At 46.3% G+C, this 144179-nt stretch overlaps 1 protein-coding gene across 1 annotated transcript; it reads left to right on the plus strand.

Annotated features, from left to right (window-relative positions):
- Positions 1 to 2383: 2383 nt before the first annotated feature.
- On the plus strand, positions 2384 to 118289 carry LOC132829169 (tyrosine-protein kinase JAK2-like). Its single transcript, XM_060846514.1, has 24 exons — positions 2384 to 2486; positions 41912 to 42129; positions 46755 to 46878; positions 54067 to 54184; positions 59951 to 60096; positions 61398 to 61695; positions 63406 to 63525; positions 68894 to 69051; positions 71391 to 71502; positions 75052 to 75232; positions 78335 to 78459; positions 83901 to 84032; positions 85280 to 85367; positions 87165 to 87298; positions 89752 to 89890; positions 90800 to 90951; positions 95886 to 96036; positions 98544 to 98683; positions 102458 to 102647; positions 104190 to 104314; positions 108495 to 108667; positions 110351 to 110468; positions 114557 to 114664; positions 117673 to 118289. The coding sequence occupies exons 2-24, from the start codon at positions 41937 to 41939 to the stop codon at positions 117775 to 117777; spliced, it is 3330 nt and encodes a 1109-aa protein (XP_060702497.1). The 5' UTR covers positions 2384 to 2486; positions 41912 to 41936; the 3' UTR covers positions 117778 to 118289.
- Positions 118290 to 144179: the final 25890 nt, after the last annotated feature.

Consider the following 144179-nt stretch of genomic DNA (forward strand, 5'->3'; position numbering starts at 1 on the left):
GTAGCCTGGCTTGCTGTGTTCTTCCAGCCTCCTGCCTGTCTCCCTTGGATTCCAGCATCTGAAGTTTTTTTCTCTGTGGATATAACAGGCAAGGACAGCTTTTGCTGTCCATCCCTAATTGCCCTTGAACTGAACAGCTTGCCAGGACATTTCATAGTATCATTAAGCTCACTATCTGAAGTTGCTTGTCGACCTGACTCCGTAAGGTCAGCAGATTTCCTTCGTCAAGGGACATTGGTGAACCAGGTGGGCTTTAATGGCAATACTTTCCTGTTATTTAGATGAACTGTTGATTGAGTTTAAATTCCACCAGCAGCCATGATCAATTTGGAACAGCGGTCCCCCAGAGCATTAAGAGTTAGGAAGACAAATGCAATGTTAGCATTCATTTCGAGAGGGCTCGAATACAAAGGCAGAGACGTATTGCGGAGGCTGTATGAAGTTCTGCTCAGACCACATCTGAAATATTGTGAGAGGTTTTGGATCTTGTATCTAATGAAAGATATGGTGGTGTCGGGGGGGGGGGTCCATAGGGGGTTCACACGAATGATCCAGGGGATGAACGGTTTGTCATCTGAGGAGTAGTTGAGGATTCTGGGTCTGCACTCAATGGAGTTTAGAAGGATGAGGCGAAAGCTCATGGAAACCTCCAGATTACTGAGAGACCTGGATAGAGTGGATGCAGTGACTATGGTTCCACTCGTGGGAGAGACTAGGTCCAAAGGGCACAGTCTCAGAGTGAAGGGGCAACCTTATAGAACTGAGATAAGGAGGAATTTTGCAGCCAGTGGGGGTGAGTCTGTGGAACTCATTGTCATAGGGGGCTTTGGAAGCCAAATCATTGAGTGTATTTAAGACAGAGACAGGTTTTTGATTAGTAAGGGGATCAAGGGTTACAGAGAGAAGTCAGGAGAATGGGATTGAGAAACATATCAGCTTTGATTGAATGGTGGAGCAGACTCAATGAACCGAATTCTACTTCTATATCATGGCCTTAATCTGAGACACTAATCTAGGCACACTGCCATTGCACCACGGTCTCCCCCATAACCCAGGAGAAACCAAAGGGAAACAATTCAAATGATCAAAATCTCAAAGGAGGAGCTGCATAGGCAGACCTAACACTGAGATATCAACCTAATGGATGTCCAACACAGGACTACGTGTGAGACCGGGTCACTAGAAAGGAAAGGCAGCACACAATAGACAGAGCTAAGTGATTCCACAACCAACAGATCAGATCTGCAGCCCTGCCACATCCAGCCATGAATGGTGGTGGACAATTAACCGATTCACTGGAGGAGGAGGCTCCACATATATCCTCATTCTCAGTGATGGGAGAGCCCAACACACCAGTGCAGAGCTTTGGATCTGTCCTCAGCCAGAAGTGCAGAGTTGATGATCCACTTATACCTCCCACTGAGGCATCCACTATCACAGAGACCAACCTTCAACCAATTCGGTTCAGTCCATATGATGTCAAGAAGTGACTGAACACACCAAATATTGCAAGGGCTTTGGGCTCTGCAAACGTCCTGGCTTAGTGCTCCATGGCCAGTCCCTGGCCAAGCTGTTCCAGCTTAATTACAGCAACGGTCTCCACCCAGCAATGGAGGAAATCGCCCAGCTCTGAGCGGTTCATAAAAGGCAGGACATTCTAGACCCTGCTCCATCCATCTACCCTCAATTCTCACCATGGTGCTGGGAGGGAGAGTTGATAGCACTAACAGGTGGCATTTGCTCAGCAACAATCTGCTCAGTTTGGCTTCCAATTAAACCTGTTGGACTATAACCTGGTGTGTTGTAATCTTTAACTTTGTCCACTCCAGTCCAACACTGACATCTCCAAATCATTTCTTCTTTTTGATCTCATTATAACTTTGGTCCAAACGTGAACTCCAGAGGTGAGGTGAGAATGACTACCCTTGACATCAAGACAACAGGAGTCCTGACAAGGTGTCCTGACTGAAACGTCGACTCTCCCACTCCTCTGATGCTGCTTGACCGAGTAAGTTTTCCAGCTCCACATTTTGTCGACTCCATCAAGACAACATTTGACCAAGTGTGGCCTCAAGGAACCTGAACAAAACTAAAGTCAATGGAAATCAAAAGGAACTATCCAATGAACAAGAAACAAAGAACTGTGGATCATGAAAATCTCAAACAAAATCAGAAATTACTGAACTCGTTTACTCATAGCAGGACACTTCACAGTGTGAATGACCTCTGGAGTGCATAGCTATCATTATGTAGACTTGCACTGTTATGTAGGTTAAGGAGGGGAAGTTTAAGCCTGGTTAGAAGCAGGAAGCTGCTCAGCAATTGATGTCTCATTCATCCTGAACAGGAAGTCTAAGGCACATACAGTAATTGCGGCTGCTAAGTGCAGAACAGTCAGATACGGCATGGAGAGACTTCTATCCACTAGTTACTCTCGTCCTGAAATGTGGAAACCTCGCACAGTGTAGGAGACGGAACGTTTCAGGGTAAAGAAACTTTATTGCTGGCTTTACAATATTAAAATTGTAATATGTGTGTTTTGTAGATTGATGTAGAGTTTGCTCGCATATTTATTTATCAGACCGGCCTACGGACACTCATATACATACAAATAGACTTTAGTGCACAATCATTAGTGCATATGCTCACATATATGCTTTGACACAAACAAGTACACACACACACACACACACACACTCAACTCAGACACAAACACTCACACATGCACTCAAACATACACACACACAACACCAAACACATATACCACAAAATCAAATACATACACACACAGTGAAATGCTCACAGGCACTCAGATACAAAACTCACACAAAGCTACATTAAAACACACACGCGCGCACACACACATTCACACTCATTCGCACATATACTTTCCAATATGGATTCGTTGAACCAGAACAGGTAAACTTCGTTGTCTGTATTCCAGGATAATTTGACCTGATGTAGATGTTTCCTGACACAAACTGCAGCCAATAATGTGTTTTGAAGTGCAGTTACTGTTGTAGAGTGGAAATCATAATGGCGAACTGTTATCCATTCAGTTCCCACAACCAGCAATGTGAGCGCGAGCAGATAAGCAGCTTCTATTGATGTTAAGTGAGGAATTAATTATGACCGGGACATTAGGGAGAATGCTGTTTTATTTTCCCCCAGTTGTGATGTAGGATTGTTTACATCTAGCTGAATGGACAGGCAGGGCCTCAGCCTAATGTCCCTTCCAGATGGTGGTGCCTCTGACAGTGTGGCACTGCAGTAAGCGTGTGAGCCCCGATTCTGTGTTCGTGTCTCTAGAATGAGGGTGAACCTTGACCTTCTGACCCAGATTTGGCAATGAGTCGTAGCTGACATTTTTCAGCCTGACCTTCCACGTGACTGTTGTGCTCTTATAGGTAGCACTGGAGACTAGAGCAGGCAGGAACCCCCATTCAGACAGTGATCTGGGTGTAACTGGGCAGGCTGGATCAGATGCCCCTGTGAGATCTGCCTGCTTCACATACCCCTGAAAGCAGCAGATTAAAGATCAGGTGGGTTCTGAAAGGGAGAAGTGATGGACTTGCTCCTTTAGATCACCAACCAACCAATCAGTGAAGCTGGAAGTCTAACCACCCTTCCCTTCCATTTCCCCATTGTTTTGTTCAATCACTCAGTTGCAGCTTGAGTCTCAATGGACAGCACAGTTTACCCAGTCATTCTCACATTGCCTTTCCTTCTGCAGCTTGCTGTGTACTAATTGACTGCGGTCTTCTCCATATTAGACCATCCTATGAAAGTAGCTCAATAGCTAGAAAGCACTTTCGGACATCCTTTGGTCATGAAAGATGATCTACAAATTCAAGTCCCCCCTGTCAACTTCCCTGTTAATCCATGTTGTAAATGACTGGGCTTGAATTCAGATCAAGAATTTGTGTTAATTAACCATCCAATCCAAAAGTAACCTGGAAAGCTGATCGAAGGTTATGGTCTGCACCTACACATACACAAAATGGGTGAAGGAAAAAGAAAGAAAAACAGAGAAAAATGTATAGAAGGTTATGGTTTATTGTGAGGGGATTGAATACAGAGTATGGAGGTTATATTTCAGATGTATAGCTTATTGGAGAGATTGCATCTGGAGTCCTGTGTCATTTACTTATGGGAGGATGTTAATATATTGGAAGCAGTTCAAAGAGTGCTTACTAGATTAATACCTGGAACGAGAGGAGAGACAAGACTGACTAGGCATGTATCCTCTGGCATTTAAAGGTGACTTATAAAATCTTGCTGCGACCTGAGCAAGTGGACGTGGAAAGAACACTTCCTCTTGCAGGGGAATCTGGAACAAGGAGTCACAGTTTAAAACGTAGGGATCGCCACTTAAGACAGAGATGAGGAAGCTTTTCTTTCTGTCAGATGGTTGCAAGTCTTTGGAACTGCCGGCCCAGAAGGCAGTGCATGCAGAATTCTAAAATAGTTTTAAGGCTGAATTAGGTTGATTCTTGATTAGACAGAGGATGAAAGAGTATTGGAGTTCTGCAAGAATGTAGAGTTGAGGCTAAAATCAGATCAGACACCATCTCATTGATTGGACGAGCAGACTCGAAGGGCTGAATGGCCTATTCTTGTTCCTGCATTTCACTGGAGAGATCACCTCACTTCAACCTTGAGTTCTGTTTAACTTGCTCATAGACAGCAGTGTCAACCAGACCACGTAGACCCTGAGGTGAATAGACTTGGGAAATTGGAGAGTGAGTGCATTTGTTTTGGTGAGTCCTGCTATAAGCCTTGCCCCTCTCATCAGCTGACACATTGGCACTGAGAGGATTTTATCCAAACTTGATGCTGCTGCTATCCCTGGCTCTATCCCAATCCTGAGCCATTTACCCAGAGGGCAAAGAGACGGTGGGAATGTCTGTGGGCAGTGGGAAACGAGTTGATCCCGTTAATGTCCGTTAAAACCTGCAGCCGTAGGATGATGGGCTCATTGCAGTTGTCCTCCAGACTCCCAGAGGTGTTAAGGTGGAATGTAGGAGACAGTGAGGACTGTAGATACTGGAAACTAGAGTGAATCTGGAAAAGCATAGTTGGTCAGACAGCATCCAAGGAGCAGGAGAGCCAATGTTTCAGCCCAAATGGTTGTCTTTCCTGCTCCCCAGATGCTGTCTGATCTGCTGTGCTGTTCCAGCTTCACATCTATTGATTCTGGAGTTGAGTGGGAGTTGATTGATATTAGAAGTGACAGTAGCTGGGTGCAATACCTTCAAATTATGAACCCACTCTCATTCCTTCCCTTTCTTTTACCTGTCATCATATTCCTCTCTCCCCTCCCCCACCCCAGTGGGACCCCAGTCACTGCCCATTTCAAGTCCCCCAACCACTCCCTTTCTGATATGACCATCTTTGGCCTCCTCTGTTGCCAAAACAAACCACAGTTCCTATTGGAGGAACAACACCTTATCTTTCACCTAGGCACCCTACAGCCTGGAGGACGCAACTTTGAGTTCTCCAGTTTCAAATAACCTCCCTCCCCATCCCCTGACTCCCTTCCCAGCCCCTCCCCCTCCCTTCCACTGCTCTCTTCCACCAACCAGATTCATTCCTCCCACTGACCAACCAGGCCATACCTTCTACCTGTCTTCATCTATCTTCACTTCACCACCCTGCCCCCACCACTCCCTTTATCTGCTACTCCCCCCACTCCCAGCCCCAGTCCTGAAGAAAGGTTACACCTGATAGGTTGACTTCCCCACCTCCTGATGCTGCCTGGCTCACTCTGTTCTTCCAGCCTCCTGCCTGTCTACCCAGGATTCCAGCATCTGCAGTTTTTTTTGTCTCTTTCTGATCACTTAATCTGAACTATCATCATCCCTTCTCCCCAGCACCCTACACTCCATAATAAACCTCTCCAACGCTCCCATAAATGTTGCCTCCTCTGCACCACAGAAGCTCTGATAAACACAGAACATAGAACATAGAACAATACAGCGCAGAACAGGCCCTTCAGCCCTTGATGTTGCGCCAACCTGTGAACTATTCTCAGCTCATCCCCCTACACTATCTCATCATCATCCATGTGTTTGTCCAAGGACTGTTTAAATCTCCCTAATGTGGCTAAGTTCACTACATTGGCAGGTAGGGCATTCCACGCCCTTACCACTCTCTGAGTAAAGAACCAGCCTCTGACATCTGTCTTAAATCTGTCACCCCTCAATGTGTAGCTATGCCCCCTCGTATAAGCTGACATCATCATCCTAGGAAAAAGACTTTCACGGTCTACCCTAACTAATCCTCTGATCGTCTTGTATGTCTCTATCAAATCCCCTCTTAGCCTTCTTCTCGCCAATGAGAACAGACCCAAGTCTCAGAGTCTTTCCTCATAAGACCTTCCCTCCAGACCAGGCAATATCCTGGTAAATCTTCTCTGTACCTTTTCCAATGCTTCCACATCCTTCCTGTAATGGGGCGACCAGAACTGTACACAATATTCCAAGTGTGACTGCACGAGCATTTTGTAGAGTTGCAGCATGACATTACGGCTCCAGAACTGAATCCTTCTACCAATAAAACCCACCATGCCTCCTTAACAGCACCATCAACTTGGGTGGCAACTTTCAGGGATCTATGTACATGGACACCAAGATCCCTCTGCACATCCACAAAACCAAGAATCTTTCCATTGAGCCAGTATTCTGCCTTCCTGTTATTCTTCCCAAAGTGAATCACCTCACATTTATCTGCATTGAACTCCCTCATCCCAATTCTGCAGTATAGCTAAGTCCCCCTGTAACCTGTAACATTCTTCCAGACTGTCCACCACTCCAACTTTAGTGTCATCTGAAAACTTTAGTGTTATCCACCTATGCCTGCATCTAAGACATTTATAAAAATGACAAACAGCAGTGGTCCCAAAACGGATTCTTGTGGCTCACCACTAGTAACCGGACACCAGGCTGAATATTTTCCATCAACCACCTCTCGCTGCCTTCTTTCAGGAAGCCAGTTTCTAATGCAAACTGTGAAACACCCTCAATCCCATGTCTCTGTATTTTCTCCAACAGCCTACCATGTGGAACTTTATCAAAGGCTTTACTGAAGTCTATGTATACCACATCAACTGCCCTACCCATATCCACATGCTTGGTCACCTTCTCAAAAAACTCAATGAGGTTTGTGAGACACGACCTGCCCTTGACGAAACCATGTTGACTATCTCCAAACAAATTGTTACTTGCTAGATGTTTATAAATCCTATCTCTTATAATCCTTTCCAAAACCTTTCAGACAACAGACATAAGGCCTGTTGTAAAGAGCCATCTAGACTCGAAACGTTAGCTTGTTCTCTCTTTTTCGGATGTTGCCTGATCTGCTGTGCTTTTCCAGCTGCACACCTATGACCTAAGGTGGAATATAGTTGCCAGGCTTTGCAGACAACAGACCAAGGCCCAATGCTGCCTGTGAGTGTGGAGGCCACCCAACCTACTCAGCTTTGGGTGCAAAGGACATTGTCACTTTAAAGTCACATTCATTTACCTGCCAAGGGAACCTGGTGCTCCATGGGAGACACAGGGTCCAGCCTGGAGACCTGCTGGTGCCCTTGAATTTGCCCTCCAGCCACTCATTGACCGATTCAGTGGAAATGACAAAGAGGGGGAGAAAAAAACTCACAAAGATCAGCGGGTCCTGGGAATCAAAAACAACAAGGTTCTGAAGAAGGGCCACTGGATCCCAAAACGTTACCACTGCTTTCCCTCCACAGATGGTGCCAGACCTGCTGAGTTTTTCCAGCAATCTCTGTTGTTGTGTCAGTGGACATCACAGCTGGGTGTCTGTCCCCAGCACAATGCGACCATCTGGCCTCAATGGATCAAAGCTGAACAGGAAGAGAGAACCGTGCCCTCTGAGTCATTAACCATGTGTAAAATAGTTCTCTCAAAAAAGTGTATGACGCTTCTGGGGATGGCAGATGCTGAAAAGAGGTTGTACCTTGTGGGAGAGACTAGAAGGAGGGGACACTGTTTAAAACTGAGGGTTGTCCCATTTAAGATGGAGATGAGGAGGATTGATGTTCTCTCGGAGGTTCATAAGTCTTTGGAACTCTCTTCTCCAGAAATTGGTGGGGTTGGGTCATTGACAGAGATAAATAGATTCTTCACCAACTGGGAATCAAAGGTTATTGGAATCAGGCAGGAATGTCAGATCAACCATCACCTGACTGAATAGTGGTGTAGGCCACAAGATTGAATGGCCTATTCATGATGAAATTTGTTTGTTTGCATTTTTTGTTATTAGTTATGTTAAGGTTTAATGTGAACTAAAGTAACTAACCACTAACTCCTCATCTTCTTTCTGGTTAGTATGCCACAGGGTATAGTACTAAATCATAGAGGGTTGATGGATGATGGTGATGTTGGTGACATTGTTATGCACAGGAACAAGCCCTGTAGTACTGGTGGTAGTGCTGGAGACAGAGGGGATAGTGGTGATGGAGACAGTGGGGATGGGGATGGTTATGGTGAGAACAGTGAGAATGATGTTAGTGGAATCAGCGGGGATGGCAGGGGTGGGGATTGTGGAGATGGTGGGGATGGTGATGATGGTGATGATGGTGTAGACAGTGGGGATGGTGGAGACGGTAATGGTGGGGATGGTGATTGTGGGTATGGTGATGGTGTGAATGGTGATGATGGGGATAGTGATGGTGGGACAGTGAGGATGGTGGAGATGGTGTAGGTGGTGGGGATGGCGATGGTAGAGATGATGGGGATAGTGACACTGGCAATGATGGCAGAGTTGATCTTGCTCACTGATCCTAGGGAATGGGTCAAAAGTGTGCTGATAGTGATGTTATGAAAGGAATCTTGATAATTTTCTCAAAGGACTCTACCTTGTTGTGAGGTATCATCTCATTCCTTCATCAATGGAGATTCACAGCCACAGAACACCCTATAATTTAGCATTTTACTGAAACTAGGAGCAGGAGTCGGCCATTCGGTCCTTTTAGACTGTTCCACTCAATCTTATTGTCATATTCCTGCTTTCTCCCTATACATCATTTCAAATCTAAAAATGTATCAATCTCTTTCTTAAATATATTCAGTGACTTGGCCACCCCAACTTCCTGTGATAGATCAGCCCACAGGATGATTGGAAGGATCTAACTTGGCGTGAGATTGATTGTTGGGAAATACTGTGCTGCTGAAGGAGGATGCATTTCTCTAAGATCTATTCTCAGATCCGAAATAGAAATTCCAACCGCAAATGATCTAACTCTTCCAAAACCATTTCAACCTTTTCTCTGCCGCTCACCTACTTGAGCAAGAGAGTGTCCATGGAATTCAGCTTCCTAGAAACATTGAGCGTGGTCACTCAAGCTTCCATTGGCAAACCATCAGGGATGGACTGAGATGACAAGAAAAAGGGAATGTTGTTGGACCAGGAATCCAGAGGGTCCCAGGTGAATGCTGTGATTATGGCAACTGGTGGAATTCAATTCATTAATGAACTTCGAATTGAAAGCTGGTCTGTGGTTCATTAATGTTCTTTCGTGAAGGAAACCTGCTGCCCTTACTCAGTCTGGTCCACACGCGACTCCAGACCCACAGCAATGTGGTTGCCTTTTCACTGAAATGGCTGAGGAAGCCAGGCCGCTCAAGGGCAACAAGAGATGGGCAACAAATACAGGTTGTCCTGGCAACATCACAACCCACCAAAGAATACAAAAAGCGTCTGTGAGACACTCACCATCACAACCGTATTCCCACGGTCAACCTGATGGACTTGCTCAATGTTACAGGAAGCTTTTGTCACTTCTGAGTTCTGTGATGAAGGAGGGTGAACGAGAATAGGAAAGTGACCCAATCTCTAACCTCACTGCCTTGAGTAATAGGATTTTTCACAAACAGTGTCTGCTCATAGTAGGTGCCATCTCACCTTAGTCCAACAGTGGCACCTCCAAATCAATTGGGCAATACAAAGACAGGGTCACATTGGGAATGTCACCGGGGTTAATAACCTTAAACTGCAGGCTAATACTTTCGGGTCATAGGACTAAATCCAAACATGGCAGCTGGTGGAATTTCAAATTCTGGTGCTTTGTTGACAAGAAGAAACAGTTTGTTGGAAGAGAGGCATCATAAATTCGTCTCATCTTTGGACAAGCTGTTTGCACCGAATTTGTGCAGGAACTAAACTGGAGGGTGAGAAGATTTGAAATGGAGGTCTCTTGGTCTGTGTTGAGTTTGACGATCTCAACTCATTTCAGTCATGCCACCGTATTAGGATATCTTGAAAAGTGTTTCGTCCAGTGACTCCCCTTACACATTTGAGTGCAGTTAGAGTGTGTCACCACAAGCAGCAATGAGGTAAAGAAGCAGATTATTCACTTTAGTGATGGTGGTGCAGTGGCTTTGAGGAAGAATGGCATGGTGTTAATTAAAGGTGTGCAATAGAAATCAATTTAAATTTCAGTTATCAGAATAGTGGTATATGGGCGTTGGTTATTTCCGTGACGGGGTTTTTTAAAAACAGCTGAAACAATGATATAATCCAGAGAGTTGGTGACTGCAAAACCCTGGACTGTTAATGGACGGCAATGCTTATACCAGGGCTTTATAGCTGATCCAGTAAACATGACAATAATCAACAACTGATTTCAGATTAGGGAGGTTTACTTTAGATTGGAAGTTTTTTTAGAGCGTTTGGAGGAAATCTGCCTGAAGTCAGTGCAAGTTTTAGTTTTCTCTCTTCATAGGATTGTAGGGCAGGATGGGGAAGACACAGCCACTTCAAGAGATAAGTTTACATTTTGAAATTTCCAAACGCAGAGAGATTGGCTAGAAATCCGCAGGTTATTAGAACAAAGTAAAGGTAGTCTCGCAGAGTTGCTGAAGAGTTCATGTTGGTTTATTGATTCAATGAATCATCTCCACAGTTCATGGCAAAGAAAGTATAAGGAGTCATTTGAGTACTACCCAAAGGAGGTAAAAACAATGACTGCAGATGCTGGAAACCAGATTCAGGATCAGTGGTGCTGGAAGAGCGCAGCAGTTCAGGCAGCATCCAAAGTGCAACAAAATCGACGTTTCTGGCAAAAGCCCTTCATCAGGAATAAAGGCAGTGAGCCTGAAGCGTGGAGAGATAAGCTAGAGGAGGGTGGGGGTGGGGAGAAAGTAGCATAGAGTACAATGGGTGAGTGGGGGAGGGGATGAAGGTGATAGGTCAGGGAGGAGAGGGTGGAGTGGATAGGTGGAAAAGGAGATAGGCAGGTCGGACAATTCCGGACAAGTCATGGGGACAGTGCTGAGTTGGAAGTTTGGAACTCGGGTGAGGTGGGGGAAGGGGAAATGAGGAAACTGTTGAAATCCACATTGATGCCCTGGGGTTGAAGTGTTCCGAGGCGGAAGGTGAGGCGTTCTTCCTCCAGGCGTCTGGTTCTTACTTGTCCAATAGTAACACTAGGTGAGATCTTAACAAATGTCACTGCGCTAGTAATCCAGTCGGTGAAAGTGAGGACTGCAGACCCTGGAGATCAGAGTCGAGAGTGTGGTGTTGGAAAAGCACAGCAGGTCAGGCAGTATGTGAGAAGCAGGGGGATCGATGTTTCAGGCATAAGTCCTTCATCAAGAAGTACACACACACACACACACACACACACACACACACACACACACACACACACACACACACACCATCCCTACTCACTGAAAACTGCCCAGGAAACTGTAGCCGTTTCATTTCATGAGTAGCTGCTGGGTTACTTTAGGGGAATTTATACTTGTACTAATGTTTCAAGGAAATCTGAAGTGAGGCAACTTCTTATTTATGGTAAATGCAGTTCCCAAAGACCGCACCATGTGTTTTGATGACTGCAATGTAATATTGTTCACATTGGTTTCTGGCTTCACAACATAGAGTGACTAATGGTGAACTCTGTTTTCTGAAAGAGCAGGTCATTTGGATTGAGAGCTCACACAGTGGTTCAGTTATCGATAAAATCACTACAGTCCTGTTGAGCTGCTTTCTCATTACAGAGAGATAACTGATGATGCATTTAACCTGACTGTCACCACAAGTCAAGGCATGGGGAAAAGGAGCTGCTGAGTAACTTCAACTGGCAGAGGAACTGAGCCCATGTTTTTGGGGCCACACTGTGCCACAAGCCTACCATCTATCCAACTGGCAAATTCCCAAATCCACTGTAATCCCAGAAGACTGTAGGCTGCTCCTTCATCAGAGACAGAGAGAGAGAGAGAGACAGCTCCTGGTGGTAAGTTTGACCTGAGGGTCACATACCTTAGGCAAAGTTGAAAGCTGCATAATAACCTTAGCCGATGCAGGAATGGCAGCCACGGTGCAATTCATGAAAGCACTGTGGGCAAAGTGAGAGGAAGCTGGGTTTTTTTTCCCCAATCTGTGCTGGGCCAGTTGTAATTGTCAATTTCACTGAAAGGGAATTAGCTGGCTTTGCCATTCTGAGTGCCAGCCTCTGCAGATGTTCCCACATCCGGGCCTGCCATTCTGCCCGAAGACTTCACCCGCATCATCGAAGATGATGGATGGTCTGGGGAGGGGCTAACAGCGAACTGGTTTCCATGTCCACACTCCTGGTGGACATGGTCAAAGTCATCAAGCTACATGATACCTTCAGCACCCCTGCAGACGGAGCGCAGTGTAGATACACCTGCTCATGGCCAGACAGGTCTATCCGCTCAAGAATTGATTTCCTGCTCGTGTCCCGTACGTTCTCAGTCAGGTCAAGTTGGTGTTCCTATCTGACCACTGCCTCCTGCTGGCCATTTGTCACATCCAGGTCAACCAGTAGCCAGGCAAGGGAACTTGGAAGCTGAACGTGAAACTGGTCACCCCAGAGGAACCCAAAAGGGACTACTCAGGTTGGAGAACCATGAAACCGCTCTTTGAGTCTCCAACAGACTGGTGGGAGACAGACAAAGGGAACATCAAGAGTTCTTTATCCCCAAAGGTGTTCAGAAGGCAAGAGCAAGAGATTGGGAAAGCCACTCAGAACCTGCTTATGGGGGTCGATGTCACAGAGGATCTCCAGGAGGTGAAGACACCTGCCTCGGAGGCCTCCAAGATAATGTTCCAGTCCAGAGTCCATACCGTGGAGCAGGACGAGATATGTTCGCGTTTCTTCTTCCAGCAGGTTCACAGGGAGGGCTCTGTGCTCAGCAGCCTGAAGGAGGAAGATAGCTCAGTAACATCACCTCAGTATGACATCCTGAGGATCAGCAAATTCTTCTACACAGGTCTGTATGACACGAAGCCCACAGACAGCACGACCTCCCAGTCGTACCTGTCTGCTATCACAGAGGTCTTAGACGACAGCACATGGAAGGGGCTGGACCAGCCGCACTTTCTGGATTAGCTGACCAAGGCTCTCATGCTGTTAGAAAAGAATAAAACTCCTGGAAGCCCACTCTCTCCTGCCTTCTGTGTGTGTGCTGTAATAGAGCCTTTGACTGAGTCCATCAGGAAGGATGCAAGCCTGAGAGGGGTGACTATTCCAGGTAGTGGGGAGGGGCCTGCAGCTCAAAGTCCCCCTGGATGTGGATGGTGTCACTGTGTTCTGCTTGGATCCTCTGTCAGTGCTCAGACCCATGAGCCTCTGTGACCAGTTCAAACTGGCCTCGGGAGCTGAGGGAAATCGAGGCAAGAGCAAGGCCATGTTCTTAGGGATCTGAGCAGACCAATCCTCTATCCCCTTCACCGCCAGCACAGATGATCTGGAGGTGCTGGGAACATGCTTCAGAGGAGCTGGAGCATGTGCAAAATTTTTGGTGGAGTGCATCACCAAGGTGAGGCAGAAACTGGGCATTTGGAGCACTGCTCCCTCTCCATTGCAGTTAAAACCCTGGTCACCAGGTAAGAGGCATTCTCTCTGTTGTACAAAATGGTGCCATTACAGTCAACCTCTTAACCTGGAGGTCTAAGATGGACTGTGTATACAGCGATACCATATACAAAACTCTGGATAATGGCGGAAGAACGTACCCAACACTACCCTCATCCTGATGGCCACCTTTGCGTATGACTGCATCAAGCTGTGCATAGACCCTTGGTACACAAACACCAAGTGTCACTACATACTGAGGATCTACCTGTCTCCAGGGTTGTGAAGGATGAGACTGGCCACGCTGCCGCAGAACACTCGAAGTAGTTGGACTGTTCCATTTCATGTGTCCCCTGTGGAGAAATGAACGCAGAGAAACACTTTTGATCATAATCCACCAGGACATGGTCAGCATGTGGTGTCCTCGAGACCCTGAGGGAAAAGGAGAGGGTGGATACTGTTGCGTGGTTCCCTGAGCAGACTGTCAAAGTCATTCAGCAGAATGCCTCATCGCCAGAACATCCCAACAAGCTCCAAGACATCGCTCAGCTGGTGGTGAGACGGGCAGGCCTGTCAGATCCTTCATGTGTAGCCGGACTCTCTGCCACAGCAGAGAGACAGTCACGGATCTCCTTGCGGAATATGCCTTTGCAAAGGAAGTTTGGAGGAAGATGCAATGGTTTTTGTCAAGTTTCGTCTCGAGCAGCTCCGAGATGTGGAGGTTTGTGCTGAATGGTGTGCTCTCTGGGGCACACTCTGAGACAAGCATTGACTGTTCCTGCAGGACTATCCACTCAGTGAAAGATGTCCTTTGGTCTGCCTGAAACCTGTTGGTCTCCCAGAGCAAGGAGTTGACCCCGACCGAGTGCTGCAGACTGGGACATTCCAAGGTCGAGGACTATGTGCTGAGGGATACACGAAAGCTCGGAGCAGCTGCCACCAAGGCATAATGGGGAAAGACTCCTGTCTGAGGGCTTCCTGCTGAAGGTAAATGAGGGTCTGTCCAGTTATCAGACCCTCTCTTGGTACCTCAAATGCAAGTCAATTTGTTAATTCAAGTAAGGGATGCCTTTGGTTTGTTTGGATAGAGTCAAACTTCAATGATTGTTTGTTTCCTTGATGTGCTACTGTACAGAACTGAACTGCATTTGGCGCTATGCATGTACATGAAGATATTTTCTATAAGTAATGTATTTTTTGAAATCAAAAATTGAAGGTGGTGGAGACTGTACAATTACAGCATTTAAAGACATCTGGATAGGTATATGAGTAGGAAGGGTTTAGAGGGATATGGGCCAAATGCTGGCAAAGGGGATTGGATTAATTTAGGATATCGGGTCAGCATGGACAAGTTGGACTGAAGGGTCTGCTTTGATAGAGTACATGACTATGACTGCAAATCTGTAACTCTGAGATCCCAGCAGACACACAGTAAGTGTGTTGGAGCCAGTAGTGCAAAATGATCATTGCTGCTAAAGTCAGGATCTGTTGGTGCATGAGAAGGTGATGGTAAGCGACTTTCTTGAGCTGCTGGACTCCATACAGGGTAGGTAGACCCACAATGCCCTTAGGAAGGAAATTCCAAGATTTTGACAACAGATACATGGGAACACCACCACCTCCAACTTCCCGTCCAAGCCACTCACCATCCTGACTTGGAAATACAGTATATCGCCGTTCCTTCAGTGTCACTGGGTCAGAGTCCTGGAAATCCCTCTCTAAGGGCATTGAGGGTCAACCCACAGGACTGCAGTGGTTGAAGAAGGAGAGGTGCTGGTGTTGGACTGGGGTGGACAAAGTCAGGAGTCACATGACACCAGGTTATAGTCCAACAGGTTTTGTCAGGTGAAGGAGCAGCGTTTCGAAAGCTTATGATTTCAAATAAACCTGTTGGACGATAACCTGGTGTCCAAAGTTAAAAATCACACATCACCAGGTTATAGTCCAACAGGGTTATTTGGAAGCACTAGCTTTTGGAGCGCTGCTCCTTCATCAGGTGGGTGTGGAGTATAAGATTGTAAGACACAGAATTTATTGCAGAAGTTTACAGTGTGATGTAATTGAAATTATATATTGAAAAAGACCTGGATTGTTTGTTAGGTCTTTCATCTTTTAGAATGGGCATGTTGGTTTCAGTTCTTTCACACGCAAATCACAGAACATTTAAAAGTTACATTCTCAAGTGAACTTTAACAATTGATGTTATATCGGCCCAGATATAACATCATTTAAAGGTATGAGCTTCCCTGTGTGAGACAATATTCAGACTGATTCTAATCTAAAAAAGGGATTTACAAAATCTTACATGGATTCATGCAGTTTTTGAGCAAAGTAAAATGTAATTCTGCAAGTACAAATTCACCCCACAAAGTTATATGTGTGTGTGTGTGACCGTGTGTGTGTGTGTGTGTGGGGCGGGGTGGGCAGGGTTTATGAATGTCTGTGAGAGTGTGTGTATATGTGTGTGAGTGTGAGTGTAAAGGGGTATAGGTCTGTGAGAGGATGCGCGTATGGGTGGGGGCTGTATGTATGAGTATATGAGAGAGGATCTGTGTGAGTGTATGGGTTTACAGGAATGTCTGTGTGTCTGTAGGAGTGTGTGTGTGTGTGTGTGTGTCTGTGTGAACAGATCCTGTGTATGCATAGGTCTTGTCCATAGGATATCCATAGAATGTGTCATTCTTGGACGCATGCATCTCCATCAAGGATGGGCACCTCAACACTTCACTCTACTGCAAACCCATGGATAACCTCACAATGCTACATTTCTCCAGCTTCCACCCAAAACAAATTAAAACAGCCATCCCCTACGAACAAGCCCTACGAGTACACCTGATCTGTTCACACGGTGACTCAGTGGTTAGCACTGCTGCCTCACAATGCTAGGGACCCAGGTTCAATTCCCATCTTGGGCAATTGTCTGTGTGGAGTTTGCACATTCTCCTGGTGTCTGTTTGGGTTTCCTCCGGGTGCTCCGGTTTCCTCCCACAGTCCAAAGATGTGCAGGTCAGGTGAAATGGCCATGCTATATTGCCCATTGTGTTAGGTGCATTAGTCAGAGGTAAATGTAGGGAATGGGTCTGGGTGGTTGCTCTTCAAAGGGTCAGTGTGGACTTGTTGGACTGAAGGGCCTGTTTCCACACTGAAGGGAATCTAATCTAAAAAAAACGTGACGGGCACTTGGAAGAACTCAGGGATGCCCTCATAAGAACGGGGTAGGATGCTCTACTCATCGACGGCCAGTTCCGACATGCCACAGCGAGAAACCGTACTGACCTCCTCAGGAGACAGACACGTGCTGCAACCATCAGGATACCCTTCGTTGTCCAGTACTTCCCAGGAGCCGAAAAACTACGCCATGTTCTTCGTGACCTGCAACACATTATCAATGAGGATGAGCATCTCACCAAGACCTTCCCCACACCTCCACTACTTGCCTTTAAACAACTGCCAAAGCTCAAACAGATCATTGTTTCTAGCAAACTGCCCAGATCTCAGGACAACTCCATACAACCCTGTCATGGTAGGCGCTGCAAGACGTGTCAGAATGTCGACATAGATACCACCATTACACATGGGGACATCTCCCACCATGTACGTGGCAGGTACTCATGTGACTCAGCCAACGTTGTCTATCTCATATGCTGCTGGCAAGGATGCCCTGAGGCATGGTTTTTGGGACCAAGCAGAGGCTACAGCAACAGATAAATGGGCACCGCACAACAATCAATAGACAGGAGGATTTCCTCCCAGTTGGGGAACACTTCAGTGGTCCGGGACATTCGACCTCGGACCTTCGGGTGACCATCCTCCAAGGTGGACTTCGGGACAGGCAGCAGAGGAAAGTGGCCGAGCAGAGGCTGATAGCCAAGTTTGGTACCCATTGGGAGGGCCTCAACTGGGACCTTGGGTTCATGTCACATTACAGGTGACCACCATTGCACTACACACACACACACACACACACACACACACTTTCCTACAGACCCATACGCTCACACATATGCCCCCACACCCACACACGCTCCCTCTCACAGACTTATACCCCTTTACACTCACACACACACATACACACTCTCACAGACACTCATAACCCCCGCTCCCCCACACCCCACATGCACATATAACTTTGTGTGGTGAATTTGTAAATGTAGAATTACATTTTACTTTGCTCAAAAACTGCATGAATCCATGTAAGATTCTGTAAATCCATTTTTTAGATTAGAATCAGTCTGAACATTGGGGCACAGACAGTCTCACACAGGGCACCTCACAACTTCAATGGATTATCTGGGCCGACACAACATCAATTGTTAAAGTTCACCTGAGAACGATCTTATAGTCCACAACCACCTGATGAAGGAGCAGCACTCCAAAAGCTAGTGCTTCCAAATAAACCTGTTGGACTATAACCTGGTGTTGTGTGATTTTTTTAAACTTTGTCCACCCCAGTCCAACACCGGCATCATAACCTAGTGTCATGTGACATCTGACATGTTTCAAGAAGGCAGCTCACCCCCACCTTCTCAAGGGCAACTGGGGCTGGGCAATAAGTACTGGCCCAGCCAGTCACACCACAACTAGCGAGAGAATTTTTAATGCAAACCTGCCAGCCAACAGTAATTACTAATATTTGGTTGGTTGCAAAATGTGCCTTGAGGTTGTATAAACAAATGCACGTCTTGTTTTGTCACTCTATCAAACAGCTTTTCTTTTGAGTTTGTGTACTCACTATTGACATGAAGCTGCTCCTGATTTCTAATCAACATCTCAGTCAGGAAGAGGCTGTTGGTCCCATTTTCCTGTGAGTTGGCTCTGACTTAACCTTCATCTTTCCGCTTCATTCTGGGGTTTAGCAAAGATGTAGCTGGGATTTCTGGCACTCCAGACGATCCAGTCCCGGGATTGCAACCCTGGGGTTGTATTTAACACAGAGATGACCTCCTGACCACGCGCTCACCAGCCTACTGTCGGAGCAAATTACCACAGATGCTGGAATCTGTACTGCAATCACTGGAGATCATAGCAGGTCAGGCAGCATCCATGGAGAGAGAGAGAGAGAGAGAGAGAGAGCTAACGTTTCCAGTCTACTGTATAAGGCTCATTGTCAGAGCTGCTGTGAAGTGTGAGGAGGTTTATGTTATGCTTGGGGAGATTGTGGTGTGAGGTGTAAAGTACTAGGGGAGAAAGGATGTTAATACAGAGGAACCTCGATTATTCAGCATTCGATTATCCGAATATTGGATTATCCGGCAAATTTGCAAGGTCCCGATGGTTGGCTAAACAATGTTATCCAACATTCAATTATCCAGAATTCGATTAGCCGAGCGAAATAGTCCCTGCCAGGGTCCTTCAGATAATCAAGGTTCCTCTGTAGTTCAGATTAAACAATCGGAATCTGAGAATGCAGAACAATGGTGCGTCCAAGTGCCAGACGAACAGACAGTTCCACTGCGGTGGGGGGAGGGGAGAGAGGAACACGATGACAAGGAATCACAGCAAATCAGACAGCATCCGAGGAACAGGAGAGTCAAAAATATGGAGGGACCAATTTATGAGACCACCCTATTGAAACATCCAAGGTTTCATAGGAGAACCTGACAGGTGAGATGTGGAGACTTTGTTTCACTTTGTGGGAAGGTCCAGTGTATAATCTTAGAATTGGGGATTACTCCATTTCAGGCAGATATGAGGAGGAATTTCATTTCTCAGGGGATAGTAAATCTGCGGAATTCTTTCCTGTGGAGGCCTTTTAAGGCTGGGTCATTAAGTATATTCGAGGCTGAGATCCATAGATTTTCAGTAGAAAGGGAATCCAGAGTTATGTGGCAAAAGCAACAAAGTGGAATTGAGAATTATCATATCTATTGAATGGAGGAGAAAGCTCAATGGGCTGAATGGCCTACTTTGGCTCCTCATATCTTATGGTTTATTGTTTCCGTGTGCATGTGGCAGGTCGATTGCACTACAATACATTCAGGGCAGTACATGCAGTCCCTCACTGCATGGCACCTGTTACCAACAGACTCCATGTTTCCTTGGGTACATCACAATCACCATTGGCACTCTTTAACTTGAGATAGTCATTTTCAAATCCAATGGGAAACACAGAAGAAATGCTTGACCCACAAAATAAATAACGAGAATATGGAGGTTACTCGTGCAGGGGATGATTGAGGCACGCAATTGGGATGCATTTACTGGAAGCTAGTTGAACTAAGAGAGAATTTGCATAACATTTAACTTGAAAGGAATAAATTTGTTAAGAGGAGCTTTGTGCTGCTTGATGAACCCTTGGGGAATGTGATGATCTCAACCAACGATTTGCTGTTTCTCTGGCTATGGCGGGGGATGGGCAGCGCTTAAGTGCAAAGGCAAGCCAGCGATCACCTGCAAGACCTTCATGGAGCTAGAAGCAACAGGTATCACACTGCTTCTCCAAATGACACCAACACTGGGGGTGTAGAGGACTACAACGGGACATTGACCAGATTGGCCGATGGTTTGAAGAGCAGCAGGCGGAGTTTAATTTAGATCGATGAGTGGTGTTACATTTTGGTGAGGCCAGCCAGGACAGAACTTATACAGTCAATGGTAGGGTCCTGGGGAGTTTTGTCAAACAAAGAGATCTTGGATGTAGGTTCAGTGCTCCTTGAAGGTGAAGTCATAGTTAGACAAGGTAGCGAGGAAGGTGCCTGGCACACCGCCCCCCCCCATTGCCAATCAAGTGGGGGCTGATTTGTATGAAGCAGTTACACCAGCATTGGCCAGTTAGAACAGCCTGTGTTCTTTAATTTATTAATGGGATCAGGGCTAGGCAGCATTTATTACCCATCCCTAAATGTCCAGAGGGCAGTTAAGGATCAGCCACATTGCTGTGTGTCTGGAGTCACATGTAGGCCAGACCAGGGAAGGATGGCCGTTTCCTTCCCTAAAGGACATTAATGAACCATATGGGTTCCCCACTCCAACCAACAATCATTCCAGATTTTTAATTCAATTCAAATTCCACCATTTGCCATGGCAGGATTTGAACCTGGGTCCCCAGAGCCCTGGTTCTGGATGCACAGTCCAGTGACAACACCATTAAGCCATCACCCCACCCCAATATTGTGTGCCATGAATATTATGTAATGAAAAAAATCCCCATAAATCATTCATCACCCGAGACAAAAGAGCAGGTAATGTTTCAGATGTAAACCACTGTTCAGTAATTCACGTGGCCTGATCAGGCAGTTGAGTCATGGATGAGAGTGTGGGTGGCTAGGGTGGGGGTCAGGAACAGGAGGGGAGATTGCGATAATAATGAGGCAAACAATTGTTTATGTTGAATCAAAGTTATAGGAGCAAGTTCTCTTAAAGACCAGAGAAAGTTGATGAAGGCAAGAAATGTTGAGAAGCCGCAGAGTCTGCTCAAAAACAAATCATGTCAAACCCAGTGAGAAAGCAAGAGGAAGCTCAAAACCCACATTCGTCAAAAACTAACAAACAAGAAGGAGTTTCATTAGGATTCTCAGTCAGCTATCAAAATTTCTCTTTGTTGTCTTGAGCCACCTTTGATGTTCATCGACTTGATGAAGTTTGTTGGGGCTGGAGAATAAACCAAAACAGCTGGAATCCGTTGTAGACTGCAGCATGCCTGGTGAGATTCAGAGGGTGTGCCCTTTGATCGGCAAAAGAAGAGAGTTGTGACATTCCTGTAGGGATCGGAGAGATAGGAGGACCCACACAGTTTGTGTTGTCCTGCTGTGGCTGCCACTTCTCTGACACTGCAGCATTGACCACATTTGACTGTAAAAGTGCTTTGGAACACGCGGAAGTCATGAAAAGTGCTAAATAAATGCAAGTCTGTCTTCCTTTCTGAATAAAAGTCTGAACTGCGCATTTCAGCACAAAATGATGTTGAGCGTGAGTGCCAGAGACGTGTCAAGACTGCACGGGTGATTCAGACACGCAAAGGTACAGGATCCCACCATGCCCCACCTTACCGCAACCCTAGAGGGAGTTTGGTGGCAGAACAAGGATGGGTTTGGGTGGCAGGGTGGAGGATGGCGATTCCAGTCTCTGTCCTGATTAAGAGCAAGGCAGAATGACTTGTCATTGGGATGCAGGTCCCACCTCCATATCTCTGAGGTCTGCAATTTCTTTCTGTGTGAATGAAAGCATGATGTGTTTTCTGCTCCTCCTGCCAAAGTGGACAAATGGACTCATTCCCACATTGTGCTCCATCTGCCTCGGTTTTGCCCGCTCAGGAAATCTCAATGTCTCTTTGCTGACCCTTTCACTCTTCATTTACTCACCAGTGGGACATGGGCATTACTGACTGGGCCAGCGTTTATTGCCCATTCGTAATTGCTCTTGAGAAGGTGGTGGTGAGCTGCAGTTTATATGCTGACCCACAATGTCTTTAGTGAGTGAATTCCAAGGATTTGACACAGTGACAGTGAAGGAACAGTGATATATTTTCAAATCAGGGTGGTGAGTGACTTGGAGGGGAAGTGCAGGGGGTGGTGTTCCCATGTATCTGCTGCCCTTGTCCTTCAAGATGGAAGTAGTCATGGATTTGAAAGGTGCTGTGTCTGGATAGTTGGTGAATTTCTGCAATGCATCTTGTAGATAGTACACACCACTGCTGCTGAGCACTGGTGGTGGGGGGAGTGAATGTTTGTGATGCCAAATAAGCAGGCTGCTTTGTCCTGGATGGTGTCAAGCTTCTTGTGTGTTGTTGGAGCTGCCCCCATCCAGGCAAGTGGGGACTATTCCATCAGACCCCTGACTTGTGCCTTGCAGATGGTAGGCAGGAGGTGAGTCACTTGCTGCAGTAGTCCTAGTCTCTGGCCTGCTCTTATAGCCACAGTATTATTATGGTGAGTCCAGCTGGGTTTCTGGTCAATAGTAACCCCCAGGATATTGTTAGTGGGGGATTCAATAATGATAACAATCTACACCCAGACCCTCAATGACTTTGAACATCTCTGTCAGATCTCCTCTGAGCCTTCTCATCTCTCAGGGGAGGAGCACCCATGTCTTCACTTGAACATTCAAGCTACACAAACGCCAGGCAATGACCTCCTCCAATAAGAGACAATCTAACTTCCACCTCTTGACATTCAATGCTGGTACCATCACTGAATCCTCATTACATCAATGTCGCTAGGTCAGAATCCCTCCCAAAGATCATTGTGGATCTACCTGCAGGTCATGGATTGCAACGGTTCAAGAAGGCAGCTCACCATCAACTTCTCAAGGTCCATTCGGAGTTCTGCCTCTACCTTTGCCCGTAAAGCAAATGGAACTGGGCAGGCCTTGCAGTATCATGGAATTGCTTCCTGGTCAATATGCAAGATGTCATTGGCTCCTTTGATTGCCCCTCAACCTTCCTGAAAAACTCATGGGTATTTTATTAAGATGTCACTCAGGCAGCTAATTTCTAATCGAAAAAGTGTTGAACCAATCTGGGTGAATCTTTCTCAACCAATTTCACCCCATCAGGCCTAGGCCCGTGTTTTTCAACTTCAATAGAACCAGCTACTTCTTGTCAGAGACTGGAAGTGAAGTTTTACCCTTAATCTGTAACCGTTCCCCAGTATAGCTGATGTCTTATGCAAACTTAAGGTATGCAGTCCAGAGTTAATTCTTTTAAATATTTGTTTTGCGATCACTGAAATGGAAGTACAGGTATCAATCTCTATTAGAACCAGGTGACCATTCAATCAGATGATTGTACGGATTGTTTCTGATGTTCCTAAGTAGTTTATCTGTTACAAACCAGATGTAGGTGGTCTTTCCAGGATGTGCACTCTCCCGGATACCAGCCTAGGAGTTCTCTTAGCTGAAAATGTGTTGCTGGAAAAGCGCAGCAGGTCAGGCAGCATCCAAGGAACAGGAGATTTGCCGTTTTGGGCATAAGCCCTTCTTCAGGAATAAGCCGAATCTCCTGTTCCTTGGATGCTGCCTGACCTGCTGCGCTTTTCCAGCAACACATTTTCAGCTCTGATCTCCAGCATCTGCAGTCCTCACTTTCTCCTCCTAGGAGTTCTCTTACTCAGTTTCGGTCTGGTAGGACTCTTCCGCTATCTCGAGTCCGCAATGGTTTGCCAGCTCTTATCCTGAAGAAATTTTTAGCTGTTGGCCAAGGCTTGGTTTTGTTTTGGGGTTTTGCTGTGGGCTGACCTAGACTCCCTCTCTTCACGTTATGTCCTGAGTGAAGCTATGTAATACACGGGGGAAGACAATGGCCCAGTAGTTTTCAAGATGGATTATTAATCCAAGGAACCTGGGTTCAAATCTTGCCACACCAGATGGAGGAATTACTTGGGATTGATATTCTGAACTCTTATTTGGCCATTTTTCTAATTTCTTGCTGAACTTTTTATTCCGTTATTTTTCTAACCTTTTCCCCTAAGAATTTGTACTTAAGAATCTGCACCCAGGTAAGTTGGTACCTAAGAAGGCACTGTAGGTGCAACTTGTAAACTTTTCACTGCACTCATCTGCGTATATATGACAATAAAGTTAATTCTCATCCTGATTCTATATGCCTTTACTTCAGCGGTGTTCCCCGGGCTCAGTCAGACAGGAGAGGGAGTCTACTTCCATCAACATACACTGCAACTCATATGCTACATTTGCCACATGTTCCAATGATAAAGCCGGTTATAGTGGCTTTTTGAGTCCAGTTGGGTTTCAGTTAGTAGGTACGTTTGCAAAGTTACATCATTAATCCCACATACAAATCGTCTCTCAGCACCTCGTTAAGGGTTAAACCAAAATCACACACCAGTCATCTTAACCTCCTCAAAAATCCCAAGATAGATTCCCTTGGTTCCCGATTTGCTGAGTAAAAATGACAATGTCCCAGAATTAGAGGAAGCTTGGGGTCGTAACATTCTTTAACTGAATCCATCAATTCTTGAAAGGTTTCAGTATCTGATGCCTCAGAGAAAGTTAGGTTGCCAGTAACTGAAAACGCTGGGGTCCACTAGCTGTCAGGAGTCTTACCCATTGCTTTTCATTTGCCCCAATGCTATTTACCCAGAAAAGATATGCATTCTTTTCACATAGTGGGCCCAGTTTTCCACAGCAGCATTGAACAAGTCAAACTTCCCAAATAATGGCACAATTTCAGAAATGCTTACTCCAACTCAAAGACGACTCAAAGAAATTTCCTGAAGCAAATTTATTCAGGAGCACGCTTTTCTCTTGTTGCCACTGAAATAACTCCACACAGGCCAGTATCCCATCAGCAAGTCTCCCTTTACTTACATGTGGTGAGTCCTTGACACTGATCCAGCTCCCTCAGAGCCAGATCTCAGAGTGAACAGAAACTCTGACACTCTTGTTTTTTTTAATTTCCACCACCAGGAAGAAAGGAAACAGCTGAGTGGCTTGTGACAAGCAGTGCCCTTCACATCAAAAGGCAATGCTGTGTGATCAGACACTCCTGTTTATATCTGTCAGCCGGGGCTTCCTGATTGGATCAGGTTAACATCCACAATAAGGGAACTCAGATGTCATGAAGCCCACCTGGCTGATATCATTACAATCATTACATGACTCTTCTAAGCTATGGAAGATACAGGCCCAGCCTGTCTGGCCTTTCCTCATAAGGCAATCTGCTCTGTAAGTGTGATCAGAACTATACGCTATACACTAGATGCAGTCTCATTGATACCCTGGATAACTGAAACACAACCTCCCTACTCTTACATTCAGTTCCCCTTGCAATAAAACTGATTTGATTAGCTTTCTGGATCGCTTGCTGTATTTATCCCATGAACCTTCTGTGATTCACGCTGTAGGACACCCAGATCTCCCTGCATCTCAAAGCTTTGCAACCTCTCTCCATTGAGAGAAAATGCTGCTTTTTTATCTATTCTACCAAAACTCACATTTTACAATTCACCTTGTTGTACTTCATTTGCTAGATCTTTGCCCTCTCACTCACTTAACCTCTCGGTGTCCCTTTCTAGCCTCCTTATGTCTGCTTTGCACCTATCCAGCTTTGGATCAGTTCTGGTCAAAGCATCTTTCCTGCATTCGGAGGGCCAATATGAAAGTGAGCTCTGAATGTTGGTGGTGACATATTAAAATCTAAAGAATGATCTGAGTGCGACTGAGCACGGTGTCCCATTCTGGCCAGTACAGGTGCCTTTGTTTCTTTCCATTTTGAGTCTGTTTGTCATCATTAGGACATAAAATGCAGAAGCTGGAAAGTTCAGATGACAACTTCCTCCCACCTACATTAAAAAAGAATCACAAGGCACTTCCTCTACAAGCAACAAAAGGTGTAGAATCTGTCAGGCATGAACTATGAAAGGTTGCACTTTGTGACTTGATCTTTACGTTTAGTGTGGGCAGGTTAAGTGATTAATATTTTAACCAGCTGGAAGGATCTTTGAAAGGTCTTAACATTGTTGGAGGTACAGGTGAGGTTTATGTGAGCTCTGTGCAGCCGAGAATGGGAGAACACAGAGTGCAGGCTCAGAAAACTCCACAGCAATGAACATTGTTCAACAGAGAGGTGCTTCAGAGTTGATTTGAGCAGAGGGGCCGGAATGCCTTGATATGTAGATGCAAAGAGAGATTTAGAAGTAACAGCTTTAAATATTTCCAGTTTCAATCAAGAGCTGAATAAAACAACAGCTGACCACAACAAGTGCTATACGCAATTCTGGTCACCACAAAAACATGTGGTCACACTACAGAACATGCAGAGCACTCACAGAGTCACACAGCACGGAAACAGACCCTTCAGTCCAACTCATCCATGCTGACCAGATATCCTAAATTAATCTAGTCCCATTTGCCAGCATTGGCCCACATCCCTCTAAACCCTTCCAATTCATAAACCCATCCAGATGCCTTTTCAATGTTGTAATTGTACCAGCCTCCACCACTTCCTCTGGCAGCTCATTCCATACCCTTTTACATTTTTTCCCTCTCACTCTAAACCTATGTCTCCTAGTTTTGGATCCCCCCACCCCAGGGAAAATACTTTGTCTATTTATCCTATCCATGCCCCTCATGATTCTATAAACCTCTATAAGGTCACCCCATAGCCTCTGACGCTCCAGGGAAAACAGCCCCAGCCTCTCCCTATAGCTCAGACCCTCCCAACACTGGCGACATCCTTATAAATCATTTCTGAACCCTTTCAAGTTTCTCAACATCCTTGCTATAGGAGGGAGACTTGAGGTTTGTGAAATTACTTTCAGGACTGGAGGATTTTAGGTGCAAGGCAAAAGAGATTGGAGGATTGTTTCATTTGGAGCAGAGGAGGCTGAAGGAAGGTTGAATTGAGGGGAATAAAATTATTTGGGTCCTAAATAAAGTGAATTGGGAGGATCGAAGTAAAGTACCGTGGGTGAGTATTTTGAGACGTGAGATAAAAACAGAAATTTCTGGGGAAGCTGAGTGAGTCAGACAGTTTTGGTGGAGAAAGAGAAAGAGCGAGAGAGAGAGAGATAGAGAGAGACGCAGAGTGAACATTTCGAGTCTGGTATGGCTGTACCTCGGAACAAAGACAAAGGGTTAAAGGAGCTGGTGGGAAGTTTGGACAGGGTTTGAAGAAAATGTTTTGGTCAGCCAGAGGGTATGTGTGGGACTCCTGAACCCGCTGCTGAAAGGGTTGCCAAAGCCTCACCGCATTTACAGAAACCACTCAGATAATAACCTACAGGGCTACTCCCCAACTGCTGTAAAGTGGGATTAGGCTGGTTTTCAGCCACTGGGCTGAATATCCTCCTTCTACGTGGGGAATCAACAAAGCTGCTGTGGGGTGTAAATAAGGACCTTCGGCAGGGTTAAACAGGAGTGCACGCCCCTCTGCCAGATTGTAAATTGGCCTCTTAAAAGTCGCCCCTCCCCCCGCCCTTAACATTACATTACATACAGTGTGGAAACAAACCCTTCAGCCCAACAAGTCCACACCAACCCTCCAAACAGCAACCCACCCAGACCCATTCCCCTACACTCACCCCTGACTAATGCACCTAACACTATGGGCAATTTAGCATGGCTAATTCACCTGACCTGCACATCTTTGGACTGTGGGAGGAAACTGGAGCGCCCGGACGAAACCCACGCAGTCACAGGGAGAATGTGGGTTTAGATCAGAGTGGTGCTGGAAAAGCACAGCAGGTCAGGCAGCATCCGAGGAGCAGGAAACCGACGTTTCGGGGAGAATGTGCAAACTCCACACAGACAGTTGCCTGAGGCGGGAATTGAACCCATGTACCTGGTATTGTGCGGCAGCCAGGTACATGGGTTCCACCTCCCCCCGTTACTGGCCATCTCTTCAGATGGAATTCTCTCCCTGAAACCTTTTTGATTCTCCCCTCCTTTAACTCAGCTCCTTCTCACCGTCCTCTCTGGACAGACTTCTGTTCACCTGGATCAGCATCTCCTCGGGCTAACGTGTCCAGTTTTGTCTGAAGTGTAGTGGAATGCCTTGAGACAGTTTTACTGTAAAGCAAGGCTGGTCTGGACAGCGCAAAGAAGCAGAAACTAGCTCCACCAGAAAGAAGGTCAGTAACCAAAGGACACAAATCGTCAGATGGTTAATAAAGTTTAGCAGATAATAGGGAAGGCAAATGGAATGTTAGCCTTTCTTTCCAAGGGAATGGACAGTAGATGTAGGGATGTTTAGCTAAAGCTACACAGGCACTAGTCAAACCAGACTGGAATACTGTGAACTGTTTTGGTTCCCTTATCCAAGGAAATATATATTGCCATTGGAGGCAGTCCAGAGAAGGTTAATTAGGTTAATTCCAGATATGGAGGGACTGTCTTATGAAGAGATGATGAGTAGATTGAGCCTGGAGTCAACGGAGTTTGGGACAATGAAAGACAACCTTACTGATAGAAGTTGTTTAGGGGTAGATGTGAAAAGCATTGTAGGAGAGATTCGGATCAGAGTGCATAATGCAAGAATAAGAGATTGCCCATTTAATACAGAAATTACAAGGAATTCCTTCTCTCAGACAGTAGTGCAGCTGCAGGGATTCTTTACTGCTGAGAGCTGTCAAGGCTGTGTTTTGAAGCCCATTCAAGGCTGAGATCTATTTTTAATCAGTAAGTGGGGAAAATCGAGGGTAATGGGGAAAAGGCAGGCAAGTGGGATTAAGGATGGTCAGATCAGTCACGATTTCATTCGACGGTAGAGCAGACTCGATGGGCTGAACGGCCAAATTCTACTCAAATGTCACTATGAAGCAGAGGGGAGAGGAGAAGTATCCTCCCATGTTCAGGGCGTTGTTGTGACCTGGAAGGTTCTGCCTGACAGAGAAGCAGGGGAAGGTTCGTTTGTAGCTTTCAGAAAAGAATTCAGAGAAGAAAAGTTTCTTACTTGGAAAGAGCAGCGAAAATAGAAATAATCAGATAGGCCTTTAAAAGTGTGAGCAGAAACCCAGCAGACCAAATCGGCTGCTGAGCCGTATCATCTCATCAAGGGGAGTTTCTGACTCAATCACAAAGCAGCAAACTGGTGTTGACAACGTTCCCCTGAAGACGTTTATATTTTTTGAGTGTGATTTTGACTTAGTCACAACCCATTCAGAGTTAAAAGCAGTCTCTCATTTTCCCGGTACAACTGATGAAGATCTGAAGCTGAAAGAAATGCATTTCTGTCTCTCCTCTCCTCATGATTCTATGGGCTTTGGTTTTGGTTCACGGGCCCAGGGGAAAGAAAGGTCACTTAGACAAAAAGAGGGAATGCTGGAGGTACTCAGTTGGTTCAGCAGCAAATGGGGAGAGACAGAGAGAGAGAAGAGTTGACATTCCTTGGAGTACAGCAGGACCTCGATCAGATGGGCCAAGGGGCTGAAGAGTGGCAGATGAAGTTTAATTTAGACAAATGTGAGGTGCTGCATTTTGGCAAGGCAAATCAGGGCAGGACTTATACTGTTTGTGGTAAGGTCCTGAGGAGTGTTGCTGAACAAAGAGACCTTGGAGTGCAGGTTCATAGCTCCTTGAATGTGGAGTTGCAGATAGATAGGACAGTGAAGAAGGCATTTGCTACGCTTCCCTTTATTGGTCAGTGGATTGAATATTGGAGTTGGGAAGTCATGTTGCAGCCATACAGGACATTAATTAGACCGCTTTTGGAATACTGCGTTCAGTTCTGGTCGCCCTCCGATCAGAAGGATGTTGTGAAACTTGAAAGAGTTAGGAAGGATTTACAAGAATGTTGCCAGGGTTGGAGAGTTTGAGCTATAGGGAGAGGCTGAACAGGCTGGGGCTGTTTTCCCATGGAGTGTCAGAAGCTGAGAGGTGACCTTATAGAGGTTTAGGGTGATAGGGTGAATGGATAAGGTCTTTTCACCAGGATAAGGAACTACAAAACTAGAGAGCATAGGTTTAAGGTGAGAAGGGAAAGACTTAAAAGGGACCTAAGGGGCAACTCTTTCACACAGAGGGAGGTGGGAAATGGGTTTCCTGTTCTGTAATGTGCTGCCAGGCAGAAGAGGTTAAATGACAAAAAGGGTGATGGTGCAGGACAAGGAGGAGATAATTGAACAAGCAAAGATGTGTGTAGAGCGAGTGTTAATAGCAGCAAGAAATTTAGCACCAACAGCTGCCATCTGATAAAATGGAAAAAGCGGTAATGATCTGAAATTGTCAAAGTCGCAAAGTGACTGATCAAAAAATGTGCTGCTGTTCCTCAAGCTTCCTTTGGTACAGCAATGGGGCCAAGGACAGAGAGGTTCGTGCGGGAGTAACATGGAGCCAGTGAATCTTTGAGGATATATTCCACGTAGCAGTGACCTCTGGTTGTGCTAGAGCCTGTGGCTGGTTAAACTCAGATAGACCTCATGTACCCATGTAATCTGAGTACAGGCAATCAGACTGCACAGGACCAGTGTTATTTGAGAGCTTATATGACTGTGATGGAAATTGAAGAGTTGGTATCACACTATGGAATATTGCAACTGGCTATTGCAGCCACATAACAACGACCTCACAAAATATATAACAACAACTTCGTATCCGATATCCGCCGAGTTGTACCATACTTGGGCTAACCCACAAGGTGAACAGCATTGGCAAGGGGCTGGGGAATGAGGAGCTCCAGACAACAAAATCCATGATGAGCTGGAAACATTCATTCCCACTGACACTCTGGAGCAGCAGTGTGTACTATCTCCAAAATACACTGCAGAAATTCACCAAAGATCCTCAGATAGAACCTTCCAAACCCACAACCATTTCCACTTAGGAAGATAAGGGAAACAGATGTATTGTTCACTCCACCTCCTGCAAGTTCCCCTTTGAGCCGCTCACCATTCTGACTTGGAAATACGTCACAACTCCTTCACTGTCGCTGAGTCAAAATCCTGGAATTTCCACCGTATTGACATTTGGGGTCTATCCACAGCACACGGACTACAGCTCACCCCCAACTTCTCAAGGGCAACAATAAATGGGCAATAAATGTTGGCCTAGCCAGCAGTGCCCACAGTTCATGTAAGGATAAAAAGGAAATTGCGTCCCGTTGCCACCCAGAAATCCACATTTCTAGTCGAAAGGGACCGGACCACAGAGGAGAAGGGTTTGCTCCCATTGTACAGAGTGTTGGTCAGACACCTTCTGGAATGTAACATTCAGATCTTGGAAAGTTCTACAGAAAGGCTAACATGATGGGGATAACTTGCATAAGCCTAGGCTGCTTCTCTACGCATGTAGTAAATTGAGGGCTTACCTAATTAAGATTACCTTACCTAATCAGGTGATATGGGAAAGTATTTCATTGGGAGAGGGAGGATTATAATGCTATTAGGCAGGAACTGTGGAGCATAAACTGGGAATAGATATTCTCAGGGATTTACATGTCACAAATGTGGAGGTTGTTTAGGAAGCACTTGCTGATAGTGTTGGATACGTTTGTCCCACTGAGGCAAGGAAGGGATGGTAGGGTGAAGGAACCTTGGGTGACAAGGGATGTGGACCATCTAGTCAAGAGGAAGAAGGAAGCTTACTTAAGGTTGAAGAAGCAAGGATCAGACAGGGTTCTAGAGGTTTACAACGTAGTCCGGAAGCAATTGAAGAATGGACATCGGAGAGCTAGAAGGGGAAATGAAAAAGTCTCAGCAGGTTTTCCTTAATCCCCATGGTGCTCTACACTTATGTGAGGAACAAGAGGATGGCCACAGAGAGAGTAGGGCCATTCAGGGATAGTGGAGGGAACTTGTGCCTGGAGTTGCAGAAGATAGGGGAGGTCCTTAATGAATACTTTGTTTCGGTATTCGCTATTGAGCGAGACCCTGTCATTTGTGAGGACAGCATGAAAAAGGTTGATGTTAAGAAGGAGGATGTGCTGGAAACTTTCAAAAACATGAGGATAGATACGTCCCCTGAGCCAGATGGGATATATCCAAGATTACTATGGGAAGTGAGGGAAGAGATTGCTGCGCCTTTGGCAATGATCTTTGCATCCTCACTGTCCACTGCAGTAGTATCAGATGATTGGAGGGTAGCAAATGTTGTTCCCTTATTCAAGAAAGACAATAGGGATAATCCTGGGAATTAGAAAAGCACAGCAGGTCAGGCAGCATCCGAGGAGCAAAAGAATCGATGTTTTGAACATAAGCTCTTCATCAGGAATGGAGGAAGGATTCCTGATGAAGAGCTTATTCTCGAAACATTGATTCTCCTGCTCCTCAGATGCTGCCTGACCTGCTGTGCTTTTCCAGCGCCACACTCTTTGACTCTGATCTCCAGCATCTGCAGTCCTCACTTTCTCCTAATCTGGGAATTACAGACCAGTTAGTCTTACGCCTGCGTTGGGAAAGTATTGGAAAGGATTCTGAGAGACACGGTTTATGATTACTTGGGAAACCCTACTTTGAGTAGAGATAGTCAACATGGCTTTGTGAGGGGCAGGTCATGCCTCACAAACCTGATTGAATTCTTTGAGGATGTGACAAAACATGTTGATGAAGGTCGAGCAGTGGATGTAGTGTACATGGATTTTAGCTTTTGATAAGGTTTCCCATGGTAGGCTCATTCAGAAAGTAAGGAGACATGGGGTAGAGGGAAATCTGGCTGTCTGGATACAGAATTGGCTGGCCCATGGAAGACAGAGAGTGGTGGTAGATGGAGCATATTCAGCCTGGAACTCGGTGACCAGTGATGTTCCATGGGATTTGTTCTGGGACCTCTGCTCTTTGTGATTTTTATAAAAATAACTTGGATGAGGAAGTGGAAGGGTAGGTTAGTAAATGTGCCAATGACACGAAGGTTGGTGAAGTCATGGATAGTGTGGAGGGCTGCAACAGGACAGTGATAGGATCCAGAACTGGGCCGATAGGTGGCAGATTGAGTTTAGCCTGGAAAAATGTGAAGTGATTCACTTTGGAAGGTTAAATTTGAATGCAGAATACAGGGTTAAAGGCAGGATTCTTGGCAATGCGGAGGAACAGTGGGACCTTGGGGTCCATATCCATAGATCCCTCAATGTTGCCTAGCAAATTGATAGGATTGTTAATCAGGCATGTGGTGTGTTGGATTTCATTAGCAGGGGGATTAAGTTTAAGAGCCATGAGGTTGTGCTGCAGCTCTATAGAGCCCTGGTTAGACCACACTTGGAATATTTAAGCCACTCTTAGACAGACACATTGATGATAGTAAAATGTTGGAAATGTAGGTTATTTTGATCTTAGTGTAATATAAAAGATCGACACAACATCGAGGGCCGAAAGCCCTGTACTGTGCTGTACTGTTCCATGTTCTATGTAATCAAATTTTTCAAAGCTTTAAAAGGAGTTGCTAGGGTATATGCGGTAACCATAGGCAGCATTGTTAGTCTTCCTGGGGGTAGTCTGTCAGAGGTGGGATTGAGGGTGTAATGGTGGTGGATATCCAAATGCAGTAATTATAGGCCTGCCAAAATCTGTAGGAGGTGGTTGACTGGGATGTTTCAGACAGTAGCTCTGTTACTGAAGGCAGAAATGGCCAGTTTAGTGCCTTCAGAAAACCTCTGGTGTCATCGAGTCATAGAGTTATAAAGCATGAAAACAGGCCCTTTGGCCCAACTCATCCATGCTGACTAGGTTTCTCAAATTAAACTGGCCCCAGTTGCCTGCATTGAGTCTACATCCCTCTAAAGCTTTCCTATCCGTGTATTGGTCTAAATGATCTTTAAATGCTGTAATTGTGCCCACCTTCACCACTTCCTCTGGCAGTTTGTTCCACATACACAGCACCCTCTATGTAAAGGGTTGCCCCTTAGGTCCTTTTTAAATACTTCCCCTTTCACCCTAAATCGATGCCCTCTAGTTCTGGACTCCCCCAGCCCAGAGAAAAGACTTTGGACATTTACCCTGTCTATGCCCCTCATGATTTAAAAAATCTCAAAAAGGTCACCCCTCAGCCTCCGACGCTTCAGGGGAAAAGTCCCAGCTCATTCAGTCTCTCCTTAAAACTCAAACCATCCTCGTAAATCTTTATTACACCCTTTCCAGTTTAATACAATCTGTCAGAATTAAAGTTTAAAGTAACTATTACTGCAACATCCCTGTTATCCAATATGCAAGCATCTGGAATTCTCATGTACTTCAGTAAGGCATTCGACAAAGTTCCCCATGGGAGACTGATTAACAAGGTTAGATCTCACGGAATACAGAGAGAACTAGCCACTTGGATACAGAACTGGCTCAAAGGCAGAAGACAGAGGATGGTGATGGAGGATTGTTTTTCAGACTGGAGGCCTGTGACCAGTGGAGTGCCACAAGGATCAGTGCTGGGTCCACTACTTTTTGTCATTTACATAAATGATTTGGATGCGAGCATAAGAGGTATAGTTAATAAGTTTGCAGATGACACCAAAATTGGAGGTGTAGTGGACAGCGAAGAAGGTTACCTCAGATTACAACAGGATCTGGACCAGATGGACCAATGGGCTGAGAAGTGGCAGAGGGAGTTTATTTCAGATAATTGTGAGGTGCTGCTTTTGGGAAAGTAAATCTTAGCAGGACTTATACACTTAATGGTAATGTCCTAGGGAGTGTTGCTGAACAAAGAGACCTTGGAGTGCAGGTTCATAGCTCCTTGAAAGTGGAGTCGCAGGTAGATAGGATAGTGAAGAAGGCATTTGCTATGCTTTCCTTTATTGGTAAAAACAATGACTGCAGATGCTGGAAACCAGATTCTGGATCAGTGGTGCTGGAAGAGCACAGCAGTTCAGGCAGCAGCCAAAGTGCAGCTAAATTGACGTTCCGGCAAAAGCCCTTCATCAGGAATAAAGGCAGAGAGCCTGAAGCGTGGAGAGATAAGATTAGATTACTTACAGTAGTGGAAACAGGCCCTTCGGCCCAACAAGTCCACGCCGACCCGCCGAAGCGCAACCCACCCATACCCCTACATTTACCCCTTACCTAACACTACGGGCAATTTAGCATACCAATTCACCTGACCCGCACATCTTTGGACTGTGAGAGGAAACCGGAGCACCCAGAGGAAACCCACGCAGACACGGGGAGATAGAGGAGGGTGGGGGTGGGGAGAAAGTAGCATAGAGTACAATAGGTGAGTGGGGGAGGGGCTGAAGGTTATAAGTCAGGGAGGAGAGGTGGAGTGGATAGGTGGAAAAGGAGCTAGGCAGGTAGGACAAGTCTGGTCAAGTCATGGAGACAGTGCTGAGCTGGAAGTTTGGAACTAGGATGAGGTGGGGGAAGGAGAAATGAGGAAACTGTTGAAGTCCACATTGAAGCCCTGGGGTTGAAGTGTTCCAAGGCGGAAGATGAGGCGTTCTTCCTCCAGACGTCTGGTGGTGAGGGAGCGGCGGTAAGGAGGCCCAGGACCTCCATGTCCTCGGTAGAGTGGGAGGAGGAGTTGAAATGTTGGGCCACGGGGTGGTGTGGTTGATTGGTGCGGGTGTCCCGGAGATGTTCCCTAAAGCGCTCTACTATGAGGTGCCCAGTCTCCCCAATGTAGAGGAGACCGCATCGGGAGCAAAGGATACAATTAATGATATTAGTGGATTTGCAGGTAAAACTTTGATGGATGTGGAAGGCTTCTTTAGGGCCTTGGATAGAGGTGAGGGAGGAGGTGTGGGCACAGGTTTTACAGTTCCTGTGGTGGCGGGGAAAGTGCCAGGATGGGAGGGTGGGTTGTAGGGGGGCGTGGACCTAACCAGGTAGTCACAGAGGGGACGGTCTTTGTGGAAGGCGGAAAGGGGTGGGGAGGGAAATGTATCCCTGGTGGTGAGGTCTTTTTGGAGGTGGCGGAAATGTCAGCGGATGATTTGGTTTATGCGAAGGTTGGTAGGATGGAAGGTTAGCACCAGGGGCGTTCTGTCCTTGTTACGGTTGGAGGGGTGGGGTCTGAGGGCGGAGGTGCGGAATGTGGACGAGATGCATTGGAGGGCAGCTTTAACCACGTGGAAAGGGAAATTGCGGTCTCTAAAAAAGGAGGCCATCTGGTGTGTTCTATGGTGGAAGTGGTCCTCCTGAGAGCAGATACGGCGGAGGCGGAGGAATTGGGAATACGGGATGGCATTTTTGCAAGAGGTAGGGTGGGAAGAGATGCAATCCAGGTAGCTGTGGGAGTCGGTGGGTTTGTAAAAAATGTCAGCGTCAAGTCGGTCGTCATTAATGGAGATGGGGAGGTCCAGGAAGGGGAGGGAAGTGTCAGAGATGGTCCAGGTAAATTTAAGGTCAGGGTGGAATGTGTTGGTGAAGTTGATGAATTGCTCAACCTCCTCGTGGGAGCACGAGGTGGCGCCAATGCAGTCATCAATGTAGCGGAGGAAGAGGTGGGGAGTGGTGCCGGTGTAATTACGGAAGATCAACTGTTCTACGCAGCCAACAAAGAGACAGGCATAGCTGGGGCCCATACGTGTGCCCATGACTACCCCTTTGGTCTGGAGGAAGTGTGAGGAATCGAAGGAGAAATTGTTAAGGGTGAGGACCATTTTGGCCAAACGAATGAGAGTGTCGGTGGAAGGGTACTGTTGGGGACGTCTGGAGAGGAAAAAACGGAGGGCTTGGAGGCCCTGGTCATGGAGTATGGAGGTGTAGAGGGATTGGATATCCATGGTGAAGATGAAGTGTCGGGGACCGGGGAAACAAAAGTCTTGGAGGAGGTGGAGGGCGTGGGTGGTGTCTCAAACGTATGTGGGGAGTTCCTGGACTAGGGGGGATAGGACAGTGTTGAGGTAGGTAGAGATGTTTACTCATTTCTCCTTCCCCCACCTCACCCTAGTTCCAAACTTCCCACTCAGCACTGTCCCCATGACTTGTCCGGACTTGTCCTAGCTGCCTAGCTCCTTTTCCACCTATCTACTCCACCCTCTCCTCCCTGACCTATCACCTTCATCCCCTCCCCCACTCACCTATTGTACTCTATGCTACTTTCTCCCCACCCCCACCCTTCTCTAGCTTATCTCTCCATGCTTCAGGCTCTGCCTTTATTCCTGATGAAGGGCTTTTGCCCGAAACGTCGTTTTCGCTGCTCCTTGGCTGCTGCCTGAACTGCTGTGCTTCTCCAGCACCACTAGTGGGCGGCACGGTGGCACAGTGGTTAGCACTGCTGCCTCACAGCGCCAGAGACCTGGGTTCAATTCCCGACTCAGGTGACTGACTGTGTGGAGTTTGCACGTTCTCCCCATGTCTGCGTGGGTTTCCTCCGGGTGCTCCGGTTTCCTCCCACAGTCCAAAGATGTGCGGGTCAGGTGAATTGGCCATGCTAAATTGCCCGTAGTGTTAGGTAAGGGGTAAATGTAGGGGTATGGGTGGGTTGCGCTTCGGCGGGTCGATGTGAACTTGTTGGGCCGAAGAGCCTGTTTCTACACTGTAAGTAATCTAATCTAATCTAATCCAGAATTTCCTTTATTGGTCAGAGTATTGAGTACAGGAGTTGGGAGGTCATGTTGCGGCTGTACAGGACATTGGTTAGGCCACTGTTGGAATATTGCATGTAATTTTGGTCTTCTTCCTATCAGAAAGATGTTGTGAAACTTGAAAGTGTTTAGAAAAGATTTACAAGGATGTTGCCAGTATTGGAGGATTTGAGCTATAAGGAGTGACTGAACAGGCTGGGGCTGTTTTCCCTGGAGTGTCGGAGGCTGAGGGGTGACCTTATAGAGGTTTACAAAATTATGAGGGGCATGGATAGGGTAAATAGGCAAAATCTTTTCCCTGGGGTCGGGGAGTCCAGAACTAGAGGGCATAGGTTTAGGGTGAGAGGGGAAAGATATAAAAGAGACCTACGGGGCAACTTTTTCAAGCAGAGGGTGGTACGTGTATGGAATGAGCTGCTAGAGGAAGTGGTGGAGGCTGGTACAATTGCAACATTTAAGAGGCATTTGGATGGATTTATGAATAGGAAGGGTTTGGAGGGATATGGGCCAGGTGCTGGCAGGTGGGACTAGATTGGGAACACCACTTGTTACCGGCTGCCATCCTGAGAAAAACCCTTCTATCCCCACTCTCTGCTTTCTGCCAGACATGATAGCACCTTGCCTCTAATACCATGGGACCTTATTTTACTCAGTAGCCTCCTGTGCGGCACCTTGTCAAAGGCCTTCTGGAAACATCCATTGGCTCTCATTGATCTAACCTGCTTGTTACCTCCTCAAAGAATTCTAGCAGATTTGTCAGGCATGACCTCCCCTTGATGAAACCATGCTGACTTAGCCCTATTTTACCATACACTTTCAAGTATTCAGAAATCACATCCATCACAATGTCTTCCAGGATCTTACCCATGACTGAGGTTAGGCTAATCAGCCTATAATCTCCTATCTTTTGCCTTGCTCCCTTCTTAAACAGGGAGCACTGGTCATACTGGAGTTCATTTTGAAGTACACAAGGTAAGTTGGATCACATTATCCCTACTGGAAGTCCAGGAACTATGCACTGCAGTCAGGCTTACAAACTGTGAGCAGTTTAGGCCTATACGCTCTGGAGTTTAGAAGATTGAGAGGAAATCTAATTGAGACATATGAAATGCTAAAGGGGATTGACAAAATAGACATAGGAAGGATATAGAGAGATGTAGGAGTGCAGGCACACAGTTCATTGAAAGTTTCATCACAGACAGACAGTATGGTGGACAAGGTGTTTGGTATCCTTGCCTTTATTGCTCAGGCCATTGAGTATAGGAGTTGGGACATCATGTTGTGGTTGTGCAGGATGCTGGTGAGGCCATTGTTGGAGTACTGTGTAAAGTTCTGGTTGCCATGCTATAGGAAGGATATTACTAAGTTGGAGAGGGTTCAGATTTCCCCCTACATGAGTGAACGTACAGGTTTTAGAACAATCACCAATAGTTTCCAGAGAGATTGGAACCAGGTAGATATCTTCTAGGAGAAAGTGAGGACTGCAGATGCTGGAGATCAGAGCTGAAAATGTGTTGCTGGAAAAGCGCAGCAGGTCAGGCAGCATCCAAGGAGCAGGAGAATCGACGTTTCGGGCATGAGCCCTTCTTCAGGAATGAGGAGAGTATGCCAAGCAGGCTAAGATAAAAGGTAGGGAGGAGGAACTTGGGAGAGGGGCATTGGAAATGCGATAGGTGGAAGGAGGTTAAGGTGAGGGTGATAGGTCGGAGTGGAGGTGGGGGCTGAGAGGTCAGGAAGAAGATTGCAGGTTAGGAAGATGGTGCTGAGTTCGAGGGTTGGGACTGAGACAAGGTGAGGGGAGGGGAAATGAGGAAACTGGAGAAATCTGAGTTCATCCCTTGTGGTTGGAGGGTTCCTGGGCGGAAGATGAGGCACTCTTCCTCCAGCCATCGTGTTGCTATGGTCTGGCGATGGAGGAGTCCAAGGACTTGCATGTCCTTGGTGGAGTGGGAGGGGGAGTTGAAGTGTTGAGCCACTGGGTGGTTGGGTTAGTTGGTCCAGGTGTCCCAGAGATGTTCTCTGAAACGTTCTGCAAGTAGGCGGCCTGTTTCCCCAATATAGAGGAGGCCACATTGGGTGCAGCAGATGCAGTAAATAGTGTGTATGGAGGTGCAGGTGAGTTTGTGGTGGATATGGAAGGATCTCTTGGGGCCTTGGAGGGAAGTGAGGGGGGAGGTGTGGGCGCAAGTTTTGTATTTCTTGCGGTTTCAGGCAAAGGTGCCGGGAGTGGAGGTTGGGTTGGTGGAGGGTGTGGACCTGACGAGGGAGTCACGGAGGGAGTGGTCTTTTCGGAACGCTGATAGGGGAGGGGAGAGAAATATATCCCTGGTGGTGGGGTCCGTTTGGAGGTAGCGGAAATGACGACAGATGATGTGATGTATATGGAGGTTGGTGGGGTGGTAGGTGAGGACCAGTGGGGTTCTGTCCTGGTGGTGATTGGAGGGGTGGGGCTCAAGGGAGGAGGAGTGGGAAGTGGAGGAGATGCGGTGGAGAGCATCATCGATCACGTCTGGGGGGAAATTGCGGTCTTTGAAGAAGGAGGCCATCTGGGTCGTTCGGTATTGGAACTGGTCCTCCTGGGAGCAGATGCGGCGGAGACAAAGGAATTGGGAATATGGGATGACGTTTTTACAAGGGGCAGGGTGGGAGGAGGTGTAGTCTAGGTAGCTGTGTGAGTCGGTCAGTTTATAGTAAATGTTTGTGTTGATACGGTCACCCGAGATAGAAATGGAAAGGTAATGGAGAGTCTGAGACGATCCAGGTAAATTTGAGGTCGGGTTGGAAGGTGTTGGTAAAGTGGATGAACTGTTCAACCTCTTCGTGGGAGCACGAGGCAGCGCTGATACAGTCATCGATGTAGCAAAGGAAAAGGTGGGGGGTGGTGCCAGTGTAGCTGTGGAAGATGGACTGTTCCACATATCCTATGAAGAGGCAGGCATAGCTGGCGCCCATGCGGGTGCCCATGGCTACTCCTTTGGTTTGGAGGAAGTGGGAGGATTGGAAAGAGAAATTGTTCAGAGTGAGGACCATTTCAGTCAGTCGAAGGAGTGTGTCAGTCGAAGGGTACTGGTTGGTGCGGCGGGAAAGGAAGAAGCGGAGGGCTTTGAGTCCTTCGTGATGGGGGATGGAGGTGTACAGGGACTGGATGTCCATGGTGAAGATAAGGCGTTGGGGACTGGGGAAGCGAAAATCATGGAGGAGGTGGAGGGCGTGGGTCGTAGATGTTGTTGACTGTGAGATCTCTGATTGGGGTAGTTAACCTGGGCCAGTCCGGAAGCCCTAGCAGACCACTATAAACAGGGATTCAGAATCTCCTCAGTTCAGGGACTGACTCTGAGCTGGCTGACCTCAGGCTGTGTTCTGTAAAGGGTGTCTTGGTGACGGGATACCAGCCTCTGTGCAGTTTCATAGCTTCCCTTACTGAGACGAGCTTTATTTCCCTGATTCATTACTTGAGTTTAAATTTAATCAGTGGCAGTGGATGGATTCCAACCCTGCATCCCCATGGATCTCTTGATTACTAATCCATTGATATAACCTCTGCACCACAATTTCTCCCCATTAAACATGCTTAAGAGTGGAGTACTCACAGCTCACTGTGCTGGAGAATACCAGAGACCCTCAGCTTTCCATTGCAGCCATTGCTCCTCAGCTCAGTCCAGAACATCTTGAAACTAACAACCTCCTCCTTCTAATCTCACCGGTCAGGAATCAATGAACTTATAGAACCTATCTGCTCCAGTTGTCAAAGAATTTCATAACTCTTAATGTGTTCACCTGTAAAACCAAGGAGAGAATGGCCTATTCTACTCCATGTAGCATTATATGATGGCGTACTTGGACTGTTAATCCAGAGATTCTGGAAATGTTCTGGGGATTTGGAAGCAAATCCTCACATGGCAGATGGTGGAATTTGAATTCAATAAAACAAAATCTGGAATTAAGGTGATGATGCTGAAACCATTGTTGATTGTTGGACATACCCATCTGGTTCATTAAAGTCCTTTAGGGAGGTAATTGGCATTCTTACTCAGTCTGGCCTACATGTGACTCCAGACCCACAGCAATGTAGTTGACTCTTAACTTCCCCCCTGGGTATTTAAGGATGGATAATAAATGCTGACCCAATCTCTCATCCCATGAATGAATTAAAACATTGTACAGTAGACAAATGGGTCTATTCATGAGAACTGATGGTGAAAGCGTTTTTTTTGGTCTTTCCTTTCCAGAGAAGAGACAGTTTCTTCGCTTTCCATGCCTCCGTTACCAACTTTTGGCGAAATGACCGCTCCGGAGGACGCAGGTCGGGAGGGGTCTCAATCAGAAGGTGTCGGACTGAAGGTCTATCTCTATCACCCTACGGCCCATCCGAGCGAAAGCACCTTGAAATTCTATTCTGGAGGGTACACAGCTGAAGAACTTTGTATTTCGGCAGCAAAGGCGAGCGGTAAGGACCATATCGGTTTTACTGTTGGCTCTGTGGAAAAGCTTTGAACCTGCTCAGGACTCTCCTGTCCATTCAACAGTACTCTACCTTAAACAACAAAGGCTTTCAACAAAACTACAGAGTAGTTCTTTTGGGAAGCTCTTTCAAGATTTTGATTCACGAGTCTGAATTTTCTTGCCCCATCATTGAGGGGGCTGCGAGGCTGGGGAGGGTGCAGTTCTGATAGAGGAGATGATATCTTCGTGGTGATGTCACTGGGCTAGTAATCCAGAACGCCTGGTTAATGTTCTGGGGATATAATTTCAAATCCCATCCTGGGATCCAGTGACATCTGTATCAACGAAAACCTGAATTTAAAACCTAGCCTGAAAGGGATGATGCAGCCATGATCAATGGTGGTAAAGTTCACTCAAGGCCTTTGAGGAAAACTGCCACCCTTACCTGGTCTGGCCTACATGCGACTCCAGAGTCACAGCAATGGAGTTGACTCTTAACTGTCCCCTGAAATGGTCTGGCAAGGCACCTATTATGAGGGCAACTAGGGATGGGCAATAAATGCTGACCCAGCCAACAGCACCCACATCTCATGAGTGAATAATAATATTAAAAAAAACTCCGGACAGACCATACAATCCCTGGAGCCCATTTCCCATTGATGCATGCTGCTCAGTTATCTGATCCTGTCTCTGGCCGTGGGGTATCACTGGCAATGCTGGTATTTATTACCCAGCTCCACTGCACAACTGCTAGCAAATCGACAAAACAGAGTGGGTTGTGAGACCACTTCGGGAGGTTGGGTGGAGGGTGGGTGGAGGGTGGGTGGAGGCTGGGGGAAGCAGTTCAATATCAAACTGGAATGGCGTATCTGACGGATCAGCTGAGAACAGCTGGTGACCTTCTCGAAAGGACATGAGCTAGGCTTTTTACAGCTTCATGGTCACTCCCACTGATAATGGATCGTTCTGTGTTAAAGTGATGATTCAATTAAAAACACAAAGGTGTTGGAGAGTCGCTCAGTGGGTCAGGCAACATCTGTGGAGAGAGAAACAGAGTTTCATGCGAGATCATTGGCCTAAAAGACTGCAGCATTGTCCATCTTTCAGATGAGATGCTGACCTCAGATATAAGTAGATTAGATTACTTACAGTGTGGAAACAGACCCTTCGGCCCAACAAGTCCACACTGACCCGCCGAAGTGCAACCCACCCATACGCTTGCCCCTTACCTAACACTATAGGCAATTTAGCATGGCCAATTCACCTGACCCACACATCTTTGGACTGTGGGAGGAAACCAGAGCAAACCCACGCAGACACGGGGAGAACATGCAAACTCCACACAGTCAGTCACCTGAGGTGGGAATTGAACCCAGGTCTCTGGCGTTGTGAGGCAGCAGTGCTAACCACCGTGCCACCCACAAAATACATAGGACATAGACCATTACAGCACAGTAACAGGCCCTTCAGCCCACAATGTTGTGCTGAACATGAAGCTGAATTAAACGAATACCTTCTGCCTTGCCCTTAGTCCATGTCCCTCCATTCCTTGCATTTTCATGTTCTTATCTAAGAGTCCCTTAGACACCCCTATCGTATCTGCTTCTACCACCACCCCCCGGCAGTCCGTTCCAGAGGAACAATATTCCAAGATGTTTCTCTGGGTAAAAAACTTGCCCCACACATCCTCTTTAAACTTTCCCCCCTAACCTTAAATGCATGCTCCCTAGTATTGGGCATTTCAACTCTGCGAAAAAAGATTCTGACCATCAACCCTATCAATACCTCTCATTATTTAATAGACTTCCATCAAGTCTCCCCTCAGCCTCCGCTGGTCCAGAGAAAACAGCCCAAGTTTTTCTAGCATCTCCTTATAACTCATAATGAGCTGCCTTTTCAAGAGGATGTAAAAACTCCCTTGTCTCAATTACAAAGAGGAGCTTGGGAATTTCTCGCTGGTGTCTGGAATAGAGCTAAGCATCACAGCAGCAGCGTTTTATCTCACTGCTCCTTGAAAAAGATTGTGTAGCATCAATCTTTCTCACATCACAGCAGTGAACTGTGCCTCCTTTAGTACAGATTCGTGGAGTTAAACCCTCATCCATCTTCTATTGGCTCATCACTGTTTTCTCACGTCTCTGTGAAGCATCTTGGAACGTTATTCCCCTGATTAAAAAGCTTCATAAATTCAAATTATTGTTACAGTATTTAACAAGCTGAATGCTGCAGGACCCAAAGGGTCAATCATAACCATTGATATGATAGCCCAGTTCACAAGATTAGATGACCCATACTCATGTGATTGACCCACTTTCAGGGAGTGCGATAACAAGCCCTCTAGTGCACAGCAAGATTTCGCAAACAGATGTGAGATCAATGATCATGAATTCTAGTTTTGGTGAGATTGGGCAGACCACAGCAGGAGAACATCCCGTTGCCCTCTGAACCTCAGAGGAACGTAGGCCGGTCCAAAGGATGCCTCTCTTTACAATGGGACAATCTCTCAGAGTCACAGTCAGGTTGCAGGATCCGAGCTAAAGCCCTCATGCCCTAGAGTGGGGCAATGTGCTAACACCAGGCTGAGTGCCACTTTCACAAGGGAATGAAGGTACCGCTGACTTCACATGCATTTACAAGGCCAGCACCTCACCAGCAGAAAGAGTCTACTGTATAGACTGCAGTGGTTCCTCAGGGCAGGACGCCACTAACTTCTCAAAGGCAATCTAACTGGGCAATAAATACTGGTCCAGCCTGCAACACTTACATCTTGTGAAAGAAATCTTAAAATATAACACCAATCAATGTTCAGAAGTCATATGACACCAGGTTATAGACCAACAGTTTTCATTGAAATCACAAGCTTTCAGAGCACTGTTCCTTTGTCAGGTGAAGTGTATGAAAATATCACAAGGTTAGCTAGTATTAGATCTTCAGTGGTTAAGCTCACAAGGAGAAATAGGGAGCTGAATCTAGGCATCACTTTAATGCTGGGATTTAGATTCTGATTTGCTTTTTTTCAAAAAGCACAACAATCTCAGCACGAGCTACAATGGATAGACTACTTGATGTATCATTGACCTTTGCTTTACATTTGGAGACTCTGGACCTATTGAAATTAATGTGGTGACTGGTAAAACTGGTATTTATTTACATGTACTTTGTGAAAATTAACCACTTGTACTGGAACATTGTAACGATTGGAGGGGTTTGTTGATGACATGAGTTTAGAAGCTATCCGGGACTGGACTGATGAGGCTCTAGGATGAATCAACATGGTTGGTTGATGTGTTCACTCACTGGTCAAAACCCAACCCTGTTTCATTCCTTAAATTGGACTCCTGCATCAAAATTTCACAGAATTGAATAATTGTTTGATTGGTTGGTGAATTGATTGATTGTTGAGACATACAGTATCTCAAAACAGGTTAAGTCCAGGAGGAGGCCATTCAGCCCAACAAGTCTGTCCAGGCTGTCTGCAAGAGCACCTCAGCTCCCCTGCTGTTACTCTTTCTGCAAAGTCCCTATATCTTTTTATTTTCCTTCAGGTCCTTTGCCAACTTCCATTTGAAAGCCGTTTTTACCTCTCTGTCCCCTCTGGTTCTTTTCCCAACTCACTTGGTCTGGTTCTCAATTCTTCATCAATGGAAACTGTTACTCCTTGTCTGTTCTGTCCAGGTCCCTCATGATTTTGAACACTCCTATAAACTCTGCACTCAACCTCCTGTTCCCAAAGGTAAACAGCCTCTGCTCCTCTGAGCTGTCCACTCAACTGAAGTCCCATCTCCCTGGAAACATTCTCCCTTCATCTGAAACCTCCTGCAGTACCCAAAACCTCTGAGGTATCTGTTCTCCTCTCATTCTGGCCTTATGTCCATTTTTGAGCATAGTCGCTCCACTGCTGAGGACCGCAGATACCCAGAGAGTCCACTCAGTGACTTTCAGTTCCACGGTCATGGCTAATTCCAGATCTCAGAGGTTCACACAAGGGGATTTAGAGGGAATGTCGGCTGCCTGAACCCCAAACTCTGGAATTCCGTCACTACACCCCTCCAGCCTCGGTCTCATTTGTTTAAGTCACTTTTTAAAAGCCCTCTTTGATCAACCTTTTGGTTATCTGACTTAACATCTGCTTACGCCATTTACTGTCTTATTTGATTTGATAATGTTCCTGCATCACGTTAAAGGCACTATCAATAAATTGCTTAAAAGCAAAATATTGTGGATGCTGGAAATCTGAAACAAACATAGAGAATACTGGAGAATCTCAGCAGATCTGGCATTATCTTTGGAGAGAGAAACAGAGTTAACATTTTGAGTTGATAAGAAGGGTTCTGATATTCTGAAGAAGAGTCATACAGGAATCAAAAGATCAACTTTACCTCTATCTCCAAAGACCTACTGAGTTTCTCTAGCTCTTTTTGTGTGTTGATTTTGTCATTGCTATAAAATCTCTTCCTCTCCCTCTCTGAAGTATTTGCAGCCTTCCTATAGTTCTGAACATTTAGCTCCGAGCGCCAATTTCCCTTTCAACCGAGACAATCAACTTTGAATCTTCTTTTAGCACTTTGTCTCAGTCCTTTGCCCTTTCTGTCTTTGATGTTTGGATATTTTGATCTCTCCCCAACACAGGTATTCAGCCAGTCTACAGCAGCCTTTTCGCCCTCGCAACTGAAGATCTGCAAGTGTGGTACCCTCCCAGTCACATTTTCCAAGTCGATGGATCCAATCCACAAGTTGTCCTATACCGGATTAGGCAAGTTGTGAAATATTGTATTCTTATTGTGGGCACTAATGGTCAGTATAATGTTGAGAAATGGTCCTTATCACTGGCCCATGAAAGAGGAAGGTTTTCATTTCCACAGCACCTTTCACAATCTCCATACTGCTCCAAAGATCTTTGATGATAATGAGATATTTTTAGAAGTGCAGTCATTGTTGGGGAGCAGTGGATAGTGTCTCAACCTCTGAGCTAAAAGCTCTGGGTTCACATCCCACTCCAGGGCTTAGAAGTCAAGCCAATAGCTTGATTAACTGCTTGTAAATCTTCCAACACAAGCCAATGGCAGAAGATTTCTAGCCAACCATCTGCAGAAAGCAAAGGGCCATTTTATTGCTGTACTGCTATAACCATAGACCAACACAGAAGTCCCTGAATTACAAACAAATAAATCAAAATATTGTGGATGCTGGAATTTTGAAATAAAAGCAGAAAGTGCTGGAGAAATTCAGCGGGTCTGTCAACATCTGTGGTGACAGAAACAGGAGATCTTGGTACCAGATGAGGGAGAGACTTTGTTGTAATGTAGAAAACGTAGCATGCAATTTCTGCACAGCAAGTTCCCACAAACAGCAATGGAATAAGACGTCTTTTATTTTGTATGATATTGTTTCAGAATTAAACATTGGTTATAACACTTTTTCTTTTTAATTTTGTTCATTGGATGTTGGTGTCAGTGGCAACAGTTATTGCCCAGAGGGCAGCAAAGACTTAGCCACGTTGCTGAGGGGGTCTTGCGTCACGAGTGGGCCAGACCATGTAAGGGCCACAGATTTCCTTCCCGAGAGGATATCAGTGAACCAGATGGGCTTTTACTCAACAGTAGGTCATTTGGGTCTTGCTGGTCAGGTATACAACTGCATCATGTCAGATATTGAATATAACACTGAAAAAGAATAAGAGATACTTATATGTTTTTTGATGCATTTACTTTTGAATGCTGGTTTGTGTTACCAGCTACTTCATGCACTTTTCATGAATTAAATTTAATTTCAACAGGAACCATCAAAGACAGACTTCCTCTCCCCCCCCCACCATTTTCAGGAATGACTTTATAGCACGGCGAGTAAACAATAAACCCGAAAACTTCTTAGAATGCACTTTGTTTTATTTCTGCTTCTAAATGCTGGTCATTTAAAGGCCATTGGCTGCTGTGAAAATCATTTCTGTTTTCCTATTCATGAGCTGAGAGGAGCTTTAGGCCAATGTTGAGATTGAATGAGTGGAATCAAAATTGAGGTAAACCAGAAAGTGAAGCCAAATCTGTCTTTGGAATGGCTGCATGTAGGAAAAAGTGCAGCATTAGTTTTATTTTCATGTAACACACTCTCCATGTGTGACACAACAACACTCTGTATTTCTTTAGCTCCAGAATGCTTTGCAGAAGCTTAATCAAATGGAAATTAATGATGAGTGACATGAGGCAATACAAGCACACTCTCTCGAAACCAGAAAAATGTAGAAAATAGGAGAAGCCTTGGGCTGTTTAGCCCATCAAGCCTTCAATGTCATTCATTGTTATCACGTCTGATAACCCAACTCAGTCTCCTGTTCCTGCTTTCACCTCTTTGATCCCTTTAGCCCGAAAAGATACATCCTAATCCTACTTGAAAACATTCAATGTTTTGACCTCAACTGCTTTCGGTGGCAGAGAATTCTACAGGCTCCCCATTTTCTGGATGAAGACATTTCTCCTCATCTCAGACCTAAATTACCTACACTGTATCCTTAAACTGTGATCCCTGCTTCTGGGCTTCCTGGTTATCAGGAAAACCAACAGCTTCATAACATCGGTATTGTTGTCCTTGAATTTACCACATTTTGTGTCAACTGTTTTGGTCAGTAGTATCAGTTTGGGTGGGGTCAAGGGTCACTTAGAGCTTGTGAATAGACCATAGAGTCATAGAGGTGTACAGCATGGAAACAGATTCTTCGGCCCAATCCGTCCATGCCGACCAGATATCCCAACCCAGTCTAGTCCCACTTGCCAGCACCCGTCCCATATCCCTCCAAACCCTTCCTATTCATATACCCATCCAAATGCCTCTTAAATGTTGCAATTGTACCAGCCTCCACCACTTCGTCTGGCAGCTCATTCCATACACGTACCACCCTCTGCGTGAAAAGGTTGCCCCGTAGGTCTCTTTTATATCTTTCCCCTCTCACCCTAAACCTATGCCCTCTAGTTCTGGACTCCCCGACCCCAGGGAAAAGACTTTGCCTATTTATCCTATCCATGCCCCTCATAATTTTGTAAACCTCTATAAGGTCACCCCTCAGCCTCCGATGCTCCAGGGAAAACAGCCCCAGCCTGTTCAGCCTCTCCCTGTAACTTAAAACCTCCAGCCCTGGCAACATCCTTGTAAATCTTTTCTGAACCCTTTCAAGTTTCGCAACATCTTTCCAATAGGAAGGAGACCAGAACTGCATGTAATATTCCTATAGTGGCCTAACCAATGTCCTGTACAGCTGCAACATGACCTCCCAACTCCTGTACTCAATACTCTGACCAATAAAGGAAAGCATACCAAACACCTTTTTCACTATCCTATCAGCACCAAAAGAGTCAAGTCTAGCAACGTGCAGTACCCACCCAAATTATCCAGGTAAGTTGTCTTGTAACTGAATAAAAAAAAATTTTGGCACCTTTTATTAAAAAGTTGGTGAAGGCATAGCTCAAGTATTGTATGCAGTTCTGGAGAACTGCCTAATAAGACACTTCAGTTATGTGACAAAGTGAAGGCACTGTGATTATTTCTCCTTAGAGAGAAAATCCTAATGGAATATTTAAAAGAATTGTTTAAAATTGTGAGATAGTCACTTGGCGGTATAAAACTTGAGAATTGCTGAGAGAAAAAAATTCTATCGTGTACTCATCAGGACTGAAAAGCAAAAATACCAAATCTCACACTGAATAATGAGAAAATAATGACTTGTTGGCTATTGAATGGTAATTGGTTGAGACATTGCCATGCTGAATGCAGCAGGCAGCTAACTATCAATCTTTTATTTAAATTCAAATGAGGCAAGTTGGCTGTGGTTGGTCAGTGCAGTGGTATGGGATTGGCCATCCCTTATGTTTTTGTTAAAATTCAAGTCAGGAAGTTGACTATTTGGTCAGGGCATTGACAGCCAACCCCCAGGTTATTGATTGGTTGAAAAAGGTGCAATGTCTGGACATGTTTTGTCTGTATATAAATAGCTGGGCCTGTGCATGAATGTATCTAGCTCCATAAGTGCAGGTGAGACACACTGATGAGCCTGACTGATAATCTTAAACTGTTTATTATTGTGATTCTCTAGATAAGCAGGATTGTTTTTGGAATGTTGTCCAATCATGGACTCACATCTAATGTCAAACGTTGTGTTGTGAGTTTTGGCTGTTTGAATACAGTTAGTCATATAACCTACATAATTGGCATCACACCAACAATGAAATTCATACACCACAAAATTTCTGTGATCCACAACCTAGAGTCCACTGTGTTAGAATCATGCACCTGGTACATCATGGAGCACTGATTCAGTTGTTATAGTCCTATACTTTACAAGGGAGCTCTATAACTGACACATTACCACCCGAATATATTAATTCCTGAACCTGACATTTTACAATCCTATAATCTAAGATTCTGGTATCCTAACTCTGGCCAATAAATGAATTCTTTATTCATTTGTGGGATGTGGGCTTTGCTGATTAGGTCAGTATTATTGCCCATCCCTAATTGCCCAGCGGGCAGTTGAGAGTCAACCACATTACTGTGGGTCTGGAGTCACATGGAGGCCAAGTAAGATTAACAATTGTCTTCCCTAAAGGGCATTAGTGAACCCAATGGGTTGTTATCTGACAATTGGCAAATATTTCATGATTATAGCAAGGGTACATGAGTATAAGACTCTTACTTCCAGGGTTTTTTAAAAAATCGATTCAACTTCTGCCATCTGCCATAGCAGAATTAAGTCCTGGGCCCACTGGGTCTCTGGATTATTAATCTAATGATAACACCACCATATCACATTGTCTCTCCAAATCTGTTGCTGAATCTCAGAATGAGATGGATAACCTCACTGCTAACACCCTGCACCTTTGATTAACATCAAATCGAAAAGTAAAAGATTAGAATGAAGCAATGATAGCCTCGCAGTTGAGTTGTTACTCTTAACTGGAAGCATGGAGGGCAGATTTATTTGTATAAGATCGTAAACAGGAAATCTTACCCTGTTCACTATGTACAGAGATAAGCACTGTCATAACACACTCCTTCCTGTGTCCCAGTTAAAGATTAAAACAGAATAAATATCTTGACTCTGTTGACAGCATTGATCGCTTTCTAGATCCAGGGGGGATCGCCAAAATGTGACCCCATAATCCAGGGAGCATTGCACAGTCAAGAAGCACTGCTCTTCAAAAGAGAGGCCAAATGTGGATCTCTCTGTCTCTCTGTCTTTCTCTCTCTCTCTCTCGTTCTCTCTGGTTTTGATTATTGCAAAAAGTTCCAAAGCATTGTTCCCAAAGAAAGGATTAACATCTGGTAAACAGGAATCTCTCAAACAATACCTACCTTCAAAGAAATGTCATGGGCTATTTCACATTTTAAGCCTGTTTATTGAGAAATGTTCTGCCTCTTAACTCCACTCACCGACCTGCCTTAGCTCCATATCCTTTCGGATCCTTTTCAGCAAATGTCTATTAATCTCCGATTTAAAATGGTTAATCGCTGTTTGTGGGATCTTGCTATGCAGAACTTGAATGCTGTGGTTGCCAAATTGACAAATGTGAATTCATTTCACAAGCAAGTCACCGATCATTAAACGCTTCAGGAGATGCACTTTACTGAAACAAAAAGGAAACAGAAATTGCTGGAGAAATCCAACACGTCTGGCAGCATCTGTGGAGAGAAAGCAGAGATAACATTTCGGGTCCAGTGGCTCTTCATAAGAACCTGGTTGCAGACCTGCTAAGCTTCTCCAGAAATTCCTGTACTTGTTTCAGGTCTCAAGCATCCATAGTTCTTTGTTTTTCTTCATTTTTACTTCTTGGTTTTGTGAGGACACCGATTGATACCTGTTTAAAATTGGAACTGACCTGGATCTTCAGGTATCAAGAAGTGAAATTGTCAGCGTTCACATTCACTTGTCCTTGGAAGCTGACAACAACTTCACGAGTCCGTGAACATGCAATTAAATGTTCAAATCCAGAAGTTGCTGTCAGTCATTCTAAACATCAGCAGAAGGTGTTGTGGTTCACTCTGAGGATCACAGTCAATTAGAAATCACTGACCTGATGAAATTTTACACTCGTGAGCTCGTGACTCATTGTAAAGCCCTGTGATTTGTAACTGAACTTTCATGGACGCACTAAGCTCATAATCATGACGAAATACCATCACTTCCCCAGCAAGAGTAATGTAGCATTTGTTAAATGTCAAGTCTCTCTGTCGTGGCAAGAATTCTATATAGTTTTTAAATTAATAATCCTTAAAATTGTGTTTATTGTATTTTACCTTTACCTTCATCCTGTATGTAGGGTCCAAATATCTATTTTGCTTTTCACGAAATTGTAAAATTGAAACGACAATATACCCTGATTTTCGTCAATGTCATCACTTGCTTTCTTTGCTTGATAAGATTAATGCTGCTGGACAGCTGGAGATCCCCTTAAATCGATGCTAGACGTAAAATCTCGCAGTAAAGGGGAAATCATCACCTCAACAATCTCTAGACTTGGTTGAGTTGTTTTCTTAGAAGCCAGCAATAACCATGTTCATTTCAATTTTTTGTTTTGTAACTATTGTCATGGATGTGCAAAGATAAACGAAGGAAAGGGTGGAAGTAAACATCATAATTTGAGTATTGCTGAAGATGTCCATATTGCACTCATCAGGATAGTCACAAGAATGTCACAGTAAAGAGGAACAGCATTTTATCCTGTTTGAGAAGAGTGCTGATTGGTTGGCAAGTGACTAATTGGTGGAAGTGGTGCTGTTGAAAATGCACCAGTTAGTGATGGCTACTCACGCAGGTGGTACAACTCCCCTCCTGCTCCAAGAGTGCCATCCACCTTCACCTCCCTCTGTCTCATTCCAGGAGGAGAACAGCCCTCAATGGGGCAGGAAGAGTCAGTGATGGTGGTGGACTACCTAATAGTGGACTGCCTCACTCTTTTTAACAAGAGGATTCTGATGAGTGGGTGCCCCTGACTGGCTGACTGACTGTGCCCAAGCTCCTGGATAGGAAGAAGAGGCTGCCCTTGGCTGACTAAGCCAATATCCCCTGAGGGAATGCTATTTCCCTTGACTTAACAAACAGGAGAAGCTTCCTTCCTTTGTGGCTGTGCGAAAGACATGGCAATGCAGCAGCACTGTGAGCCTGGTTTCTTGGGACGAGGTGCAGTTTGCCAGAACACAAGGCAAGATTCCAGGTCGACTCAGAGAGGGTGAGAGCTAAAGGACAAGCGAACAGTCTGGAGATGCAGTCCAGTCCCCAGTCCAGTCCAGTCCGCGAGTTGGGTGTATCTCCTTGACTGCATAATGTCCTTGCTGTAACATTCCAACGATAGTTACTAGACCAAGGTAATGCACTGAAGTGCAGAAGCATCCTGCCAGTGGATCAGCGATAGGCTGCGAGGCTGGCACATGTAAGGTGCCAATGTTCATGGACATGGGTTCCATGTGGCTGATGCTCATGGACCATATGCCCTGAGATGTTAGTGCTTCGCGTCCAACATGGAGGTCCTTTGGAGCAAGCAATGAGCGAAAATCACTGGGTATCCGCTCTGACTTCCACATCAAGAATCTTTGTCCATTTTGCTGGTGCTAGGTAATATAACAGGAGGCTGTGTGTTAATGAGGCAAGGCTGGTGGGCCAATGGGCCTGTTCCTGTGCTGTATTGAATTAATATTGAAGATACACAGTTAATAAGGTCATCAACAAGCAATTATAATGCCCCTCCTCCACCACTGCCAAGTGAAGAGCTCCCACTGATGCCTGGGCCTTAGCTAGAAGGTGCAGTGAGTTGTTCCCATCATCGAGAGAGTGGACTTGCTGGACTTCTGCCACATTTCTCATCATAGCCCACATTGTTCAGGGGCACCCTATGGGGCCCAGCACTCCTTTCTGCATTGTAATGCTGATGGGTTCACCTTTCTCCCTCTCTCTATGTAGATTTTTCTTCCCGAATTGGTTTGGACAAGGCAGCAATAAATCCTATCGCTATGGTCTTACAAAGGAACACATTAACACTGTGTTGGATTACTCGGTCATCGACTACCTCTTTGCTCAGGTAAATGGGAATCTTTTATTGCTTAAGGAAGATGAAGCCGACAGGGATCTTTACAACTTTAGGGAATTTCTACTGAATTCTGGGATTATCAGTTGGACCCAAAAAGTCAAAGATTTCTGAGCATTGTCATGCAGGTTAATAAGGTCATTAAAACATGAAAATTCATGGAATTAATTTGAGGAGGGATTGAATTAAAAAGCAGTGAGGTCAGGGTAAACTTGAGTCATATCTTGGATAGACAACACTATGCATAGCTCAGGTCTTCCCTTACAGAAGAGAAATCGGACAGGACATTATGCTTTCCCATGGAGGCATTGGAAGAGGCTAGTGGAATCAGAATGGGTGGCATATGTTTTTCTTGCACCTGACCCCATCCCCAATTTTGCACATTGACTCAAGCATCAATTGGCCAATTCATGGTATTCACACAACGTTGACTCTCCTACTCCTCGGATGCTGCCTGACCGGCTGTGCTTTTCCAGCGCCACACTTTTTGACAATGGGAAAACTGACTAATTAGTATTTGGAATTAGGCTCCGTGTCCGTTTGCGGTTTCATAGAATCCCTACAGTGCAGCCATTCAGACCATCAAATCTGCACAACACTCTGAAACGCGTCACGCCCAGGCCAAACTCCTAACCCCGCATTTCCTCCAGCTAACTCACCTAACCTACACATCCCTGAACACTACAGGGCAACGTAGCATAGCCAATCCAATTCACATGCACACCTTGGGAATGTGGAAGGAAACTGGAGCACCTGCAGGAAACCCACGCAGACACGGGGTGAATATGCAAACTCGATGCACAGAGTCGCCTGAGGGTGGAATTGAACCCATGTCCCTGCTGTTGTGAGGCAGGTGTGCTAACCACTGAGCCACTGTGCCACCCCTTGTGTGTCCAAAGTGGGTCAGGAACCAGAAATTGGTTCTGGTTACTAATTTTAGAACCACTTTCTTTCTCTCCTTAATGACTATACCAGCCGATAAAACAGAGCAAATGAAGTCAGTGAACCAGAGTGGACTTTCGATCGACTTTTCCACCTCCTGATACTTGCTGTGTTCTTCCAGCCTCCTGTCTGTCTACCTTAGATTCCAGCATCTGCAGTTTCCTTTTGTCTCACCCAACGGGATAGCTTCCTGAGCTCTGTTTCTGGGGTTTGTCATAATGACTTGTGCCTGACCTCCGGAGGGTTTACTGAGCGTGACTGGCTGACCTAGTGGAGTCAGGCGTGCCAAGTTAGTAAATTTCCCAACTCGATTTACCCAGCTCAGCAGTGAAAATCAGACCCAAGGTATCGGTAATCTATTAGCAGTGCACTATCCAAAAAAAATAAAAGAACTGCAGATGCTGGAAATCTGTCCTGTTGACCTGTCTTCCGTTTCTTGTTCCAATATCATGTGCTTTAGTCATAGAATCCCATTCGGCCCATCAAGTCCACATTCTGAAGAGCACCCTACCTAGATCCATCCCCACTCAGCCTGCACATCTCTGGACACTTCAGGGCAAATTTGTTTTTCAAACCTGGCCAATCCACCTAACCTACACAGAGCAAATCCACCCAGATGCAGGGAGAATGTGCAAACTGCATACAGTCACCCAAGGGTGGCGTCAAACCCAGATCCCTGGCACTGTGAGGCAGCAGCACTAACCACTGAACCACTGTACTGCCCACCATCCTCTTCCTCTCTCTCACCTTCCCCCACCCCCTTCCCCCATCACCCAGCATCTTTTTTGTTCTTTGCTGTCTTCCCCTCTTTCCCTAGCAAGAGCTAAAAAACCTGTTAAAACAAAACCAGTAAATTTTGAGAACCTGGTCATACCAGAGCCCCATCCTGAGGAGTTCCTGACAAAGGTCTTTTGCCCGAAACGTCGATTTTCCTGTTCCTCGGATGCTGCCTGACCTGCTGTGCTATTCCAGCACCACACTCTCGACTCTGATTTCCAGCATCTGCAGCCCTCACTTTGCCCTGAGGTGTACAAGACAAGTCGGACTAGTTTTCCTGCTTTTTCATTCTGGATTACTCTATTAAAACCTTCTACACCACAAACGTTTATCCAGGGAGGTAACTGAACTGAAACTTTGACTTTACGTTTTTCTCACCTTGTATTTAGTTTAGTCTGCTGAGCCTTTCCACCACTGTCTGTTTGTAGTTTGCAGGTTCGCATCCTCTCTGCGGCTTTAGTTATTTGAAGATCACAAAGTGCACCTGAGTGGTTTCTTTCAAAGGGTGGAGTGGGGTTAGCAAAGAAGTGACACTTCCTGTCTGCACAGTCGACAGCAGTGTAGAGAAGGTGAACAGCCAGGTTTGAGTTTCAGAGGACTGACTACACTTACATAGAACATAGAATATAGAACAATATAGCACAGAACAGGCCCTTCGGCCCACGATGTTGTGCCAAACATTTGTCCCAGCTTAAGCACCTATCCATGTACCTATCCAATTGTCGCTTAAAGGTCACCAATGATGCTGACTCTACCACTCCCACAGGCAGCGCATTCCATGCCCCCACCACTCTCTGGATAACGAACCTACCCCTGACATCCCCCCTATACCTTCCACCCTTCACCTTAAATTAATGTCCCCTTGTAACACTTTGTTGTACCCGGGGGAAAAAGTCTCTGACTGTCTACTCTATCTATTCCCCTGATCATCTTATAAACCTCTATCAAGTCACCCCTCATCCTTCGCCATTCCAATGAGAAAAGGCCTAGCACTCTCAACCTATCCTCGTACGACCTATTCTCCATTCCAGGCTACATCCTGGTAAATCTCCTCTGCACCCTCTCCAAAGCTTCCACATCTTTCCTAAAGTGAGGTGACCAGAACTGCACACAGTACTCCAAATGTGGCCTTACCAAAGTCCTGTACAGCTGCAACATCACTTCACGACTCTTGAATTCAATCCCTCTGCTAATGAACGCTAATACACCACAGGCCTTCTTACAAGCTCTATCCACCTGAGTGGCAACTTTCAAAGAGCTATGAACATAGATCCCAAGACCCACTGCTCCTCCACCTTACTAAGAACTCTACCGTTAACCCTGTATTCCGCATTCTTATTTGTCTTTCCAAAATGCAAAACCTCACACTTGACAGGGTTGAATTCCATCTGCCACTCCTCAGCCCAGCTCTGCATCATGTTTGAGTCCCTTTGCAGCCGACAACAGCCCTCCTCACTACCACAACTCCACCAATCTTCGTATCGTCTGCAAATTTACTGACCCACCCTTCGACTCCCTCTTCCAAGTCATTAATAAAAATTACAAACAGCAGAAGCCCCAGAACTGATCCCTGCAGAACTCCACTTGTAACCGGGCTCCAGGCTGAATATTTACCATCTACAGGGGCATGTTGCATGCATCTAACTCGTATCTCTTTCTCGTGTGTTCATAGCTTGTGGGTGTCACAGGCTGCGCCAGCATTTATTGATCGAAAATACAAAATACTGGAGATGATAACAGATCAGGCAGTACCTGTGAAGAGCACCTGATGAAGGGCTCCAGCATGAAACATCAATTTTCCTGCTCCTCAGATGCTGCCTGACCTACTGTGTTTTTCCAGCACCACACTCTCAACCTGTGAAGAGAGAGCGAGCTAATGTTTCTGATGCCTCTTCATCAGACCCTCATTGCCCAGAGGCAATTAAGAATCAACCACATTGCAGAAGGTATGCAGTCACTGGTAGTCCAGAATGAGTAGGGATGGCAGATTTCTTCCCTAAAGAGCATTACTGATGGGTTTTTACAACAGCAAATAAAGCATTACATCGTCACCATAAGGCTAGCTTTTAACTCCAGATTTTCTCACTGAATTCAAATGCCTCCATCTTCTGTGGGAGGATTCATCCCATGCTCCCAGAGCATGAGCCAGGGTTTCTGGATTACTAGTCCCGTGAGCGTAAGACCATAAGACACAGGAGCAGAAATTAGACCATTCAGCCCATCGAGTCTACACTGCCATTCAATCATGGCTGTTAAGTTTCTTAATCCCATTTCCCACTTTCTCCATTTAATCCTTGATCCCCTTGATACTCAGGAACCCATCTATCTCAATCTTAAATATACTCAGTGACCTGGCCTCCCCAGCCTTCTGTGGCAGTGAATTCCATAGATTCACCACCCTCTGGCTGAAGGAGTTTCTCCTTATCTTCGTTCTAAAAGGTCTTCCCTTTACTCTGAGGCCGTGTCCTCAGGATCTAGTCTCTCCTACCAATGGAAACATCTTCCCAACATCTACTCTGTCCAGGTCAACATTATCACCATGCACCATCTACTCCCTTGAGTACAGAAGATGTCCAGGAGACCTGATCAATGTATTTAAACATGTTAGAGCTATTTGATAGGAAGGAACTGCTCTTCTTTTAAATTCATTCCTGGGATGTGAGCATCATTGGTTGGGCCAGTATTTATTGCCCATCCTCAAGTGCCCTTGCAAATATAATGGCGATCTGGCTTCTTGAACCTCTGCAGTCCTTGGGGAGTAGGTACAGATTGTTAGGGAAGGAATTACAGGGATTTGACTCAGCAACACTGAAACAACTGCAGTATGTTTCTAAGTAGGGTGGTGAGAAGCTTGGGATTGGCGGTGGTATTCCCATGTACCTGCTGCTTCTGTTGTTCTAGTGACCATGATTTTGGAAGGTGACGTCAAGAGATCTTTGGTGAGTTAATGCAGTGCTTTTTGTGCATGGTATACACTGTTGCTACTGTGCAGCACTGCAGGTGGTGAATAAGGTGCTAAACAAGTAGACTGCTGTGTCCTGGATGGTATCAAGCTTCCTGAGAGTTGTTGGAGCTGTACCCATCCAGGCAAGTGGGGAGTATCCCATCACACTCCTGACTAGTGTCTTGTAGATGGTGGGCAGGCTTTGGGGACACAGGAGATGAGTTGCTCACTGCTGTATTCTCAGCCTCTGACCTGGTCCTGTAGCCATAGTGTTTATATGGTAAGTCCAGTTCATTATGTAGTCAATTATAACCTCTAGGACGTTGATGGTGGGAGGTTCAATGATGGCCATCAATGTTTCTGGAATGTGTTTCTTTGTCGGCTTTGAACCTTCAGGTTCCATGCATGGTAGTGTTTCCGAAACCAAAAGCCAACAGCATGAACCATGTCGGTGTGCCGCTTGCATTGCACAGCCCCTCACTGCAGCTGTTTGGTCTTACGGCATTGAGAGGACACTGATGGTGGCGCCATTGAATGGCAAGTGGAAATAGGAAGAATTCTGAGTGCAAGGAATTAACCTTAAAATAGGAGCCCAGGCCAAGCAGGAGCAGAGCGATGAGGCCTTACTCATACACTATTATGGTGTAGTGGACATCATTCAACATGTCAAATCCATGCTGGAAGTGTAGATGTTTGGAATTCCATTCCCCAAAAGCTGTGAATACTAGTCAGCTATTGGGAGCTTTACGGTTGAGAGAGCTAGAGTTCTGTTGGGTAAACTTATCAAGAAATATGGAAGAGTGGGAAAATGTAATTGAGCTGTAAATCAGCGATGATCAAGTTGAATATTTGCATGGGTGTCATGATATTTCGTGCCTATATCAAAAGTTGCAAGTCTCCTCATTCCCATTTTGCTTGCTGGGTGAAAATCAACTCAAGTTCATCTGATACCATTAAAATGTTGATGAGGTCGATGTGGGTTAATGGAAAGGAAATTCGACCCTACTGAAAACATCTTATCATGGTTTGCTGTTTGAGGAAACGTGTGTATCACACTTACTTATCATTGCTCACTGTTTGCTCTCCCCCATGTGTAGTCACGCACTGATTTTGTCAGTGGCCTCATTAAGGTGCCGCTGGACCTGCAGATGCAAGAGGAATGCCTGGGAATGGCAGTTTTGGACATTATGAGGATCTCAAAGGAGAAGAAATGGAATCTGCAGCAGATCTGTGACCATGTCAGGTGAGATGCTGAGGAAGCTAGAGTATAGCCATCCATTTCCCAACATGGCTTCCCCCCACAGTTAGATTCCAAAGTTTTTCACTGTGCTCCCCATCACTCGGAACCTCTCCAACAGCTGTTCAATCTTACAATGTGACCAGAATGAATGAAATGGTAAGTACACTAATGTGTGCCTTGATTGGTGGGTGCCTTGTCACCCCTGTATAGTCTGATGATTGTTTCTGACTAAAATATGGTCTAATTGGACAGGTATTTATTGTAATTTCCATATGACTCACCTTTTCTCCTTTGGAAACCCTTTGAAAACCTCTTTGACTACCTTCCTTCCCTCACCCACAACCACAAACGGTCTGATACTCTCTCTGCATCTTGCCATGTGTCTAGAGTGTCACCATCCATGATGAAGAAGTGATACCCTGAGCATGCATTTGTCCAAATTGGGTGCACATAAGTTCCTAGACCAAAGATTGAAAGTGTGGTTACTGCTATAATCAGCAGTCAAGTTTTGGCCCCACAAACAGCTATTCAACAACAACTAGATTAACTTATTCTGCAATGACAGTGAGGTCCATATTGAACATGTCATCTGAAAGATGGCACCAGCACTCTCTTGGTAATGCACTAAAATGTCAGCTCAATTTCCTGAAATGGGTCTGTGATCCCATGACCATCTGATTCCAATGTGCAAGTGCTCCCACTGAGGCAAGGCTGGCTATTAGAGTCCGTTCACCTTTTGGTACTCTGCTTAGTAATACACCCAACTTTGGCTCACCACATTTATTTTTTCCTTATGTCCAAAGATCTATGGGTCACGGTAGTGCAACTCTGCAAATCAACAAGCAGTTTACAAAGCAGAAATAAACTAAAAATCTGAACTATACCAAATTAAACCAAGTAGTATCTTTGTACACAAGATATCTTACAATTCATGACGTATTACAAGCTGTTCAGTATTTCCCAGAGTAGCTTTTCCTCTTGATGTACTTTTTCACCATCTCTCTTGCTATGCAACTGGTGTAGGATGTATTCATTTCTATATTCCTATTCCCTATAGAACGTTGAACATGGAACAGTACAGTACACTACAGTGCAGGACCTTCAGTCCTTGATGCTGTGCCAACCTTTATCCTACTCTAAGATCAAACTAACCTACATACCCCTCATTTTACAACCATATATGTGCCTATCCAAGAATCGCTTAAATGTCCCTAATGTATCTGACTCTATTACCATCACTGGCAGTGCATTCCATGCACCCACCACTCTCTGTGCTAATCAAATCATTCTCATTCCATTTTAAGCTACAAGTCCTGCATCCCAGCCACCCTCCGGCAACAGATTCAGCAGCACAACTTCCTGACAAGGAAGAGAATCCGCAGGAAGTTCTACAAATTCCTGGACAAAATCAGTCACTGCGAGGCCGACCTCAAGTACCTGAAGCTGAAGTATCTCATGGATATGGAAAGTTTGGAAACTGTGCCCAGCAAGGAGACCTTCCATGTTAAAGACCCAACGTGGGACCCACAAAGGCAGCAAGTGCACAAGTTCATCTGTGTCTCAGGAGAACATGGAATTCAATGGGGTTTAAAGCAAGATGAGGTTGGTGTTTAATTTTGGTTGACCTCGTGTAAATAACAAAAGGAATTGAACTTTGTGGAATACCCACAATGTGGCTGCTGGCCAGATTTTGATTGATTGGGCCAAAGTTGGCATGGAGTTGGAAAATTTCAAATAAAACCAAAAACAAATGTGGATGCTGGAAATCTGAAACATGGAAAGTGCTGGGGCCATTCAGGCAGGGTTGATGGTGTAGATGGAGAGAGAAAAACAGAGTTAACACCTCAAGTTGAAAGTTCCAGATGAAGAAGAGTCATATTAGATGTAAAATGTTAACTCTGTTTCTCTCTCTCCACTGATGCTATCAGATGCATTGAGGTTGTCCGGCGTTTGTCCAGTGTTTGTTTCAACTGGGAACTGTTAATTGTCAATCTTAACTAACTCATTAACCTGGGACCAATCAGATAGGCTGTGATTGGTCAGGGTGTTGCCGTGAGGAATTCAGCATAGATTGGCAGTCTCCATAGCCCTTCTTCAATGACAAAGGAGTAATGAATACAAAAAAACAAGGTCCTGTATGGCAATAAATGCAGGTTCCAGCACCCACAAATTAAACTGACAAAACAGTAAATTTACATTATATAAGCAAAATATTATGGATGCTGGAAATCTGAAACAAACTCAGTGATTGCTGGAGAAATGCAGCAAGTCTGGCAGTAACTGTGTTTGAGAAGAACAACGTCCAATATGACCTGCTGAGATTCTCAAATATGTTCCATGTTAGTAATCTGGACTGTTCATTTGAGAATAAAACTCTCTATATATAGACAATATTAACTGGGAGACTGTGGACTTCTGAAATGGTGTTGCTGTGCATTAAGTTCGATGCAGCAGAGTAACTACATCACATCCTGTCTCAGTAGTAGTAATTAGCAGAAATGTGAGATGAAAGCAATAAGGTACATGAACATCAGGTCACAACAAAATGGTGGGATAGTAGGTCAGCTGCTCGATTATCCAATATGAATTCTAACTGGCTCCTCCCTAAGATCTTTAGAGCAAAGGTAGGCCCTTTGAGTCTGCTCTGCCATTCAATGAGATCATTGCCGATGTGATCATCTTCAACTCCACTTCTCTACCTTTTCCCCATCAGCCTGAATTCCCTTCCTCTTTAAAAATCTGTCAGCCTCAGCCTTGAGTATACTTAATAACAGCCTCAGCTGCCCTCTGTGGTAAAGAATTTGACAGATTCACAGCCCTCTGAGGGAAGAAATTCCTCCTCAACTCTAACTTATCCGGGTGACCCCTGACTCTCAGATTAAGCCGACGGTGCTAGGCTCTCCCCCAAGGGAAAATAACCTTTCCTTATCTACCCTGTTAAGAATTCTTTATGTTTTAACAAAGTTGCCTCTCAATCTTCTTTATTCCAACAAGTATAAGCCCAACCCCTCCTCACAAAATAGTCCCTCCCTTCCCAGAATCAGCGTAGTGAACATTCGCTGAACTGCCACTAATGCTGATATATCTTTCTTTAGATAAGGGGGCCCAGAACTGTTTTCTGCTTGATCACTGTATGGGTTAAAGGTTATGTTATGATATTGAAAATATTGTAATGCACAGATGAATGGACCAAAGCTTCATTAACAGCCTGTCATTATTTATTTGTTGGTAAGACACTGGTTGTAATTTTATAAACACTTTGCTGCTAGATAGTAAGACAATCTCTATTTGGTTTCCCTCCTTGTTTACCAGTGGCAGCCATTTTGTGACTTCCCTGAGATCGTGGACATCACTCTCAAACAAGCGAGTCGAGATTATATCTTGGAAGAAAGTCGAATTGTCACAGTTACCAAGCAAGACAACGAGCTTTTGGTAAGCTTTATCTAAAAGATGGATTTTATGCATTTAGGACAGGAAATCAGAGTCGAGAGTGTGGTGTTGGAAAAGCACAGTAGGTCAGGCAGCATCCAAGAGGCAGGAGAGTTGACATTTCGAGCATAAGCCCTTCATCAGGAATGTGTGGGTGCACGTGTTTGTGAAGAGTGTTGCGCACATGTGCGTTTGTGTAAGCACACCTTCACACAGCTCAGGAACTTTGGTGCAAATGCAACGCAGGTGTATGGGTTTGAAGACCACACTCTCAATGGGAGTGCCAAGTTCACAAACTACAAGAGATTATTGTTGCTCGCAATTCTGAACTTGCAGTTCAACTGCTACACAGGAAGCTGAGAGGTGATTTGCCAAGTGTTCAAGTTCAACTTGAGGGAATTAGGAAAAATGGTATTCCAGTGCCACATGGGTCAGTCATCATAGGAGATAGGTTTAAGTATCAAAAGAATTAGGAGGGACATTAAGAACCTTTTTTGGTTAATAGACCTGACAATCCCTTGTGTTCTGGAATGAAACTCCTGAAAGAATGGAATAAGATTGAGTTGTAACTTCTTATAAAGAATTGGTGAAATGCTTGCAAGGGAAGAGTTTGCAGAGCTAGAGGTGGAAGAGCACAGGAGGCCAATTGGCTCATGCTTTTAAGGAGTTAGCACAGGCACAACGGGAGGAGCGACCTCTGTCATTGTTGGATTATTCCATGAGTTCATCTGACAAAGTCAGCTTCATCCCTAAAGGCTACAGTGGTAGGTGGAGGTGGAAATAGTTCATCGAGAATGTGCAAAGGGAGGTTTATTCTGTGCCAAAGCTAGGTTATGTAGCTGAAGAGACGATGGTGTACTTATTCAGGAGTGCTGAAGCTGAGTTTAACACCTTAACACAGCACAGGGACATCCCAAAACATCCTAAAGCCAAAGGCTACTTTTGAACTCTCCTGGGTAGATGAATGTGGAAAGCCAATGGGTATAAGGGATGGTTACACAAACAAGAACAGTGACCAGGTCTGTTCTTGGTCAGCACTTCAGGCTAATTCCCTGATCCATTGTGAATAAAGCTATGGAATTGTTTACACCAGTCTGAGCAAGCCAATGGGATATTCACGGAGCACCACATCCAACAGCGTCAAGTTCAAAGTTGCTGCTTTCACCATACACTGCAGTGAAAGCGACCACTTATACCCTCACCCCATCAGGGCAAGTGAACTCCTGATTTTACCTGACAAGGAAATGAAGCATCGTCAGGTCTATCAGGGAAAGAAATCCTTATTGAGGAATCAGGAAGAAATTCCTCCCATTCGGAAATTGCCGAAACGCTGACCAAAGTTGCATTCTCCAAAAGACAGCAATGACACGGAATTGTCACAGCGCAGAAGGAGGCTTTTCAGCCCATCAGGTCTGCACTAGCCTTCCGAAGGAGCAACTCCCCGGGTGACACTCCCCATGTAACCCTGCACATATGGCCTCAAAGTCTAACTGGAGCAAGACATCCCTGCATTCGTATTCCATCCCCTTGGAATGGAAATTCCGTTTGCCTTCCCAATCACTTGCTGTTCCAGTTTACTAACTTGCTGCGATTCATGCATCAGGACTCGTCAAAATCTCTGTATCTCAGAGTCTGAAATTTCTCTCCACTTACATTTCTAGTCTTCCTGCCAATGTAAATAAATTCATATTTTCCCACATTACACTGTGGTCATTTTGACCAGATGTGAGTGATATCCTTTTACAGACTCCTTTGTTTCACTTTTCTGCCTTTATATTCTATATTTTGGTTTCTTTTTGTGTTTTAAGAGTGCATCGGAGTGTGGCAACACTATACAACACTTTTCACTGTATTTTGTACCAAAATACGTGTGACAAAAAATAAATAAACCAAATCCTCTTCACATGTTGCTCTCTTTCTGCCATTAGCAAAAACTCTGTCTCTTTGAACAAGTCCTAGATTTAGGTGAAAAATAACCCATGCTATAATCCTGTGGCACTGGACACATGACAGCTTGCCAATCTGAAACTGACTCATTTATCCCTTTTAAATCATTTAAAAACCTATTATTATCTTAAACAACTCCAGCAGGTTCCTTAACCTTCTGTACTCAAGGGGAAACAAGCCTTGTTTGTAATACTATCCTCATGTTAACCTCTTCAGTACCCAAAATGGTTAAGTTATTATTGCCTCCAATTGACAGATGGGCCAAGGGATGAGATGGCCAGGAGTACGTGAGGACAGATTTGGATGTTTCCTTTATGGAGTGGGGATCTCAGAAATGGAGGCAAAACTCCAGGAGGCAATGAAGTGACATACGAAATGAGAAATGGGCATTACTGGAAAGGCTGGCATTTTGATTTGCTAATTCAGAGGGTAGTTACTTATCGAACGCACTGCTATAGGGACCAGACAAACCAGGTTAGGGCAGCTGATTTCCTTCCCCAAGAAATTAGTGATCTGGTTGGGTTTTAATGACGATCAATGCTAGCTTTGTGATCACCATACCACATTTATGAAGTTGGGGGGGGGGGGGGTGTGATTAGCTGAACAGCTGGTTAGCAATGCTGACAGTGTGGGTTCAAATCCTGTATTGGCTGAGGCTACCATGCAGGACACTCCTTCTCAACCTCTCCCCTCACCTAAGACATGATGACCCTCAGGTAAACCACCACTTGCTGTCTTTCTGAAGAGAGAGCATGGTCTAGTAGGACTATGGTAACTTTTCTTTAATTGAGCTGAAATGCCACCAGTTACCATGGTAGGATTTAATCCCCGATCCCCAGACCATTACTCCAGGTCTATGAATAACCACATGACCAGCTCCCCCATAACAATGGACTGTGCATTGTCTAAGGATGAGCTAAAGTGAACCAAGTAGCCCCCAATGTTAAGCCAACTTGAATTTTCTTGGCATTTTAAATTATACAAGAATTTGAATTTGAGTTTAATTCATTGTTACGTGTGAAAAGCTTTGTCTAGCAAGCAATACAGGCAGATCACAGAGTTAAATAGCATTGATAAGTAAATAACAGGTAAACAGCGGCAAAAACAAAAACACAGGTACAGGTGAATGTTTAGAGTTTGTGAGTCCATTCAGTATTCTAACAACAGTAAGGTCGAAACTGTTACGAAACCGGCTGGTGTGTATGTTCAGGCTTCTGTACCTTCTCCCCGATGGTAGAGGTTGTAGAAAAACATTGCCAGGGTGGGATGGATCTTTGAGAATGCTGGCGGCCTTTCCTTGACAGCGGGCCTGGTAGATGGATTCTATAGATGGGAGGTTGGCCTTTGTGATTGTCCGGGCTGAGTCTATCACTCTCTGTAACCACCTCCAATCTTGAATGGTACAGTTGCCATTCCAGGTAGTGATACATCCAGACAGAATGCTCTCAATGGTGCATCTATAAACGTTGGCAAGGGTATTCGCTGTCATGCCAAATTTCCTCAGCTGCCTGAGGAAGAAGAGATGTTGTTGAGCCTTTGGAGCCAGTGCATCCACACGAAGAGTCCAAGAAAGCTTGTTGTGGATAACCACTCCCAGGAGCTTGACACTCTCCACTCGTTCCACTTCTGTGCTGTTAATGTGTAGGGGGGTATAAGTAACATCCCGCTGAAAGATCTCAGCTTAACCTCCTTCCCAACTGATACCAGGGGGATAAATTGAACACTTGAAACAGAGAGTGAACATTTTCTCTTTCCCAGGGGCTACCAAGGTTAGTACCTCAGCCATGTCAACATGAGAAAACAAAGGCTAAAGATTGGGGGTGGGGGTGTGTGGGGAGGTGTGCTGTCTGAAGTTGTCAGGTTATTTTTTGTTGCATGTATTGGTCTGGATGTAAAATTAATGCTTTATTATAAACAGCGCAGTCTAGATAGCTCCTTCTGTGAGCCTTAGCTCAGCTGTGACACAGACACAAGTGCAACAAGAGGATATTTATGATGCCATTCATCTGGTTTTAGAATTAGGAAGCCTGAATGAGAAGGCAGCACTCCTGTAGGTCACCAGTAGGTTTGTAAAGAGATGAAGATCTGTGAAAATGGACATGATATTTAATTTCAATTCATGCAAGAACTGAACATCTCTGGCAGCCCAGCACTTTGGACATACCTCGTGAGAATTCGAAGCTTCGAAAGGTTCTGCGTTGGGGAAGGGTTTGAAGGTGAAAGAAAGTTGGGTTTGAGGTCTATGGAAAAATTGAGCAAGAGTGGAAGGTGAAATGACTATTCTTCATTTTAATACATTAAGGATATAGGGGAATGTCTGAAAGAGGGGCAAAAAAGCTTTAATTAATGTGGCACCATTCATGATTCAGAATATTCTCCAGCCAGTGGAGCACCCTTTGAAATGTAACGTAAGGAATGCTGCAATAGGTTCATACACAGCAAGCTGCCATAAAGTACAGCAGGATCAGGATGAAATGTATGCTGTTGACTGAGGGACAGATATCAGATCAGATTCCTACGGTGTGGAAACTGGTCATTTGGCCCAACAAGATAACACTGACCCTCCAAAGAATAACCGTCCCAGACCCATTCCCCTACCCTATTTCCCTACATTTATCCCTGACTAATGCACCTTACACAATGGATAATTAGCATGACCAATCCACCTAACCTACACATTCCTGAACACTATGGGCAATTTCCCAGGATCTGGGTTCGATTCCATCCTCGGGCAATTGTCTGGGAGGAGTTTGCATGTTCTCCTCGTGTCTGTGTGGGTTTCCTACAGGAACTCCAGTTTCCTCCCGCAGTCCAAAGATGTGCAGATTAGGTGAATTGAACATGCTAAATTGCCCATGGTGTTCAGGGATGTGTAGCTTAGGTGTATTAGTCAGCAGTATATGTAGAATAATATAGGGTAGGGGAATGAGTCTGGGTGGGTTACTCTTTGGAAGGTCAATGTGAACTTTGTTAGACTGAATGGGCTGTTTCCATTCCATGAGTATCCCGCGTGGCCTTGGTAACATTGTTTATCACACTAATGTAACTTGTCATGCTGATTTCTATCATGTAACAAACTACACCTTCTTTAAGACAAGTTCCTCTTCACATTCAGCTACCTAGTGGCTTTTCCTCACCACAATGAGACCACTCAGCCCCTTTAGATCCCAAATCGAAAAGGACCATGCTGTCAGCTGATCCCCTTTCCACCAGAACAATGTGCACTGTCATACAATAATTATCAAACATTCAAGTCTTTGATGGACTTGGATCTTATGGTCATAGTATCTGAGGAATGTTAGTGCTGCTTTCAGCACTAAAATATGTGGTAAATCTGTTTGGGGTTTTTACTGTGAATGAGTAGAACTGCATTCTGCCTCACGCCCTGTATCAGTAATCCTGTCTGTTGTCTCTATTCTCACAGGAAGCAGAGTTTCCCACTCTGAGGGAAGCCCTCTCCTTCGTGGCCCTTATTGATGGCTATTATCGACTGACAGCTGACCCACATCACTATTTCTGCAAAGAGGTGGCTCCACCCAAGCTGTTGGAGCATATTGAGGACAACTGCCATGGACCAATCACGTAGGTTCAAGAATTTGGTCATTATGATTGGCCCAGTGAAAATGGGCCAAGTTCTTGAGGAAGGGGAAACCAGCCATTAGCAATACAAGTTTCTGTAAACTTTTAATTTCTTAACTTTCCTTCCACACATCTCCAAAAGTAGCAAAACTTCACCCACGGTGGCTTAGTGGTTAGCATTGCTGCCTCACAGCTCCAGGGTTCGATTCCAGCCCTGGGTGACTGTCTGCATGGAGTTTGCACATCCTCTCCATGCCTGTGTGGGTTTCCTCCGGGTGCTCTAGTTTCCTCCCACAATCCAAGGATGTGCAGGTCAGGGTGGATTGGCTGTGCTAAACTGCCCCATAGTGTTCAGGGATGTGTTGGTAGGTGCATTAGTAAGGGATAAATGCAGAGTCATAGGTTAGGGGAATGGGTCTGGGTGGAATACTTTTAGGAGGGTCCATGTGGACTTGTTAGGCCGAAGGGCCTGTTTCCACACTGTCGGGATTCTCTGACTGTGTGTTACACAGCAGATGCACACAGAGTGAGATGAGGCCATTAGGTTGCATCGTACCTGATCTGATTGTGGCCTCAGCTTTCCTTTCCTGCTGGTTCCATTATCTATTAAAGAATTATTGAACTCAGCCTTGAATAAATGTAATGATCCAGCCCATCCCCTCTATTATCCAGGGAAGAGAATTCCACAGACTGAGGAGAAAATGAGGGTGGCACGGTGGCTCAGTGGTTAGCGCTGCTGCCTCACAGCACCAGGGACACAGGTTTGATTCCAGCCTCAGGCCACTGAGTGTGTGGGGTTTGCACATTCTCCCTGTGTCTGCATGGGTTACCTCTGAAAGCTCTGGTTCCCTTCCACAGTCCAAAGATGTACAGATCAGGTGAATTGGCCATGCTAATTTGCCCTGTAGGGTCCAGGGATGTGTAGGTTAGGTGGGTTAGTCATGGAAAATGCAGGGTTACAACGAAAAAGGTTGCAGGAGAATGGAAATGGGTCTGAGTGGAATGCTGCTCAGAGGGTCAGTGTGGACGTGATGGGCCGAATGGCCTGTTTCCACACAGTAGGAATTCTATGATGAAAATTCCCCTCATCTCTGTCTTAAAGAGGAAACCTCTTTTTGTTAATATATCTTTCTCGTTGTCATCTATCACACAAGAGGAAACAGCGTCCAGGTCTCCACCCCATCAAGGTCCCATGCCAATTGTTTCTAGGACATTCTTCAGCCTTTTAATGTCTTGTCACTTTGTAAAGAAATGCCTTTTGTTTATTCAGTGGCTCCTTCTAACAGGATTGTTAAGAGCAGGTGGTTATAAAGGTGGTCTAGAAACTCTGCTGCCACTCTGTAAGATATTGTTATGGAGCTCCGCTACGATATCACAACCTTGATATTGTCTTTCATAACATCATTACAGACCCTTGAATAAGCATCTGCCACTCATTTCCTAGCTTGTATGAAAGCTCCTTATTCTGTGCACGTTGAGCAACATTAGCTATTGGTCCAGCAGGGGTTTTAAAAAAAATTTCTGATGCTTGTTTTCAAATATTTTTAATGTCTCCCTACCTAAGTTATCTCCTCTATGTCTGAAAAGCTCTGAGATCTCTGTTGTCCTCCAATTCTGGCTGCGGGGGCAGTACGATTTCCATTGTTCACCGTTAGCAGCTCAGCCTTCAGCTGCCTGGATCCTACTCTCTATCACTCTCTTGAGGGTGATCCTTAAGATCTAAAGATGTGACTGTGTCTTCACTTAGCTACCCTAAGACATCCAAATGCCCCGCGATCCTGAGTAAAGTTCACAAAATGCCGAACCGATTCTTCATTTGTGTGTGATCATCGTTAGTCTCACTCAAAAGGCCAGCTCAGATGTCCTGCAGTAACCATTGGAAAAGTCCCACTCTTGACAAAGCACCAAAGGCAGATAAAACTACATTGGAAACCCCAGTACAGCAATAGTTCCACCAACCTGCCCACACATGTCTGTGCCCTTTCAAAGGGCCTATGTTATTTTTAATCTCTGATTTTTAATATAAGCTTATGGGGGGCACGGTGGCACAGCGCCAGACACCCGGGTTCATTTCCCGACTCAGGTGACTGACTGTGTGGAGTTTGCACATTCTCTCCGTGTCTGCGTGGGTTTCCTTCGGGTGCTCCAGTTTCCTCCCACAGTCCAAAGATGTGCGGGTCAGGTGAATTGGCCATGCTAAATTGCCCGTAGTGTTAGGTAAGGGTAAATGTAGGGGAATGGGTGGGTTGCGCTTCGGCGGGTCGATGTGGACTTGTTGGGCCGAAGGGCCTGTTTCCACACTGTAAGTAATCTAATCTAATCTGATCACTCTTCCTTAACAGCTCTGACTTTGCCATATATAAGCTGAAGAAGCTTGGAAACAAGACAGGTCTCTATCTCCTCCGTTGCAGCCCTAAGGAGTTCAACAAGTATTTCTTGACTGTTTGTGTTGAAGTAAGTTACCAGTTTAAGGTTTTGTTGTGTGTTTTGTGTATTTGATTTGCCTCAAAGCAAAGCAGAGATGGCTCCAGTGTGCAGGGTCATATCCCTGAGCCAACATCCAACCATAGATCAGGAACCAGACTCATATGAATACAATGCAACTGAACCATCGAATCTAATGGACACCACTGACAGGGTTTTGAATTTCATTGGCTGGTTGCTCTGTTAGACCCTTCGTGGTTGAGGGAGACCCTAGGCAGAGAAACAGGCACAAAAACCCGGGCCTTATAGTGACCCTGGGAAGGGAAGGGTGAGGAAAACCTTTCTTGGCATCTTCCTCACTCTACTATCACTGCCCATTACTGGAGCAATGCCTCAAATTACTCCAAAGGCCCCTTTGACCTTCAGAGATCCCTGCCCTGAAATTCCAGGAGTTCTGCTATGCCAGCACAAGGCCCCAGGCTTCTTCCCAAATTGTGAGGCTGAGGTCATTTCCTTGTTCAGGACGGGGTTTACTATCTCCATGGAGATGACGATCACATGACTATCAAGCAGACCACAGCTGCACCGCTATTTATTCCTCTTCAGTCTTTCCTCGACAGGCAAACCTTACATCAAAGGTAGGGACCTTGGCCATTCAGCCCCTCAGTCCTATCCCGCCATTCAGTTAGAGGCGCAATAGAAACTAAAGGAAGCTCTTTCCACCCACAGCTTGAATCCAGTCTGGGATTTTGGTTTGGTAAGAGCAAAATGTGTGACAAAACCAAAGTGAGTTCGTGGAATTCTGACACTGGTTAGCTGTGATTTGGTGGAACAGGTTTGAGGGCTGAATGGTCTTCTATTCCTATAATTACCCTTGCCTGATGTTAGTTTCAGAGCCTTTCCAACAGAAACGGCATGATTCATAGATGCACAGATTAAACTATTTGTGAGAGCTGTGACTGGGGCTGACCCTTTACTAAACCTGAGTAATGCGTCAGCAATCACAACTAATCCTCTGGTAATAAATTGGTCTGTGCTAGTCGTCATCAGTATCTATAATCAAAGTTAAGCAGAAACTAATATTTAAGCTAAAATAACACTCCTGTTTAGGAAGGGGCAGAGCCAGTTAGCCTACTTTGAACAATGATAAGATTTTACAGTTTGTGATTTAGGATGAGATTGCAGATTATGTGAAAGTGCTGGGCAAAACCATGGGGAGGTCATGCCTGACAAATGGCGGACACCATGCCTTTGGGGCGGCACGGTGGCACAGTGGTTAGCACTGCTGCCTCACAGCGCCTGTAGACCCGGGTTCAATTCCCGACTCAGGCGACTGACTGTGTGGAGTTTGCACGTTCTCCCCATGTCTGCGTGGGTTTCCTCCGGGTGCTCCGGTTTCCTCCCACAGTCTAAAGATGTGCGGGTCAGGTGAATTGGCCATGCTAAATTGCCCGTAGTGTTAGGTAAGGGGTAAATGTAGGGGTATGGGTGGGTTGCGCTTCGGCGGGTCGGTGTGGACTTGTTGGGCCGAAGGGCCTGTTTCCACACTGTAAGTCTAATCTAATCTAATCTAAAAAAAATCTGTCAGAATTCTTTGAGGAAGTAATGAGCAAATTAGACAGAGGAGAGCCAGTGATGTGACCAGTTTGGATTTCCAGAAGACCTTTGACAAGGTGTCACACGGGAGGCTGCTAAGTAAGATAGGAGCCCGCAGTGTTCGGGCAAGGTACTGGCATGGATAGAGGATTGGCTGGCTGGCAATGGGCAGTCAGTGGGGATAAAGGGGTCTTTTTGAGGATGGCAACCAGTGACTAATGGAGTTCCACAGGGGTCAGCGTTGGGACCACAGCTATTCATACTATACATTAACGATCCGGACGAAGGAAATGAGGGCATTGTTGCCAGGTTTGCAGATGACACAAAGATAGGGGGAGGGGACAGGTTGGGGAAGCAGGGAGGATGCAGAAGGATTTGGACCAATTAGGAGAGTGGGCTAGGAAGTGGGAAATGATATACAATGAGGGAGTGTGTGAGGTTATGCACGTTGGTAGAGAGAATAAAGGTGTAAACCATCTTCCAAATAAAGAAAGGCTTTGAAAATACAAAGCACAAGGGGACTTGGGAGTTCTAGTTCAGGATTCTCTTAAGGTTAACATACAGGTTCAGTTAGCAGATAGGAAAGCAAATGCAATGTTAGCATTCATTTCAAGAGAGCTAGAATACAAGGGCAGAGACTGATGCTGAGGCTGATTAATGCTCTGGTCAGACTGCATTTACAATACTGTGAGCAGTTTTGGGCCCTGTATCTACAGAAGGATGGGCTGGTGAGGAGGTTTACAAACGTTATCCCAGGGATGAATGGCTTGTCATATGCAGAACAGTTGGGTACCCTGGATGACTCGATGGTGTTTAAAAGGATGACAGTGGATATGAAGAAGATGACTCTACTACAGGAGAGACTAGGACCCGAGGGCACAGCCTCAGGGTAAAGGGATGACCCCTTTAAAACTGAGAGGAGGAGGGATTTCTTCAGCTGGGTGGGGGGTGGGGATGGGGAGCGGTTGGGGGTGGTGGAATCTGTGGTATGCACAGGGCTGTGGAAGCTATGTCATTGAGTGTATTTAAGACAGAGATAGAATGGTTCTTGATTAGTAAGGAGATCAAGGGTTATAGGGAGAAGGTGAGAGAATGGGGTTGAAAGCCATATCAGCCATGATGGAATGGTGGAGCCGGCTCAGTGGACTGAACAGTCTCATTCTGCTCCTATATCTTATAAGGGCCAGCATCCCGACCTTCAACAGTGCTGTTATTGTAGCCTCCCAGATCATCCAAATCTTTAGTTTGCCCTTCAGTTCAACCCCTTAACTGGCAGAGCAGCAGTTGTGAGGCACAGTTCTCAGCTGGATACCTTGCAATGAGTGCCACACCTCCCTGAGCGTCTCTTGAGCATCTACAAAGTTTACGTTGGGAATGTGATACAATGTTCATCACTGGCATGGACCTCCTCAATTTCCAGAAGATTCCAGAAATTCTGGTCCAGTCCATTGACCTGGAATGGCACCCAATTTAACATCAACTCCAGCCCTGCTAGTGCACAATGGCCTCTCTAAGATGCCTTTCAACAAACTGCCATTGGTAACCTCCACTCCTTCCTCAGCAAACAGCAAGGATGCACAAATACCCTCACCCTGCTTTACACAGGGAGTTATTATGATCCAGACAGCTCACTTCAGAGGAGAGGTGCCAACAGCTTCAAAAATAACTTTCAAAGGGCAATTGAAGGGCTGGAGAGGAAACAGCGAAAGGAGGAAGACTGTAGGCATCTGAGAGGGGAGTGGAGATGTTTATGTTCAGTCAGGATAAGGTGGGGATCTGGAACTCACTACCTAAGAGCATGATAGCAGCAGGCACCTTCACCATACTTTTCAAAACCTTTGGATTTTCGGTTGAAGTGCTGGAACGTACAGACCGAGAACTGTGTAGTGATCAACGCAGCACTCTTTTGGCTAGCATGGAGGCGATGGATCAAATGGCTTCCTTCTGTGTTTCATTTGATGACACTCTTTTATTTTGATGCAGACAGAATTTGGAAAGGACTATAAGGACTGTCTGATTATCAAGGAGAAAAGCTATTCTCTGGCTGGAGTACAAAGGCAGTTTGAGAGTCTGAGGGAGCTCCTGAATTATTATCACAAGACGGGCCTCATGTCAGAAGGTATCAGCATCCAGCTCACTACCTGCTGTCCACCCAGACCCAAAGGTAATATTCCCAGTTTTCTTTCCCAAGTTCCCTCCCTATGTCCATCTGCCACTCTTCCTTCTCATTTAGGACAGATGTTAAAACCCACCTCTGACTCTCCTAAAGGGTGGGATCATCCATTTTCATTGGGATTCCCTCTCTCTAAGTGGGTGACCCATGCAAGGCAAAGTCTGAGCTGTCCTTTGCCAATGAGGCAGCTTCGCAGGTAGTGGTAGTGCTTTCCCCAAACCTAAAACCCCATGGGTGAAGTTCCAACCCACCGAGAGATGCTGGCCAATCAGAGGCTGACAACTCTTGTACTCAGTAGCGCCACCAATCACCGTGGCTGCTGCTAGAAGGGCAAGCAAGATCGCAAGGATCAAGACGTCAGGTAAGTTCCTTGAGTGTGTGGGAACTGGGTTTCTGGAGGTGGAGGACACATGGAGAGGACAGGCTAATGACAGGGGAAGGGCTTAAAACACAGAAAATTGGGAGCAGGAGTGGGCCATTCTGCCCCTTGAGCCTCTTCTGTCATTCAATGTGATCAGGGTTGATATTTCAACTCAATACACTGTAGCTGCTTTTTCCCTGTATCTTTTGATCCTTTAACCTGAAGATCTCTATCCCTTTAACACCAAGAACTCTATCCAACACCTTCTTGAAAGCATTTAATACATTGGTCTCAACAGCTTCTGTGGCAGTGAATTTAACAGACTCATCACACTCTGGGTGAAGTTCAAAATCACCCAACACCAGGTTATAGTCCAACAGTTTAGCAGCACTCTGTTTGGCAGTTTATAGTTCAGCAGGGCTCCGAAAGCTTGTACTTCCAAATAAACCTGTTGGACTATAGCCTGGTGTTGTGTGATTTTGAACTTTGTCCACCCCAGTCCAACACCAGTGCCTCCACATCTTTGGATGAAGATATTTCTCCTCCTCACAGTCCCAAATGACCTAAACTCTGAGACTGCGATTCACCCTCACAGACTCATTGACGAGTGGAAGCTACTTGTTCTCCCAGTTTACTTTTTCCCAAGTTCTTTCTCGTGTTGAGCACCCTACCAGATTTCAGTCAAATCTTCTTTCCTCTGATAAAGGCTGCCTCACTTTGTCAAGGAACTTACAAATGACATCTTGTGTTCCTGATGGCATTGCAGTGCCTGGAGGTCCATGGGCAACTAGCATGGCCCAAAACACTGCACAGTCAATGAAGTGTAGTATTGTCATGTGACCAACATGGCACACATTTTTTACACAGCAAGATCCCACAAAAAAGGCAGGAAGGTGTAGTGATATTGTCACCTGACTATTAATCCATAGCAGGATTTGAACCCAGATCCCCAGCTTGCAAGATTAATAGCCTAGTCATTGAGTCATACAGCACAGAAACAGACCCCTTCGGTCCAACTGGCTCATGCTGCCCATGTTCCCAAACCTAAACTGGTCCCATTTGCCTGAACTTGGTCCAAATCCCTCCAAACATTTCTTATTCATGGACTTTTCCAAATGCCTTCTAATTGTTGCAACTGGACCTGTATCCATCACTTCCTCTGGCAGTTTATTCCAGACATGAACCACTCTCTGTGTAAAAGTGGAGTTGCTCCTCATGTTCTTTTTAAAACTTCCTCCTCTCACCTTAAAAACATGCCCGTTAGTTTTGAACTTCCCCACACTAGGGAAAAGATCCTTGCTATTCACCTTTTCCATGCCCCTCAAGATCGTATAAACCTCTATAAGGGTACCAATCAAGGTCCTACGTGCCGGGAAAAATGTCCCAGCTTTTCCAGTCTATTTTTATATCTCAAACACTTCATTCCTGACAACATCCTGGTGAATCTTTTCTGAATCCTCTCCAATTTAGTAATATCCTTTTTATATCAGGGCAATCAGAAGTGGAGACGTCTTCACTAATGTTTTGTACAACCTCAACATGATGTCTGAACTCCTACACGCAAAGGTCTGAGCAATGAAGATAAGCACGCTGAACACCTTCTTAACCACTCTGTCTATCTGTGAGGCACATTTCAAAGAATTATACACCTGAACCCCTACATCTCTCTGTTCTACAATACTACCCAGGACTTGATCATTAATTGCACGGGTCTTGCCCATGTTTGTTTTGCCAAAATGCAACACCTCACATTTATCCAAACAAAACTCCATCTGCCACTCCTCAGCCCTCTGACCCAATTGAACAAGATTGCATTGGAATCTGAGATAACCTTCTTCACCGTCCACTGTACTACCAATTTTGGTGTCATTCACAAACTTACTAATGATGCCTCCTATATTCTCATCCAAATTGTTGATATAAATGACGAATAAAAGTGGACACAAAACCAATTCTTGTGGAACACCACTGGTCACAGGCCTTCAGTCCAAAAACTAACTCGCCACCACCACTCGCTGTCTCCTCCTGTGAAACCAATTATGTATCCTAATGATAATACTATTATGCCATCACCTCCCCTTAAAATAGACAAGTTTGAAGTATATAATATCCTGCGGATCCTTTACAGAATGTATTTGGGGAGGATGTATCCTCCTGGGGGAATATCTCAAATTATACATAAGGATTTGCCCATTTGAGACAGAGATGAAGAGAGTTTTTTTTTCACAAATAGTCATTTGGAACTGTCTTCTTCAAAAAGACAGTGGAAAGCAAACGCTTTGAATATTTTTAAAGCAAAGGTAGATAGTTTCTTGACAAGCAAATGGATGGAAGTTCATCAGGGTTAGGTGGAGTAATTAGATCAGTCATGATGTTATTAAATGGCAAAGTAGTCTTGACGGGTCGAATGGCCTGCTTATGTTCGTAACTCATATGGTCGTATCTGTGTTCAAAATAAACTCTCTCCATCGGTGTTACATTTGGGATTTCAGAATAGTGATAAATGTTGGAAGGTTTGGATTATTTGATTCCCAAAATGAGGATAAATATTAGTTTCAAACAACAATAGCGTAGGTATTTTATCAGCACTTTTGTAATAAACTGGCAGATAGTATCTAAATGAAACCAGCAGCTTTAAAGCAATTGTTTTATTTGATTCTCTTCCCTGATGAACAGTCCTTCATTGCTCCAATCCCCAATCAATGTTCTTCTGTTATCTCTCCCTGTTGCAGAAAAGTCCAACTTGGTTATTGTCTGCAGTAGTCACACCAGCGACCTCCTCACTTCCCCAACCATGCACCGAAGGAATGTCCATCAGATGATGTTCCACAAAGTGAAGAAGGAAGAGCTGGTCTGGGTGAGTCCGTGGAAAGAAAGAATCTTTGACTGACAAATGAAAGTGAAAAACATGCTGCTGGAAATCTGAACTAAAAGTGCAGCAAAGGCTCAGGCAACATTCCGCAGTCAGACAGAGAGAAAATCAAGCAGAGTTAATGTCTCCTATCATAGACTCAGACCCTTCGGTCCATGCCAATCAGATATCCTAACCTAATCTAGTCCCATTTGCCAGCACCCGGCTCATATCCCTCCAAACCCATCCTATTCATATACACATCCAGATACCTTTAAAATACAGCAATTGCACCAGCCTCCACCACTTCCTTTGGCAGCTCATCCCATACACGTAACACCCTCTGTGTGGAAAAAGTTGCCCCTTAGTTCCCTTTTATATCGTTCCCTTCTCACCCTAAACCTATGCCTCTATCGACCTTTCATCAGAAGGGTGTGTTTGATATTGATGTTGAGTAAAAGTCATTAACATGGCAACAAGAAGTCACTGACCTGGTCATGTCATTTCAGTTCTTAAAAAGACTCATTGGACCCCAAAACAATAACTCTGCTTTCTCTCCACAGATGCTGCCAGAGCTCTTGAGCTTTTCCAGCATTTTCTGATTTTGGTTCCACCATCGTGGTTCTTTGTTTTTTGTGTTTAGTGTAATTTCAGCTGTGCAGGCATTTGCAACTCCAGAGGGTGTGGGAACTGGTTGATGTTCCTCTGAGTGAATCACAGCAATGAATAATGAGACTGCAATCTTTCAACTCGCAGAACGCAGTGTCAGTATCTGGTACTCCCGTGTTAGGAACAGGCTAGCAGTAAGTGATAGCATAAAGATTTCCTGGACTCTACAAGTGCGATATACTTTTAGATTCCTAACTGTAACAGGACAACATTTTGTCACTTCTCCTGTGTGAGAGTTAAATAAATGCCAAATGCACCTAGGTTCTAAAATTCTTCCCCAACAGAAACTAACTTTTGCTACAAGTCACGTGCTGGATCGAGACTGGTTAAAAACATTGCATTGTACAACTAACAAGCAAATTCAGCTTATCAAATGGTTCTGGATTTGAACCCAGAAGTGAAATGAAATTCTTGCATCTCATTCATTACATAACCCAGTTTCCAAGAAGTGTGTTTTGGGTGAGGTCAAAATCATAAATTAATAACTGGAGATAATTGAATGAAAAGAAATCATTATTTGCGTATATAAAGTTTCATACAGTCAATGAAGCAGTCATTAGAGCTTAGTTACTGATTCACTGATTCAGGAGGAACTTCAGCACACATGAGCCGCCAACAGCAGTATGATCTAATCGGTCATCCAAGGTGAACGACAGAAAAAGCAAAGGAGGATGAGAAAAATATGTTACACACAGAGAGTAGTTAGGATGTGGAATGCGCCATCCGAGACCGTGGCAGAGGTTGATTGAGTTGAGGCTTTCAAAGGGGAATTGGATAGTTAACCGAAGAGAAAAAAATCACTGCAGGGTTAATGTGGAGGATTTGGACTTGCTGAGATGCTTTTACTGAGGGCCAGCAAAGACATAATGAGCCAAATAGCCTCCTTCTGTGCAATAATTATTCCATGATCTGTTTTAATGAAATTGTTTGAGAGATAAATATTGGCTCGTGACATCTTCAGATGGGGCCATGTCCATCTGAGCGAACAGACAGGGCGTCTGCTTTCTGTCTTACCCAAGAAGGCTGCACCCCCATCATAACGACCATGGGACTATCTGCCCAAATTATTTAGGAGTTTAGAATCTGCAGCTGCCTGACTCAGCAGCAAGATGGTTAACCATCATAGCAAACATAGCCCCACACACCTTCAAGGTATGGAGAGAGGGTTAGTTTAAGCAGGAACATAAAGTTTGGTTTTGACACCAAGAAAAGGGTTTGCGAGAGTTGAGACACAAATTTCAAGTTAATGGGGGAGGGGGGGAGTAGTTTCAGGAGGAACAGTGAGTACAATAACATCGCCAAAGTAGAAAAAGACAGCAAAGTGTTGAAGAGATTTAATAGAGTACACATTTCTCTCACTGGGGAACTAATAATAAGTGGTCATTAATTTGAACTATCAAAAAGACAGAGAAGAGAGAAACTAGGGGTCATGTTTTGTATGACAGCAATTTTTTTTGGGTTGCTTTGTCACAGTGAACGTTTGAGATCATCTTTTCAGGAACATTTGAATTGATACCTCTATTCTTTCCATGGGATGCGGGGTACTGCTGGCCAGGCTAGGATCCATTGCCCATTCCTCAAATCTCTTCAACTAAGTAGGTCACTCGGTCATTTTCAAAGGTCAGTTAAGAGTCAGCTGATATTTGATGCTGAGGAAGGTACTGAACGGTGAGAGATTAGATTTGGAATTGTTCTAGCAGAGAGTCTGTGCAAGCGTGATGGACAGAATGGCCCCCGTGTATGCAGCAGCATTCCATAGCAGAGAGCAAGAGAGAGAGAGACATTGGTCTGTGAGAGCCAGTCATTCCAATGCGTGTCCAACATAAAATTAAGACATACTCCAGATGAAGGATCACGCCACAATGAAAGGTTGTGCAGTTGCAAGTAAATCACATCATGACTTGCATAACCTATTCTGAGAATGCCACCAGAGAGTAGGTATGACAAGTCAAGAAATTTCTTCAAAGCTATGCTAAATGAGCCTAATCAAAGCAGGTTGTCATTATATGGAGATGTCATTGTTCATTGTAGCAAACATCCTTGTTGCACTTGCCAGCAGCTTTCTGTATTGTCACTCAGAGTCAGCATATTTCATTGCACCTCCCAGTCGGCCTGGCTGTCCTAATCTTCAGTGAGAGTGTAGTTAGTGCAGCTAGTTCAGGTATATTGAGGGAGCCTGTGAAGTAAGGGTGGCATGGTGGCTTAGTGGTTAGCATTGTGCCTCATAGTGCCAGGGACCCAAGTTCAGTTCCAGCTTTGGGCGGTTGTCTGAGTGGAGTTTGCATATTCTCTCTGTGTGGGTTTCCTCCCACAATACAAAGATGTGTAGGCTAGGTGTGCTAAATTACCCATGATGCACAGGTGAAGTGGGTTGGCCAGGGTAACAGGGTGGGATGCTCTTTGGAGGATTAGTGCAGATTCAATGGGCCAAATGGCCTCTTTTTTAATAGAGATTTTATGATCTATTCCTTGAGAGGCTTGGGGAGGCACAGCAGTTGGTGTTCCTCCCTCTGAACTAGGAAATCCAAGCTCAAGTCTCACTTCCTCCAGAGGTGTGTCATAACATCTGTGAACAGGTTGGCTAGAAACTATCTGGAAAGTAATGCTGACAACTTGAGGCTTTAAGGGAGTCTGTTGCTATTGGGTACCCAGGAGGTGAATTTGAAGATAACAATGAGCAGCTCCCATTAGAAGCAAACGCACATGATCAGCATTCATGCTGGTTCTTTCTCTACTGTGTGAACCCCCAAGGGGTGTGTGTGTGTGTGTGTGTGTGTGTGTGTGTGTGTGTGTGTGTGTGTGTGTGTGTGTGTGTGTGTGTGTGTGTGTCAGCGTCTTCTGGCACCAGAAGGTAACGCAGCAAGTGTGTGTGGAGTCACAGAGTGACTGTACGTGCTCACAATTATGCATCTTACAGGGAATGTTGCCCATGATGTAGACTCACGCCATTCCAACACCTCGAGATATGAGTTGAGCGTTTGTTAATGTACTGATGGAGAAGAAGAGCCTTTATTCAGATGTGACGCTGTATTGTCTCTCCTCAGTGGGTGTAAAAGGTCCCACAACCCCCCACTGCTTTGCAGTAGATTGGAGAGTTCTCTTAACTGTTTTACCAATATTGATCCCACTGCCAATACTTTTGAAAAAAAGGTCACCTTTTCATAATGTTCTGGGGACCTGGGTTTGAATGCTGACGTGGCAAATAGTGGATTCAATACAAATCTGGAATCGAGAGTATGATAATGACCATGAATCCATTGTCAGAAAAACTCATCTGGTTCACTGATGTCCTTACCTGGTCTGCCCTACTCATGACTCCAGATCCACAGCAATGTGGTGGATTATTAACTGGACTCTGGGCAATATAGGATGAACTATAAATACTGATCAAACCAGTGATGCCCAAATTCCATGAATGAAATAAAAAGAAATATCTGAGTAAATCACACAGGTAATTACACTTCAGAAGTATTTAAGTGGCTGTAAAGCATTTGTGATTTAAGTAGATTGTGAAAAGTGCCACTGAATTGCAAATCCTTTCTTTATTTCAGGGCACATCCTTAACTCTGAGAACAATAGGGTTTCTGCATTCAGACTGAACACCCCCAGGCCATCTCATATTAGCAAACAATTCCATAAGGTGATGTGAAGATTGTTCTTAAGGGAAGACTGAAGCTAATCGATATCACAAGCTCACAAACAAAACCAGAAGTTGCTTGAAAAGCTCAGCAGGTCTGGCAGCATTTGTGGAGAGAAATCACAATTAACGTTTCGGGTCCGGTGACCCTCCCTCAGAATCTCTGATTTCTCTCCACAGAGGCTGCCAGATCTGCTGAGCTTTACCAGCAATTTCTGTTTTTGTCTCTGATCTACTGCACCCACAGCTCTTTCGCTTTGAAGTGGAAAACTGGAAAAGTATCAGGGTTTGGGAAGAGAAATGGAACAGTGGAAAAGTGGTGGCAAGGATGTGAATTAATTGGTGGAAAGATGTGTTGCTCCCATGTAAGAATGCTTTCCTGCGTTCGCTCGTGGAACATGGGTGTCGCAGGCTGGGCCAGTATTTATTTTCTGTCCCTAGTTGCCCCTTGAGGACATGGTGGTGAGCTGCCTTCTTGGACTGCTGCAGTCCATGGTCTGTAGTGACACCCAGTATGCTGTTAGGGAGGGAGTTTGAGGATTTTGACCCAGAGATGGTGCAGAAATGGCGATGATGATGAGTGATGTGGAGGGCAGTTCACAATGTTGAGTTTCACGATGAAAAGGGACTTCTTCTCTTAGTTTTCCAGGTGGTACTGCTCACAGCTCAGAAGTTGCTGGTTATCTTTCTAACCTGTAGCAGGAATGCCCCCATCTGAATGGTGCTGTCTTGAAGCCCCATGAGAGGAAGGAGCCAGGGATGTAGTGAGCTGATTAGATTACTTACAGTGTGGAAACAGGCCATTCGGCCCAACAAGTCCACACCGACCCACCGAAGTGCAACCCACCCATACCCCTAACCGAACACTACGGGCAATTTAGCATGGCCAATTCACCTGAACTGCACATCTTTGGACTGTGGGAGGAAACCGGAGGAAACCCACGCAGACACGGGGAGAACGTGCAAACTCCACACAGTCAGTCGCCTGAGCTGGGAATTGAACCCAGGTCCCTGGCGCTGTGAGGCAGCAGTGCTAACCACTGTGCCACCGTGCCGCCCACCAGCTGCGGCAATCCAGTACCTAAGATGGGGATGGAAGCCATTCTGAACTAACAGTTGGGCCTTTCTTCAATCACAACAGGGTGAGAGTCTGGGTCAAGGCTCCTTTACAAAGATCTTCAAAGGAATAAGAAAAGGAAACGCGGATGATTATTTTAACCAGATGGATGTTTTATTGAAAGTCCTGGATCACACGCACAGGAACTACTCTGAGGTAATTCCACTATCCCTCCATTCAGGGGCGATAAACAGCAGACTTCAGAAGATTGAAAAGTGATCTGATTAAATTGATCAGGGTGAGGAGGATATTAAAACTAAACTGTTCAGAATCTAGTGTGGGGATTAGTAAAAAAAATCTTGAAGTGTCTCCCCCAAAGAGATTTTGCAATTGAGCGATAAAAGGGGTGGATATACTTTTGCTGAGGTTAAGGTATCTAGGGGCGTATTATTAAGGGGCTAAACAGCATCTTCTAGCCCATTGATATTTCAAATGGTTACTGAATTGTGGAGACTTCAGTAAGGAAAATGGATATTGAAGGATGATGAATGACAGCCCAAAACGTAGCCAAAGAGAATCTCGAGAGGTAAAGGAGACAGGTGGAAATCCACAGTTAGGCACTCAAGGAATTTTGAGTGATTTGATTCGATTTATTGTAGTCACGTGTACCTAAATACAGTGAAAAGTTTTGTTTTGCAAGTGGTACAGCCAGATCATAGCAAACAAGGACGTATAGATCATGGGGCACTGAGGCAGAACAGGGTATACAAGGTTACAGCTGCACAGGGGATGCACCAGAGTAAGATGAGTGTGAAGGGGAAGGGTCACCGGACCCGCTTTCCCTTCACAGCTGCTGCCAGACCTGCTGAGCTTTTAGATTAGATTAGATTACTTACAGTGTGGAAACAGGCCCTTCGGCCCAACCAGTCCACACCAACCCACCGAAGCGCAACCCACCCATTCCCCTACCCCTAACCCTACATTTTACCCCTTACCTAACACTATGGGCAATTTAGCATGGCCAATTCACCTGACCCGCACATCTTTGGACTGTGGGAGGAAACCGGAGCACCCGGAGGAAACCCACGCAGACACCGGGAGAACGTGCAAACTCCATACAGTCAGTCGCCTGAGTCGGGAATTGAACCCGGGTCTCAGGCGCTGTGAGGCAGCAGTGCTAACCACTGTGCCACCGTGCCGCCCACTTCTGTTTTTCCAGCAACTTCTGTTTTTTTGTTTCTGATTTACAGCATCCACAGGTTTTTTTTGCTTTTTATTAGCAAGATCAACATCATTTGAAGTAAGAGAGTCTATTCATCAGCCTAAACCTGCCAATGGGAGCCAGGGAAGGTGCAAGGTAGAGAAACAAAAGAGTTGGGAGGTGATTATATTGCTGGAGGCAATTGGAGATATCTACCCCTGTCATTATAACTGACTAACTGAACTCTTCTTTACTCTTATAGTCATTCTTTGAAGCTGCAAGCATCATGAGTCAAATTTCCCATAAGCATCTAATCCTGGTTTATGGAATCTGTGCAGTCAGCAATGACAGTAAGTCCTGTAATGTCCATGGGGTTTGACTGAATTGTTCTTTCCTACCTTTTTCCAACAATTAACCACTCAAATTATTTTAAAGCATGAATCATCAAAAGTCTTCGTTATAACATACAGCACGGTGGCACTGGAATAAAGGGAAGCCATTGACCCTCACCAGTCCAATGTGTCATTCATCAGATGTTAACATTTTGCTATCACTATGGTCCTCAGTATCTCTCCCCTTTTCTCTCTTTCTCTTTCTCATGGATAATTATCAGACTCAGCCCTATCCTAGGAGAAAGTGAGGACTGCAGATGATGGAGATCAGAGTAGAGAGTGTGGTGCTGGAAAAGCATAGCGGGTCAGGCAGCATCTGAGGAGCAGGAGAATCAATGTTTCGGGCATAAGCCCTACATCAGGAATTTTCCGAATGATGGGCTTGTGCCCAAAACATCGACTCCCCTGCTCCTCGGATGCCGCCTGACCTAATGTGCTTTTTCAGCACCACACTCTCCATTCAGTCCCCTCTCCCCACTTTCTTCCTATCCCTTTCACCTTGCCCACTATATCTAACTCCATCTTGAAAACATTCAGAAATCACATGACGCCAGGTTTATTTGAAATCACAAGCTTTTGGAGCGCTGTTCCTTCATCCGTTTCAAATAAACCCGTTGGACTATAATCTGATGCCGTGTAACTTTGTCACCCCCAGTCCAACACCAACATTCCCATATCTTGAGAACATTCAATGTTTTGCCTCAGCCGCTTTCTGTGGCAATGAATTCCACAGGTTCCCCACTCTCTGGGTGAGGATACTTCTCCTCATCTAAGTCCTAAATGGCTAATCACATTGTGTTAAACTTTAGGTAAGGTAGATAGGGAGAGAGTATTTCCACAGGTTGAGGAGTATAGTAAGCTCTGGGTGCGATGGCTCCAAAACATAAACAAATCTGAAGAAAGAGTCAGAATTGAGCATCTTGTCATGAGGAGCAGACATTTTAAAGCATTGAATTACATTCCTGTGCCACAAGTAGTCTCTCTGTATAATGCACAGATAAGGGATCTAAGATTGGGGCTGTGTTATTATGCTAGACCTTAGGAGTGAAATTAAAATATTCTTTTGCACACCAAGAGTGGGGATGTTAAGGATTCTCTTCAGCAAATGGCAAGATTAATTTTGAACGTTAAATCTGAAATTGATATATTTTTGTTAACTAATGGCATGAAGGAATTTTGAGCAAAGTTTGATACATGGCATTAGGTCAGAGATCAGTCTCGATTTCACTGAGTGTTGGAATGATCTCCAAGGACTAAAGAACCACCTCCTGTTCCTGTGTTCTTAAACAGCATGTGGGTGTCATTAGTGGAAGGGCGACCACATTAAGTTATAAAAGTCTTCAAAACAGCTACTTTACACTTCTTTTTTAGATTACTTACAGTGTGGAAACAGGCCCTTCGGCCCAACAAGTCCACACCAACCCGCCACCCACCCATACCCCTACATTTACCCCTTACCTAACACTATGGGCAATTTAGCATGGCCAATTCACCTGACCTGCACATCTTTGGACTGTGGGAGGAAACCGGAGCACCCAGAGGAAACCCACGCAGACATGGGGAGAACGTGCAAACTCCACACAGACAGTCGCCTGAGTCGGGAATTGAACCCGGGTCTCAGGCGCTGTGAGGCAGCAGTGCTAACCACTGTGCCACCGTGCCATCCTTCTATTCAAATACAAAACCTTCTTCAGGTGTTCCACTCCATATCCACTCAATGAGTGCCCCTTTATTTTTCTCTCTTTCACTTTGCAGATATCATGGTGCAGGAGTATATGAAATACGGAGCCCTGGACATGTATTTGAAAAAGAACAGAAGCAAAAGCTGTGTCAACATCAGCTGGAAGCTGGAAGTTGCGAAGCAACTTTCTTACGCCATGAATTTCCTGGTAGGTATTACAACACACAATAGTCGCTTACCTCATTGTTGGATGTTCCCAGTTCCTCGGAGTCACCCATTTTAGACAGAAATAACAAAAAGCATTTTTCTTATGGAGGGCGATGAGGCTTTGGATCTCAAATGGGTGGGGGAAGTAAGTTTTATGAAGGTTTTTATGGCAGAAGTAGAAAAATTTGCAACATGCCACAGAGGTGAAAGGTTATTGGGATGTGGTTGTGGAATAACCGGATGAAAATGTGTTGCTGGAAAAGCGCAGCAGGTCAGGCAGCATTCAAGGAACAGGAGATTCGACGTTTCGGGCATAAGCCCTTCTTCCTTGGATGCTGCCTGACCTGCTGCACTTTTCCAGCAACACATTTTCAGCTCTGATCTCCAGTATCTGCAGTCCTCACTTTCTCCTCGAATAACCAGGTGAGTCAGAATCATATTGAACAGCAGAACACATTCAATGGTCTGAGTAGCCTACTCCTGCTCCTCATTCTCTACAGTAGGAGACAGCAGGGGCTAAGTCACTGAATAAATTCATGAAAGACATAAATTTTCATTTACATTTTTAATACACAAAGGGGAGAGGAAGAAATGAGAATACGTCATTGAGATAGAGGATCAGCCATGATCATATAGAATGGGAGAGCAGGCTTGATGGGCTGAATGGCCTACTCCTGGTCCTAGTTTCTAGCTATTTCCCATGTTCATGTACAAAAACAGGGATGGGTAGAGTTCTGGGTGGGTAGTTTACCAAGGTTCCCAGACTAAAAGTTTAACTCAGAACAACAGAACCAAAATAAATTCTCAGTCAAAAAGTGTGGTGCTGGAAAAGCACAGCCGGTAAGGCAGCATCTGAGGAGCAGGAGAGTCAATGTATTGAGCATGAGCTTTTCATCAGGAATGAGCCCTTTAGTCAGGAATTCTTGATGAAGGGCTAATGCCCAAAACATCAACTCTCCTGCTCTTCAGATGCTGCCTGACCTGCTGTGCTTTTCCAGCATCGCACTCTCGATTCTGACCTCCTCACTTTCTGCTAAAATAAATCCTCAAGTCATTTAACTGATCTTGCTGTGCTCTTTTATCATCACAAGTGTGACTACGCTTAAAAATATAAGATGTCAGAGGCTGCAGTGAACAATTAATCTCCCAATTTCCATCATCTGCAAGGCACAAGTCAGGAGTGTGATGGAATTACTCCCCACTTGCCTGGATGGGGGCAGCTCCAACAACACTCAAGAAGCTTGACACCATCCAGGACGAAGCAGCCCCCACTTGATTGGCACCATCGCAACAAGCATCCACTCCCTCCACCACCAACACTCAGCAGCAGCAGTGTGTACTATCTACAAGATGCACTGCAGAAGTTCACCAAAGACCCTCAGACAGCACCTTCCAAACCCATGACTGCTTCCATGTAAAAGGACAAGGGCAGCAGATACATGGGAACACCATCCCCTCAAATTTCCCTCCAAAAAACTCACCATTCTGATTTAGAAATATATTGCAATCCCTTCATATCATTGGGTCAAAATCCTGGAATTCTCTCCTTAGATTTACATGTGGAAAGACATTTCTACGGAATGAGTGGCTGGGATCGAGAAAGCACTGCCTTTCAGGGGTGGATATATATTCAATAGTAGCCTTCAAAATGGCGTCGGATAAATATCACATGAGACAAAAAATGCCAAGATATGGAGAAAGAGCAGAGAGTGGGCCTATCTGGATTTCTTCGAGTAAAAAATGAGGTCTGCAGATGCTGGAGATCACAGCTGCAAATGTGTTGCTGGTCAAAGCACAGCAGGTTAGGCAGCATCTCAGGAATAGAGAATTCGACGTTTCGAGCAGGGCTTATGCTCGAAACGTCGAATTCTCTATTCCTGAGATGCTGCCTAACCTGCTGTGCTTTGACCAGCAACACATTTGCAGCTATCTGGATTTCTCTTAAGATCCAGAATAGTATGATGGGCCCAATGGCCTGGCTCCTTCATTATATTATTCTATGATTTTGTGAAACTAAATTGGGTTGACTATGACAATGAAGCAGTTAGTATCAGAATGATGCTTTGGATAAAATAAAGTTTTGGATCCATTTAATTTGTCCTCAGAATGCCAATTCTACAATTTCCCATTCAAGACCCAAGCTATTTGATGAAGTAGTCTGGGGGCCAGTCAGCCTTCCTCGGTAATTCCTTCCTATCATTAATCACCGCATTAAGTGAGGAAATACAGCCTGACATCATTCCTCTACTTTCCCTCCACCTGTGCGTGCCTTATTTATCCTGGACTCTTCGAGCACACTAACGCAGCTCCCATACTCAGCTTCATTTCCATTACGCTCTGAACCCTCCTCTCCAAGAATCGCCAGATTCTCAATGTTGTCCTCACCGACCCAGCTATGTTCAGCTTCAAGCCCTTATCAACACTCAGTTTAACACGAGGAATTCTCCTTGACAGGAAGACAGACACATTGTCCACAGCAACGTCTCTGCAAAGAATGTCCTGCTGACCCGTGAAGGGGATGCGGTAGAAGGGATCCCTCCGTTTATCAAACTGAGTGACCCCGGAGTCAGCATCACAATCCTGCCAATTGAAGGTAAGAGATTGAGAGAACCTGGCACAGAAGCCATGTCATTGACCATGGTGCCTTTTTATTGGTTTGGAAGAGATAGTTCATCTCAATGCTAAACAACATAATGTTGACACATATCAGCCCTGTGTATATGACAGGGATGTGCTTGCAATGCCCTTTTTAATGAGTATTGTACCTGGCATAAGGTAGGGGAAGTTCAGAACTAGAGGGCATAATCTTAAGGTGAGAGGAAAAAGATTTAAAAGGGACATGAGGGGCAACTTTTTCACACATGTGGAATGAACTGCCAGAGGAAGTGGTAGATGCAGGTACAGGTACAACGCTTAAGAGACATTTTGACTGGTACACGAATAGAAAGCATTTAGAGGGATATGGGCCAAACACTGACAAATGGGGTTTAGTTTGGGAATCTTGGTCGGTATGGATAAATTGGATCAAAGTTATTTCTGTGCTGTATGACTACATAACTCTACGGATGTGGGTGTTGATGCTGACATGATTGGAATCCCATTTGACAGAAAAGGTGATGGAGGTTTTCCTGAACTAGTGCATACTGTGAGGTGCATGTGCTCCCACTGTGCTGTTAGATAGAGTTCCAGAATCTTGATCCAGCAACAACGAAGGAGTGATCAGGTTCAAACAAATTACTGCAGATGCTTGAAATCTGAAATGCAGAGGAGACAATGAAGAAACGCATTAAGGCTGGCAGCATCTGTGAAGTGAGAAACAGAGTTAATGTTTCGAGTCCAACATGAAACTTCTGCAGAAGCTGTGCCCAGGTTAAGTTGCTGCTTGATTCCGATGGGGAATTTCAAGGTGTGTGTGTTTCCATGCTCTTTCCTGCTGGTGGTAGTTTAAGGAACTGCTCCTATGTGAAGGTGAAGCTAATATCTAACCATGTTTCTTCCACAGTGCGCATCGACAGGATCCCCTGGACAGCTCCTGAGTGTATCGACAGAACTGACCATCTGGCTCTAGAATCAGACAAGTGGAGTTTTGGGACAACTCTCTGGGAGATATTCAGTGGAGGAGACATTCCTCTTTACAACATGGAGCCAAGACGGGTCTGGAGCATTCAACTGCTAGTTTTTCAACTTTTGAATAGATTTTGATCTGGAGCTATTCAATAGGAGAGTTCAAGACTGGGAAAAATCAACAAAAGTATTTGGTCCTACAGCCTTAAAAGTATAAGAAATTTCACAGCCCAATCCAAATACATAATTCAGAATAGCTAACGCGCACATATATTACAGGGAATAGGACTTTGTATATTATGGAGAAATATCAACTTAGTGGGTGGCATGATGGCTCAATGGTTGGTACTGCTGCCTCACAGCACCAGGGATTCGGGTGATTGTCTGTGAGGAGTTTGTACAGTTTCCTTGTGTCTGCATGGGTTTCCTCCGGGTGCTCTGGTTTCCTCCCAAAGTCCAAAGATGTGCAGCCGTGTGAATTGGCCAGGCTAAATTGCCCATAGTATTAGGTGTATTAGTCAGAGGGAAGTGGGTCTGGCTGGGTTGCTCTTCGGAGGGTCGGTGTGGACTTGTTGGGCCAAAGGGTCTGTTTCCACACTGTAGGGAATCTAATCCAAACTCCCTTGATAGAAAGAGAGGACTGGACATTAGAGTCAAGAGTGTGGTGCTGGAAAAGCACAGTAGGTCGGGTAGCATCTGATGAGCAGGAGAATCGACATTTCAGGCATAAGCACTTATGCCCAAAGCATCAATTCTCCTGCTCTTCAGATGCTGCCTGACCTGCTGGGCTTTTCCAGCACCACACTCTTGCTCTGAAACTCCCCTGTCAACTCATAGAGTCATATAGTCATAGAGATGTACAGCATGGAAACAGACCCTTTGGTCCAACCCGTCCATGCCGACCCGATATCCCAACCCAATCTAGTCCCACCTGCCAGCACCCGGCCCATATCCCTCCAAACCCTTCCTATTCATATACTCATCCAAATGTCTCTTAAATGTTGCAATTGTACCAGCCTTCACCACTTTCTTTGGCAGCTCATTCCATACATGTACCACACTTTGTGTGAAAAAGTTGCCCCTTAGGTCTCTTTTATATCTTTCCCCTCTCACCCTAAACCTATGCCCTCCAGTTCTGGATTCCCTGACCCCATGGAAAAGACCTTGTCTATTTACCCTATCCATGCCCCTCATAATTTTGTAAACCTCTATAAGGTCACCCATCAGCCTCCGATGCTCCTGGGAAAACAGCCCCAGCCTGTTCAGCCTCTACCTATAGCTCAGATCCTCCAAACCTGGCAACATCCTTGTAAATCTTTTCTGAACCTTTTCAAGTTTCACAACATCTTTCCAATAGGAAGGAGACCAGGACTGCACGCAATATTCCAACAGTGGCCTAACCAATGTCCTGTACAGCTGCAACATGACCTCCCAACTCCTGTACTCAATACTCTGACCAATAAAGGAAAGCATACCAAGTGCCTTCTTCACTATCCTATCTACCTGCGACTCCACTTTCAAGGAGCTATGAACCTGCACTCCAAGGTCTCTTTGTTCAGCAACACTCCCCAGGACCTTACCATTAAGTGTATAAATGCTGTCAAGATTTGCTTTCCCAAAATGCAGCACCTCGCATTTATCTGAATAAAACTCCATCTGCCACTTCTCAGCCCATTGGCCCATCTGGTCAAGATCCTGTTGCAATCTGAGGTAACCCTCTTCGATGTCCACTACATCTCCAATTTTGGTGTCATCTGAAAACTTACTAACTATAGCTCTTATGCTTGCATCCAAATAATTTATATAAATTATGAAAAGTAGTGGACCCAGTACGGATCCTTATGGCACTCCACTGGTCACAGGCCTCCAGTCTGAAAAACAACCCTCCACCACCACCCTCTGTCTTCCACCTTTGAGCCAGTTCTGTATCCAAATGGCTAGTTCTCCCTGTATTCCATGAGATCTAACCTTGCTAATCAGTCTCCCATGGGGAACCTTGTCGAACGCCTTAGTGATGTCCATATAGATCACATCTACTGCTCTGCCCTCATCAATCTTCTTTGTTACTTCTTCAAAAAAACTAAAACAAGTTTTCCCATGCACAAAGCCATGTTGACTATCCCTACCTTCCCCCACCCTCCTCTCTGACCTATCACCTCCATCCCCACCCCCAATCACCTCCTGTACTCTTTGCTACCTTCTCCCCAGACCCCCCCCCTCCATTTATCTCTCCACGCTGGAGGCTCCTTGCCTCCATTCCTGATGAAGGCCTTTTGCCCAAAACATCGATTTTGTTGTGGTTCTGTTTGCCGAGCTGGAAGTTTTTGCTGCAAATGTTTCGTTCCCTGGCTAGGGAACATCATCAGTGCTATTGGAGCCTCCTGTGAAGCGCTGCTTTGATGTTTCTTCCGGTATTTATAGTGGTGCCACTATAAATACCGGAAGAAACATCAAAGCAGCGCTTCGCAGGAGGCTCCAATAGCACTGATGATGTTCCCTAGCCAGGGAACGAAACGTTTGCAGCAAAAACTTCCAGCTCGGCGAACAGAACCACAACAACGGACACCCGAGCTACAAATCTTCAACCAGACTTTAAACATCGATTTTCCTGCTCTTTGGATGCTGCCTGACCTGCTGTGCTTTTCCAGCACCACTGATCTAAACTCCTATCCTTAATCAGTCCTTGCCTTTCCAAATACATGTACATCCTGTCCCTCAGGATTCCCTCCAACAACTTGCCCATCACTGATGTCAGGCTCACTGGTCTATAGTTCCCTGGCTTGTCCTTACCACCACCCTTCTTAAACAGTGGCACCATGTTTGCCAACCTCCAGTCTTCTGGCACCTCCCCTGTGACTATCAATGATACAAATACCTCAGCAAGAGGCCCAGCAATCACTTCTCTAGCTTCCCACAGAGTTCTCGGGTACACCTGATCTGGTCCTGGGGATTTATCCATCTTTATGCTAAGAATCTTGTATGTCTCAACAAAGGTTTTCTCTCAATATGGGGGAATGGCAAGTTTTCTTATTAAAACATATAAGATTCTTTGAGGGTTTGACGGGGCAGATGTGGAAAGATTGGTTTCCCTTGTGGGTGAGTCTAGGATCAGATTATAATCTCTGACTGATGGATCACACATTTAAGGCAGAGATGAGGAGGAATATTTTCTCTCTGAGTGTGGTGAGTCTGTGGAATTCTTTCCCACAGAGGGCTGTCGAGGCTGGATCACTGAGTATGTTCAAGACTGAAAATCAGTAAGGGAATCAAGAGTTAGGGGGAATTGGCAGGAAAGTGAAGTTGAGGATTATCTGATCAACTATGATTTTATTGAATGGGCAGAACAGACTCAAGGGGCTGAATGGCCTCTTATAGCTTTCTGGTCAGTATATATATTAGCAGAGAACTAACCCTATATATACCATAAGGTAAATACTGTATTATGTTGCATCATATTATATTACATTACAGATATGTTATAGGGAATAGCATCACCTGTGTATGGCACAGGGAATAGCAGGTATTGTGTACTTTTGTCTACAACTGATTTTGTGTATATGACAGAGAAACACAATGCTGCAACTGTACAAGATGTTGGTTAGGCCACTTTTGGAATATTGCATGCAATTCTGGTCTCCTTCCTATCAGAAAGATGTTGTGAAACTTGAAAGGGTTCAGAAAAGATTTACAAGGATGTTGCCAGGGCTGGAGGGTTTGAGCAACAGGGAGAGGCTGAATAGGCTGGGGCTGTTTTCCCTGGAGTGTCGGAGGCTGAGGGGTGACCTTATAGAGGTTTATAAAATCATGAGGGGCATGGATAGGGTAACTAGACAAGGTCTTTTCCCTGGGGTTGGGGAGTCCAGAACTAGAGGTCATAGGTTTAGGGTGAGAGGGGAAAGATATAAAAGGGACCGAAGGGGGAACCTTTTCACGCAGAGGGTGGTACATGTGGAATGAGCTACCAGAGGAAGTGGTGGAGGCTGGTACAATAACCTTTAAAAGGCATCTGGATGGGTATATGAATAGGAACGGTTTGAGGGATATGAGCCAAGTGCTGGTAAATGGGATTAGATTAGATTAAGATATCTGGTCGGCATAGACGAGTTGGACCGAAGGGTCTGTTTCCGTACTGTACATCTCTGTGACACGATAACTGTATATGGAGTAATTACTCCTATGCATGTTACAGAGAACAGAAAAATATTGTGTGTATGTGTTCCTATTCCATTCATGTTTCCAAAGTTCCTGGCCAATCTCTTTCTCTTTTCTTCCCTTTCTAACCCATTGTCTCCATTTGGCTGCCGAGTTGTTTAACACCCGATCTCAAGCAGGTGCTCATTACTCCTCCATGTGTGTACACACAGAATGCTGGCAGCTGCCCAACTGTAGGAGGCATCGCAAGCACTCTGTCCTTTTGCAATCTACATGCAGGTTCCCTCACAGCTCAATGAAAATGAACCAGGCAAAGGAGCCTGGCTGTGTACCCTCCTTTCCTGATTTAAGATAGTCAAGGAATGAACCTCTATTCCCTATTTGCTTAACGAAAAGTTTGCATTGACGTGGCACCTATCACAGCCTCTAAGTGCCAAGTGAGAATCCCCCAAAAGGAGATATATCCATGGAAGAGGGTAACTGGGAACTCAGTTTAATATCACATCTGAAAGACAGAACCTGAGAGAGTGCATCACTCCATCAGTACTGCACTAGGAATGTCAGCCTACATTATTGTCTTGGGGGTGAAGTTAGAAAACATAACCTTCAGGTGTAGAGGTACGCAACACTGCTCACTGAGTCGCAGCTGCTCAGTTGGAGAACTGGGATTAAGCTGGGAGCTCTCCCATCTGACTGACTCCATTACTGAATTTCTCACTGGGCAGATGTCCCCTTCAGCCATTGAGCAGGAGTCTGACCTGAGCAGATCAGCTGTGGAGTGTGGGAACCATCAGGAAATAAAAACTGCACTGGGGATAGACTTGCAATTGTTTTTTTAATGAATCAGGTCTTTTATCCCATTGATTGTACAGAAACTGCAGTTTTATGAAGATGGACTCCAGCTTCCTGCTCCCAGGTGGACAGAGCTTGCCAACCTCATCAACCAGTGCATGAACTATGAGCCCTATCAACGGCCATCTTTCAGAGCGATCATCAGGGAGCTCAACAAACTGAACACGTCAGGTAACCAGATTCCCACGCTAGCATTAACCTACAGCATGGGATCAATTCCTGCACCAACTGAGGTTACCACAGAGAGACCCTCCTCAACCTCTCCTCCTCACCTGAGATATGGTGACCCTCAGGTTAAACCAGCAGCAGTTTTCTCTCTCTCTCTCTCTCTCTCTCTAATAACCACCTCCCCCCACCACCATAGTGACTGGAAAGAGGGCCAAGTGAACCTCATTGACTGATTGACTGGGATCCTTGATTGGGATTGTGAACCTTTAACAGCCAATCAGGGAGCCCTGGCTAACAGATATAAACAGGACATTCATCTGCACACACACGACATGGGTGCTGGGGAAAAATACGCACTACTGCTGTCAGACGGTAGTGGGGGAGAGAAAAGTTTTAAAAAAGAAAGATAAATAGACAGGACATTCAGAAGTCTCCTCATCCTAAGGACTGGCTCTGAGCTGGCTGGTCAGAGCAGTGTTTGTGTAAATAAAGGGTGACTTGGTGTCGGGGTTTCTGCCCTCTGTAGGGTTATTTTTCATTCCAGTGAAAGTAACGTTGCAAGGTAGATGAGGTCGTGTGGAAAACTACTTATACGAGTAAAGGTTTAATGAAGTGTTCTGCAATTTATCTTCCTTTTGTGGTGAATTTTCTGCTTTTTAATAGTTTTTAGTAATAGTGTGGAAGTCGATCAGGATCCAGAGGTGTGCCAGTCCACAGCTCCAACAACATTCCCAGCACCATTTCTGCAGAAACTGTGATTCTCTTAAGATCCTCCCTTCCTTCCATTTCCTGATTTATTGCTGCTTCCGCGATGTTGTCTTTATTTTTTCACAGTTGAGGACACATACAAAACACCTGATCAATTCATCTGCTATTTCCTTATTTTCTGTTAGTAATTCTCCAGTCTCGCTCTCAGTAGGACCAAGGTTGACTTTGTTATTTCTTATTTTCTAAATTATTACCAAAACTCTGACTATTTTTATTGTACAGAGTAGCTTTCTTGTAGTCTCTAACTTGTCCCTCTTTATTAAAGTTCGGTCATACTTTGCTGCTTTTTACATTCTATCCATTTTCTGACCTGTCACTTATGTGTACTCAATTTTGTGCTTTTCCCTTTAGTTTGATACCATCTTTAACATTTTGAGTTAACCACAAGTGATAGGTTAGTCCTTTGAACTATTTTCTTCCTTGTTGGAAAGTTATTTATTCTACATACTCAGAAATATCCCCTTGAGTAACTGACATGGTATCTCCACGGAACTATCTTTTAAAATAATTGCTGATTCTCTGTTTGTCCCTATAATTTCCTGTATTTAAGTTTTAAAAGAACAGACTCAGATCCATAGCAAAAGGTCCTCAGAAGGGTCACTCGACCCGAAATGTTAACTTTGATTTCTCTCCATAGATTCCTCTCCATAGATGCTGCCAGGACTGTTCAGATTTGGATGTGAACATAAGAGGTACAGTTAGCAAGTTTGCAGCTGACACCAAAATTGGAGGTGGAGTGGGCAGCAAAGAAGGTTACCTCAGAGCAATACAGGAACATTGTCAGATGGGCCAATGGGCTGAGAAGTAGCAGATGGAGTTTAATTCAGATAAATGCAAGATGCTGCATTTTGGGAAAGCAAATCTTAGCAGGACTTATACACTTAATGGTAAGGTCGTAGGGAGTATTGCTGAACAGAGAGACCTTAGAGTGCAGGTTCATAGCTCCTTGAAAGTGGAGTTGCAGGTAGATAGGTTAGTGAAGAAGGCGTTTGGTATGCTTTCCTTTATTGGTCAGAGTATTGAGTACAGGAGTTGGGAGGTCATGTTATGGCTGTACAAGACATTGGTTAGGCCACTGTTGGAATATTGCGTGCAATTCTGTTATTGTTCTGTGAAACTATTTGGAAACATTCCATCAACTCCTCACCACAGCTACCTTTGCCCACCTGACTTTTGCATTCAAAAATGTAAGTTCAAATTTCCCAAGACTATTGTAATGCCTTTCCAACAAGCCACCATTATGTCCTCCTTCATGACCCACCTAACTGTGTGGTAACTGTTCGGCAGGGGCTTGTATACCACTCTCAAAAGTGACTTCATGCCTTTGCCATTTCTCATCTCTCTCCAAACCGTTTCCACATCTCAGCTTCCTAAACTTGGGTCACCTCTCTCTATTGTGCTAATACCGTGATTAAATAAAACTCCCCAGGCTGGTGCAGCACAGGATTGGAGGCAGAGTTGTGCTCCCTCGAACTGACCCCATTGGCGTGTCTCATCCCCAATCTCAAACACTTTGGGCTTGAACACAGTCACCATTTCCAAACAGTTGATGCCAATTTAGAAGCAGTTTGATATTTGCAACCGAAACTCTGCTGAGCTAGAAAAGACTAATCTCATAGGGCTGAGCATGATTTATAACCTATTCGTTGAGGCTGGTATTGTATAAAACCATGGATGTGAAAGGTCAGAATTCTACCCTGCATTAAGCTCCTAGTGTTGTTAATGTCTTTGTCTGATTGCAGACTATGAACGGCTGTGTGACCTGTCACCCACTGACCTCCCCAGTACTGATGGATTCTGGCATTTTGTGGACATGAGGAAACAGGATGATCCCAGTTTCTTTGAAGAGAGGCATCTTAAATTCATCTCAGTCTTGGGCAAGGTACTTGCACTGAATTCATAGAGGAATGAAACTGGGTTGGGAGAGGTGAGTGAGGAAGGTCACAGCTCTAATCTTGTTCTGTGTCAGATTCAGTGATCTCAAATGATTTCCATAGCGCCTATCACATCTTTTGGAAGTCTTGAAGAGCGTTACAGCCAATGACTCACCTTAGAAATGTGGGTATGGAAGGTTTGAATTATAAAGAAAGGTTAGATAGGATGGGACTCTTCTTCACCAGAGCATAGGAAGTTGAGAGGTGACCTAATAGAAGTTCATAAATTCATAGATAGGATGGGGGATTTCGAGAATAGAGAGCACATTTAAACGTGAGACGAGAGAGATTTTTTAAAAAATCCACGGTGGCAAATTTTTTACACAGAGTGGAATGAAATTCACGTGTGGAATGAAATTCCTGAGGAAGTGGTGGATGTGGGTACAATTACAACATTTAAAAGACATTTGGATGGATACATGAATAGGAAAGGTTTGGAGGGATATGGACAGGTGGGATTAGTTTAGTTTGGGCAAGTTGGACTGAAGGGTTTGTTTCTATGCTGTTTGATTCTATGACGGTATGGAATGTGGCAGTCAGCATATGTGTGTGTGTGTGTGTGTGTGTGTATTAGAATTGTGAATTTTGAGAAGACTTGTAGCTCAGGCTGAGTTTATGGAATTAGGTTTGCTCACTGAGCTGGAAGGTTCGTTTTCAGATGTTTCGTCACCATGCCAGGTCGCATCATCAGTGAGCCTCTGGTGGTATGGCCCACTTTCTATTTATGTATTTAGGTTTCCTTGGACTGATGATGTCATTTCCGGTGGTGATGTCATTTCCAGTAGTGGTGTCATTTCCTGTTCCTTTTCTCAGGGGTGATAAATGGGACCCAAGTCAATGTGTTTGTTGATAGAGTAATGGTTACAATGGTAATGGAAATCTAAACACATCAATAGAAAGTGAGCCATACCACCATTGCTTCATCTGGAGGCTCACTGATAATGTTACCTAGCATGGTGACGAAACAACTGAAAACGAACCTTCCAGCTCAGCGAACAAACCTACATCCAAAACACCAATGAATTAAAAAATGATTATGGTTCAGTGATTTATGAGGTGATGATGCCATTGTGGCAACATCATTGGATAAGTAATACAGAGAGGCAAATGTGGGCACTGCAGATGCTGGAGATTAGAGTCAAGATTAGAGTGGTGCTGGAAAAGCACAGCAGGAGTAGGAAAATTGATGTTTCTGGGGCAAAAGACCTTAATCAGGAATGAGGTCTCATTTCTGTTGAAGGGCTTTTGCCTGAAACGTTGATTTGCCTGCTCCTCAGATGCTGCCTGACCTGCTGCGCTTTTTGAGCACCATTCTGATCGTAATACAGAAACTCTGGCCAATGCTCTTGGAGGCATGGGTCCAAATGTTGGTGGAATTTGAATCTGTGAAAACTCTGGAATATAAAACTAATCTCAGTGAGAAGCTCACCTGGCTCACTAAAGCCAATTATGGAAGAAAATCTACTGGCCTTACCTGGTCTGACCTACATGTGACTCCAGCTCCACAGCAATGTGGTTGACTCTTAACTGCCCTCTGATATGAAGAAGAGACTTAGGGCGGCACGGTGGCACAGTGGTTAGCATTGCTGCCTCACAGCACCTGAGACCCGGGTTCAATTCCCGACTCAGGCGACAGACTGTGTGGAGTTTGCACGTTCTCCCCGTGTCTGCGTGGGTTTCCTCCGGGTGCTCCGGTTTCCTCCCACAGTCCAAAGATGTGCGGGTCAGGTGAATTGGCTATGCTAAATTGACCATAGTGTTAGGTAAGGGGTAAATGTAGGGGTATGGGTGGGTGGCGGGTCGGTGTGGACTTGTTGGGCCGAAGGGCCTGTTTCCACACTGTAAGTCTAATCTAAAAAAAAAGAGTCATACCGGACTCTCTCCACAGATATGTCCAGACTTACTGTGTTCCTCCAGTACTTTCTCTTTTCTTTTAATTTCAGATTTCCAGCATCTGCAGTATTTTGCTTCCATTTCCAAAATGGACACTGGCCTGGGACTGTTCCAATAATGTGATGGGATCTTTTACATCCATCCTTTAAACTCTTGAATATTTGGAACATTGTGAGAGAATTTGGGCCTTGTATCTAACGTGCTGGCCTTGGAGCGGATCCAGAGGAGGTCTCCAAGACTGATCCTGGGAATGAAGGGCTTGCCATATTGAGGAAGAGCTTCCCACTAAGATTAGTTTTATATTCCAGAGATTTTCACTGAATTCAAATTCCACCAACATTTGTTTAGAAGGATGGGGGAGCTGGGAACTGATTGAAACTTACAGAATACTGAGATTCCTGGATACAGTAGACGTGGAGAAGATGTTTCCACTGGTGGAAGAGACTAGGACCAAGGGCACAGCCTCAGAATGAGGCATGACCCTTTGGAACTAAGATGGGGAATTTTTTCAGCCATAGGGTGGTGAGTTTGTGGAACTCATTGCTGCAGAGGGCTGTGGAGGCCAGGTCATTGAGTGTCTTTCAGACAGAGGTAGATAGGTTTTTGATTAGTAAGGGGATCAAAGGTTACAGAGAGAAGGCAGGAGAATGGGGTTGGGAAACATATCAGAGGAAAAAATGAGGTCTGCAGATGCTGGAGATCACAGCTGAAAATGTGTTGCTGGTTAAAGCACAGCAGGTCAGGCAGCATCCAAGGAGCAGGAAATTCGAGGTTTCGGGCATAAGCCCTTCATCAGGAATGAGGAAAGTGTGTCCAACAGGCTAAGATAAAAGGTAGGGAGGAGGGACGTGGGGGAGGGGCGATGGAGGTGTGATAGGTGGAAGGAGGTCAAGGTGAGGCTGATAGGCCGGAGTGGGGTGGGGGCGGAGAGGTCAGGAAGAAGATTGCAGGTTAGGAGGGCGGTGCTGAGTTCGAGGGAATCGACTGAGACAAGGTGGGGGGAGGGGAAATGAGGAAACTGGAGATATCACCCTCACCTTGACCTCCTTACACCTATTACATCTCCATTGCCCGCCCCTCCCCCAAGTCCCTCCTCCCTACCCTTTGTCTTAGCCTGCTGGATACACTTTCCTCATTTCTGATGAAGGGCTTATGCCCGAAACATCGAATTTCCTGTTCCTTGGATGCTGCCTGACCTGCTGCACTTTAACCAGCAACACATTTTCAGCTGGGAAACATATCAGCCATGATCGAATGGTGGAGCCAACTCACTGGGTCGAATGGCCTAATTCTGCTCTTATTTGAGGTGACCGCTGGGCCCATAGTTATCGTAGAAACCAAAAACAAACACCTCCCATGAATTGTGTTTTTCTTTGGGGTGACACGGTGGCACAGTGGTTAGCACTGCTGCCTCACAGCGCCAGAGACTCAGGTTCGATTCCATCCTCGGGTGACTGTGTGTGTGGAGTTTGCACATTCTCCCCATGTCTGCGTGGGTTTCCTCCGGGTGCTCTGGTTTCCTCCCACTGTCCAAAGATGTGCAAGTTAGGTGAATTGGCCATGCTACATTGCCCGTAGTGTTAGGAACATTAGTCAGAGGGAAATGGGTCTGGGTGGGTTGGGTTGCTCTTCAGAAGGTCAGTGTGGACTTGTTGGGCCAAAGGGCCTGTTTTGACACAGTAGGGAATCTAATCTAAACTTTCCTGGGTAATGCTCCCAACGGTGAGCTAATCTTTAATCCAGGAGGATCCAGGACAGTTTCAGAGTGTTATCAAGCCTCCTGTCCATGCGCTCGGTTTTATTAATTTCTCTCGTTGCTTCATTGTCAGGGAAACTTTGGTAGTGTGGAGCTGTGCCGCTATGATCCATATGGTGACAACACGGGAGACCTGGTTGCCGTGAAGAAACTACAGCACAGCACAACCGAACACCTTCGCGATTTTGAGCGGGAGATTGCGGTGGTCAAGAATCTCCACAATAAATACATTGTGAAATACAAAGGGGTTTGCTACAGTGTCGGTGAGCAGGAAAACGCTTCCTTTTCCCGATTCTCCTCTTTGTTATCTTTTATTGAGAAACACCTTTGGAGCTGAGGATTCCATTGCTTGTAAATGTTGCAGTTGAGGATTTGGAGGGGGTGGGTGAGGAGGAAGATGAGATCTTGTGATGCAGGACTGCAACATTGGATCACAAGATGAAGAAGGTGCACTCTGATCTCTCAGGGGTTTCTTTGAATGGCAGATATTCCATCAGGTCCCTCTGTAAATGGTCCCCCCAGGGTGGGCTTTCTCTTCCAATTATTTTAAATCTTGCCCCTCCCACTGGTGAAAACTGTACCTTTCCTATCTGCTCTATGTGAAAACGTCCACGTTTTGAACTCTATTAAACCCCTACTCAACCTTTTCCATTTGAAGGAAAATAGTCCCAACTTCTCAAATCCATCCAGATAGCTGCGGGGTACAACTAAAGCGCCATAGTTGCACTCTTTCATTAGAGAGTCAAACTGATGGTGAGTTTAACATAAGGTTCACCACACATCAGACAAGGGATAACTCAGGGTCATCAGGGTAGCATCAGCAAGTGCAGGAATTGAACCCATATTGTTGGCACCACTCTGCATTATAAACCTTCTGTCCTGCTAATTGAGCTAAACGTATAACATAGAATATTACAGCACAGTACAGACACTTCAGCCTTCTATGTTGGGCTGACCTGTGGAGCTCATCTGAAGCCCATCTAACCTATACTATTCCATTTTCATCCATATGTTTATCCAATGACCATTTAAATGCCCTTAAAGTTGGCGAGTCTACTCCTGTTGCAGACAGTGCATTCCATACCCTTACTACTCTGAGTAAAGAAACTACCTCTGACATCTGTCCTATATCTATCACCCCCTCAATTTAAAGCTCTGTCCCCTCATGCTAGCCATCACCATCCACGGAATCATACAACTGTAACCCCTTCCACACTGATTCTGACAGCAATAAAAATTGCAAAGAGACAAATTCATTTTACCTCCATCTGTCTGATTGGATCATTGTGGCTGGACACTTTCAGGCTTCCCCCAGTGCTGGCAGTCTGCAGTTTGAAGGGGAACATTAGAAGTCTCATGGTTGGAAAGTGAGAAGAGGCGACCATTTAATATATTTTGATTTCAGCACGGGAAAGCAGAAAGGAGGAAGATGTAAAATGGGCTGGAGGTAGAGGAGAAATCAGGAACATTAATTAAACAAAGAAAACCCCCCCAAAAATTTTAAAAAGCAGCAAGAGAGAATGAAGGTTGAAGAAAGATTCCTCAGTAATAAATAATTTCCTTTATTATAAAGGTATGAATCTGTATTTTCAATCCTACCTATAGCCTAAATGTTTGCATAAAAATCTGTTCCAAGGATCAAGAGGATAATTGGTTTGACACACTCTGACTCATTAAAACACATTCAGATTTTACTGAGAGCTCCATGCCATTCACATTGCCCAACAACATGTCCCTGACTCACAACATTACACACCCATGCAACACCTCTGCTGTCAGAAATAGCTGTTGTTCAATTCCATCAGGTCGCAGGAACCTGAGACTGATCATGGAATACCTGCCATTTGGAAGCCTGAGAGATTACCTGCAAAGGAATAAGCCCAGACTGGACCACAAGAAGCTTCTGCTGTACGCTTCCCAGATATGCAAGGTGAGTGTCGGGTCACCGAGAGAGCATTCGGTTCGGATAGTTCCACTGGCAGGTGAAACCAGGACGAGAGGGCATAGCCTCAAGATGTACTGGCACTGGAGGGGGTGCAGAGGAGGTTCACTGGGTTGATTCCAGAGTTGAGGGGGTGGGTTATGAGGAGAGGCTGTGTAGACTGGGATTATATTCATTAGAGCTTTGAAGAATGAGGAGGGATCTTACAGAAACATATAAAATCAGGAAAGGAATCAATAAAATGGAATTAAATAGGATGTTTCCACTGGTAGGTGAAGCCATGACAAGAGAGCACAGACTCAAGATTAGGGGGGGCAGATTTTGGACTGAATTGAGAACAACTCAGAGGGTTGTTGTTCTATGGAACTCCTTGCCCAGGGAAGGAGTTGACGCTGCTTCAGAAAGCGTTTTTAAAGCTAAGATAGAAATGTTCTTGAACAGTGAAGAAATTAAGGGTTATGGTGAGAGGGCGGGTAAGTGGAGCTGAGCCCATGAAAGGATCAGCCATGATCTTATTGAATGGTGGAGCAGGCTTGAAGGGCCAGACGGCCTACTCCTGCTCCTAGTTCCTATGTTCTTATGAGGGGTCTTCCCATCAATGCAGCAGCACAGGTTGTCCAATGGAAAGCGCGTGATCATACTGGCCATGACCGAATGAGGCTGAAAGCCCTTGTGCCCTGTTTAAAGGGCACTCGGACTGATATTCATCCCCCACAGGGAGCACCTTCACTTGGGCTCAGACCCACTCATCTGCAGGGAGTCATGAGAGCTCTTCCCAGTCAGGATTCCCCAGGGCGGACCTCCATCCTTGGCCAACTGCTTTGACACATGCCCGTTACCCCCCCAACTTCCCTTTATCGAATAACTTCCATGCCCGGCACAACGTAGATCTCAGTTGTGGCAAACTCTCCCCAAAGAGGAGGAAGTAGTGGCCAGTCATGAGTAACTCCATGAAGGTGGCTTCCTCTCCTACAAATTCCACTTCTACGCAGTCGAGAATCTGCAGACACATCCTGGTCACTCATCATAGAATCCCAACAGTGTGGAAATAGGCCAGACAGCACACCTAATCCACACCAACCCACTGGGGGGGGCACCCCGATTTCCCATGCCTATTCCACACACCCCTGAACACTATGGGCAATTTCCCATGGCCTATCCACCTAAACTGTCCAATTTTGGACTGTGGGAGGAAACTGGAGCACCCGGAGGAAACCCATGCAGACACAGGGAGAACGTGCAAGTGCCACACAGACAGTCACCTGGAATCAAACCCAGGTCCCTGGTGGTGAGGCAGCAGTGCTAACCACTGAGTCACTGTGCCATCCCTGCTGTTGAGCTTAACTGAGAAGGGAACATAACTGTTATAAGGGACCAAACTTTTTTTTCTTTTCGAGATTATGGAAATCGGGAATTGTACATGGTTAAAAACCAAAAGGGTTTTGCAACTTGAAAGCTTGTGTGGTAAATTTGCAGCTACACTAGACCATATTGCTTTTAGAGCAGTGATTCAGTTGGGTTGTTAAGACTGTGCAGCTCATGGAGTCTTCATGCTGAGGAAAAGCTGCCTGATAAGTGCCCTTGGATTGGTCCGGACACAGTTTGCTATAGCTCTGTGAAGGCAGTGCAGTGGAAACATCTAGAGCCACCAAACAGTAAACAGCTCTCTCACTTGCTCTCCATGTGAGTGAAAAGACAAAATATAAACTTAAGAAAAAGCATTCTAATATAAGAAGAGACTTATGTTTCTCCAGTCTGCTACTGAATCATACAATGACAATTGCTCTACCAACAACAACGTGCCATCATTGTTAAAATTAAAAAGACTGTGCCCTTCTGGTCTGGGAATTTCATCTTCAGAACTTTGATCCCACTCTATTTCGTCCACATAATATGTGTCAAACTATCTAACGTTTGCCTGGATTAATTATGAATGTGTATATGCATTTAAGGCTTGAAAGGGGTATAACTTAAGTTGCATGGTTGTGAATTGCTTTTGTCCTGAGTTGTTGTCAGTCAGGGAAATTGATCTCCTTGTTGCTGTGATTGGGTATTTACATATTTGCGATGGCTTGTGGGATAGAAAGGTTTGATTATCAAAACACACTTCCCAAATACATTGTGGTGAGCTGACCATTTCATGCAGGGCATGAGAACGAAAGTCAGATGGCCTCCCAACACTGGCCATCAGCTCACTTACCTTGCTCTTATATTTCTAAGGAATTTAATTGTCAGGTTTCATTCCGTTATTTTGGCTTTTCATCCCAATCTTTCATGATCTGACCCACTTTGCTTCCTGATCCCAGATTGCACCCGTGTTCACTTTTCAAAGTAGAACGGGAAAATTCCTAACCCCACCCCAGTCGACCTCTGTCACTCATTCTGTATTCACTAGAATATCTGGTCATTTATACTGGTCCACTTTGTGGGATCTTACTGTGCACAAATGAGCCTCCACATTTCCAACATTATGGCAGTCACCATGTTTTTTGTTAAATGTTTTCATTGGGTGAGGGCATCACCGGCTGGGCCAGCATTTACTGCCCATCCCTAATTGCCCGGAGGACACTTCAGAGTCAACTACAGTGCTCTGGGTCTGGAGTCACGTGTACAAAGTGCTGTACAGGCCCTTTGGCCATTGATGTTGCGCCGACCTGTGAAATTAATCTGATACCCATCTAACCTACATTATTCCATTATTATCCATATGTATGTCTAATGCCCATTTAAATGCCCTTAGGCCAGACCAGGTAAGGATGGCAGATTTCCTTCCCTGAAGTCAGAAGCCACATGACACCAGGTTAGAGTCCAACAGGTTCATTCGAAATCACAAGCTTTCGGAGCGCTGCTCCTTTGTCAGGTGACCTCACCTGATGAAGGAGGAACACTCCGAAAGCTTGTGATTTCGAATAAACCTGTTGGACTCTAACATGGTGTCATGTGACTTCTGACTTTGTCCTCCCTAACCTAACACTGGCACCTCCACATCAGGCCTTCCTGAAGGACATTAGTAAAGCAGGTGGGTTTTTCCAACAATCGAAAGTGGATTCATGGCCATTGTTAGACTTACAATTCCAGATTTTGATTGGATTCATGTGCCATAAGCCATGGGGAGCCCCAGGAACAGTGCTTGTGTTTCTGGATTAGCAGTCCAGCGATAATACCACCAGACCATTGCCTCCCCCAATTTCAGAAGCTGTTCACTGGCTACAAAATGCTTTGGGACATGCTGCATTCATGAAAGGCGCTATACCAATGCACTGGACTGAAAGCAAACTCTCCTGAAGGAGGAACATGTTCTCCCTCATGAATGGCTGCACAAGCACCTTTTGCTTCCAGGGGGACGTTAGATTCTTTTGGGAGGATTTATGGGGGTTTCGTATACAGGGATTGATCACTGGATCTGGATGGGTATTTTCCTAGAGATGGCATTAACTGACCACCACCACACCTCCCTGCCCCCATCACCCTATCTCCAGGTTCACTCACCCCCACATGTCTGCCAGCGATTATCCAACACACATCATCGTGATGCCCTTGTCATGGTCCACCCATTACCTCACCCAATATCCAATATCAATAACCAAAATATTCAAAGAATATTACATTAAAAACACAATTTTTAAAATTCACTTTACTCTGGGGTTTTCTCACTATAAGATTCTGGAAAAAGTGTCCTTAATTCCTGCTCCAGGGTAGATCTAGAGGGTTGGCAACTCCAGTTGAGGTCCCAAGTGTTTTCAGAGGTGGGTTTAAGGTTTTTTTAAATTCACTCTTGGGACATTGGTGTCTCTGATTAGTCAGCCTTTTTAGCCCTGCCCTGTCCCTGCCTGGCCTTGAACTAAGCCATTTCAAAGGCAGTTGACAGTCAACCACATTGTGTGGGTCTGAAGTTACATGTAGGCCGGACCAGGTAAGGATGGCAGATTTCCTGTCTTCAAAGACATTAGTGAACCAGATGGGTTTTTCCTGACAATCAGTTTCATGGTTATGAATAGATTCTGAAAAAAGAAAATACCAAACGCCATGGCAGGATTTGAACCTGGGCTCCAGGAACGTGAGCTGGATGAAGGGCACCAGTAGCCATCAGCTCCTCTTAACCAAATTAAGCACAGCTTTTGAAATAGTAGGCCAAACAAGTGACAACACTGCACCTTCGTTTTGACAGGGAATGGACTACCTTGGCTCCAAACGTTACGTGCACAGGGACCTGGCGACACGGAACATTCTGGTAGAAAGCGACACCTGTGTAAAAATCGGTGACTTTGGGTTGACCAAGGTCCTGCCGGGTGACAAAGATTATTACAAGGTCCTGGAGCCTGGAGAGAGTCCGATCTTTTGGTGAGAGCAGCAGATAGTTTCCATGAATAATAAGGTTCAGTCAGGTACTGCTGTCCTGGGGTACACTGTGTTACGAAAGGAAGGTTTGCATTTATGTAGCGGCTTTCATGACCATCCCAAAAAAGCTTCACAGCCAATGAGGCACTTTTAAAAATGCAGTCGCTGTTGTCAGAAAAGGAGCAGCTAACTTGCACTCAACAAATTCCCAGGGACATCTATGTTTTAATGGTCACATCATCTGTTATTATGTTGATGGGTGGAGATGAAGGTTGGCCCAGGACACTGGATAGAAATCCCCTGCCCTTTGCTAAGTAGTGCTGTGAGATTTGTTTACATACAACTGAGAGAACAATTGGGGTCTCGATTTCTCATCTGGAAACAGTGCCTCTGACAGTGTGGCACTCCCTCAATATAGATATGGCCTGCTCTTCGATTTAATACAATCATGGTTGATTTCATTTTGATCTCAACTCTACTGCCCGCCTCCTCTCCATAACCCTACAACACATTCTAATTAAAAATCTGTCCATTTCTTTCGTTATTCAATGTCCCACCATCCACTCCACTCCATGACAGTGAATATCACAGATTTACCAACTCTCTGAGGGAAGTGTATATGCATGTAATGAGGTAAACATGTAGCAATGGGTGCTGTAATCCACCCCTGCAAATACTGTCCAATCTGCACGGCTGTAACAACGGTCCAGGAGCTCAACACTGCTGTATATTCACCAGTTGTTACATAGTTTATCTGTCTCAGAACAATGTGGGGAATAAAACCACATGTATTAGATTATTTGCAAGAGCTTTAAAATATCTCTGCTGTCACTAAGTGTCTACACTTTTGCTTACAGCTCAATTTCCAGCCACTTTTGTATTTTCTCTAGCTCTGAGTCATCACCCAGACTTAACCAATTGAGCACAGTGAGCATTGATCAGTTATTGTGTAATCAAACACAGAACATATCACCGATGCAATTGGTTACAGTTTACCATGCAGAGACTGTGCACTGCACTGTAGACCGTAGCATAGTGTTAATTATTACTGGGTTTATAATCCAGACTAATACTCAAGAGATGAATTCAAATCCTATCATCCTCAGCTGGAGATTTTAAATCAATGTATTGAATAAATCTAGAATGACAAGATTACGTTGTGCAATGCACTGAAGTACTAAGTTATTATAAAAATTCATTAAGGAATGTCCTTTATGAAGGAAATCTGCTTCCTAATCTCCTTACCTCCTCTTTACCTGCTCTGAGCTGCACCTGCACCAGCCGTACTGAAATGAGCCATCTAGCTCCTCAGTGGCCTCACCCTCACCACAATCTTCCCAAGAACAGGATTGAAAATGTGGCGCTGGAAAAGCCCAGCAGGCCAGGCGGCATCAGGACACATTCCTGATGAAGAGCTTCTGCCCAAAATGTTGACTCTCCTGCTCCTCAGATGCTGCCCGACCGGCTGTGCTTTTCCAGCAGCACACTTCTCGACTCTGATCTTCAGCGCCTGCAGTCCTCACTTTCTCTCTACCCAAGAACACGGACAGGGATGGGAAATAAATACTGGACGATGCTGACTTCCACAAATTACTTTTGAAAAGTAAACACTGGAGAAGTTTCTTTCATGATACTGTTTGGAATGTCTCGAATGTATTATTTGAAGGAGATTGTCTTTGTGTTTAGGTACGCTGTTGAATCTCTGACGGACAGCAAGTTTTCCAGAGAGTCAGATGTGTGGAGCTTTGGTGTTGTTCTTTACGAATTGTTCACGTATAGTGATCGAAGCAGGAGTCCACCGATGGTAGGTGTAAATGTTGAGGAGGAAGCACTGAGGCAAGGCTGTCCGGGTTGGATTCTCAAACTTCTCGAGGTAGCCCTTGACTTTCTGTGTGTTAAATAAATCTTGGACCAGACCTCAAAATACTAAAAGCCCAAAGACCTATTCTGTCTCTCCCTCCAAACCAAAGACAAGTCTTTTTTTATCTCTGCATTTTTTGTTTCTAATCTACCTGCTTAGGGATTATTACACACCTCTGGAGCTGTTGAGACTTGAATTCAGGCCTTCGTATCTAGAGGTAGGGGCACTACCACTGTGCTACAGAAGGGCTCTAACAGAGAGATGAGACTGCCTTGCTTTGGCTAAAAATCAAAACCAGGCAATCCAGTGGGTCAGACAAATGTTCTACCACTGAACCACCAACACAATGACACAAGGTCATCATTCGCTCCATGTTTGTACATTAGGGATGAAGTCATGGAATTTTTACAGCAAGGAAAAAGGCCCTTCAGCCCATCTTCTGGGTGTCAGAACGTTTTGAGAGCCTGTGAGAGACTGACATCAAGTCTGGTTTCCAAGAAGTGTAAGATTTGGAGTTTGAGACAAAGATCCAACAAACAATGGCCAACATGAAATGAAATGACAAGGAAGGTTGCATTTAGTTTGTGGAGAGTTGAAATATCATTAGAAAATCTGCCTACTTTTTTTAACAAGTGATTTTTGTGGGGAGTGTGATGTTATGATATAGTATCAGACGATTCATTGAAAGCTGCAAAAACTGTGTTGTGTAGATGAAACTCAAATCAAGCAAATTATTTAGGTGACAGGTTTAGACAGGAAATAACTGAATCAGAATGTACAGTAGTCAGAGTTGATTCATTCCCTATTTTAAAATATTGCTTTCTTTTTGACTAATATATTTTTTTACCCTGTGACACATTGATTTTATTATTATTGTTCATTCTTAAAATAAAAAGTAATTTGGGAACCAGAAAAACACTTGAAACATAAGGTTTCTCAGCAGGAGAGAGAAACAAGCTGGGAGTCACAGAACTGTGGAGCTACAGCACCACCACTGATGGGAGGGTACAATTACAGTGTGACAATTTTACAGATTCTCCCATATTGTTTGACTTGGGAATTTACGATGGAAAATGTTCACACCAAAGTGTGATAACAGGAAAAAATTGCTGTGGCAGAATTGCCCATAGGTAAGGAGTTGGATTTTGAGCCCCCTGCTGGGTCTTCCAGAACTAGGATAGAGTCATAGGCTGTGCAGCACAGAAACAGACCCTTCAGTCCAACTCTTCCATGCTGACCAGCTATGCCAAATTAACCTAGTCCCACAGGTGGGGTATTGAGGCTACTAGCTCATGCATGGTGCAAGTTGGCCAAATTAATTAAGGGTCACTGAGTGCCAATTGACTGGGCACTCTCCAGATAAACTATCGACTCACAGAGTCAAAGAGTCATAGAGATGTACAGCACAGAAAACAGACCCTTTGGTCCAACCCGTCCATGCTGACCAGATATCCCAACCCAAACTAGTCCCAGCTGCCAGCACCTGGCCCATATCCCTCCAAACCCTTCCTATTCATATACCCATCCAAATGCCTCTTAAATGTTGCAATTGTACCAGCCTCCACCACTTCCTCTGGCAGCTCATTCCATACACGTACCACCCTTTGTGTGAAAAACTTGCCCCTTAGGTCTGTTTTATATCTTTCCTACTCACCCTAAACCTATGCCCTCTAGGTCTGGACTCCCTGGCCCCATGGAAAAGACTTTGTCTATTCATCCTATCCATGCCCCTCATAATTTTGTAAACCTCTATAAGGTCACCCCTCAGCCTCCAACGCTCCAGGGAAAACAGCCCCAGCCCACATCCAGAGCAAGAAGAGACCATCTTGCTTGCCTGGATGTGACCTCCTGATGGCAGAAAACAGTGCCAGTGCTCCAGGCAGATTTAAGAATCCTGTTACCTGGATCCTTCATTCATCCTTCCTTGAAGACTCCCTCTGCTGGTACATGTGTGTATGGTGGAGGGCAGTTTTGCTGACCCTGTATAAGATATGAGTAAGAGATCATCTGGAGTATTGTTCTCCATACTTTAAGGGGAGAGGAGGTGAACCCTTTGAAGAGGGAAAAACAATTTTTAAAAAATATATTTTATTGAAAAATAGATTTTTAAATATTACAATACAAAACAATACAAGAAAATCAATTTTTAATTAGACTTTGAAAATGTTGGAGAGAGGACTCATCCATTTTTGAAACAACAGCTCTCACTGAGCTGATGGGGCGGTCTACAAATGGTAACCACAACTGGACCATAAAGCACCAGCCTCTCGGCATTATTTGGTCAATTCTGGGGAAATCACATTGACTGTTTCCCACACGGAGGAAAAAACAGCCATTAGACAACTGCAAGACCTAAGACAAAGGAAAGGAAATGAACTAATGGCTCAGCAATGCCAAGTTTGGCATTTAAGAATCTTCAAATTGGAGATCTAATTTGCAGGTTTTAAAGTCCTGGGAAAGAATAAGTTTAATTGCAATGCAATGGCAGTCAATTTTGATGCATTGATTTAGTGCAAGGAGGAGGAATGGGTGTAATTGTTTGGAGGTGTTGTGATACAAACGGTTTATATTCATCCAAAGACTGCACAGTCTGTTAAACTTGGAAGCTTTATTTCTTCTTCCAAGCAGACTCCCTCTGCTGGTACATATCTGTATGGTAGAGCATGGTATAGCAACAGGGAGGTGATGTTGAACTTAGATAAGACAAGAGTTCTCAGCTGGAGTATTCTGTACAGTACAGGGTACCACAATAGGGGAAGATGTGAATACATTGGAGAGACTGCAGGAGAGATTAATGAAACTAATTCTAGGGTTGTGACACTCTAGTTATATGCTGAAAATGTGTTACTGGTTAAAGCACAGCAGGTTAGGCAGCATCCAAGGAACAGGAAATTCGACGTTTCGGGCCAGAGCCCTTCATCAGGAATCTGGCCCGAAACGTCAAATTTCCTGTTCCTTGGATGCTGCCTAACCTGCTGTGCTTTAACCAGCAACACATTTTCAGCTCTGATCTCCAGCATCTGCAGACCTCACTTTTTACACTCTAGTTATATGTGAAGATACATTGATGAAGTATGGACTGTTTTCACATAACAGGAAATTTAATAAAAGCTTTCAAAATCATGACAGATCTGGGTAGAGAAGACAGAGAGAAGCTGTTGTCACCCACAAAAGGATTAAGAATGAAAGGGCACAGATTTAAAGTGATTTGCAAGAGAAGGAATTGTGATGTGAGAAGAACTTTTTCACAAAACAATGGGGGTTAGCTGGAGGGCAACTTAAATCAAGGCATTCAAGACAGTGTGAGATTAAATATTTAAACAGAACTAATAGGTAAGGTTATGGGGAAACGACGGGAAAAGGGCACTGAATCATGATGTTTATTTGAGGAGATGGTGCAGACATGATGGGCTGAATGGCCTCTTTCAGTTCTGATACACCTCTCTGATTCCAGTGAGGTCAAGGAGGAGAGGCAATGATGTAGTGACAGTGTCACGGGACTAGTATTCCAGAACCTCAGACTCCAAACTGCCCCCTGGGCAAATAAGGCTGGGCAATAAACACTGACCTAGCCAGGGCCACACACATTCTGTGAGCAAATTGTGTCACAGTAGCTCAGTGGCTAGCACTGTTACCTCACAGCACCAAGGACCTGAGGTCAGTTCTAACCTTGGCTGACTGCCCGTGCTGAGTTTGCACATTCTCCCTCTGTTTGTGTGGGTTTCCTCCCACAATTCAAAAATGTGCAGTTTAGGTGGATTGACCATTCTAAATTGCCCAGAGTGTTCAGGGATGTTTAGGTTAGGTGCATTAGTCAGGGGTAAATGTAGAAGAATGAGTTTGGGTAGGATACTCTTTGGAGGGTCAGTGTGGAATTGCTGGGCCTAAGGGCCTGTTTACACACTGAAGGGATTCTATGAAATTAAAATGAAATGCAATTTTCAACAGATGACACACCTATTTCTTTGTGGAAACAAGGGGAGGACAGTTTGGTGAAATTAATGTTCCTAACTGTTGACTTTCTTTTAAAGGAATTTCTACGTATGATTGGTTCAGATAAACAGGGTCAGATTGTCTTGCAAATGCTGGAAGTTCTGAAAAGTAAACGATTGCCCATCCCTCAGGACTGTCCCAGGGAGGTAAGCATTGCTCCTGGCCTACGGATTGGCTGTTTCTTTGTCTCTGCAGCTAGTGAGTTGCATTAGTTTTGAGGAAGTATCACCGGATGCAAAACACTAATTCTGTTCCTCTCTCAACAGTTGCTCTCAAACCTGCTGAGTTTCTCCAGCAATTTCTGTTTTTGTTTGTTAGATGGAATCTCAGGCCGGTAATTAAACCAGGCAACATTCACATCCTTCATCCTAAACACTAACAGATATTGTAAATAACTGTGGCCCCAGCACTGATCCCTGTGGCACTACATTAGTTAGAGGTTGCCATCCTGAAAATGCTCCCTTTATCCCAATTCTTTGTCTTCTATGAGTTAGCCAGTCCTCTAACCCTGACAACGAACTATCATGGATGCTTTCTCACTAGCTTGTTTCCCTCATCCAACATCTCTTGGAAACTAATCTGATTCACTAATGCCTTTGAGGAAAGGAGATTGTCTGTCCTTACCTGGTTTGACCTACATGTAACTCCAGATCCACAGCTATAGAGTTGACTCTTAAATGCCCCCTGGACTATTAGGGATTGGCAATAAATTCTGCCTCAGTCAGTGGTGCCCACATCCAATGAGTGAATAAAGCCACAACAATTTTAATTGGAAAGGCATAATTTGACATAGAGTCATCGAGATGTACAGCACGGAAACAGACCCTTCGGTCCATGCCGACCAAATATCCCAATCCAATCTAGTCCCACCTGCCAGCACCCGGCCCATATCCCTCTAAACCCTTCCTATTCATATACTCATCCAGATGCTTTTTAAACGTTGCAATTGTACCAGCCTCCACCACTTCCTCTGGCAGCTCATCCCATACCCGTACCACCCTCTGCATGAAAAAGTCGCCCCTTAGGTCTGTTTTATATCTTTCCCCTCTCACCCTAAACCTATGCCCTCTAGTTCTGGGGAAAAGACTTTGTCTATTTACCCTATCCATGCCCCTCATGATTTTATAAACCTCTATAAGGTCACCCCCTCAGCCTCCGATGCTCCAGGGTAAACAGCCCCAGCCTGTTCGCCCTCCCCCTCAAATCCTCCATCCCTGGCAACATCCTTGTAATCTTTTCTGAACTCTTTCAAGTTTCACAACAGCTTTCTAATAGGAAGGAGACCAGAATTGCATGGAATATTCCAGAGAGCTTAGAACTATTTTGACATTAATTTAGACAGATCTTAAGTCACATGCTATGATGATTCAATTTAGATTTTAGCTGCCACTGTATTTCCCCAGATTGAAAGGGAGGGACTCGATAACAATCAATAGCAGACTTCCACTCTGTAAGCCAGGGATTCAAAGGTCTATTGTGCCAATCGGTTGAGATCAACAAAGATCAACGTTCAAAGCTATAGATCCCTACATCTCAACCAATCACTGCCTTCGTTCTTGGATCAATAAGAACAGTCATGTTGGTCTTTAATTTAGCTGATCCAATATCATCATTTCACCAATTTCTGCCAAAAAGTCTAGAATGGAAAACAATCAGCTCATGGACAAGAAAGAAAATTGCTAACTGTGGTAAAGTTTAAGTAGGAACTGGCCAATGTCCATGGATTCACCAACAAATGCTCTCATTCCAGTCTTTTAACTTCCCTGGAAGTTGATTTCTAACTCGGGGAACAGAGGTGACCAGTGACAAAAACATCACTGCTGGCTGGTGGGTCCCACCCAGGAGCCTGGGGTTTTGTTTCATTGAATTGAATTGAATTGAATGAGTTTTATTGTCACGTTTGGAAAGAATTGTGGCTCTTTAATTTGAATCCAGTTGAGAACAGCTAAAACAGCGTATTGTTGTGATGTGTAATGTGTTGCTGGAAACAATGACTAAAGCAGATTCCATAGAAATATTCAAAACATTATAAACAGGAAAAAGGCTATAGAGAAAGTGGACAGCACTTACAAAGAGCCAGCACAGGCACCATGGACCGAATGGCCTGAAACTGTGACACATAGAGTCATAGAGATGTACAGCACGGAAATAGACCCTTCTGTCCAACTTGTTCATAACGACCAGATATCCTAATCTAATCTAGCCACCTGCCAGCACCCAGCCCAAATCCCTCCAAACCCTTCCTATTCATAAACCCATCCAGATGCCTTTTAAATATTGTAATTGTACCAGCCTCCACCACTTCGTCTGGCAGCTCATTCCATACATGCACCCTCTGGGTGAAAAGGTTACCCCTTGGGTTCCTTTTATATCTTTCCCCTCTCTACACCCTCTAGTTCTGAACTCCCCCACCCCAGGGAAAAGACTATTTATCCTAACCATGCCCCTCATGATTTCATAAACCTCTTTAATTATTGACTGGCTCAGTGTGAACCTCTGGGTGTTTCAGCCCCTTTCCTGCCTGTTTGTGTCCCAGGCCTCATGTGACAGAGCATTTAGGATTCAGCTGAGGGAAGATCTCTTCACTCAGAGGTTAGTGACCCTGTGGAATTCTGTCCGACAGGGGGTTGCGGGGGCTAGGAATTAAGGAAGAGACAGAAATCTAAAGGCATCGTGAGAAATTTGGAATTTGTCATGAACAGGGTCGGTCATGATCATATTGAATGGTGTAGCTGGCTTGAATCCCTACAGTGTGGAAACAGGCCCTTCAGCCCAACAAGTCTACACCAACCCCCCAAAGAATGACCCACCCTCCTACATTTACCCCTGACAAATGCAGCTAACCTTAACACTATGGTTAATTTAGCATGGCTAATTTACCTGACCTGCACATCTTTGGAGTGTGGGAGGAAGCCCGCATAGACACAGGGAGAATGTGTAAACTTCACACAGACAGGCACCTGAGGCTGGAATTGAACCCAAGACCATGGCGCTGTGAGGCAGCAGTGCTAACCACTGAGCTACTGTGCCACCTGCTCCTAGTTTTGATGTTTCTCTATTAATATAAGGCAGATCAGCTCGTGCCACAAGGTGCTGGGTTTTATTATTAAATCATGACCTTTATTTCTGTTTCTCGCTCAAATATCTTCTGCAGATGTACAACCTGATGCTGAATTGCTGGAACAATCATCCTGCTCAAAGACCGACATTTGTGGAGTTGCTGAGGAAAATCGAAGCAATGCGAGACTCCCTCCGGTGATGAGGGTGCCCTCACTGGGAAGTAATCCACCCTGCCTGAGCAACCTGAGGGAGCAGGGGTCACACAGTGGCACTGAAACCCCAGAACAAGCCGATTCCTCAGGAAACCCCCAGCCTCGCCTCTCTGTCTCGCTTTCTGAACTGCCTCAGGCCCACGCATCACCTTCGGAATGCAGTGGGGAGCTGACTGAAAGCTCCTCACCACAGTTCACTGCAATATAAGCACCCACGATATATCGAGCTGCAACATCAGACTGCAATTGCCAGAAGGAGGCAGATGAGGGCTGCCTTTTCTTCTCCTGTGCTTTCCTTGTACACTTCTTACATTTTCATAGCCACCGGTTCTCCCTCCGAGTGTGCAGGACTTGGGTGACACCAAAAAAATGGCGTGCGCGTGTTGAGAGAGGGCGGAATGCACAGATTTAACATAATTCACAGCTTGCCTTGAAGCTAACATGCAAATCTACATCTTCCCTGGACACAGAAACTGTCAATGGGCAGAATGGGCCTTGCCTCGGGGGGGGGGAAGGGAGGGGAGGAGGTGGGGTTTGCGGTTGGGCAGTAATGAGGTGGGGGCGGTATGGGGGCTTTTGGGGTAGAGTGGGGGAGGCGTGGAGGACGGGGTGAGGGGTTAAAGTGGGAGGCTGTATAATTCCTTTAGACTGAAACCCTGTGACCCATTACAGGGACGTTGGAAGGTGAAACTCTGTTAGAGCGCCAACTGCAGGTAACACAGGGCAGTGGTGAGAGCCATTCTGTTGATATTGTAACATTGCAGGGTCCAGATAAGGATGCCAACTTCTCTTTGCAAAGGCTTGCATCTCTGTATCAATTTCAATACAATTTTATACTCGGAGATATTGAGCAGAGTCTTACAGAGGGCAGAGTGACATGAGCAACGCTGTAATGAGTGAGAGATCCAGCAAGGCTTAGCTCAACATCAGCAGCAACTCGTTCCATCGTTTCTGGTTTTCACGGGTGTTATCGAGACATGATTCCAGCTTGGAGTGTGACCAGTTAAATGCCCCATTGGAGCTTCCTCATCCATATTCCGCCTCCCGTCTGACAAAACTCACTAAACAACCGAGGTGTCAGGGATCTCTGGGTGTTCTGGATTCCTCCCACAGTGTAAAGATGTGCAGATCAGGGTGGATTGGCCATGCTAAATTACCCATAGTGCCCAGGGATAGGTTGGGGTTAGCCAAGAGAAATGCAGGGTTACAGGGATAGAATAGAACATAGAACATTACCATAAGAAATAGGAGTGTAAGTCAGGCCATTCAGCCCATCACGTCCACCCTGCCATTCAATCATGGTTCATAGGCATTTCAATGCCACTTACCCGCACTCTCTCCCATCCCTTAATTCGTTGCAAGATCAAGAATTTATCAATCTCTACCTTGAAAACATTTAATGTCCCAGCCCGTACTGCGCTCCGTGGCAATGAATTCCACAGGCCCACCGCTCTCTGGCTGAAGAAACGTCTCCTCATTTCCATTCTAAATTGACCCCCTCGAATTTTAAGGCTGTGCCCATGGGTTCTAGACTCCCCGCCTAACAGAAACAACTTCCCAGCATCCACCCTTTCTAAGCCATGCATTATCTTTTAAGTTTCTATTAGAACTCCACTCAACCTTCTAAACTCTAATGAATACAATTCCAGGATCCTCAGCCAATCATATGTTAGGCCTACCATTCCAGGGATCATCCATGTGAATCTCTGCTGGACACACTCCACTGGCAGTATGTCCTTCCTGAGGTGTGGGGGCCAAGAATAGACACAATATTCTAAATGGGGCCTAACTAGAGCTTTAAAAAAAGTCTCTGTAGCACACCGCTGCTTTTGTATTCCAACCCTCTTGAGCTAAATGACAACATTACCTTTCCTTTCTTAATCACTGACTCAACCTACAAATCAACCTTTAGAGAATCCTGGACTAGGACTCCCAGATCCCTTTGTACTTGGCTTTATGAATTTTCTCACCATTTAAAAAATAGTCCACGCCTGTGTTTTTTTCCCAAAGTGCACTTGCACTTGCTGAAGTTGAATTTCATCAGCCATTTCCTGGACCACTCTCCTAAACTGTCTAGATCCTTCTGCAGCCTCCCCACCTCCTCAGTACTACCTGCCTGTCCACCTAACTTCACATCATCAGCAAACTTTGCCAGAATGCTCCCAGTCCCTTCATCCAGATCATTAATATATAAAGTGAACAACCTGGGCCCCAACACTGGACCCTTTTGGACACCGCTTGTTACCAGCTGCCATTCTGAAAAAGAATCTTTTATCCCAACTGTCTGCCTTCTGTCAGATAGCGAATACAGCCAATTACACCTCATTACAGGCCCTTTGGCCCTTGATGTTTTGCTGACCTGTGGAACCAATCTGTAGCCCATCTATCCCACACTATTCCATTTTCATCCATATGTCTATCCAAAGGCCATTTAAATGCCCTTAAAGTTGGCAGACCTACTACTGTTGCAGACAGTGCATTCCATGTCCCTACTACTCTCTGAGTAAAGAAACTACATCTGACATCTGTCCTACATCTATTACCCCTCAACTTAAAGGAGTGTGTCTGGGTGGGATGATAAGGGCCTTTATCCGAGGTCAGGGAGGTTCGAAAGGAAGGGGCATATTCTTCAGGTGAGAGGCAAAAGATTTAAAAAGGACGTGAGGGACAACAATTTTCACACAGAGAGGTTTGTGTGTGGAGTGAACGTCCAGAGGGAGTGGTGAATGTGGGTACACTTACAATATTTTACAGACATTTGGATGAGAACATGAATGGGTAAGATTTGGAGGGATGTGGGCCAAGTGAAAGCAGGTGGACCAGTTTAAATTGGGATCGTCGTGCACAGGTTGGACTGAAGGGTCTGTTTTCCTGCTCTATGACAGTTTGAATCAATGATTAGGATGAGGATGTAACTAATCTTTTGGGCTGACAACCACATGGACAGTATAAGTTTAAACATTTCTCGCACACAGAGAGTCATGTACAAGCCATTGCCCTCAATAGGATTTCTTCTTTGTCTGTCTCCGACTGCATCGTTGTGTTTCTCTGTTTCCATGGCTGGGGAAGAGGGACGCTGCCTGGCAGCACAGCACATTGGCCCTGGAGGTTTTGTTGGTGTCACCCTGCGGCTGTTTGTGTCTGAATGGGCTACACATGTCGAGGGTCTTCATGTCAGAAGCGATTAGACTTTGCCTGGTCTGAGTTTCCAGAGGGAATTGGCTGGAGGGGTGGGTGGGAGGCAGGGTGGGTGTGATGGGTATGGGCAGTGGGTATGGCCAGTGTCTGGGAAGTAGGTATGGGCAGTGGGTATGGGCAGTGGTGAGGTTGGTGTGGGGGGGAGGGGGGGAGATTGGTGTGGGGCGAAGAGTGGGGGAGGTTGGTGTGAGAGGTAGTGCGGGGAGGTTGGTGTGGGGGGTGGGGGGGAGGTTGGTGTGGGGGTTGGGGCAGAGGTTGGTGTGAGAAGTAGAGGGGGGAGGGGAGGTTGATGTGGGGGGTGGGGGGGGAGGTTGGTGTGGGGGGTTGAGGAGGGAGGTTTGTGTGGGGGGTAGGGGGGAGTTTGGTGTGGGGGGTAGAGGGGGAGGTTGATGTGGGGGATGGAGGGGACGTTGGTGTGGGGATAAAGGGGGGGAAGGTTGGCGTGGGGAGAAGGGGGGAGGTTGGTGTGGGGGGGAGGTTGGTGTGAGGGATAGAGGGGGTAGGTTGATGTGGGGGGCTGGGATGGGGTTGGTGGGTGGAGGTTGGTGTGGGGGGTAGAGGAGGGAGGTTGGTGTGGGGGGTAGGGAGAATATCTGGAGTGGAGCCTGGGGGTGCTTCCTGGCACTGCTCTGTCTCCTTGAGAGGACAAGGCCAAGGTGACACAGAGATCAATGAGGGTGGGGCAGGGGTGGGGGGTAGAGGGGGAGGTTGGTGTGGAGGGTTGGGGAGGGAGGTTGGTGTGGGGGGTAGGGGGGAGATTGGTGTGGGGGGTAGAGGGGAGGTTGGTGTGAGGGGAAGGGTGGAGGTTGGTGTGGGGGGTAGAGGGGAGGTTGGTGTGAGGGGTGGGGGGGAGGTTGGTGTGGGGGTGGGGGGAGGTTGGTGTGGGGGGTAGAGGGGAGGTTGGTGTGAGGGGTGGGGGGAGGCTGGTGTGGGGGGTAGGGGGGAGATTGGTGTCGGGGAAGGGTGGAGGTTGGTGTGGGGGGTGGGGGGAGGTTGGTGTGGGAGGTAGAGGGGGGAGGTTGGTGTGTGGGGTGGGGGAGGTTGGTGTGGGGGGTAGGGGGGGAGGTTGGTGTGGGAGGTAGAGGGGAGGTTGGTGTGAGGGGTGGGGGGGAGGTTGGTGTGGGAGGTAGAGGGGGGGAGGTTGGTGTGGGAGGTAGAGGGGAGGTTGGTGTGGAGGGTAGGGGAGGTTGGTGTGGGGGGTAGAGGGGAGGTTGGTGTGGGTGGTTGGGGAGGGAGGTTGGTGTGGGGGGTAGGGGGGAGATTGGTGTCGGGGAAGGGTGGAGGTTGGTGTGGGGGGTGGGGGGAGGTTGGTGTGGGAGGTAGAGGGGGAGGTTGGTGTGTGGGGTGGGGGAGGTTGGTGTGGGGGGTAGAGGGGAGGTTGGGGGGTGGGGGGAGGTTGGTGTGGGGGGTAGAGGAGGAGGTTGGTGTGTGGGTTGGGGGGAGGTTGGTGTGGGGGGTAGAGGGGGGAGGTTGGTGTGGGGGGTTGGGGGAGGTTGGTGTGGGGGGTAGAGGGGGGAGGTTGGTGTGGGGGGTTGGGGGAGGTTGGTGTGGGGGGTAGGGGGAGGTTGATGTGGGAGGTGGGGGGAGATTGGTGTGAGGGGTGGGGGGGAGGTTGGTGTGGGAGGTAGAGGGGGTGGGGTAAGGTTGGTGTGGGAGTTGGGGGAGGGGAGGTGGGTTTGGGGGTGGGGGGGGGGGGGTAGGTTGGTGTCGGGTGGGGAGTCAAGCTGTTTTGGCCAAATTCCTGGGTTTCAAGCAAAACACACTTTACGTTTGACACCACAGGTACAATACAGACAAGTACGATACAGACAGGTACGATACAAACAGGTACGATACAGACAGGTACGATACAGACAAGTACGATACAGACAGGTACGATACAGACAAGTACGATACAGACAAGTACGATACAGACAGGTACGATACAGACAAGTACGATACAGACAAGTACGATACAGACAGGTACGATACAAACAGGTACGATACAGACAGGTACGATACAGACAAGTACGATACAGACAGGTATGATACAAACTGGTACGATACAGACAGGTACGATACAGACAGGTACGATACGGACAAGTACGATACAGACAGGTACGATACAGACAGGTACGATACAGACAAGTACGATACAGACAGGTACGATACAAACAGGTACGATACAGACAGGTACGATACAGACAGGTACGATACAAACAGGTACGATACAGACAAGTACGATACAAACAGGTACGATATAGACAGGTACGATACAGACAGGTACGATACAGACAAGTACGATACAGACAGGTACGATACAAACAGGTACGATACAGACAGGTACGATACAGACAGGTACGATACAGACAAGTACGATACAGACAGGTACGATACGAACAGGTACGATACAGACAGGTACGATACAGACAGGTACGATACAAACAGGTACGATACAGACAAGTACGATACAGACAGGTACGATACAAACAGGTACGATACAGACAGGTACGATACAGACAGGTACGATACAGACAGGTACGATACGAACAGGTACGATACAGACAGGTACGATACAGACAGGTACGATACAAACAGGTACGATACAGACAAGTACGATACAGACAGGTACGATACGAACAGGTACGATACAAACAGGTACGATACAGACAAGTACGATACAGACAGGTACGATACAGACAGGTACGATACAGACAGGTACGATACGAACAGGTACGTTACAGACAGGTACGATACAAGCAGATACGATACAGACAAGTACGATACAGACAGGTACGATACGAACAGATACGATACAGACAGGTACGATACAAACAGGTACGATACAGACAAGTATGATACAGACAGGTATTATACGAACAGGTACGATACAGACAGGTATGATACAAACAGGTACGATACAGACAAGTACGATACAGACAGGTACGATACAAACAGGTACGATACAGACAGGTACGATACAAACAGGTACGATACAGACAAGTACGATACAGACAGGTACGATACAGACAGGTACGATACAAACAGGTACGATACAGACAAGTACGATACAGACAGGTACGATACAAACAGGTAAGATACAAACAGGTACGATACAAACAGGTACGATACAGACAAGTACGATACAGACAGGTACGATACAAACAGGTACGATACAGACAAGTATGATACAGACAGGTACGATACGAACAGGTAAGATACAAACAGGTACGATACAAACAGGTACGATACAGACAAGTACGATACAGACAGGTACGATACGGACAAGTACGATACAGACAGGTACGATACAGACAGGTACGATACAGACAAGTACGATACAGACAGGTACGATACAAACAGGTACGATACAGACAGGTACGATACAGACAGGTACGATACAAACAGGTACGATACAGACAAGTACGATACAAACAGGTACGATATAGACAGGTACGATACAGACAGGTACGATACAGACAAGTACGATACAGACAGGTACGATACAAACAGGTACGATACAGACAGGTACGATACAGACAAGTACGATACAGACAGGTACGATACGAACAGGTACGATACAGACAGGTACGATACAAACAGGTACGATACAGACAAGTACGATACAGACAGGTACGATACAAACAGGTACGATACAAACAGGTACGATACAGACAAGTACGATACAGACAGGTACGATACAAACAGGTACGATACAGACAGGTACGATACAGACAGGTACGATACAAACAGGTACGATACAGACAAGTATGATACAGACAGGTACGATACGAACAGGTACGATACAAACAGGTACGATACAAACAGGTACGATACAGACAAGTACGATACAGACAGGTACGATACAAACAGGTACGATACAGACAAGTACGATACAGACAGGTACGATACGAACAGGTACGATGCAGACAGGTACGATACAAACAGGTACGATACAGACAAGTACGATACAGACAGGTACGATCCGAACAGGTACGATACAAACAGGTACGATACAGACAGGTACGATATAGACAGGTACGATACAGACAGGTACGATACAAACAGGTACGATACAAACAGGTACGATACAGACAAGTACGATACAGACAGGTACGATACAAACAGGTACGATACAAACAGTACGATACAGACAAGTACGATACGGACAGGTACGATACAAACAGGTACGATACAGACAGGTACGATACAAACAGGTACGATACAGACAAGTACGATACAGACAGGTACGAGACAAACAGGTACGATAAAGACAGGTACGATACAAACAGGTACGATACAGACAAGTACGATACAGACAAGTACGATACAGACAGGTACGATACGAACAGGTACGTTACAGACAGGTACGATACAAGCAGATACGATACAGACAAGTACGATACAGACAGGTACGATACGAACAGATACGATACAGACAGGTACGATACAAACAGGTACGATACAGACAAGTATGATACAGACAGGTATTATACGAACAGGTACGATACAGACAGGTATGATACAAACAGGTACGATACAGACAAGTACGATACAGACAGGTACGATACAAACAGGTACGATACAAACAGGTACGATACAGACAGGTACGATACAAACAGGTACGATACAGACAAGTACGATACAGACAGGTACGATACAAACAGGTAAGATACAAACAGGTACGATACAAACAGGTACGATACAGACAAGTACGATACAGACAGGTACGATACAAACAGGTATGATACAGACAAGTACGATACAGACAGGTATGATACAAACAGGTACGATACAGACAGGTACGATACAGACAGGTACGATACAGACAAGTACGATACAGACAGGTAAGATACGAACAGGTACGATACAAACAGGTACGATACAGACAAGTACGATACAGACAGGTACGATCCGAACAGGTACGATACAGACAAGTACGATACAGACAGGTACGATACAGACAGGTACGATACAAACAGGTACGATACAGACAAGTATGATACAGACAGGTACGATACAAACAGGTACGATACAGACAGGTACGATACAAACAAGTACGATACAAACAGGTACGATACAGACAAGTACGATACAGACAGGTACGATACAGACAAGTACGATACAAACAGGTATGATACAAACGGGTACGATACAGACAGGTACGATACAAACAGGTACGATACAGACAAGTACGATACAGACAGGTACGATACAAACAGGTACGATACAAACAGGTACGATACAAACAGGTACGATGCAGACAAGTACGATACGGACAGGTACGATACAAACAGGTCCGATACAAACAGGTACGATACAGACAAGTACGATACAGACAGGTACGATACAGACAGGTACGATACAAACAGGTACGATACAAACAGGTACGATACAGACAGGTACGATACAGACAGGTACGATACGAACAGGTACGATACAGACAGGTACGATACAGACAAGTACGATACAGACAGGTACGATACAGACAGGTACGATACGAACAGGTACGATACAAACAGGTACGATACAGACAAGTACGATACAGACAGGTACGATACAGACAAGTACAAGACAAACCAAAAAAGAATGGCCATAAATTTAACTCTATTGAAATACTTAACAGAATAATATATATTTAACTCCTATTCATCAACTCATCCAAACTATCAACCACCCTTGGCAAAGGCAAATTCAGCAAAACTGATTTCCCTCACTTGTGATCTCCTCCACCCCAGGAGATACTGACCGAATGGATCCTGCAGACAGACAGACAGCTGACCTGCGCAGGGGCAACTCCAGAAAACCCAACATGAACAACTGAAAGCAAAACCAAAACGTTGGGTCAGCGTGAGTCTGACACCACCCACCCCCATGGTTCTTTTGCCTACTTTAAACCCCAAAACCCAATGCTCTTTACTCACCTCTCCACAGAGCCGACACCTCGTTACCAAGCTGGCGAGACACTTCTGGAAGAGAAATGGAAGAGAGTAAATCCCCCCTAAAGTCACGTATTGTCGCCAGGTTTCCCTGTCCTCCTGTCACCATGGCTGCAGTCCTGAGTATGAAAGCCCAGGCGATGGAGTGCAGGAATGTGCAATCTGAATCTCCATAGTAGCTGCCAACCTGTCCATGGAGACAGACAGACTCTGCATTGCTGTAGCCTCTGGGCAATGGGAACCAGTCACCTGTCTGCTGCTCCTGCTCCTGCTCCTCCCTGTGCATTTGGGTGAAGTCTCAGGTTGCTGACAGCACAGGGTCCTCTCCTACCTAGAGTGAAGCAGGTGCCTAGTGTCTGACAACCCTCCGAATGCCAGCATCCTGAGGTGGTTCTTCCTTGTCTGTCACACTGACACATGGAAGTTGATAGGAGCAGAAATAGCAGAAGGAACAGGAGGACACTTTAGTGCCTTCAGGGGACCCACCATGCAACATGTCTATGCCTGTTGTTGGTTGTGTCGCCATAGTCTTACCAGACCATAGGGGCTGCTCCCTAATTAGGGAGAAGCGACTGGTGCTGTTTTAACCAGAAGGTCACCACGCCTCAGGCAAGGGGAGAGGTTGAGAAGGAGAGTCCTTCATGGTAACCTCAAACCGGTGATGGGAATTGAACCCTCTCTGTTGGCACCTCCCAAAATCTTGCCAAAATGTAAGAAGGTTGCAAGGGAAGAGATTCACTGAGCTGGGAACTCAAGGGAAACAGTGTCAGTCAGAAAACAGATCACAAAATGAAGATACAAACCAAAAGGAAACAAAGAGACAAACAAGACGAAGGTTAGAAAGAGCATTAACAATGATCACCTTCTGACTGGACCCAGCTGACATTGTAATAGAAGATCCCAGAAAGGCCATTTTCCGTATTTATTCCCTCATGAGACGTGGGCATTGCCAGCTAGATCAGTATTTACAAAACATTCCCAATTGCACTTGACCATGTGCTGAAGAACTGAGTGCCAGTGAGAGAGGTGAACAAATTCAAATGCTGCTTACACAGTGCTGAGGGAACGCTGCATCCCTGCACAGAACTGAGGGAATGTTGCATCCCTGCACAGTGCTGAGGGAACGCTGCATCCCTGCACAGTACTGAGGGAATGCTGCATCCCTGCTCAATAATGAGGGAATGCCGCATCCCTGCACAGTGCTGAGGGAATGCTGCACCCCTGCACAGTGCTCTAGGAATGATGCATCCCTGCACAGTGCTGAGGGAACGCTGCATCCCTGCACAGAACTGAGGGAATGTTGCATCCCTGCACAGTACTGAGGGAATGCTGCATCCCTGCTCAATAATGAGGGAATGCCGCATCCCTGCACATACTGAGGGAATACTGCATCCCTGCACAGTGCTCTAGGAATGATGAATCCCTGCACAGTGCTGAGGGAATGCTGCATCCCTGCACAGTGCTCTAGGAATGATGCATCCCTGCACAGTGCTGAGGGAATGCTGCATCCCAGCACAGTGCTGAGGGAATGCTGCACCCCTGCACAGTGCTCTAGGAATGATGCATCCCTGCACATACTGAGGGAATGCTGCATCCCAGCACAGTGCTGAGGGAATGCTGCATCCCTGCACATACTGAGGGAATGCTGCATCCCTGCACATACTGAGGGAATGCTGCATCCCTGCACAGTACTGAGGGAATGCTGTATCCCTGCACAGTGCTGAGGGAATGCTGCATCCCTGCACAGTGCTGAGGGAATGCTGCATCCATGCTCAGTAATGAGGGAATACTGTGTCCCTGCACAGTACTGAGGGAAAGCTGCATCCCTGCTCAGTAATGAGGGAATGCTGCATCCCTGCTCAGTAATGAGGGAATACTGTGTCCCTGCACAGTGCTGAGGGAATGCTGCATCCCTGCACAGTGCTGAGGGAATGCTGCATTACAGCACAGTACTCTGGGAATGCTGCATCCCTGCACAGTGCTCTGGGGATGATGCATCCCTGCATCAGACTGAGGGAATGCTGAATCCCTGCGCAGTGCTGAGGGAATGCTGTGTCCCTGCACAGTACTGAGAGAATGCTGCATCCCTGCTCAGTAATGAGGGAATGCCGCATCCCTGCACAGTAATGAGGGAATGCTGCATCCCTGCACAGTGCTCTGGGAATGATGCATCCCTGCACCATACTGAGGGAATGCTGAATCCCTGCACAGTACTGAGAAAATGCTGCTTCCCTGCACAGTACTGAGGGAATACTGCATCCCTGCACAGTACTGAGGGAAAGCTGCATCCCTGCTCAGTAATGAGAGAATACTGTGTCCCTGCACAGTACTGAGGGAATGCTAAATCCCTGCACAGTACTGAGGGAAAGCTGCATCCCCGCTCAGTAATGAGGGAATGCTGCATCCCTGCACAGTGCTGAGGGAATGCTGTATCCCTCCACGGTACTGAGGGAATGCTTCATCCCTGCACATTGCTGAGGGAATGCTGTGTCCCTGCACAGTGCTCTGGGAATGATGCATCCCTGCATCATACTGAGGGAATACTGCATCCCTGCACAGTACTGAGGGAAAGCTGCATCCCTGCTCAGTAATGAGAGAATACTGTGTCCCTGCACAGTACTGAGGGAATGCTAAATCCCTGCACAGTACTGAGGGAAAGCTGCATCCCCGCTCAGTAATGAGGGAATGCTGCATCCCTGCACAGTGCTGAGGGAATGCTGTATCCCTCCACGGTACTGAGGGAATGCTTCATCCCTGCACATTGCTGAGGGAATGCTGTGTCCCTGCACAGTGCTCTGGGAATGATGCATCCCTGCACCTTACTCAGGGAATGCTGAATCTTTGCACAGTACTGAGGGAATGTTGCTTCCCTGCACAGTACTGAGGGAATACTGCATCCCTGCACAGTGCTGCGGGAATGCTGCGTCCCTGCACAGTACTGAGGGAATGCTGCATCCCTGCTCAGTAATGAGGGAATGCTGCATCCCTGCACAGTGCTCTGGGAATGATGCATCCCTGCACCATACTGAGGGAATGCTGCATCCCTGCACCATACTGAGGGAATGCTGCATCCCTGCACCGTGCTCTGGGAATGATGCATCCCTGCATCAGACTGAGGGAATGCTGAATCCCTGCGCAGTGCTGAGGGGATGATGCAGCCTGCGCAGTACTGAGGGAATGCTGTGTCCCTGCACATTTCTGAGAGAATGCTGTGTCCCTCTACAGTACTCAGGGAATGCTGCATCCCTGCACAGTACTGGGGGAATGCGATGTCCCTCTACAGTACTAAGGGAATGCTGCATCCTAGCACAGTGCTGAGGGAATGCTGTGTCCCTGCACAGTACTGAGCGAATGCTGTGTCGCTTTACAATGCAGAGGGAATGCAGTGTCCCTGCACATTACTGAGGGAATACTGTGTTCCTGCTCAGTAATGAGGGAATGCCGCATCCCTGCACTTTGCTAAGGGAATACTGCATCTCTGCACAGTGCTCTAGGAATGATGCATCACTGCACAGTGCTCTAGGAATGATGCATCCCTGCACATACTGAGGGAATGCTGCATCCCAGCACAGTGCTGAGGGAATGCTGCACCCCTGCACAGTGCTCTGGGAATGATGCATCCCTGCACATACTGAGGGAATGCTGCATCCCAGCACAGTGCTGAGGGAATGCTGCATCCCTGCACAGTGCTCAGGGAATGATGCATCCCTGCACCATACTGAGAGAATGCTGAATCCCTGCACAGTGCTGAGGGGATGATGCATCCCTGCACAGAACTGAGGGAATGCTGCATCCCTGCACAGTGCTGAGGGAATGCTGTGTCCCTGCACAGTACTGAGGGAATAATGCAACCCTGCACAGTACTGAGGGAATGCTGCATCCCTGCACATACTGAGGGAATGCTGCATCCCTGCACAGTACTGAGGGGATGCTGGATCCCTGCACAGTGCTGAGGGAATGCTGCATCCCTGCTCAGTAATGAGGGAATGCCGCATCCCTGCACAGTGCTGAGGGAATGCTGCATTACAGCACAGTACTCTGGGAATGCTGCATCCCTGCACAGTGCTCTGGGGATGATGCATCCCTGCATCAGACTGAGGGAATGCTGAATCCCTGCGCAGTGCTGCGGGAATGCTGTGTCCCTGCACAGTACTGAGAGAATGCTGCATCCCTGCTCAGTAATGAGGGAATGCTGCATCCCTGCACAGTGCTCTGGGAAGGATGCATCCCTGCACCATACTGAGGGAATGCTGAATCCCTGCACAGTACTGAGAAAATGCTGCTTCCCTGCACAGTACTGAGGGAATACTGCATCCCTGCACAGTACTGAGGGAAAGCTGCATCCCTGCTCAGTAATGAGGGAATACTGTGTCCCTGCACAGTACTGAGGGAAAGCTGCATCCCTGCTCAGTAATGAGGGAATGCTGCATCCCTGCTCAGTGCTCTGGGAATGATGCATCCCTGCATCATACTGAGGGAATACTGCATCCCTGCACAGTACTGAGGGAAAGCTGCATCCCTGCTCAGTAATGAGAGAATACTGTGTCCCTGCACAGTACTGAGGGAATGCTAAATCCCTGCACAGTACTGAGGGAAAGCTGCATCCCCGCTCAGTAATGAGGGAATGCTGCATCCCTGCACATACTGAGGGAATGCTGCATCCCTGCACAGTACTGAGGGGATGCTGGATCCCTGCACAGTGCTGAGGGAATGCTGCATCCCTGCTCAGTAATGAGGGAATGCCGCATCCCTGCACAGTGCTGAGGGCATGCTGCATTACAGCACAGTACTCTGGGAATGCTGCATCCCTGCACAGTGCTCTGGGGATGATGCATCCCTGCATCAGACTGAGGGAATGCTGAATCCCTGCGCAGTGCTGCGGGAATGCTGTGTCCCTGCACAGTACTGAGAGAATGCTGCATCCCTGCTCAGTAATGAGGGAATGCTGCATCCCTGCACAGTGCTCTGGGAAGGATGCATCCCTGCATCATACTGAGGGAATGCTGAATCCCTGCACAGTACTGAGAAAATGCTGCTTCCCTGCACAGTACTGAGGGAATACTGCATCCCTGCACAGTGCTGAGGGAAAGCTGCATCCCTGCTCAGTAATGAGGGAATACTGTGTTCCTGCACAGTACTGAGGGAAAGCTGCATCCCTGCTCAGTAATGAGGGAATGCTGCATCCCTGCACAGTGCTCTGGGAATGATGCATCCCTGCATCATACTGAGGGAATACTGCATCCCTGCACAGTACTGAGGGAAAGCTGCATCCCTGCTCAGTAATGAGAGAATACTGTGTCCCTGCACAGTACTGAGGGAAAGCTGCATCCCCGCTCAGTAATGAGGGAATGCTGCATCCCTGCACAGTGCTGAGGGAATGCTGTATCCCTCCACGGTACTGAGGGAATGCTGCATCCCTGCACATTGCTGAGGGAATGCTGTGTCCCTGCACAGTAATGAGGGAATGCTGCATCCCTGCACAGTGCTCTGGGAATGATGCATCCCTGCACCTTACTCAGGGAATGCTGAATCTTTGCACAGTACTGAGGGAATGTTGCTTCCCTGCACAGTACTGAGGGAATACTGCATCCCTGCACAGTGCTGCGGGAATGCTGCGTCCCTGCACAGTAATGAGGGAATGCTGCATCCCTGCACAGTGCTCTGGGAATGATGCATCCCTGCACCATACTGAGGGAATGCTGCATCCCTGCACAGTGCTCTGGGAATGATGCATCCCTGCATCAGACTGAGGGAATGCTGAATCCCTGCGCAGTGCTGCGGGGATGATGCAGCCTGCGCAGTACTGAGGGAATGCTGTGTCCCTGCACATTTCTGAGAGAATGCTGTGTCCCTCTACAGTACTCAGGGAATGCTGCATCCCTGCACAGTACTGGGGGAATGCTGTGTCCCTGCACAGTACTGGGGGAATGCTGTGTCCCTGCACAGTACTGGGGGAATGCGATGTCCCTCTACCGTACTAAGGGAATGCTGCATCCTAGCACAGTGCTGAGGGAATGCTGTGTCCCTGCACAGTACTGAGGGAATGCTGTGTCGCTTTACAATGCAGAGGGAATGCAGTGTCCCTGCACATTACTGAGGGAATACTGTGTTCCTGCTCAGTAATGAGGGAATGCCGCATCCCTGCACATTGCTAAGGGAATACTGCATCCCTGCACAGTGCTCTAGGAATGATGCATCTTTGCACAGTGCTGAGGGAATGCTACATCCCTGCATCATACTGAGGGAATACTGCATCCCTGCACAGTGCTGAGGGAATGCTACATCCCTGCACAGTGCTCTAGGAATGATGCATCCCTGCACATACTGAGGGAATGCTGCATTCAAGCACAGTGCTGAGGGAATGCTGCATCCCTGCACCATACTGAGAGAATGCTGAATCCCTGCACAGTGCTGAGGGAATGATGCATCCCTGCACAGAACTGAGGGAATGCTGCATCCCTGCACAGTGCTGAGGGAATGCTGTGTCCCTGCACAGTACTGAGGGAATAATGCAACCCTGCACAGTACTGAGGGAATGCTGCATCCCTGCACATACTGAGGGAATGCTGCATCCCTGCACAGTACTGAGGGAATGCTGTATCCCTGCACAGTGCTGAGGGAATGCTGCATCCCTGCACAGTGCTGAGGGAATGCTGCATCCCTGCTCAGTAATGAGGGAATGCCGCATCCCTGCACAGTGCTGAGGGAATGCTGCATTACAGCACAGTACTCTGGGAATGCTGCATCCCTGCACAGTGCTCTGGGGATGATGCATCCCTGCATCAGACTGAGGGAATGCTGAATCCCTGCGCAGTGCTGCGGGAATGCTGTGTCCCTGCACAGTACTGAGAGAATGCTGCATCCCTGCTCAGTAATGAGGGAATGCTGCATCCCTGCACAGTGCTCTGGGAAGGATGCATCCCTGCACCATACTGAGGGAATGCTGAATCCCTGCACAGTACTGAGAAAATGCTGCTTCCCTGCACAGTACTGAGGGAATACTGCATCCCTGCACAGTACTGAGGGAAAGCTGCATCCCTGCTCAGTAATGAGGGAATACTGTGTCCCTGCACAGTACTGAGGGAAAGCTGCATCCCTGCTCAGTAATGAGGGAATGCTGCATCCCTGCTCAGTGCTCTGGGAATGATGCATCCCTGCATCATACTGAGGGAATACTGCATCCCTGCACAGTACTGAGGGAAAGCTGCATCCCTGCTCAGTAATGAGAGAATACTGTGTCCCTGCACAGTACTGAGGGAATGCTAAATCCCTGCACAGTACTGAGGGAAAGCTGCATCCCCGCTCAGTAATGAGGGAATGCTGCATCCCTGCACAGTGCTGAGGGAATGCTGTATCCCTCCACGGTACTGAGGGAATGCTGCATCCCTGCACATTGCTGAGGGAATGCTGTGTCCCTGCACAGTGCTCTGGGAATGATGCATCCCTGCACCTTACTCAGGGAATGCTGAATCTTTGCACAGTACTGAGGGAATGTTGCTTCCCTGCACAGTACTGAGGGAATACTGCATCCCTGCACAGTGCTGCGGGAATGCTGCGTCCCTGCACAGTACTGAGGGAATGCTGCATCCCTGCTCAGTAATGAGGGAATGCTGCATCCCTGCACAGTAATGAGGGAATGCTGCATCCCTGCACAGTGCTCTGGGAATGATGCATCCCTGCACCATACTGAGGGAATGCTGCATCCCTGCACCATACTGAGGGAATGCTGCATCCCTGCACAGTGCTCTGGGAATGATGCATCCCTGCATCAGACTGAGGGAATGCTGAATCCCTGCGCAGTGCTGAGGGGATGATGCAGCCTGCGCAGTACTGAGGGAATGCTGTGTCCCTGCACATTTCTGAGAGAATGCTGTGTCCCTCTACAGTACTCAGGGAATGCTGCATCCCTGCACAGTGCTGAGGGAATGCTGTGTCCCTGCACAGTACTGAGGGAATGCTGTGTCGCTTTACAATGCAGAGGGAATGCAGTGTCCCTGCACATTACTGAGGGAATACTGTGTTCCTGCTCAGTAATGAGGGAATGCCGCATCCCTGCACTTTGCTAAGGGAATACTGCATCTCTGCACAGTGCTCTAGGAATGATGCATCACTGCACAGTGCTCTAGGAATGATGCATCCCTGCACATACTGAGGGAATGCTGCATCCCAGCACAGTGCTGAGGGAATGCTGCACCCCTGCACAGTGCTCTGGGAATGATGCATCCCTGCACATACTGAGGGAATGCTGCATCCCAGCACAGTGCTGAGGGAATGCTGCATCCCTGCACAGTGCTCTGGGAATGATGCATCCCTGCACCATACTGAGAGAATGCTGAATCCCTGCACAGTGCTGAGGGGATGATGCATCCCTGCACAGAACTGAGGGAATGCTGCATCCCTGCACAGTGCTGAGGGAATGCTGTGTCCCTGCACAGTACTGAGGGAATAATGCAACCCTGCACAGTACTGAGGGAATGCTGCATCCCTGCACATACTGAGGGAATGCTGCATCCCTGCACATTACTGAGGGGATGCTGTATCCCTGCACAGTGCTGAGGGAATGCTGCATCCCTGCTCAGTAATGAGGGAATGCCGCATCCCTGCACAGTGCTGAGGGCATGCTGCATTACAGCACAGTACTCTGGGAATGCTGCATCCCTGCACAGTGCTCTGGGGATGATGCATCCCTGCATCAGACTGAGGGAATGCTGAATCCCTGCGCAGTGCTGCGGGAATGCTGTGTCCCTGCACAGTACTGAGAGAATGCTGCATCCCTGCTCAGTAATGAGGGAATGCCGCATCCCCGCACAGTAATGAGGGAATGCTGCATCCCTGCACAGTGCTCTGGGAAGGATGCATCCCTGCATCATACTGAGGGAATGCTGAATCCCTGCACAGTACTGAGAAAATGCTGCTTCCCTGCACAGTACTGAGGGAATACTGCATCCCTGCACAGTGCTGAGGGAAAGCTGCATCCCTGCTCAGTAATGAGGGAATACTGTGTTCCTGCACAGTACTGAGGGAAAGCTGCATCCCTGCTCAGTAATGAGGGAATGCTGCATCCCTGCACAGTGCTCTGGGAATGATGCATCCCTGCACCATACTGAGGGAATGCTGCATCCCTGCACCGTGCTCTGGGAATGATGCATCCCTGCATCAGACTGAGGGAATGCTGAATCCCTGCGCAGTGCTGAGGGGATGATGCAGCCTGCGCAGTACTGAGGGAATGTTGCTTCCCTGCACAGTACTGAGGGAATACTGCATCCCTGCACAGTGCTGCGGGAATGCTGCGTCCCTGCACAGTACTGAGGGAATGCTGCATCCCTGCTCAGTAATGAGGGAATGCTGCATCCCTGCACAGTGCTCTGGGAATGATGCATCCCTGCACCATACTGAGGGAATGCTGCATCCCTGCACCATACTGAGGGAATGCTGCATCCCTGCACCGTGCTCTGGGAATGATGCATCCCTGCATCAGACTGAGGGAATGCTGAATCCCTGCGCAGTGCTGAGGGGATGATGCAGCCTGCGCAGTACTGAGGGAATGCTGTGTCCCTGCACATTTCTGAGAGAATGCTGTGTCCCTCTACAGTACTCAGGGAATGCTGCATCCCTGCACAGTACTGGGGGAATGCTGTGTCCCTGCACAGTACTGGGGGAATGCGATGTCCCTCTACAGTACTAAGGGAATGCTGCATCCTAGCACAGTGCTGAGGGAATGCTGTGTCCCTGCACAGTACTGAGCGAATGCTGTGTCGCTTTACAATGCAGAGGGAATGCAGTGTCCCTGCACATTACTGAGGGAATACTGTGTTCCTGCTCAGTAATGAGGGAATGCCGCATCCCTGCACTTTGCTAAGGGAATACTGCATCTCTGCACAGTGCTCTAGGAATGATGCATCACTGCACAGTGCTCTAGGAATGATGCATCCCTGCACATACTGAGGGAATGCTGCATCCCAGCACAGTGCTGAGGGAATGCTGCACCCCTGCACAGTGCTCTGGGAATGATGCATCCCTGCACATACTGAGGGAATGCTGCATCCCAGCACAGTGCTGAGGGAATGCTGCATCCCTGCACAGTGCTCAGGGAATGATGCATCCCTGCACCATACTGAGAGAATGCTGAATCCCTGCACAGTGCTGAGGGGATGATGCATCCCTGCACAGAACTGAGGGAATGCTGCATCCCTGCACAGTGCTGAGGGAATGCTGTGTCCCTGCACAGTACTGAGGGAATAATGCAACCCTGCACAGTACTGAGGGAATGCTGCATCCCTGCACATACTGAGGGAATGCTGCATCCCTGCACAGTACTGAGGGGATGCTGGATCCCTGCACAGTGCTGAGGGAATGCTGCATCCCTGCTCAGTAATGAGGGAATGCCGCATCCCTGCACAGTGCTGAGGGCATGCTGCATTACAGCACAGTACTCTGGGAATGCTGCATCCCTGCACAGTGCTCTGGGGATGATGCATCCCTGCATCAGACTGAGGGAATGCTGAATCCCTGCGCAGTGCTGCGGGAATGCTGTGTCCCTGCACAGTACTGAGAGAATGCTGCATCCCTGCTCAGTAATGAGGGAATGCTGCATCCCTGCACAGTGCTCTGGGAAGGATGCATCCCTGCATCATACTGAGGGAATGCTGAATCCCTGCACAGTACTGAGAAAATGCTGCTTCCCTGCACAGTACTGAGGGAATACTGCATCCCTGCACAGTGCTGAGGGAAAGCTGCATCCCTGCTCAGTAATGAGGGAATACTGTGTTCCTGCACAGTACTGAGGGAAAGCTGCATCCCTGCTCAGTAATGAGGGAATGCTGCATCCCTGCACAGTGCTCTGGGAATGATGCATCCCTGCATCATACTGAGGGAATACTGCATCCCTGCACAGTACTGAGGGAAAGCTGCATCCCTGCTCAGTAATGAGAGAATACTGTGTCCCTGCACAGTACTGAGGGAAAGCTGCATCCCCGCTCAGTAATGAGGGAATGCTGCATCCCTGCACAGTGCTGAGGGAATGCTGTATCCCTCCACGGTACTGAGGGAATGCTGCATCCCTGCACATTGCTGAGGGAATGCTGTGTCCCTGCACAGTGCTCTGGGAATGATGCATCCCTGCACCTTACTCAGGGAATGCTGAATCTTTGCACAGTACTGAGGGAATGTTGCTTCCCTGCACAGTACTGAGGGAATACTGCATCCCTGCACAGTGCTGCGGGAATGCTGCGTCCCTGCACAGTAATGAGGGAATGCTGCATCCCTGCACAGTGCTCTGGGAATGATGCATCCCTGCACCATACTGAGGGAATGCTGCATCCCTGCACAGTGCTCTGGGAATGATGCATCCCTGCATCAGACTGAGGGAATGCTGAATCCCTGCGCAGTGCTGCGGGGATGATGCAGCCTGCGCAGTACTGAGGGAATGCTGTGTCCCTGCACATTTCTGAGAGAATGCTGTGTCCCTCTACAGTACTCAGGGAATGCTGCATCCCTGCACAGTACTGGGGGAATGCTGTGTCCCTGCACAGTACTGGGGGAATGCTGTGTCCCTGCACAGTACTGGGGGAATGCGATGTCCCTCTACAGTACTAAGGGAATGCTGCATCCCTGCACAGTGCTGAGGGAATGCTGTGTCCCTGCACAGTACTGAGGGAATGCTGTGTCGCTTTACAATGCAGAGGGAATGCAGTGTCCCTGCACATTACTGAGGGAATACTGTGTTCCTGCTCAGTAATGAGGGAATGCCGCATCCCTGCACATTGCTAAGGGAATACTGCATCCCTGCACAGTGCTCTAGGAATGATGCATCTTTGCACAGTGCTGAGGGAATGCTACATCCCTGCATCATACTGAGGGAATACTGCATCCCTGCACAGTGCTGAGGGAATGCTACATCCCTGCACAGTGCTCTAGGAATGATGCATCCCTGCACATACTGAGGGAATGCTGCATCCCAGCACAGTGCTGAGGGAATGCTGCACCCCTGCACAGTGCTCTGGGAATGATGCATCCCTGCACATACTGAGGGAATGCTGCATTCAAGCACAGTGCTGAGGGAATGCTGCATCCCTGCACAGTGCTCTGGGAATGATGCATCCCTGCACCATACTGAGAGAATGCTGAATCCCTGCACAGTGCTGAGGGAATGATGCATCCCTGCACAGAACTGAGGGAATGCTGCATCCCTGCACAGTGCTGAGGGAATGCTGTGTCCCTGCACAGTACTGAGGGAATAATGCAACCCTGCACAGTACTGAGGGAATGCTGCATCCCTGCACATACTGAGGGAATGCTGCATCCCTGCACAGTACTGAGGGAATGCTGTATCCCTGCACAGTGCTGAGGGAATGCTGCATCCCTGCACAGTGCTGAGGGAATGCTGCATCCCTGCTCAGTAATGAGGGAATGCCGCATCCCTGCACAGTGCTGAGGGAATGCTGCATTACAGCACAGTACTCTGGGAATGCTGCATCCCTGCACAGTGCTCTGGGGATGATGCATCCCTGCATCAGACTGAGGGAATGCTGAATCCCTGCGCAGTGCTGCGGGAATGCTGTGTCCCTGCACAGTACTGAGAGAATGCTGCATCCCTGCTCAGTAATGAGGGAATGCTGCATCCCTGCACAGTGCTCTGGGAAGGATGCATCCCTGCACCATACTGAGGGAATGCTGAATCCCTGCAGAGTACTGAGAAAATGCTGCTTCCCTGCACAGTACTGAGGGAATACTGCATCCCTGCACAGTACTGAGGGAAAGCTGCATCCCTGCTCAGTAATGAGGGAATACTGTGTCCCTGCACAGTACTGAGGGAAAGCTGCATCCCTGCTCAGTAATGAGGGAATGCTGCATCCCTGCTCAGTGCTCTGGGAATGATGCATCCCTGCATCATACTGAGGGAATACTGCATCCCTGCACAGTACTGAGGGAAAGCTGCATCCCTGCTCAGTAATGAGAGAATACTGTGTCCCTGCACAGTACTGAGGGAATGCTAAATCCCTGCACAGTACTGAGGGAAAGCTGCATCCCCGCTCAGTAATGAGGGAATGCTGCATCCCTGCACAGTGCTGAGGGAATGCTGTATCCCTCCACGGTACTGAGGGAATGCTGCATCCCTGCACATTGCTGAGGGAATGCTGTGTCCCTGCACAGTGCTCTGGGAATGATGCATCCCTGCACCTTACTCAGGGAATGCTGAATCTTTGCACAGTACTGAGGGAATGTTGCTTCCCTGCACAGTACTGAGGGAATACTGCATCCCTGCACAGTGCTGCGGGAATGCTGCGTCCCTGCACAGTACTGAGGGAATGCTGCATCCCTGCTCAGTAATGAGGGAATGCTGCATCCCTGCACAGTAATGAGGGAATGCTGCATCCCTGCACAGTGCTCTGGGAATGATGCATCCCTGCACCATACTGAGGGAATGCTGCATCCCTGCACCATACTGAGGGAATGCTGCATCCCTGCACAGTGCTCTGGGAATGATGCATCCCTGCATCAGACTGAGGGAATGCTGAATCCCTGCGCAGTGCTGAGGGGATGATGCAGCCTGCGCAGTACTGAGGGAATGCTGTGTCCCTGCACATTTCTGAGAGAATGCTGTGTCCCTCTACAGTACTCAGGGAATGCTGCATCCCTGCACAGTGCTGAGGGAATGCTGTGTCCCTGCACAGTACTGAGGGAATGCTGTGTCGCTTTACAATGCAGAGGGAATGCAGTGTCCCTGCACAATACTGAGGGAATACTGTGTTCCTGCTCAGTAATGAGGGAATGCCGCATCCCTGCACTTTGCTAAGGGAATACTGCATCTCTGCACAGTGCTCTAGGAATGATGCATCACTGCACAGTGCTCTAGGAATGATGCATCCCTGCACATACTGAGGGAATGCTGCATCCCAGCACAGTGCTGAGGGAATGCTGCACCCCTGCACAGTGCTCTGGGAATGATGCATCCCTGCACATACTGAGGGAATGCTGCATCCCAGCACAGTGCTGAGGGAATGCTGCATCCCTGCACAGTGCTCTGGGAATGATGCATCCCTGCACCATACTGAGAGAATGCTGAATCCCTGCACAGTGCTGAGGGGATGATGCATCCCTGCACAGAACTGAGGGAATGCTGCATCCCTGCACAGTGCTGAGGGAATGCTGTGTCCCTGCACAGTACTGAGGGAATAATGCAACCCTGCACAGTACTGAGGGAATGCTGCATCCCTGCACATACTGAGGGAATGCTGCATCCCTGCACATTACTGAGGGGATGCTGTATCCCTGCACAGTGCTGAGGGAATGCTGCATCCCTGCTCAGTAATGAGGGAATGCCGCATCCCTGCACAGTGCTGAGGGCATGCTGCATTACAGCACAGTACTCTGGGAATGCTGCATCCCTGCACAGTGCTCTGGGGATGATGCATCCCTGCATCAGACTGAGGGAATGCTGAATCCCTGCGCAGTGCTGCGGGAATGCTGTGTCCCTGCACAGTACTGAGAGAATGCTGCATCCCTGCTCAGTAATGAGGGAATGCCGCATCCCCGCACAGTAATGAGGGAATGCTGCATCCCTGCACAGTGCTCTGGGAAGGATGCATCCCTGCATCATACTGAGGGAATGCTGAATCCCTGCACAGTACTGAGAAAATGCTGCTTCCCTGCACAGTACTGAGGGAATACTGCATCCCTGCACAGTGCTGAGGGAAAGCTGCATCCCTGCTCAGTAATGAGGGAATACTGTGTTCCTGCACAGTACTGAGGGAAAGCTGCATCCCTGCTCAGTAATGAGGGAATGCTGCATCCCTGCACAGTGCTCTGGGAATGATGCATCCCTGCATCATACTGAGGGAATACTGCATCCCTGCACAGTACTGAGGGAAAGCTGCATCCCTGCTCAGTAATGAGAGAATACTGTGTCCCTGCACAGTACTGAGGGAAAGCTGCATCCCCGCTCAGTAATGAGGGAATGCTGCATCCCTGCACAGTGCTGAGGGAATGCTGTATCCCTCCACGGTACTGAGGGAATGCTGCATCCCTGCACATTGCTGAGGGAATGCTGTATCCCTGCACAGTGCTCTGGGAATGATGCATCCCTGCACCTTACTCAGGGAATGCTGAATCTTTGCACAGTACTGAGGGAATGTTGCTTCCCTGCACAGTACTGAGGGAATACTGAATCCCTGCACAGTGCTGCGGGAATGCTGCGTCCCTGCACAGTACTGAGGGAATGCTGCATCCCTGCTCAGTAATGAGGGAATGCTGCATCCCTGCACAGTAATGAGGGAATGCTGCATCCCTGCACAGTGCTCTGGGAATGATGCATCCCTGCACCATACTGAGGGAATGCTGCATCCCTGCACAGTGCTCTGGGAATGATGCATCCCTGCATCAGACTGAGGGAATGCTGAATCCCTGCACAGTGCTGCGGGGATGATGCAGCCTGCGCAGTACTGAGGGAATGCTGTGTCCCTGCACATTTCTGAGAGAATGCTGTGTCCCTCTACAGTACTCAGGGAATGCTGCATCCCTGCACAGTACTGGGGGAATGCTGTGTCCCTGCACAGTACTGGGGGAATGCGATGTCCCTCTACAGTACTGGGGGAATGCGATGTCCCTCTACAGTACTAAGGGAATGCTGCATCCCTGCACAGTGCTGAGGGAATGCTGTGTCCCTGCACAGTACTGAGGGAATGCTGTGTCGCTTTACAATGCAGAGGGAATGCAGTGTCCCTGCACATTACTGAGGGAATACTGTGTTCCTGCTCAGTAATGAGGGAATGCCGCATCCCTGCACATTGCTAAGGGAATACTGCATCCCTGCACAGTGCTCTAGGAATGATGCATCTTTGCACAGTGCTGAGGGAATGCTGCATCCCTGCACAGTGCTCTAGGAATGATGCATCCCTGCACATACTGAGGGAATGCTGCATCCCAGCACAGTGCTGAGGGAATGCTGCACCCCTGCACAGTGCTCTGGGAATGATGCATCCCTGCACATACTGAGGGAATGCTGCATTCAAGCACAGTGCTGAGGGAATGCTGCATCCCTGCACAGTGCTCTGGGAATGATGCATCCCTGCACCATACTGAGAGAATGCTGAATCCCTGCACAGTGCTGAGGGAATGATGCATCCCTGCACAGAACTGAGGGAATGCTGCATCCCTGCACAGTGCTGAGGGAATGCTGTGTCCCTGCACAGTACTGAGGGAATAATGCAACCCTGCACAGTACTGAGGGAATGCTGCATCCCTGCACATACTGAGGGAATGCTGCATCCCTGCACAGTACTGAGGGAATGCTGTATCCCTGCACAGTGCTGAGGGAATGCTGCATCCCTGCTCAGTAATGAGGGAATGCCGCATCCCTGCACAGTGCTGAGGGAATGCTGCATTACAGCACAGTACTCTGGGAATGCTGCATCCCTGCACAGTGCTCTGGGGATGATGCATCCCTGCATCAGACTGAGGGAATGCTGAATCCCTGCGCAGTGCTGCGGGAATGCTGTGTCCCTGCACAGTACTGAGAGAATGCTGCATCCCTGCTCAGTAATGAGGGAATGCTGCATCCCTGCACAGTGCTCTGGGAAGGATGCATCCCTGCACCATACTGAGGGAATGCTGAATCCCTGCACAGTACCGAGAAAATGCTACTTCCCTGCACAGTACTGAGGGAATACTGCATCCCTGCACAGTACTGAGGGAAAGCTGCATCCCTGCTCAGTAATGAGGGAATACTGTGTCCCTGCACAGTACTGAGGGAAAGCTGCATCCCTGCTCAGTAATGAGGGAATGCTGCATCCCTGCTCAGTGCTCTGGGAATGATGCATCCCTGCATCATACTGAGGGAATACTGCATCCCTGCACAGTACTGAGGGAAAGCTGCATCCCTGCTCAGTAATGAGAGAATACTGTGTCCCTGCACAGTACTGAGGGAATGCTAAATCCCTGCACAGTACTGAGGGAAAGCTGCATCCCCGCTCAGTAATGAGGGAATGCTGCATCCCTGCACAGTGCTGAGGGAATGCTGTATCCCTCCACGGTACTGAGGGAATGCTGCATCCCTGCACATTGCTGAGGGAATGCTGTGTCCCTGCACAGTGCTCTGGGAATGATGCATCCCTGCACCTTACTCAGGGAATGCTGAATCTTTGCACAGTACTGAGGGAATGTTGCTTCCCTGCACAGTACTGAGGGAATACTGCATCCCTGCACAGTGCTGCGGGAATGCTGCGTCCCTGCACAGTACTGAGGGAATGCTGCATCCCTGCTCAGTAATGAGGGAA

The sequence above is a fragment of the Hemiscyllium ocellatum genome, chromosome 28 (assembly GCF_020745735.1).
Source record: "Hemiscyllium ocellatum isolate sHemOce1 chromosome 28, sHemOce1.pat.X.cur, whole genome shotgun sequence".
In the NCBI taxonomy this organism is placed as follows: Eukaryota; Metazoa; Chordata; class Chondrichthyes; order Orectolobiformes; family Hemiscylliidae; genus Hemiscyllium; species Hemiscyllium ocellatum.

Bases quoted from the DNA above. Each gene is read 5' to 3' on its own strand.
- LOC132829169 (XM_060846514.1), top strand. From the start codon at position 41,937: ATGCCTCCGTTACCAACTTTTGGCGAAATGACCGCTCCGGAGGACGCA. The intron at 71,503-75,051 runs GTAAGTTACCAG...ATTTTGATGCAG, and splicing joins TCTTGACTGTTTGTGTTGAA to ACAGAATTTGGAAAGGACTA. The intron at 85,368-87,164 runs GTAAGTCCTGTA...TTCACTTTGCAG, and splicing joins CTGTGCAGTCAGCAATGACA to ATATCATGGTGCAGGAGTAT.